At 40.7% G+C, this 144,179-nt stretch overlaps 2 protein-coding genes across 6 annotated transcripts; one reads left to right on the forward strand and one right to left on the reverse strand.

Moving 5' to 3' along the window:
* Nucleotides 1-7,964: 7,964 nt before the first annotated feature.
* On the reverse strand, nt 7,965-65,169 carry Galc (galactosylceramidase). Of its 5 annotated transcripts, none has more exons than XM_076551172.1 (17): nt 65,046-65,169; nt 51,783-51,851; nt 51,480-51,543; nt 48,771-48,884; nt 46,658-46,797; nt 42,828-42,866; nt 36,580-36,710; nt 30,559-30,714; nt 27,720-27,844; nt 25,761-25,888; nt 22,412-22,501; nt 20,085-20,171; nt 18,030-18,180; nt 16,789-16,969; nt 14,683-14,846; nt 13,322-13,398; nt 7,965-9,861 (listed from the first exon to the last, which is right to left on the reverse strand). In XM_076551172.1, exons 4-17 carry the CDS (start codon nt 48,862-48,864, stop codon nt 9,715-9,717), a joined length of 1,710 nt encoding a protein of 569 aa, XP_076407287.1. In that variant the 5' UTR covers nt 48,865-48,884; nt 51,480-51,543; nt 51,783-51,851; nt 65,046-65,169; the 3' UTR covers nt 7,965-9,714. The 5 variants fall into 5 exon arrangements, with proteins under 5 accessions (XP_076407287.1, XP_042116950.2, XP_042116948.2 ...); XM_042261016.2 differs by lacking the exon at nt 65,046-65,169 and adding an exon at nt 59,218-59,383; XM_042261014.2 differs by lacking the exon at nt 65,046-65,169 and adding an exon at nt 58,226-58,611.
* A 2,743-nt stretch (nt 65,170-67,912) lies between these two features.
* Nucleotides 67,913-76,708, forward strand: Gpr65 (G protein-coupled receptor 65). The gene is made up of 2 exons (XM_006989852.4): nt 67,913-68,023; nt 72,746-76,708. Exon 2 carries the CDS (start codon nt 73,208-73,210, stop codon nt 74,219-74,221), a length of 1,014 nt encoding a protein of 337 aa, XP_006989914.2. The 5' UTR covers nt 67,913-68,023; nt 72,746-73,207; the 3' UTR covers nt 74,222-76,708.
* Nucleotides 76,709-144,179: the final 67,471 nt, after the last annotated feature.

The following is a 144,179-nucleotide window of genomic DNA, read 5'->3' on the forward strand; positions in this document are numbered from 1 at the left end:
TTTGAATTAATTCAACAGAAATCACAAAGACTGGCATGCTGAGGAGATGCCAGAGACAGATCCCAGTTACAAATTCCAGCCACATCTACCACGAAAAGATTTATTTGATCCGTAGTCTGACTTACAAAGTCTACTCCAGACACAGAGTTAAATCAGTCTCAGTACTTAACACGGCTTCTAGCATTAAAGGAGCTCAGGAAACAAGTCATGAGCAATCAAGCGCACAGCAGTGCCAAATGTCTCTCCTGATGGAGATGGCTGGGTAGTACCAGGGACACAGAGAGTCAGTTCTGTTCTCCACCCCTGCAAAAACTCATGGGTTCTGTCAGAAACTTTAGAACCATAGAAATCAATCCAATCCTGAAAGGATCAATGTCTCCTACTCAGGACCTATAATAACATGGTAAGACAACAGTTTTAAGATGAATGACTGGCTCAGAAGAGCAACATCTGAAAAAATATAAGATGGAAGCTTTTTTGGTTAATTGTTGATCATTCAGAATCACCCCTCATTCAACCCCGAAATACCCCCCAAGTATCTCTAGCTAAATTAACATGTCAGCCTTTTGATTTTTGCTCTCATTGTTTATAAGATTAATTAATTTTTGTGCTTAATAACATGCCGACTAGTCATTTAAAACCACCTCTATTGGGGCTAGAAAATTCACTATCAGTAAAGTACTTGCCATGTAAACATGAGGTCCTGAATTCAGATTCCCAGCAGCAGGTAAAAATCCACGTGCTGCAGTACATACCTGTAATCTCAGCACTGGGGCGGCCAAGACATGAAGATGATCCCTAGGGCTGCTGACAAGACAGCCCGGACAAATCAATGAGCTCCAGGTTCAGAGAGACCCTGTCTCTCAAAATAAGGTGAGGAGTGATGAAGACACCTGATACTGACTTGATCTCCATATGCATGTGTAAACACATCACACACACACACACACACACACACACACACACACACACACACACACAAACTCACATAAATTATTCCTACTTAGAGGTTGTTTTATACATTTCATATGGTAATAAATGGCAATTCCCAGCTTCCCTGGCAATCTAGGAAGGAGTCAGGCTGACTAATCCAGGTGTCAGTGTTCTCTCACATGCTCTGAGTTTTAGTTGCAAACATTGCAAGTCTAAAATAATGTAACTCATGAGAGTTACTTAACACAAGATATCTGCTACCTCACAAATAACCTACTGTAGTGGTTTGAGAATGGCCTCCATAGGCTTATGTATTTGGATGCTTTATATATTTGAATGCTTGGTGGCTTTGGCGGGGGGGTGGGGGGGGGGGTGGGGGGGGGGGGTATGGCCTTGTAGAAGAAAATTTGACTTTGTTGGACAAGGTGTCATTGGAGGTGGGCTTTGAGGTTTCAAAAGCCTACACCAGGCCTAGTCTTTCTCTCTCTCTCTCTCTCTCTGACTCTTGCCTGTGGATCAGACAGAAGTTCTCAGGTATTGCTCCGGCATCATGCCTGCCTTCCAGCTGTCATGCTGGACTTACCCTCTGAAACTGCTAAGTGAAGCCTCAGTTAAATGCTTTCCTTTATAAGTTGCCTAGTTCACGTTGTCTCTGCACAGCAGTAGAATAGCAGCTAAGATACCGACCAACGGCTACTTCTTTGCCACCTCTGCATTAATTATCAGCGGTTATGCTAGATACTACAGATATGGCTCTGCATGGAATCAAACCTAATCCCTGTTTCCACGGAGCTTACAGGCTAATTCTCAATAAATGCCTTCTGATATCATTCCAAGACACTAATAATGGGAACAATCCATTCACTGCTAAAAATAGTGTGAGTGGTACAGCAAGAATTTACAATCTTTTACTTGAACATGCTAGTTCCCAAATGGCAGGCATTTGTAGAGTTTCATGTAAAGAAATAATGCAGTCCCAAAGGGCTAGCCAACTTTCTGCCATTGATAAAACATGAAGCAATGGACTGTGGTTGAGTAGATACAAACAAAGAGACCATCTTCCCGCCCCAGAGATCTTCCCAAAGTCCTGAGAGTCACTCACTTCACCTCTCCTGGGTCTGTGTGGGGGTACATGCACAGGAATTCAGGAGCCTGAAGAGGTCAGAGGTCTTGGGTCCCCTGGAACTGGAATTATAGGTGGTTGTAAGCCACCTGATGTGGGTACTGGAACCAGCTCAGGGCATGTGCAAGAGCAGTAAGCATTCTTAACCTCTGAGCCCTCTTTCCAGCTCCTATAATAGATTTTAAATGCTGCCATTTGGAAAGATTAGAGAGGACCTTAGGAAAATGATAGCACACACCCAAGAGTGGGCATGGACTTCCCAAAAAGAGATTTTCTTGAGAAGTTATCAGATTATTTATAAGATAGTAGAACTTAAGTTCCCATAATAATAGCATCTCTGTTAAAGATTCTCCAAGGCTGATTGGCTAACTAGAATTTCAGTAACTACAGAGAGCTGTAATGTTCAGGTCTGGAACCCAATTATCTTGGGCTATCTTTACCCCTTAATGCCTCTTTTTTTTTTTTTTTACTTTTGATTCTTTGTGGATTTCACATCATGTATACCAATCCCACATATTTCCCTGTCCCCTCTCATCCACCCTCTGCCCTTGCCAATTCTCCCCTCAAAACAAAACCAAGTTTAGAAGAAAAACTAAAAACAGATAAGAGAAAGAGAGAGAGACACACAGAGAGAGAGAGAGAGAGAGAGAGAGAGAGAGAGAGAGAGAGAGAGAGAGAGAGAGAGAGAGAGAAGAATCTTGTTATGAAAGCTCTAGTGTGGCCCGTTGAGTCACACAGTTTACCCTTAGTCCATTCATCTTCACTTGCAAGTGCTCATTGCCACGAGTCATTGGCCTGGCTTGAGGCCTCTGGCTTCTGCTATATCACTGATAATGGGCTCTCACTGGGGCTCCTCTTTGATGTCCTGTTGCTGTCCTAGGTGATGAAGGTCCTGCTGTTTTGGATCTGTAGGTTCACCCCCTTTACCTGTCCCAACAGTTCATAGATGAGGTGGATGTTGGAGTGGGGGTCAACTCATAGCCCTGGTTCTGGGCCTGGGTGGTAGCTGGGTTATTCAGCCTGCCAGCTTTCCCTCGTCGTCACTACCTGGGTGAGCTCTCCAGCACTGTTTCCTTGGCTAGCTCACCCAGTGCAGCAGGGCTGGTTCTCCTGCTCTCAGGTCCTCAGATCTAGATCACCAACACTCACAACAAAAGGGACAGCTGTCAGGACCAGCCAACCTGTCAAAGAGCACCTGAATAGGGGAGTGAAGATTAAGAAAAAACAGAGATGAAAGATTGTAGCTAATGTTTTCCTGTGTCCCGGCCTGCCAGCAGTCAGGACAATTCTCTCCCATTAGCATCCCCCAAGTAAACACACAGAGGCTAATGGCTCAGGCTTCTTGCTAGCTAGATCCTACATCTTAAATTAACCCATTTCTATAAATCTATACCTTGCCACGTGGCTCATGGCTTACTGGTATCTTGCATGTTGCTACTCATGGTGGCGGCTGGCAGCATCTCTCTGACTCAGCCTTCCACTTCCCAGAATTCTCCTCTCTCCTTATTTCACCTAAACTTCCTGCCTGGCTACTGGCCAATCAGCACTTTATTTATCAATCAATCATCCACAGCAGAAGATAGAATCGGGAGGGCTCTCAGTGAATACTGCAGCAGCCCCAAATTTATTTCTCAAAGCCTTTTTATACCCCAAGCAAGGGGGCAAAAAGACTTCCTTACCATGGACCAAGGAACAGACAAGTATAAACACCTCCTGTTATTCAGCCTTGAGGAGCAAAACATCTGGTAACCATGGCCTTTGGCAAAACATCCCGTTATTCAGCCTTGAGGAGCAAAAATAAGCTTGAGCTCTCTGACCTTAAGACAGAATCAAGCCACAAGATGGAGTCACTGTGGGCCCCTACAGACAGCCCTATTGTTCCACCCAGGAGAGGTACAGGGACCTCTCACCTGTTTGCTATAGGAACCATACGAGGTGGGAGGAAGGGGTGAGCTCTCCTGCTCTCATATCTCTTAATAGACATTCAATGCCAACTCTGTTTGACCTTAACGTCCTTGTGACCAAAAAATTAAACCGTTTTAAGGTTGTATGAACAGACCCTGGATTCCACCAATCCAGACTAAAAATGTCATCAGATAGCAGCTGGGCCCCCTATCTGAGAACTTCCCCACTTTGCTGTAATCCATCCACAGATGTTGCCACCAATTTATCTTTAAAAGTGCCTTGATTGATAACTTTCATTGCTCTGTTACTATAAGAAGTTAATGAAAATGCTACCCCACAGGAACATGGGATTTAGGTTATCCTAAATTCCATGTTCCTGGGCTATGGTCATTCATATTTTGCTCAAAAATAAACTACTACTCCCTTTGAAATGAGCTCTGCACTTATGTATCAACAGCATTACAATGACGTAACACTTTGCAGAGATTTTTAAGTGTTTAGCATTTTGTCATTTTCTTGTGTCTACTCCAGAAAGCAGTTTTCCTACTTGCTAGCTCCAGCATTCATTTAAACTTCCAGACCTTCAGGGCTGCAGTTAAACCATCTTCAGTGTGAGCCAAACATCAGTCTGTGGGAAAGACCTCTACCAAAACTGTTTTCCCTTGGTCCTTGGTAGGCCACTGCATCCAAGGAAGTAGCTGGTCTCTGTCGATGCTTTTTTTGCCTTCTTTATTTTTTAACATAAGTGGGTGGAGATGAGGTACTGTTCTACTATACAGCACAGGCTGTCTTTTAAATCAAGCTCCTCCTACCTCAGTGTCCTGGGTTTTGGGATTGTAGGCATGGACTATCAGGCTTGGCTGATTCTTGAAGTCCATCAGAGTTCTTTCATTTTTAGTAGTTTATTTCACATGGCTAGTTATCATCCTTTGTGTTAAGTGTTTTCTGGTGTGGTTTCTGTCTTCTGTCTTTTGACTGGAGCTTGACTGAGAGAATTTACAAATTCTCCAACTTAAGAATCTCACAAAGTGTTGGAGAAAATCAAGGAAGAGAGCTAATTTTAGAAGGGATCACTCTGGATCCCAAACTGGACAAAGATATAATAATGAAATAAAACTAGAGTAATATTGTACATGGGCATAGATGCAAACAACCTTACTCAATAAAACAACTTCTGTACAGGAGAGCAATGGTAATAACAACTGCATGGTATTGGCATAAAAACAGACAGGTGGATCAGTGGAACCCAACTGAAGACCAGAACTTAATCCACACACCTATGAACACGTGATTGTTGACAAAGAAGCCAAAATTACACAATGGAAAAAAGAAAGCATCTTCAACAAATGGTGCTAGTCTAATTGCATGTAGGCATGTAAAAGAATGCAAATAGATCCATACCTATCACCCTGCACAAAACTCAAGTCCAAGTGGATCAAAGACTTCAACATAAAACCAGATACACTGAACCTGATAGCAGAGAAAGTGGGGAATAGCCTTGAAGGTGTTGGCAGAGGAGACAACCTCCTGAGCATAACAATAATCGCACAGGCACTGAGTTTGACAATTAAACAATGGGACCTCATGAAACTGAAAAGCTTTTGTAAGGCAAAGGACACTGTCAAAAGGACAAAACAGCAGTCCACAGAATGGGAAAAGGTCTTTACCAACCCCATATCTGACATAGGGCTAATATCCAATATATATAAAGAACTAAAAAAAAAAAGAAAACTAGACATCAACAAACCAAATAATCCAATTAAAAACGGGATACATATCTAAACAGAATTCTCAACAGAGGAATCTCAAGTGGCCGAGAATCACGTAAAGCAATGTTCAGCATCCTTAGCCATCAGGGAAATGCAAATCAAAACACTGAGATTCCATCTTACACCTGTCAGAATGGCTAAGATCAAAAACACTGAAGACAGCTCATGCTGGAGAGACTATGGAGCAAGGGGAACACTCCTTCACAGCTGGTGGGAGTACAAACTTGTACAGCCATTTTGGAAATAAATATGGTGGTTTCTCAGAAAAATTAGGAATCAATCTACCTCAAGACCCAGTTATACCACTCCTGGACATATACCCAAAGGATGCTCCACTATATCACATGGACATTTGCTCTGCTATGTTCATAGCAGCTTTATTTGTAATAGCCACAAACTGGAAACAATCTAGATGTTCTTCAACTGAAGAATGGACAAAGAAAATGTGGTTCATTTACACAATGGATTTATTACTCCGCTGTTAAAACAATGACATCAGGAAATTTGCTGGCAAATGGATGGAACTAGAAAAGATCATCCTGAATGAGGTAACTCAGCTCAAGAGGCAAATATGGTATGTGCTCACTCACAATAAGGAGAACCATGGTACAATCCACAGACCCAATGAAGCTAAGTAACAAGGAGGGCTCAAGTAGGGAGGGTGCATGAATCATATTATGAAGGAAACAGAATGGATCTGGCCAGTAGACAGAGGGAGGAGACTGGTAGGGGGGATGGGGATGGAACAGGAGGGATCAGGCAGGGGAGGGGAGGACAGAGGGAGACAGTACAGGGAGAGACAATTGGAATCTGGGGACATCTCTGGGACAAGCCAGAAACCTAGAGCAATGGAAACTCCCAGAAATCTATGAGAGTGAGCTTAGCTAAGACTCCTAGCAAAGAGGATACTGAGCCTGAACCAGCCATCTCCTGTAACCAGGCAAGACTTCCAGTGGAGAGACTGGGACACAGACTCTTCAACCCACAATTTGTCCTGCCTACAGGATGTGCTGGGTTAAAGGTGGTGCAGAAACTGTGGAAGTGACCAACTAATGACTGGTCCCGTTGGAGACCCATACCCAGAGAGGGAACTTACCCCTGAGGGCCAGGACCCAGAGGCAGTATACACCAGAGACCAGGATAGAACCAAACAGGACTTGGGGGGAGGGGAGTCAATGGAATGATTCCTAGTGATATTCTGATACACTCATAGATTGGTGCCTAGCTCTACTGTCATCAGAGAAGCTTCACCTAGCAACTGATGGAAACAGAGACAGAGACCCACAGCCAAACATTAAGTGGAGCTTGAGGAATCCTGCAGAAGAGGGGGGAGGAGGATTGTGGGAGCCAGAGGGGTCAAGGACACCATAAGGAAACCCACAGAACCAACTCACCTGGGCTCATAGGGACTCACAGAGATCAAAACCACAACCAGGGAGCCTGCATGGGACTGACATTGGCCCTCTGCACTTTGTTACAACTGTGTAACTTGGTCTTGTTGTGAGACTCCTAACAGTGAGAGCAAGGGCTGTCTCTGACTGTTGCCTGCTTTGGGGGCCTGTTCCTCCTACCAGATTGCCTCATCCAGACTTAACAGAAGAGGAGGTGCCTCGCCTCGCTGCAACTTGATATACCATGGCTGGCTGATATTCATGGGAAACTACCCCCCCACACACACACTTCACCTGAAGAGAAAACACAAGGCGGGGGTGGATGTGGGGGAGAGGACATTGTGAGGAAGAAAGGTCAGAAAACAGAAGCAGAGGAAACTTTCCCTGGATAAAGGGATCTAAAAACAAAAGAAAAAAAAAGAAAAAGAAGGGAGGAGGGAGAAAGAAACCACCTGAAATATCATGCTAATGGTGAATGCCATTCTTCCTAAGATTGGGAACAAGGTGAGGATGTTTGATCTTAACACTCCCCATTGTTAAACCTGAAAGTCCCAGCCAGCACAAACAAGCATCTTCTGAAATAAAGCAGACCCACTGGGAAAGAAGCGACACCCCCTGCGGCCACAGATGACAGAATTGTACGTGCAGAAACCTTCATGTATCCAGACACAATACACAGCATGGGTACGGACACTTTCATCGGGACTTTAGCACTGGGGAAGGGGATGTGACATCACAGGATCCTCTGGGGAACAGTTGGGGGTTTTGTATAAAGTTAAACATAAGAGCTAGTAATCTTTCTCCCCAGTTCATCCAGAAGAAATAAATGCACGGTCTCAAAGATTTGTGCGTAAATGCTATCCTGAGTTTTATTTTTAACCTCACTAAAATAGGAGACGGAGAAACGAAACTGTGGTACAGTCGTCCAGTGGAGTTCTCTTGAGAAATACAAAGGAGCGCATCACTTCGGCAAGCGATAACCTGGACAAACCTCACAGCGTTCGGCCGATGGAAAACAACCATTCAGAAGAATGAATAGCACATCATGTCACTGGCACCACGCTTTCAAAACAAATTTTTAGCAACAGAAATATCAATGGTTGCCTGAAACTATTCTCATAGCTAATTGTACAGGTGTAACAGGGAACCCCTGGAGTGATGGAAATAGTCAATAGCTTCATTGGAGTGCTAGTTACAAGGGAATCTTTACATTTATCAAAACACCAAACTACACTCTTAAAATGGGAATATTCTTTTATATATAAATTTCCTGTTAGTTTTCAAAAATATTTAAAAATCTATACTATAAATCACTTAGGCTTAGTTTTAATATAATTTTTCTTTAATCTGATTTATACCAGTAATTAGCTTCAAGTTTTCAAAAGCAAGACAAAATCTCATTGTAGTTCTAACAGTGTTAAACTGCTACAAATTCCCATGTAGTAGAAATAATTCAGTCATTTTTTCTTATAAAGAATTCCAGAATTCACTTTACCCACATGAAAAACTGATTTGTTTCTAAAAGTTACATTAATGTTTAATGTACTAATTAGAAATATGCTTACCAACATTTAAATATAAACACTGGGAATATAATAAGTGCATCTAGCCATAGAAACATTAGGAGGTGACCCAATTCAGTTGAGCTGGTAAAAGGCTAAGTGACCCCTCCTTCCACATATATAGACATGAAGGCATTCATTTTCCAGATCCAGCTGTGAGGACATACGGCAAAAGCCTAAGAAATGCACAGGAAAGCTGCTCGACCCACCTACAGCATTGGCTTATGTGGGGGAAATGTTCTCAAGATAGTTATAAGGGTGATAAGAGTTAAAAGTCAGAAGTAAGATAAAGAATACAAACAACCCAAGTTAACCTGATTATTTTTAATAGTGCAAAATAGCTTTGGAGTTAGTTTATTAATGAGGTATTTTTCAAAGCATCCCACCATCATTTCATACAATTCCAAAAGCATCATTACGGGGGGAGGGAGGCAGAGAGAGAAGGAGGAAGGGAGAGGGAGTGTGTGTGTGTGTGTGTGTGTGTGTGTGAGAGAGAGAGAGAGAGAGAGAGAGAGAGAGAGAGAGAGAGAGAGAGAGAGAGAGAGAGAGAGAGAGAGAGAGGACAGCTGTTGGAGTATCTGTTGAAGTGTTCATCCGCTTCCTCTTAAGCATCAGCATCTTCTAAGGAAGCCTCAACTCACTTAGACACACGTCAGTGCTCACAAATGCACCTCTGTGGTTCTCAGGTCCCAGCCATCTGCATGATCATTTACAAACAATATGGAGAGAGCTACCTTGGCATTAGTGCCAAGGCTGCCAGGCAGGAACCACCCAAACCACTCCTGAAGGATGGGACTAACAAACGATGGGTCTTAAGGGCTAGCACAGGCAATGCCAAAGACACCTGCATTCCTTCCGGAATTAGTTCTAATTCAATCTTTCACAGGATCTGGCAAAAAATGTACTATTTTCCCTATCTACTCTTCATAATTGTTAGCCTCAAAGGCTCATATTATAGGTCCATCAAAACTGGCCCTGAGTCAAAGTCAAAAATAGAAAATCCAAAATAGTGTCTTGATGTCCTGTGAGTACTAGCGAGCCGCTTCCACGTGAAAGTTGTCGAACTGCGCAAACTCGAAGGTGTGCGTTCCTATCGCAGCCCAGCCATTCCTTGAGTATTTCACGGGAACGTTTTCCCACAGGACCTTGCCGTTCAACATGCCAGAGGCGAAATAATCCTGCAGGAGAGAGAAATGTGTCCCTTGAAAACGTGGAAACAGTTCTCTGTGGTCTGTTTAAGAATGCAGCCAGCTACTTAACGGAGTACACATCTTTCACCCAAAACCCAGAACTGTAAAACACAGTTTCTCGCGTTTGAGCAAAAGTCTGAAATACATCAAAATTTTTTTGAAAGAATTAAGAAGTACCTGTCTAAACAGTTCCCAATATATGTTAAACCTCAATATTTCCTGATGTTTCATGCCAAATCAAAACCAAAAAATAAGCCCGTAATATTTTATAGCATTATTGTGAAGCTTCAGACAGAAGTCCATTAAACAATACAGTCATTGCACATACCAGTCCTTTGGCTAAGTGAGAGATTCCTCCAGAGTCTGCTGGAGCCCAACTGCCTGCTTAAGGTCTCATTACTGTGTGCCCAGCCAGAGGAGGAATTAGCCTCCACCTTACTTTCTGTCCCCAGGCCACTACAAAGCCATATGGAATGACTACTCTTACATTGGAAGAGCAGCAGCCACGGGTTAAATAGAGCTGTGAGGTCAAGTGGAAGGTGGAGGGGGGATCGTGCACATAAGGTGTGAGTTACTAGGAATGATGGGAAGAAATCAAGCATGTCTTTCTCGGAGAGTGGCCATTACATTTCCCTTACACATGGTAAATTGTCAGTTTCAACTTTCATTACCACTATTGTAGTACACTATGAACACACACTCAAAAGCACACCAAGTATTAGCTAGCCATGTAAAACAGGCTACTTTCAAAATATAAAGAGTGGAGAGTTGGACCATTAGGCCCAAACCTTTCTGTCTCAAAATCTTTCTGTCTCAAAATCTTTCTGTCTCAAAATTATAATGCAATGCCCTTTAATTTTATGGGTGGAGACACTGAGACTTGGGCTGACTAAAATTCTATGTAGAAGATTTTTGCAGAGGAGCCAGGAATTGAATCCAAGTCACCTAATGCCCAGTGTGATGCCGCATACCTCTGACCACACAACTGCACAATTGTCTTCATCTCCAGAGCACTTTCTAGACATCCCCTGCCACTTCTAGAGAAGTAACCATTAGCACTGTGTCCAGGGACACACATACACAAATCATATTAAACATACAGCCTGTCCCAAGGGGCCACAGTGCCTCCTGGCCCCACTCCCCAGGCTCCAATCATCCTGGCTTCCCAGGTGCCTTCTGCACTGGCTATGAGGACTACTCAGCTTGCTCTCTGCCTCGTTTACATGTAAACTCAAGCAACACCCACTTGGCACAGTCTTCCCTAATGTTCATGGTTGGGAAGTCAGAGCAAGAGGGTTATTTTATGACATTACCCCAAGTTTCTTCATAACTATATGTGTGCTCACTTCTAAGTTACTGACTTAGAATGAAGTTCAGCAAACCATGGCCACGGGCCAGCCACCTATCTCCACAGTGAGCTTTCACTGGAATGCAGGCACACTGATCATTTACCTCTTGTTTGTCATGGCTTTCTGGTGACAACAGCTGAGTTAAATAAGTGCAACACAGAGCACATGGACCACATACCCAACTGTCACCTGTCTGGCTCTTCAAGGAAACTGTTTGCCCAGCCCTGAGTATGAATTCCCTCATATAGCATGACTAGTCTAGAAGGCACCTGATTTCCAAATCAGGGAGTGGCACAAGTTAATTGATTTGACCAAAATCTCAAAAACCCTTTGATGGCAGAAATGAACATAGGAATATACCTTATAGAGTTTCTCTCTTACCTGCCTGACCATTATCATGACCAAGAAATTTTGGCTAGACAAGTCATAGGATCCAGGAGAGATCCTAACAACTATTACTCCACTTAAGGAGCATAATATTAAGCCAACTCTTAGTGACTTAAGCCTATACCTATGGATTAACACATCTTTCAACCCTCATCAGAGAAACTTCTTTTTGCAGTAGATGGTGGTTAACACCTAGACCCACAACTGGTCTAGGTGCATAGAATGAGAGACTTGTAAATGTTCCACCCCAGATAGGACACCTATATTACACCCCATCCTCCCGAGACCTGGGGACCATGTGGAAGAGGAGGGAGAGGGATTATAAGAGCCAGAGACAATGGGTTTTCTGGACACAGCAGGAAAGCTGTATTATGAAGTCACAGCAATTGTAACAGCATGCATGAGACCTGTGCAAGCTCAAGCCAGACAAGATCCCAACATGGAGAGAAGATGTGGGTTTGAATCCTACACCTCGCTGAGCAGCTATTGGCAACTGATAGATACAAAGACAGGAAAGTTAAGTTTGCTTAAAGCATGTGGTCCCTGGTAGATAGAACATGCTCGAATGGATAGTCACATACCCAAGAGGATATGGGCAATATAAAGTGAACTTGATAGATAAAAAAAAAAGAGGACACAAAGTTACGTGGATAGGGAAGAGGGTAGACCTGGTAGGAGATTGAGGTGACTATATCAAAATACATTATATGAAATTCTCAAAAGGTAATTAAGAAGAATTAAATGCAATTGAAAAGAAATAAATGCACTTCTTCTTCTAAATACCCGTCTTTACCAATCATACCACATAAGCATTCAGGAACTATGTTTGGGGTCATTCTATCAAAGGACAGTTAGAACACATTATACCCATTAAGAATGGAATGATCAAATAAACCACCACACCCCACAACCAGATCCTTAACTCTATTAATAAACAGCTTAAAAATCAGAATTCTCATTTTCAGTGGTTGAATGGATACTGAGGAAAAAAATTAAGTTCTTAGAGTCTCAGTTTTAATTTCTATTTACAACCTAAATACAAGTAGGTAAGAACTACTTGGGAAGTGTCACACATTACAAGACACCTTCTCTACACAGCATCTTTTGGGAGCACTGTCAGTTAGTACCTCATGGTCAACCAAGGGTGCTGATGGTGATTTTTAGATTTCCTTTATCCTATGATTACTCCAGTATCATCTTGAATATAAACTACCAGAAATAAGCCTCTGTAACTTTGCATACTCCTGTTAGTTCTACTTATACTTTTGCTTCAAAGAACACTGAGAACAGTTCAGTTGTTCACTTAACCAATTACTCCTCAATTTAAAAAACAAAAACAAAGTTAAAAGAAAATAGTGGGCCGGGCGGTGGTGGCGCATGCACTCAGGAGGCAGAGACAATCAGATCTCTGTGATTTCGAGGCCAGCCTGGTCCATGGAGAGAGATCCAGGACAGGCACCAAAACTATACAGAGAAACCCTGTCTTCAACAAAAAAAAGGAAAGAAAAGAAAATAGTGGTCTAAAAAGTCAACACCTGGTTCTCATGAGAGTAACTGACATACAATTTCATCCTATGGATGGATGTTTTAATGATTCCAGAGCAGACTCCCCTCTTTTCATCATTTCTATCCCTCCATTTGTTTTCTAACAGAAAATTCTAGAAAGTTACACAAATATTTTACCTCCATCCTTTCTCATCAGCAATACTCACCTTAATGCTTAAGGTGAGTGTGTACCATTTTTTTGCTGTAATGTCAGCATCTCCTGAAGCATATGTGATCCACCCACCTGTAACACAAAAAAGAATCTCTCAACCGGCCTACTTTTAAAACCTAAATCCCAGGATCATACAACTCAGGGAGGTTCATGTTCCTACATGCATCTACCTTAAGGAAGCATTGTCCCTTCGTTTCCAGATCTGTAATTGATTTCAAAGGGGAATCCCTCATTCAGCTGCACACTACACAAGCATGCATGTATTGAATTCTATGCTACACCACAGAACATAAGTGCTCACACAGCAGAATGAATGAGAGACACCTAAAAACTAGCTATGGCTGATGTGTTAGCATGTAAACCCACAGATACACTTCTATCTGGTTGGAGCAGTCCAAGACTACAAAAGCCCGTCAGCTAGCAGATCTGCTTACATGACAACAGCATCGATTACAATAGCGAGAGATGAGAAAAGGCTACTTTTGCGCTTATGGCATTTGAATGTCGGGAAGAAACCTAGGATTGGACATCAAGTGATTGCAAACTACAGCAGTGGGGACTGAAGATGCAGACTGAAATTCCTGGCTCTGGCTCTGCCACTAACTAGTTCTGGGGACTTTGGGAAAAGCAACCCATGTCTCTGGCTCTGCTTTGGATCAAAACATCAATGAGGTACCTCCTCACTATGACACTATGACAATATCCTTATCAGCTGTTACCGCTCTATTATTTCATTTGCAGAGCTGGGACAAAGAGCAGAAAACTATAAAATTTTTAAAAATGTCACTAATGTGACAAGTCACTAATGTGACAAGTTACTAATATGGAAAGTCAAGAGACTGAGAATTAAGAAGTTACCCCCATAAGCCCCCGCTGTCACCACAGCAGTGTGAGCTAAGTGCAATTCGATGTCAGCGTGCATCTAGGCCCCCATTCTGCGGTAGGAGCTGTTCTGCAGAGGCCAGTGCTGCTGAGACAGAGGCCAGTGAGAAAAGGCAAACTGCTTCCAAGAAGTCCGTGTAGTAGGGAACAGGAGTCTCCATTTTAAGAGGCTCAAGCGGTCCCTTGGTTTCGACAAGCACCAACAAGGTTAGTCTGTCGAATGTCTCCTCAGTGTGTTCTTCCTCCCATCACTGCTTCACGCGGGGCTTCACAAACCTACCCTCACCCTCACAGCACGGCATCCCCCAAATGTCCTACAAGCCTTTCTGCTGTTACTTTCTCGTTCCTGATCTGCCCTCCTCCAGAAAACACTAAATTCTGAATCGCACAGTGCTTGCCGACACACATTGAAATTCTTCCCACCAGACACACAGGCTCAAAGTAAGTTCTGACCCATTAAAACATGTCACTTACCCAGGTCAGCTGTAACTCTGTAAGATCCATTTGCGAAAACCCAGAAGAAAATCCCTGTAGCAGTTCTAATCAGAATGCCACCTTTAGTCACTCTTCCGGCAATGAATACCCCTCCTCTCTCAGGGGTCTCTATGTAAACATCACACTGCACCGTCATGTTGGACCTGCAGAATCAGAGAGTCCATTACCCCATTCAGTTACGGTACTAACCTAGCACTAACACGCCCCTTAGCAAATGCCTCCTAGCTTCAGGTGAGAGAGTGACTGGCTACTACGTCTGAGCTTGGACCAAGGATGGGCTTCAAGAATCTGACGGCTGTTTCAAGTTTCACGTGGTTAAATTCATCAACTCTGTTGATTCTTTTAGTTCGTTAATGGACAGTACTTACTAATTTTAAGTACCATAACAGTATGTTTCTTGTCTTTCTATTCTAAAACAATTTGTCATCGTGTTAGTGTGTTACTAAATGAGACACTTCCACAGTGCATAAAGGCAGAGTTTCTGGTGACTCTAAACAGAAAGGTTTACTTACATTTCTATCACCAGGGACCCAGCACTCACACAGCAGCTCACAACTGTCTGCACCTCCAGTTTCAGGAGAGTGGATGCCTTCTAGACTTTGCCAGCAAAGCATACGTATGGCACACAGACATACATGCAGGCAAAACACCCATATACATAAAAACAAATCTCAAAAAAAAAATTGAAGATAATAGTGTATGCTGATTCCGCAGCAGGACCTATGAACTATAACGAGGAACTTGCTAACTCAGCACAATGGTATCATCTCCCCAGTGCCTAACTCAGTAAAAGTCTGCCATGGGCCCTTGAATGTCCTTGTCTCAACTTCCTGTGTAACATGATGGTGCTGGTCCACAAATATCATTGTGAGAAGCATTTTACCCTGCACAGGATGTCTGCCTGACACCTACATGGACGCAGTAAAGCACTGGTTACAGGCTCACTGGTCCATGGGAGTGTATCAAGGGTAGGCAAAGATTTGGCCAATCGGGAACTATCAGAGCTTTCACAATAAGCTCTCCTCTGGGTTGGTTTCCTTTGAAACATGTCACCAGGTACAGCATTTTCCCTCTAAGACAATAGTACCTCTCTAAAACATCCTCCCTGAAAATAACCTCTTCATACTCAACACCTAACAGCAATCAGGAAAAAAAAAAACGTGTGTATTGCCAAGTAATAAGTCATGCAATTTATCCAAAGTAAGCTAAGGATACAAGGATACCAGGACATCTGCTCTGGAAATGAAGTAGGGGGGATACTGGATCTAGAACTATGTGTCCTTCACATTTCTCTAAGTTTCTTCTTAAGTGAATTGTGCACAGATGAACTTTACCTCAAATAAGGGAGGAGGAAGGGGAGAGGAGAAAGGAGAGGAGAGAGAAAGAGACAGACAGACAGACAGAGACAGAGACAGAGACAGAGACAGAGACAGAGAGAGAATTTGTAGGTTTGTACGTCCAAGGTGTTAGCCATGAGAAAAATAGAAAATACTACCTAAAGCGGGCAGAACAGTAAGTCAGAACTCTAAAATTCCATAACTAAATTAAAGGTTAAGGTAAAAGTTTTATTTTTCAATTGCATGTTAACTGGACAAAAAATATAACTTATATGTTTATTATATATCTAAAGAAAGGGTTGAATTGCTTAGCCTTAAAAATTAAAGCTGGTTTGCTTTTTAAGTAGCTTCCTACACCTAGCTATGGTGGTGTGATTCTACGTTTGTCCAGCAGGTGGCAACACCAGCTCAACAAATCAAGTCTGGTAAAACAAAGCATTCAAATTAAAAGGTGTGCAAATAAATATTAAACATATATTATATTATATCATATCATATTTATTATATTATATTGTAGGGTCCAAGTGTCCTCAACTCTTTCATTCAAGTTAAATTTCTCTCGCCAAAGTTATTATCAAACTGGAATAATCTGAAGGAAGGACATGGGAAAAACTCATTTACTCATTTGAGTTCGCACAATTATGACCTGCCTATTCGGTTCTTGACACAAGAAGGACTACTGCAACCTCTTCACTCAGAAAGTACCCAGATCACAAGGTTAGCCACTGAGGGCCGCTCTCCCACACACCAGTGGTAATCGCCTATAATGCTGATCGTGCTGGAAGCATCCGCAGCCCAGGTAATAGGTCGCTGATTGAGAACTTGGCGCAGTGTGTGGCGATGGGGTCCAGGGTCTTCGAGATTCGTGTAGTACTCAAATACTCCAGTCTGGTCAGCAAAATTTGGAGCTTCACTAAAAAATGGGTAATCTGTTCAGAACACAACAAATACTCCGCTTAGTATCTCCGAGGCCAAGTGTCAACCCCTTCCCAGTCCTCTCCTTTCTGTATCTGTGGTGCATTGGGAAACCTTGGAATAATTTTTAAAACATAAATAATACTTACACCCAACCAAAGTTTAGATCAAAAGACGTGTGTGTGTGTGTGTGTGTGTGTGTGTGTGTGTGTGTCTGTGATATATTTGGAGACATAGATCTAAATAGTTGGCCAGATGCCAGTACCAGAACCCCAGGGCCTTTCTCAGTCAAGCAGCTGAAAGTTCATGTCCTGCCATGGGAATGTGAGACCAGCAGTGTGTGGCAGAGGCAGGAGTCCCCATGTTGGAACAAGCAGTGCTGCCCCCTGCAGGAGGGTGAGGGTGCATCACTCTGGCGATGTTCATCTTTTCTACAGCTGTCAGTTTGGGAGGCACATTATAGAGCTACTTGACTCATCTTTGAAGCGGGCAGTCCTACCAAACACCTCTGCTTGGTAAGCAAATGTCGCTGCTTGCTGGGTCCTCTAGAGATGCAAGCACAGTGAGCATGTGTCTGTTTTCAAATGGTTTCCCCAACTGTCCATCCTCCAAGGCTTCTCTAATCACATTAGAACAGATCCTCCTGAGGACTGGGGGCTAAACTCCAGCGAACAATGAGTTGGCGCCCCTAACAATAGCACGACTGCCCTCTAGCACTCAATTGCCTGGCACTGAGATGGAGACGAAACGTGCTTTAGGCAGTACATGAAAAACAAGGCTAGTGAGGTCCGAGGAGGCGACACCCAGCTATCACCTTAAGTTCCACCCAAAATAATTTAGAGCGACAACTTTCATTCCCCTGATGACTTCTGCGTTTTGTTTTTTCTGGAACTTTCAGATACAAATTCACCTCAAAGAACTGGAAACCTTAGCTATCTTTTAAGCAAATAAAACTCTAAGGGCCCAAAAGGCACTTTGGACATCATGCTATCGTTCACACAGTCTGACAAGCACAAAGTGCTCTACTTCGATGGAAGACGGGTGACAGGTGACGCCTGGTTAGCAACCGCTTACCAACATTGAAATCATCCTTGTAGCTTCTCGGGAAGGGCTGGGACTTGGGAGGAGGAGGGTAGCCACCTTTGCGACCTGTGGTCAGAGTGGTGAGTGTGATCAGCTCGTTCTCCTGCAGATCCATGGCAAAGCTGCCACTGCTGTCGAGGAGCTGGAAAAGAAGACAGCCACGTTCACGGCCAGATGCCAGGGACCTCACAGGAGGGGGCAGCCTAAAAGAAATACACTTAGACAGTCTCTCCGTTAGGGCTTCTTAAACACGCGGGGAAGACACAGCAACACTGAGGCCCTTGACGCTTTGTGAGGGTGTTTTACAAGCGTGTATAAATGACAGTTTACAGAAAGAATTCCACCAAGTGGAGGGCAAAGACCAAGAGGACCGACAGTCTCTGCCAGTCTCCTCTTCCACTGCACTCCAAGCTCTTGAAAGCTTGTTCAATTGGTGCAACTCAGAGGCCTGCTGTCTCTTCCAGAGCTTTCCTAACAGAAAAGACTGCACAAAACCTCACAGACAACTCAACTGTTAAGCATAAGAAACCTTTCACAATTGAGAAATAAAAAATTAAAATCTGCTTACTACATGCTCCGTTTTAATTTCAATTAGTAGGTGAGGTTAATGTCACATTTATGATCCTAGCAACTCTGTCTTTCTAAGTGTTTCGTCTCATCCTCGAGGCTAAGAATACCTATCTCAGAGGGGTGTTGAGAGGATTAGACCAGATGTTTATGAAGGGCTTGTTTGGCTCACCTCAATGTGTGGCCAGGGGGAACACTCTCTAGAGCACAGTTCCTGTGATAAGCATAGCCCTCTGCAGACATTAGAATCCCTGCATAACTAATGTGGGCACTGAGCTTGACCCCATCTTTGAAACTTCAATAAGTTTTCTCTACACTGAATTAAAGGCCTTAGTACCATATCTTGGCTTCAAGGGTAAAGAGGTGCAGAACCGTGAACATCCAGTGCTATATTCTGGCTCAGGATTAACTCCAGATAATATTCCTATGAGGGAAGCCAATTTCATTATGCTATTTCCAGCAAATTATTACACAAGCAGAGAGTGTTCTAATGGGTATTTAATCATTGATCTTGCCTAGTTAATTGTCAGAACATTATTATTAATAAATGCAGCAGATTAAGTCAATTAGATGACATAATATGCTTGCTTGGGCCAGTTCTTTCTTTGAAACCTTCCCTGAGGAGTCACCAAGTACCAAGCTCCAAATGCCGCTGGACTAAAAGCAAATCAAGGCAGAGCCCCAAGCTCAAGGTAGCCAAGGTGGTGGGGGAGCATTTACCGAGACCCACACATGGTCCTGCACTGAGCCAGGTGAGTCAGGCTTCAAAGAAACCGACATGAGCTGACCTATCTTCGCAGATATGAAGGAAGCCATTCTAGAATTTACTTGGTGAGCAAAGGCCAGCTCCTGAGATCTGCCTCTGGAAAGTTGGCTTCTACCGCCTGGGGGTGGAGGAGGACACGAGGGAGGGGGAGGTGGTTATGTGATAGGACAGTGATGGTCACGTGGGGAATGTGAACTGACGGGAAACTGATCATACACAACAAAGCACTTCAGGCACACCACTCTAGCGGCAGTGTGATGGCTGGCCCCGAGACTCAGACTGGAGTCCGTTGAAACCTTAGGCAGTTTCTGAATGATGAGTCACAACGAAGAACGGGAAGAGGCAGCAGGAAGAAGAAGGAACAATAGTGAAGACGAGAAAGACGCTGAGGCCAGAACTGCCTACAGTCAACTGAAGGAGACACAGCCCAGGACGGAGCAGGACTATCTCAAATGGGATGAACATCTCTCCCCTGGGCGGCCGGACAATGGAGGCACATCCACAACACAAACACGTGCTTAAGGACAGAGCATGGCTAGGGATGCAGAGGCTTGTCACACCTTCATCGGGATTACTCCTTAAGAAAAATACGGGGACATTTTTATCTCTACTGTCCTGCAGCCATAAAACCAACTTCATTTTAATTCATTAATCAAATGTGTTCCTTTTTCCTGTCGTGACGCCCCAAACATAGGGATCAATTTTAAGACTACCCATAGAGAATCCAGTTGTTTAAAGTGAATTCTGTCCGATGGTCCTCCAAGCTTGGTGTACCACACCTGGAGCTCTTGTATTTCTCTCTGGGGAGAAAACACAAGACAGCATGCTTGAGAGAGTCTTCATATCCTGAAATGAATACCTCAAAAAGAGCAATGTTCACTGTCTCAAGTTTCTGAGTCATCTCAATGTTGAAACAGTAACACTTTTGAAAACAGGAAGTCAAGCTCAAACAAATCTTTCACTTCCTGTGAACACTAGGCACTAAGCAAAGCAGGCACCACCAGCAACAAATGCCTGCATGGAAGTCCCTCCACGTTGTCCTTCTCTGTTTTTGTTTCTGTTAAGACACTCCAGAGAAACCTGAAGGAAATCTGCACAGCCCTAGAGACAGTGACTTGCATTGGTAGGGGATCGAATCAGCCTGGACCCTTATAATCCTGAATTGGGCATGCTCGAAGTAGTTCTGTCATCATCTCCTTTTGAATGTGTGTTCTATGACCTTGCTCAGGTAGGCAAGAATCTGACTACTGCGTTTCCTTATTAAACTACTACCTTAAAGTGAGTATGCTTGGAAACATGCCTGTTTTTAATGTGTTTTCCTCTGTGACTATGTTCAGGGTCCCAGGAGAAAACTGCCTGCTCCCTTTACAGGGGAGAGCGCTGCAGACAATAAATCTCTCTACTCTTTTAACCCATTGCATTAACACCTGAGGACACTGGCAATGTCACACACAGATCTTAGTGCCTGAACGAATCCCTGATAAACATTTAATTATTTTAAAATTCTTCACTTATTAGTACAGAATCTTAGCTTGCTTTCTTCTGCCTTCTTGTATGTTACTGTCATCCACACAAAATGGAACTTCTTCAAAGGTAATCATTACATTCTAATCATTTTTTCTTCAAAAAATATATTATGATAAGTACAAAAATACTAAGTGAATATTGATTTGACATGTGGACAAAAAGTGAAGATCCAGTATGGATATTTAATAATGCCCTAAAAGTATCTTAAGTTATTTTTTATATTTTAATAATTATCATTAATTATAATCATTATGTAGTACAATAATTTCACTAAAGTCAGTAAATATGTGCCACATTGACAATGATAATAATTATAGACATATAATTCAAAAGAATATGAAAGAAGATGTATCATCATCTTCACAGTGAATCACATGAAAAGCAACAGATCCACATGATTTTTAACAACTTGGATTTCAAGTGGCATCTTAGGGCTTCTGAGTAATCATAGCCACAAGGAGTTGGGTGGTCTTAACATCTCAAGTGTCTCTGACTGTCTTTGTCAAATGTTTTTAGATAAATGGATGACATGAGCTCACACTATAAAAGGACATACAGCTTTTGGCTTGATTTCAGAGACAACTGTTCAATAGCAAAAAGCCTATGGCAGCGCCTCTTTCTGAAGCCTTCCAGCTTCCTAGAGCCTGGTGTTTAATCAAATACAGAATACAGCTATCCCACCCTGTGCTTTGTGATCAAGCTCCCCTTTGCTGGGTGTTACAGACTACACTGTTTTCTGATGGCAATTATTAGATGTTTTGTCTTACTCCTTTTATTAATAAACTTTGTTCTCTTAATTTTATGCATGTACATAATGAATTCTTGGTGGTCTCTCCCTTAGCCTCTCTTATCCTCCCTCTTCCCCCAGCCCTGCTAGCCACCTAATAATTCCATGATATCATAGGTGAGAAAGTACACTGGTTTAAAGAAATTGATGACTTTGGGGTATTTTTGTTTAATTGGGCTTTATTTTGTTTGTTTTTCAGTATAGCATACTCTATCTAAGCTTTAGTGCTTAAAAACCCATCGCCAGGGGCCGGTGGCACAAATCCCAGCACTCAGAAGGGAAAGGTGGGATGCTCAGGAGGTTGTGGTCATCCCCCACTGTGCAGTGAGGCTAGCCTAGACCATGTATTATATAAGACCATATATTTTAAAAAAATGCAGGAGATACAAGGCACCAGGATAGGTTCTATTTATACACAGATTCTTAGTAATTCTATAATACATGATTTCACTTAAGAATCAATGGCCTGTAATAGAACACAAACTGTTCATAAATTTTTAAAGATTTGTTTATCCGTTTCTGTATGCTCACATGTGTGACCTTTGGAGGCCAGAAGAGGGTGTCAGATCCTCTGTAGCTATACGTAGTCATGAGCTACTTGACAAGGATGCAGAAAACCCACCCCCAACCTTTAGGAAAAGCAGCAAGCACTCTCAACCACTGAGCCATCTGGTCAACCCTAACATAAGTTGTGAATGAAAATAAAAGTTAAACATAAGTACTTACCAAAGACCCCTTTAGAGTGAAGGTAGCCACCTGGTGTGAGACATTATAATACGGTAGATATGGCCGTATACACATAGAATGTTTATGACTCTGAGGGAAGAAAGTCATGTAAGTTATCCAAATAACATACAAGCTATTCTGTGAAGGAAACATTATATAATCGATGCCAGAAGAGTAGCAAGAAAAGGCAAACATTTGTAACAATATGAATCCATTTCAAATTATAAAAAAATACATTACTAACATAACTTTAATAAGTGTATAGTGTGTGTGCCTGGCCAAAGCGTAGAATAAGGAAATGAGCTTAATGGTTACTTAAATACATAGAAACAGGCAGCAAAGCACCACTGTGCTCCAGTGCGGGTTTTCAGCAGGGCCCACATGAGAGACAATGGCTGCAAGTCCTTTCAAGAACATCAGGAAGAGTGCTCTCCAATCAGAAAGGCATGAAATGAAGCAAAAAACAATGAAAGCTGCAAAATCCACAGAAACACCAATATAAAAATATCTTGGTATGGAGCAATTAAGTCAAGGAAGAAATCACAAAGAAAATTAAAAAAAATACAGTCTGTGATCGAAAATGTTAAAACAAAACAAAATGGATAAACTAAAGTCCCATATATGGAGGAAGTGAAGGCTGTCCACGCCTATATAGTTGTAGGTGTTCCTTCTACTTTGAGAAGCTAAACAGTTTTCAGAAGGGCAAACCAAATCCATAGGACAAAAAATAAATACTGGTGTGAAATACTGAAATGCAGAAAACGAAGAAAAACAACATTATCCCCTTGGGAAGATAAATAAACCTTCAGAAGACTAATCAAGGAGAAAGAGACATGACTTGGATAACTAGGATGGGAATGAAAGCGGACCATTCCTACCAGCTTAGTACGACTGAAAAAGGAATTAAATGAGGGATTCTGTGCTCAACAACACAGATCAGAACGACAAAAATGATAGAAAAATAGAAAAGCTTCTGAAAAAAATTATAACATCCAAAGGGACCTACAGTAAGTAAAAAGATCCTTAAACTAAAACTCCCATGAAGGAAAATCCTGGGGGAAAAGGCATCATATATGAATTCTGTCAAACATCTGAAGAACACCAGAACTTCAGAAACATTCTCAAATCACTCCATGGGGTTAGTAGCTTCTCTCCTCCCAGAACCAACAGGACATCATGAGGAAAGGAAACTCTAAGGAATCTACCAAATCAAATCCAACATCAAATACGAAAGATCATGCATGGCATCAAAGGATGATTCATCACAGGAATGCATTGTGTGGTCCCACATCCAGAAGTCAGTCAGTATAAAGTAGCAGACTATTAGAGTGAATGATGGGCAAAAGCAGCATGATCATGCATCCTGTGAAACCCAGAACTCTGGATAAAAGGATTCAGCATGCTCCATACAAAAGGCAAGCTCCTCAACCTGAAGTTGTACACAATGGCAAAACCCCAGCAGCTAACAGCTCACTCTACAGTGGCTTTTCTAGATGGGCAGCAGGACAGGACAGCCAGGCAAACAAAGAACACACAAGGCTTCTAGGCCAATGAAGGGAGGTCTAGAGGGAGGACTGAAAGGATCTTACTTACTCGGTGTGCTCATTTAAACAAAATCCTCCAGTAATCCACAGAAAGAACCGATTGTGAGGACAAGATCAATACATAAAAATCAATTGCATTTCTACACATGGGAAATGAAAATGAAATGGAGACAAGCCATTTACAGTGGCATCTAAAAGAATAAAATACTCAGCAATATTAATAATAAATAAATAAGTAAAATCTAACGATAATTTAATAAATAAATTTATTAAATAAGCAAAAGGAAATATGGCTTCCACAATGAAAAAGACAGTGTATCATGGAGAAATTAAGTAAGACATGACACACAGAAAGACAGCCCACATTTGTTGACTCAGGGTAGAATGGCATTGCTTCCCCACATTCCTATACAGAGTTAAGAAAATATCAAACTTAGGTTGTAAGCTTGAAATAATTAGTTAGCTAGTCCTAAAACTCATGTTGAAATCCAAAGTACCCGAAATAGCTAATCTTGAAAATGGTCAAGCTAGAAAACTCTCCCACCAAACCCTTACTCAGAAGTACAGTAACTAAGATGCAGTGGTAACTGCTAAGGTACAATCATTACAGATTGCTTTTCAGCATGTATGTGAAGATAATCCAAGTGGAAAAACTACTTTTCAAGACATGGTGAAAGGCAAGCTAGACACACACACACACACACACACACACACACACACACACACAAGAGGAGGAGGCTGAACAAATGCTAAGCATCTCAGAAATAACAGGATCAGAAACCTAAATGTAAGACTTAAAACAATGGCAGTCTTGGAAAAAAAAAAAAAAACATGTAAATTTCAAATCCTCATGACCTTGGCTTAGTCAATCATTTCCTATGTATGATACTATAAATGTACACAAAGCAAAAGGAAAAAAAAACTGAACTTCACACAAATTTGAACTTTTTTACTTCAAAGAATTCCACTACAAAGAGACAAGTTGGGCATAGTGATTCCAGCCATTTGTGATGTTGACACAGCAGGATTATGACTCTGAGATCAGCCTGGCCTACCCTGCATATGCTGTAAGGATGGGAGCAAATATATGAATGTCACATGTGTCTTCTGAGAGGTTTTAGACAGATTATATATGAAGAACTCTTACAATTCAAGAAGAAAAATGAAAATACGCATAACTTAAATGGACAGTGTAGCTCTAAATAGACATTTCTCCAGTGAGAACATACAGATAGCCAAAAGATATATGAAAATACAGCCAGCATCATTCGTCACTAGGAAAAGGAAAATCAAACTACAATAACACCCCCTCATACCCTTGAGAATGGCTGTAAGCAAAGAGACGGACAGTAATTGCTGGAGAGGACAAGGTGGTACTGGAAGCCTTATGAACTGCTGGTAGCAAAGAGAAATGGTACAGGGAACTGGCAACTCTTCACCCTGTTCAAGTTAGTTTAACCTGGCAGCCCGCTCCTAGCCACAAACCCAAAGGAACTGACACATTCGTTCCCAGGAAGCCCTCCATAGGAGAGTTAACTGCAGCATTCATAGAGAGCCGTGATGAGGTTCAAGGCCAGCTATCCCAATAGATCTCTAAGGATAAAGAAGGATTAGAAACAATGGAAGGAACAAGGTCACCATCAGACCCTGTCTCCCACGGTTCTCCCAGGGAGCCAGTCACAAGACTCTTAGAGAAGCACCCTCCTATGCCCAGGAGAACACAATGCCCTTCTTTTCTCTGAACACAAAGTTTCTGGTGAAGTACAAGATGCACACTAGTTTAATATCAACAACAAAAAAATTACCATGGTTTCAACGATGATGGTGAGGTTCCCTAAGCCATCAGTCAGAGCTACATAGCTTCCTCCTTTCTCTAGATGGCCAACTGTCTTCAGGTAATACCAACCTGGTTGAGTAAACTGAGTTGTATGAGCTACAGAAAAAGGAGAAGAAAAAGTAAAGCAGACAACTTTAAAAGAAAACAGTCTACCGATTTGAACCTGAATAATTCTAAGCAGCTACATTCTATTTTAAGAAAGTATCTCCCAACTTTATACTTCCACTTTTAAATACTTCAGCTGAAAGGTGTAACAGCAGGAAGGCTTTCTGAACAACTGATAAAATTAAATGACCTGAAAACTCAAGCGTATTGATTGTGCATTCCTTTTACCAATGTGCAAAATGAAGTTACTCTTGCCCAGGCTTGCTCATCACTACTAATCCTATCCTAACAGAACATGGAAGACTCAAAAGATTTAAAGAAAAAAAGGAAAGTTTTAAAAGTTAGCAAATGTGTCTCAGGACCATTTTGTGGTCTCAAACAAATCTATTTCTAAAGATATATATATATATCACCACCTCTGAATCTGGTCCTGAAAATACATTAGGCAATATTCCATGTTCCTGACAATTCCCCAAAGTTCACAAAGTAAGTGTAACAATGCCAGCAACTGAGAGGTCATCTAACCAGCACACAGAAGTCTTGCTTAATTTTTCCACCATTTTGAAGAGCTACTTAAGGAACTTAGAATGTCATGATTACAATCTGAGAATAACACAAAAAAGAAAATTATCAAAATACGGGTTTAAAATGAAAGCAAGCTGACTTAGAATTACCTTGCTTTGGAAGAAATTGGTTTTTTTTAAAAACCTATGGTATAATTCTGAAGCAAAGTAATTATAAATGTTAACTATCTTACTAAAATATTAAAGAAAAAATTTACTATTGTTATTTATTTTAAAGGTTATTAGCTATTAACATGATTATACTCCTTTGGATGCCATTCATTATCTGCATAATCAACTTCTATTGTGACTGATACTACTGAAAAAGATCTGGGTTTGTATATGGATTCGATGACCCTGTCTTCAAGCCATGTAAATTATGTCATGTCTAGTGGACATTTTAATTGATTTCCTCCCAGCTGTGAGAAACTCAACTCCATTTATAATTAGTCTCAAATTGCTTTTTACTATTTACTTTTACTCTAAGATGGTTCTAGCATCTACCTAGTTTCTTCATTTCATATGAGAAACACAAAATCTTCAGCACATGACCATTTTTTAATCTATATGAGAGTCATAATTTTATCTTTTTCTAAAATTCATATCTTCACTTAGTAGATGCAAGGACCAATATAAAGCCTTCCTATTTCACCTAACATGTATATTTATTTTGATTAATTTAATGATTATAATTTCTATTAGTCATCTAATATTATTCACTTTCTTTAGTGCAATCAATGAAATGAAATTGATATAAAAGAATAATCCCACTGGGTGGTGGTGGTGCTGCACGCATTTAATCCCAGAATTCAGGAGGCAGAGGCAGGCGGATCTCTGTGAGTTCAAGGCCAGCCTGGTCTACAAAGCGAGATCCAGGAAAGGCACAAAACTACACATAGAAACCCTGTCTCAGGGGGGAAAAAAGAATAATCCCAAAACTCCTAGACATGCTGAGCTTTGTTGAACATTTCTAAGTATATTCATTCCATCAGCTATGACCATGATTAGGAATCATATACTTAAACGATTACGTCCGTCTCTATCACTGGACATCCCTTTACCCTATGCTGCCCTATGTTCCCTCTTTCTTCCCACTTTTTAAAGGCCTGGTCTCAGAATATCGAGTATGAAATTCAGAAAGCAGTCAGGTTATCCAAAATAATGTTATAATGGCACATCTCCCCTAACATAGTCACACACTTAAAGCTTTCTGGTTTGTCTCTTTTGGGGAGAAAGAGATAGAATCTAGATATCCATACCTGATATCCAGATAGGAGAGTCTACTACATAATGCCCACTCCATGGCTCCTGGGCTGTCATCAGTCCACTTCGCCCATAAGGCAATTCTTGATAGTAACTAGCCACCAAATTCCAAGCAATTGTGCTAAAACATTAGGGTGAAAAAAAGAAACACCAAAATACTATGTAATAAAAACATAAATATCTAAGAGACTGGAGTAAAAACTTCTTTCATAATTATATGTAAATGAACATAAACTTTTAAGTGCCCTAAACAAAACATATGCTGCCTCAGTTCACTAGCATCTTTAAAAATCCAGTTCACTGTTCTTCTAAGCATTTTAGTGGTGAATCAGAGAATTAAAAGTAACACACACATACACATACACAAACACCAACACACACATGCACACACACATATATTCTTGTACAATACACATATATATTCTTGTACGATGCACACACACATGCACACATACACACACACACACACACACACACACACACACACACACACACGCAAGAATTCTGCTTAACAGTAGTCAAGCCAAAAGATGAATCATGTCATGTCAAAAGATGAATCTTGACATGTTGACAATTTGAAACAAGTACAAGTAAAAGCTTGTCTATAACTGTTCTCCCATTGACAGCCTTTCAAATACCCCAATTTCACAATATAATTTCCTGGAACTTGACTTGGAACTGCTGCAGTTTTAGAGCAAGAACTCTTAGTCAGACTGGCTGGGTTCAGATCAGGACTCCACAACCTAACCTCTGTTGACCGCTGTTCCCTCCTGTGAACTGAGGGTGACAATTGCACCTGGATCACCAGGGAACAGGGAGGATTAGATGTATTGACCAACTCTAGCCTCTATTATTCCTGCTTCCGCTGAAGTACTAACTCACACAGCTTGCTGGTCTGTTTGCGGTCCTTTCTTTCAGATGACAGACAGTAATAATTTACAGCACACACTGAGCTCCAGCAGCAGAGCTGTGACCCTACAGCTCTCTGAAAATTCAAGCACAAAACCTAAGTTTTTATACCTGACTGGGTTCCTTACAGCTGAAAAACAAACAGCACCCACCCCAAGGCTTTCATTTCCCTGACCAAGTGTTCTCCCAAGACACAAAGGTACTCTGGCACACTTAGAAAATCTAAGCCTTCTCATTACCTCAATATAAAGTAAAAATAATAATGCTGATTAAATATACACACACTATCAAATGGACATCATAAGAGTTCCCATGATCTGGGTCACACATGGCTGGCACCCTCTATTTGTACACTAGTGTTTTCCAAACGTGGGCATCATCACAATTGCCCTGAGTACTGACCAGATATACAAGTTCCAGGGTCCTGGAAGTCTGAGCAACTGTCTAGAAACCCGTTTAACAAGCATTGCAGGATGAGTTAAGACAGGGCATAGGTAGGAAATATTTCTTTATGTAACAGAATATATGGAAGTAATGATAAGTATCTGGATATGGTGATGTATGCCTGTAATTTCAGCACTCAGGAGGTTGAGTGGAGTGAGAATATAGAGAATTCAAGGCCAGCCTGAGCAACATAGGAAGACTGTGTCTCAAAAACAAAACAAATAAAAAAAAGGGGAAGAAAAGAGATGAAGTAAAAATATACTCAACATGAGGGAAAAAGTCATAATGCCTTGTTAAGTGAGAAGCAGCTTACTCAACAGACCATATACCAAGGTGTCAATTTATTATTTAAATGTATATAAAAACAGGAGACCATTTTAAGGGCCATTGTTTCAAGATGGCAACATTATAGGCAGCCTTTGTCTCACTTGATACTCATCTTCATTTTCTCAATTGTCTGCAATGAATATGCATTATCCTAATACCAAGCAAGCCACCACAAAAGTATGTATATTGGCTGGCTTTTATTAGGCTTCTAATTATTTTATAAGGCTAATTTGGATCTAATTACTCCTAAGCTATCATCAAGTCATTTAGGAAGTGTCCCCTTTAAGAATAAAAGGGATTGTGTTGTTCTTTACAAACTTGGTTTTGTGAAGAGTTAGATAAAGTTAAGAGATCCCATAAGGAGTCGGCCACTCAGGGTAGAAGTGAGTACCAACTAAAGGCTACTGCCCTGTTTTTTTTTTTTAAAGGTAGATATGAAAAGAAGGGGGGGGGGTCTGGTAACAAATCTACATTAAAAGAGACAGTTTTTAAAAAACAGCTAAATGGAATGCACGGACCTGTGCTCTATCTTTCTTTAAAATAAATAAATAAAAGTTACAAATGACATTTTAAAAATATGAATAAAGACTACGAATTAGAAATATTTTTATATGCTCATAATTATGAAAATGATATAATCATGTGATAAAATATCCTTATGTTTTGGAGATACAGACTGTAATTTAAAATACATGTAAATTATCAAAAATCATCACACTGCCTGAGTAAACTGTTCCCCAAGAAACCCAACTTACTTTATACAGACTCTTCCCAAATATAGAAAAGAAGATATAGATTAGACAAATATTAGGCATATGTAGACTAAGTCAATAAAGCATATGTTTACAATCATTGAATCTAGGATATAAAATTACAGTGGTCCATTATATTTTCCTACTTATTATATTTTCTAAAATTCATTATAATAAAAGCCCCCCCCAGGAGGGGCTTGGACCTGCCTCCACTAAATGTACCAGGCTCTGCTGACTCCCCATGGGAGGCTTTACCTTCCTGTAGGAGGGAATGGGGTGGGGAGGAGGCTGGAGGGACAGGAGGAGGGAAGAGAGGGATCTGTGATTGGTATGTAAAAGAAATAAAGAAAAATTTAAAAAAAATAAAAGCCCCTCCCCCAAAAAAAGATTGTAACTAACTTACGAGGTCATATTGCCATTGACATAATTCTGATTCAATATGCGACCCCAGCAGCCTGCACCATCATCATCGTTGACGGTGCTAAAATCTTCAGACGACCAAAGCTTCTTTCCTGTCATCTTTGCATTCCACACTGTATGCGTTCCAGGATAATGTGCTCTAGGAAGAGAAGGGTGCCAGTGAGGAGCAGTCAGAAGGTTCCACTTCTATACATGAGATGAGTGAATTGAAATATAGCTCTTCGCCAAGGTTTGCTATTTTAAAACGGTCAAGCAGTTTCCAGAAGACAGATGAAAGATGGGAAGGAGACATCCGCTTCCCACTTCCATTGCAGGCACTCTACAAACAGCAAGTAAACAGAAAGGCAGAAACCTTCATCCACACACACAATAAAATGACAATATTCTGGAAACCATAAATGGGTAGACGTTAATGAGGCCGCTACCTGGCCCACTGCAAGTGGAGAACAAGGTACAGAAAGACTCAGCCTTTCCAGGGTGAGCTGGGGAGCTCTGGACAGGAGGAAAATAGTCAGGAGGAGGCCAAGCAAGGTGAGTCTATTCTGTCTATGAAGAAGCAATAGATTCTCCCTCTCCCTTTGGAGACAAATCTTGACATTTACTCCAAGTCAAAACACTAAAACAAATCCACAAAAGCCCCACGGCTAATAGCATACCAGTAATTCTTGTGTGAAAAGGATGAAGTACACTGACAAAATTAAGTTACTGTCTCAGAGCAGAAGTTATCCTCAGCCATGGGGATTTTAGCCCTGAAGGGGCTAGACAGCCATATCTGGACACTTTGTCAATTGTCCCTGCTGAAGCAGGAGAGGTTTATCAGCTGAACCTAGTAAGCAGAATCCAAGAATGCTGCTACATGTCCTGCAAGACAGAGGACAGATTCCAATGACAAAGAAATACTAGGAAAGACATCAAAAGTGCAGCAACTGAGCCTCTGTCCCAGTACGCCAAGCCCTTGCATTCCAGCATATGAACAGACTCCATCTGGTAATGTCTAAATATACACTGATGGTTGCAAGAATAAAATACTGCTGGAATGACAACTGTAGACACCACTGATGAAATGAATCAACACGACTAAAATATTAAATGTAAATTAGAAACTAGGTAGTAATAAGTAATACCATAATAAGAGTACATTCACTAACTTCAAGAATAAGATAATAAACTTTCCAGGTTAATTATTCACCCAGTTTTAGCAATACAAGCAGAATAATGAGGTTTATTATATCACAATTCTAATCTTTGTACTTTCTTGGTGTAGTATAACACCAAAAGATGACTGTAAAGACCTTTTAATCATTCGAGGCCAGGCCATGGTAGCAGCAAGCCCTGTTTGGGAATTGCTTGTATCAGTAAAGGCGGGTTGAGAAATAACATGAATGCGGGAAGAACTGAATCACGTGTCGCACGTAACAGAGAGCGCTACAGAATCTCTGTACCGGAGAAAAGTGAGGCTCCAGCAGGACCATGTCGAGTGGCTCAACACAGCTGAGCCAGGCTGGAGGCCACATTGCAGGCACCCAGGAGCCTCTCGGCTCCTGCTAGGTCTAAAAACTTCATGTACTTACCTTATTACGCCAAACTTGAAAAACCAAACTGCTGATCTTCAAACTACTGATGACTGCAAGCCTATAATCCCAACACTCTCACATTTTATCTTTAGACCCTTACCTCTACACTCTGATCATAGTGGCACTACAGTCAGACATTAATTGTCAAGATATTAAAAGCTGGGGTGCTCCTAGTTGGCATTCAGGAAAATGTATTTCTGATATACCTGTTGTTGTTGTTGTTTTCTGTGGCCAAGTCTCATTCTGTTACCCAAGTTAGCCTAGAACTCACTCTGTAACCCCAGGCTGCCCTCACACTCAGAGACCCTCTCGCCTCCGCCTTAGTATGCTGGCATGAACCACCATACCTGGCTTGTCTGATGTAGCCAATGAAAAAATACTCATATTTATATTTTTAAAGAATGAAAATCCTAAAAAAATTTGCTATGCTATCATTAATCTTTAGAAGGTCATAAAAGAAGTAAAATTTAACTCTGTCTTTATAAGGGTCCACATCTTCCAAACTATTTCTACATTTTTACAGTTTTATAATCTGAACTATATTTCTCTTATCTTAAATATATCTCATGTATTTCTCTGAGCTTTGTTTATATTTTTTGGTTTATTTAATTTAATCTAGCATATCAAATTTTCACTCAACATGCAATCAAAAAAACTGTTTTTTGATTTTGAAAATTAAGTTGCAAAACCCAGTCTGCCTCCCACTTCTGACACACCTAAGTTAGACTAGCCACATTTCCAGTGATCCATAGACACGTGACTGAAGGCTACTGTGTCAGACGATGCAGGCCCGAGGCCTTAACAAGGTCGGCGACAGGCAACAAACAAGACCTTCAGGAACGGCAGAGGCTCGTTATGAGACTGAGATGCCAGAGCAGAAGCCAACTAAGTCAGGCAATGGTGTTGACCGTGAGGGAAAGTGCACAAGGCATTGGGGAGAGGGGGGCCCAGCGGAAACATCCCAGGAGGCACAGCGACTCCAAAAGTAAAATCTGCTCATACAGCACAAGCCACATGTAACATGAACGGTGCCAGGAGGTACACATTTCCTCTGGCAGGAGGAGCCAAGGAACAAACATCTCATAAGACTGAAACCTAGAAGCCGGGCGGTGGTGGCGCACGCCTTTAATCCCAGCACTCGGGAGGCAGAGGCAGGCGGATCTCCGTGAGTTCGAGGCCAGCCTGGTCTACCAAGTGAGTTCCAGGAAAGGCGCAAAGCTACACAGAGAAACCCTGTCTCGAAAAAACAAAAAAAAAAAAAACAAAAACAAAAAAAAAAAAAAAGACTGAAACCTAGAAACAATACAAATAACCACTGAGGAAGGATTTCAAAGGTCACACATACAAAACCGAAACAGTCACAAAATTGCTCAGCCGGGTAAGCATTCTAGGTCATTCTGACCGAGGGAGGGCTTCCTGTAGTAGAGATTGCCATCATGAAGATCATAAGCAGGTAGGTGTAGTGACTCAGACCTGCAATCACATCTCCTAGGCAGAAGTCATAAGGACTGTCTGAGATCAGCCTGGGCCAGAGAAAACAACCAAAAAGAAAATCCCCACTAAAGGCCTTTCCTACTTCTCTGGAATTTGTAAGGAACAACCGATGAGCGTCCTACATGGTCAACAAGGCAGTTATCCAAGTAGCTTGTTGAAATCTTGAGGTCCCCCTGCTTCTGTCCTCTGAACAATGGGATTAAAGACATGCATCATTTCATAAGTTATAACACATAAAAGTATAGAAGTGAGCCAAAATGTTAGCAGTTCAAAGTTCATACAAAGTTCTGAGAAGACATTCAAGAGAAATGTTTCCTTTGTTTACTGATGGAATGCATGTCTGACTGACTTACAAACATTAAAGACAGAACATCCTTTTCCATGATTTTTTTTTGTTGTTGTTGTTGGTAAAGTTTCTATGTTAAAAAGATGAGAACTGCTGCATTGATTTCCCTTCTTCATAAATTTCTAAGTGTTCAGTACAGGGGAATGCTACTCTCTTCTATGAAATGCCATCTTAATGAAATTTTAAACAGGCAAAATTATTCCTTGGTATTAAAGGTCAGGTTAGTAGTTACAATTTGAGGTAAATGCATAGAAAGGTTTCCAACCGGTCTGGGTACTTTACAATTTTCTAGGTGATAGGTCCATATGTATGTTTATTCTGTGGTAATTTATTAGCTCACCTGGCATGAGAAATACCAGTCATAGATGTAGTTAGATCCTCATCACCACTGTTTAAAACAAGCAACAACAAAACCAAGAAAAAACAGGGCACAGCATTGGAGCATAGAGCAGTTCTCAATTTCAGCACAACCAAAATTGTTGGCTGGTTAATTTTAGACGTGGGAGAGGTGACCTGGGTACCCGGGAATTGCAAACACTTCTGGCATCCACCCACAAGATGCTAACGACAGGCCTTTATCTAACTAAGATAGTTACAAATAGTCCCAGAAATTGCCCAATGTTTCCTAGGAGACAAAATTGTCCCCAGCTGGAACAACTGATGTCTAGCTCTGAATCAGAATGACCGTGACCGGCAGACACAGACACAAGTCTGCCAAGTAAGAAGATACCTCCTTCAGCAAGAACCAAGAGGCCGAACCCACAGCAGCAGATTCTGCATTACCAGAATCATAGTATAAATCATTTAATAACAGAAAACATTTATAACAAGGAAAACCTAAATATCAGTTACATCAAAAATTATAAATGTGGGCTGGAGAGATGGTTGAGTGGTTAATAAAGCTTGATGTTCTCTTCAGGAAGCTGCAAATTCAGTTCCCAAACACCCACGTCAGACAACTCACAAACTCATTATCTCTGCTCCAGAGCATTTAAGACCTTCTTCTGGCCTCCAAGAGCACCTGCTTACGTGTGGCCTATAAATGCACACACACACACACACACACACACACACACACACACACACACACACACATTTATAAAGAAAAGAAATATAATTTTTTCAGAGCAGTATTAGAAAGCAAAATTTAATTAAATGCAAGAGATGTATCTAAAATAAAATGACCTTGAAAGTAAAAAAATTAAAGGTAATGAAAACTAAAAGCAGGATTCCTCTTAATCTCAAACAAGGAAGAATTCAGTTCAAGAAATACTGAATGAGTCACAGAATGACATTTCTTTTGATAATAGAAAGTACAAAGATAAAACATTAATTATCTGTATGCCAAGGAACACGGCACCAACTCTCCTGCAAACAAAACTGTAAGACTGAAAGAGTCAGTACTACTATAAGAGGAATGTGCAAGGCAGCTCCACACAGACCATGTGGACAGTGTAATTAGTATACAGAGCATTTGAACTATATCAGTGAATTTATATACTGAACCCAATCTGTATCCTATTAGAAAAAAATATCCTAAGTCAGAAAGTAATTCTTGAGAAAAAGAATTTTAAATAATACATTTACCATTATATGACCACAATCAATAAAACATTGATTAATGAGAACAAAAGAAATAAAGCTATGGCTCAGAAGAAAAGTGATTTTACTAAAATACCCATATTAGTAATGAGTAACGAAACACCAAACTTCTTCATGAAGTACAATAGAAACTACCCTTCCATTCTAACAGCCTTCCTAGCCAAACACATTCAAGAAGAACACAGTCTTGCTTCCCTCAGATCTGAGCTTTTCATGTAAGTTCTAATGCAAAATCTGCCATTTTTACTGTGTAAAATGTTTAATGTACACTCTCTTGGGGAAAAGAAGCCCAAATGTAATTTACTCTCATCAATTTCCCAGGAGAACAGGCTAGACATGTGCTAAAGCACAAGGGTGAGCTGCTGAGATCTAGACTAAGAGAACTTCACAGAACAAGCTACCCAGTCACTTCCATGAGTTACAAGGAGAAAACAGGCAGGGAGTTAGAGGGGCTGAGTTACAAATCAATCGGAAGAGACGTCATTACCAACCAAAAGATGACTCTTAAATGGATCCAGAGCCAATCAACTACAACTAGAAAACCAGAGTAATATATAGTTGATAATATCAAGAAACAATTACCTGCTTAGGTATAATAACGGTATTATTTATGGCAAAGGGGAAAGAATCTGCAATTTTATATAGACCTGATGAAATCTGTAGGGAAGAAATGCAACACAATGTCTGAAGTTTTTGTTTTTTTTTTTTTTTCCCAAACACGGAGAAGATGGGAAAAGAAATGGATAGACGCAGGAATGACAAATGGCCATGGGTTCTTACTTTCTGAGGCTGAGTGATCAGAACATACATTTTTATATTTCTGCTTACTTTGGTCAACACTGAAAACTCTTGCGTGGGGGCATAGCTCAATGATAGAGCACTACCATAAAATGTAATCACGGGAGCGGAGAAGGTGAGAAGAAAGGCACAGTCAACACCTGATAAAGAAACAACACACTGCTGGTTTTCGAGGTAAATGGCACCTTACCCTATGACATCAACCGCCTTCCAGAGGTCATGGTCCAGCAGCATGGAAGAAGAAATCGGCTCCCAGAGATTATCACTTGCTATGATTTTCACTTGCTGGAGACCTTGATAATCCAGCATTTTTCTTAATTCCTTTGGATACATAAACAGAACACAGCTTTTAGTGGCTGGAATGTGACCAAAATAGCCAGACTATCTTTCAAAACTCCTGCCTTCTGATGACAGTTTCAGCACTGCTTCTCAGCAGGAGTGAGTTTCTGGGATAATGCTGTGGAGGCATTTGCCTCCTGAGTTTAAAATCCAGTTAGACAACAGGAATTCGGAAGACAGAGGAGACAGGTGTCCATAAAACTCATTAAACAGTATTACATAGAAATAATGCTATTCTTTTCCTTTTTATATGTGTTCTTCCTCAAATTTTCTATGTAGACACAATGATAAAATTGAGATATTATCTGTACTACATAGTAAAATACTCCAACATCTTATTTTAAGTATTTCTCATTATCTTTAAAATTCTATAACTACTGAAAAGTATCCCAGTTCTTAAATTTTTATATACCATATTTACTATAAATAGAACTGTCCCATTTTGCTTTCCTGTCTCTCATGCTTATAAACAGGGTAGGAAATAAGATCTGCTTGCAGGGCCATTTGCCTACAAACTCCTAAGGAAGTCATAACACTCCGTCAGGAAAACCAACACTCAGAACACCAAAATGTATAGATTGTCTATGTGGAAAACAGGGGCAGAGAAAAGGACACCATTTATCCAGGATTGGAAGGAACCAATTCTATACCAAAGGACTTTCTTGGTTAACTGATACAATCAGCCCAGCTGTAAATCCTCCCAATCCTGGATAGTCTCTGACATAAGCAGCAGGTGTTCAATGACAGCTACCAATTAACATAAGGAAAAATGAAGGTTTTTCCACCAGCTCTGATTTTTGATGTTACAATGCTGTGGATATCGCTCTGTATAAATAAAATGCTGATTGGCCAGTAGCCAGGCAGGAAGTATAGGTGGGACAAGCAGAGAAGAGAATTCTGGGAACAGGAAGATTGAGTCAGGAGACACTGCCAGCTGCCGCCATGAGTACCAACATGTAAGATACTGGTAAGCCACAAGCCACGTGGCAAGGTATAGATTTATAGAAATGGGTTAATTTAAGATAGAAGAACTAGATAACAACAAGCCTGCCACAGTCATACGGTTTGTAAGCAATATAAGTCTCTGTGTGTTTACTCGGTTGGGTCTGAGCGACTATGGGACTGGTGGGTGAGAGAGATTTGTCCTGACCATGGGCCAGGCAGGACTGGAGAAAACTCCAGCTACATTACAATTTATGAAATTTCCAATGAATGTACTCTTTTAAAGAAGCAAATAATAAATTTTCTAATTAAATCCATGCTTCACTTTACAACAGTTGGTGTTTTAAAATTTATGTTCTTATATATTTATTGTCCTAGGTGCTGCAAGCGGCAGGAATATGTAGTATGAATTCAGCTAAATATGATAAAGCTATACCTGGAAAAACAAGGCATTCTTCCAGAGGAACACAAATCTCAAGGTGTATTTGGTGTTATTCGGCTTTTAATACATCAACTATTTCCTGCTATGAATTTCTTGTGTGCTCTCATACCTTCCCCAAGAACTTCTAATAGTGCATTTTATCTGATATACTTCTCTAGCATTCAAAGCCTAAAGGCAGACAAGACAAAGCATTTCAGACCAACTGCTGAGTCTCCTGAATACAGGTAAACACCCTCATGGAGACACAGCCTGTCTCCTAGGAGACAGGTGAACTTAGGTGCATAGCTTTGTTTCTTGTGCAGATGAAATTCAGATCCTCCTTTCTCTTACAGCCCAAGTGGCATTCCAGAGCAACTGACTCAGAACAAAAGGGCTTTTTTGGATATCTGGTGCAGTGAAGCCATGTTTCATAGTTCCAAGCAGTTACCCTGCCCTGCCAGTATACAGTGACATAGAAATAGAGAGGTGGTTATATTTTAGTGAGTTATAGACTCTCTTACCTAACCACCTGTAAGAGTCAAGTTGGAGCACATTTATGATAAACTCGTAACATTTCACCTAACCACTTATAAGAATATATTTTTAGCACATAAATTCCCTTTCTGACTTATTCCAGGCCTTATTTTGACCCCACCTCCTTTATTCTCTCCCCTTTTGGGTTGCAAATGAAGCTAACTCACTGCTCTTGTGGGGACCTTGGAAGCCTTGCATTGTATTGTGAGAGTTACTGCTTGCAAGGTGGTAGACCGGTTCCAGGAGAGGAAGGGGAAGGAACCAAGATGGAGAGAAATGAAGATGAAGATGAGGATGAGGCAAAAAGAGCTTAGTCAGAACTAGGATAGGACAGGAGGAAAAGGGACAGAGAGGAGCTAAGTATGAGTACAGAATTGAAGCTGGATAGATAGAATTTAATCTCACAGAGGAATAAAGTAAACGGATGAATAGAATTTAATCTCAGAGGAATAAAGTGGATGGATGAAAGAGCTCAGTGTACTTAGATTCATTCCCTCAGATTACCCCTGCCCAGCATCTTCCCCAGGACTCTGGGAGAAATTTCCTCGGGGACGGCCCCTGAGGAAATGTCAACACCTAGGTTAGAAAATGTAATGGAAGTTAGAGTGGCAAGTTGAATCCATCTTTCAAGGACTCTCATTTGAGCCAAAAGGTCAGTGGGATGGAGAATCCCTTAACTTACTTTAGGAAATCAATTTTGTGTTTCATTACTCAAGTATTTTTCTTATTCTTACAGAAAGGAAAAAAAAAACACAAGTCAATTATGCATTTATTTATCACTGTCAAAACCTAGTCTAGTCTTTATGGACTTACTCCTAAATAATCATCAGGAATTTTGTGTACATTTCTATATGCAATATAATTGAAAACATTGTTAAATGTACATAATCTGTAAGCTGTGACTTATAAATCAGTTTCCGTCTTATAATCAGTATGATTACAGCACTCTGGAGTCTTATCATATTTCAAGTGTTGTCTTTATTGGGCAGTCCTTCCCTTCCAAAAACTACAACTATTTATCTATTTACAAATAAAGAAGGAAAGATGGTCTGGAAGGCCCAGAGACTTCACATCCACATCTGTCTAGCACTCTCAGAAACTAGAGACTTCATACCCATATCTGTCTAGCACTCAGATACTAGAGACTTCACATCCACATCTGTCTAGCACTCTCAGATACTAGAAGGTGCTTTTCAGACATCATGATCCCAAACTAGCCAAAATCAATCATAAATATAACTGCACAGCAAAAATAATCTTAAAATAAGTGACACACTTTGCAAAGTACATAAATAACTATATATATTTTACTCTTAAAATCAAATCCCCCTGCTCTCCAGAAGCCATCTCACCATACATTAAGGACCGTGTATTCCTTAAGGTCATATGAACTGAGCACCTCCCTATATTCATTTGTCATGATTTAACTCTACAGCAGGAATTTCAACAGATCACAGAATCTAATAAATCCTCCTGCTATAAAAATAGAAAGTATAAATTAAATGTATCTATATCCCAAGACATTTAGTGTAAGAAAACCTAAGGTCAGAAGAAAAATAAAGTCTGACTTCAAAACACTAATAGTGAATCTAGGTGCAATAATTATATTACTAACTTAAAAGGAAGTGGAAAACAAATGTTAATAATTATAATGTTCCTAAAAATGAAATAAACACTGCCATTGCTATGCTAGGCATGCACTAACTTCAGCATCCATTCTTGCCTCTTTCTGACTCATGACCTTCCACTAACAATCATGTACTCCAGTTTTCTAATAAACCCACTGTGCTGACTTCCATACCCAACCCACTCCCGCATCTCTATGAACAAGATCTCCTAGAAAGAGCAGTAGATTGACCAGAACCTCAGTAATGGGAAGGTGTTGGAATATGCCAGGTCCAGAGCCTAGTTATAAATTCATGGGCTATCTTTAGCCCCCTAAATCACTATTCCTTGTCCACCTCTGTGTTGGACCTAACATCCCATGACATAGAGCATTTGGGGATGTATTATTTAACAGAACCCTAGTTTCTACCAGCCAAGGGGCTCAAAGTATCATCAGACCACATCTGAGGCCTACAGCTAATCATCCTGCTTTGTTGTAACTACCCATTTAATGTGTCCACCAATGCATATGACAAGCGTCTTGTTTGTGATTTTCTTTGTTCTGTTACTATAAGATTTCATAAAACTGCTTCCACATTGGAACATGAAATTGGGAGTAACCTAAACCCTAGACCATGGTCACTTGTATTTGTCTCCAGAACAAACGACCTCTTAGCCTTGGTGACTGCATTGACACCACCTTTTACCACCCTACTTCAGGCTTGCAGCCTGGCACTGACAGTCACCTCACTGGGGCGGCAATGGATCCTCTCCAAACAATACCCTACCTCCTTGCTAACTACAAATCTGAAGATGTGCCATCCCCCCAGTGACCACAAGAGCTGCTGTCTGGGCTCAGTGCCACTCTTGCTCCTCTCTTGCCTGACCCATCTTTTTACACCTTTCAGCTCTGACATCAACACCATGTGTCTGCCTTCGTAACCGGGGAGTGCCTGCCCACATACTCTCGAGTTCCTGCCACAATTATACAGAATCTCTTTCACCAGACTTCCCCAACCAAGCTAGGGAGAAGGTTCATGTCTTCTAAGTTTTTTCTGAAAAGCCAGTATTTTCATCATTCTTTTAGAAAAAGTATGACTAATATTTTCTATCTATCCCGTTGCCAAAACTTCTTTTGAGCATGAACAGTATTCCACACCATTGCATTCCAAACATAACAACAATGACTGACATAGAATTATTGAACAAATATCACTGATTTGTTGACTAAACAAGCAAAAGCAATGCATTGGAAAGTATCTGCTTAGAAGCATATACACTTGATTTAAAGAAAAGCAGAAAAAATTTAAATGAAATGTAGTTACAAAATATCTCTTGGAGAAAAGTGACCTAAGACGAGACAAACTGAGATGAAAAGGAAATAGTGAACAGCTAAATCTAAGAAGGGAAACTACTGGGTTTTTCCAATGACAGGAATCACTACTTTCAGTTTTCTGTTTCCTGAAAAGTGTGATAATAACCACCTCATGGGAGAGACTTGAAGGTATTAAAGTGATCCAAGAAAAGTAGTGAAGAAAAGTTTAAAAATACTGAGTACTACCTCTCCAATGATGGCAAACAGAACTGTGTTATATAACGTTCTCTGTCTGAGTTAGCTTAACTGTCTACTTGAAGAGTCTCATTTGAGGGACTGCCCAGATCAGATTGGCCTATGGTCATGTCCATGGGAGTTGCCTTGACTTTTAACTAATATGGGAAGGTCCGATCCACAAAGGGCAGCACAATCCCTAGACAGATGGCCCTAGGCTAGCTAAGCATGAACCTGAGAGTGGGCCAGCAACAGTATTCCTCCATGGTTTCTGTTCCAAGCTCCTTAAGCTCATGCCCTGATTTGGCTCAGTAATGGACTGACTTGGAAATGTAAGCCAAGTCAGTCCTGTCCTCCCCAAAGCTGCCTTTGGTCAGAGGATCTTATCACAGCCAGATCTGTAACTAGAGCACACAAGGACAATACCATGGGTATTTCAAAGAAATTCAAAAATATGATAAAGAAAAAATGCTAAATTTATTGTGTCTTTAAAATCTAAAATAATAATTGTTTTTATAACATTTATCAGAATTCAGAATTATAAACCTAATATATATAATATGTATATAATATATATGCACACATATTTATATATGTACATATTTTGCTTGTTTGTTGAGATATATAATCCTGACTGTCCTGAAACTCACTATTTAGACCAGAGCGGACTCAAAGCCACAGACCTGTCTTTGCCTCCCAAGTACTAGGGTTAAAGGTGTGCACCACTACACCTAGCTAACGTTTTGTTTCATTTTGTTTAGTTTTTCTTTCGGTGCTAAAGGGCTTCAAATACGCATGAAGTCCACTGTAAGCCACAACCCTGCCCCATAAAAGAACATTCAACATAACTCTTCAGACAGAAGTCATTCAGGGCCTACGGGGATCTGCATACATATTCTTCAATATCAGGAGCACAGACATTAAGAATTTCATTTTATGTTACATCTAGCAAATTAATTATGCTGTCAAAAAAATAGTGTAATCCAACTGTCCTCCAAATTTCTGCATATAAAAGTATAAGAAAAGAAGAGATTAAAGTTTTACAGACCTTTATATAGCTGGCATCAAATGGTCTTTCATTCCAAATCTGCAAGGCAAAAATCCAAAATATCTGAGCTGAAAGTTTTTAAATGTCCAAAAATTAACATTACCATTAAAGTGCACTTCTCATACCATCTTTCATTCTGATAAGCTATTTTCCTAGCTTCTGAAAATGGCTGTCATGGAATTTATAAATAAGTTTATAAAGCAACATACCTTTTAAAAAAATAAAAGTTTTTTTTTAAAAAAAAATAAAAAAAAAATACTTAGAGAATATTTTCAAAGTAATTTATGGGGCTGGAGTGGTAGTACAATGTTAAAGAGCACTTGGTACTCTCTCAGAGGACCACAGTCATTTCCAGCCCCTGTGGTGGCTCAAAACAGTCTCTAATCACAGTTCCTGGAGGTCCAGTACCCTCTTCTGGCTTATAGGGACAGCAGGCATACATGGGGTGCACATACACACATACAGGTAAACACTCATATACATAAAATCATTTTTTTCAAAGTAAGTAATTTATTCTAGAAATTCCAACAACAGAATATGCATTCATGCAAAAAATATTATAACTGTAATGTGTACAAAGACTACATTGGGCATTGGAGAACTAACAGGCATGAGAATCACTGAAATAATTCTGTTATATAAACATAGTAAAAAAGTAAATTATTCACCAGGGCACTGTATAGAAGGAATTTGTTTACACAGAGAAATGTAATGCTCATTAAGAACACAGAGCAGGCTCTTAACCAGGAAGGGGAAAGGAAACGCACTCCACTCTCAAGTTCAGCATCATGAGGGTGCAGTTTCAGTATCGAGAGGGAACAGTTTCAGTATCGAGAGGGAACTTCTGAGACTTTAGTCTTGTAGTCAAGAAAACCCTTATAGAGGTGAGCCTAGAGTCTAGGTGTGACAGAGAACTTATTCAGAAGTGCCTCACACAAGAAAGAGGAGGGTTTATATGAGCGAGAATTGTTGAGACCAAGGTTGGATAAAGCACAGGGACAAATAGCCAAACGAATGGAAACACATGAACTATGAACCAATGGCTGAGGGGCCCCCAACTGGATCAGGCCTTCTGAATAGGTGAGACAGTTGATTGGCTTGATCTGTTTGGGAGGCATCCAGGCAGTGGGACCAGGTCCTGTGCTCAGTGCATGAGTTGGCTGTTTGAAACCTGGGGCTTATGCAGGGACACTTGGCTCAGCCTGGGAGGAGGGGACTGGACCTGCCTGGACTGAGTCTACCAGGTTGATCTCAATCCTCAGGGGAGTCTTTGCCCTGGAGAAGATGGGAATGGAGGATGGACTGGGGGGGAGGGGAGGGGGCGGGAGGGGGGAGAACAAGGGAATCTGTGGCTGATATTTAGAATTAAATTATATTGTAAAATAAAATAAAGAAGTGCCTCATAGCATGTGATTACTAGAGGCTAAAAGAGATCCATCTGTATCTAATCACACTAATGGGTTAAATATACCAACACTAAAATAAATATATAATAAATGAAAATCCCAGATACCAACTGTCAGTTATAATTTGGAAAAGTAGAATAAAAGCAAGTATACTCTTGACTCCCCCTTCCTATGGCCATGGTTCCTCATGCCTAAATCATCCTACAGGAGGACTGTGAATCAGCAGCAGCATCTGTCTCTCACTGACAAGAGATCCTTAATCTTGATGCTGCTGGACCATGACAGCCACAGTTCTGCCACACAGTAGGCACTGGCTAATCATTTAACTTGTGAGTGCATGGGAACGTCATATCAATTCTAGACAGTGCTGTATTAAGATGCAAATGCTTACAGAGACCCAATATGGCCATGTGAGGTGTTGTAGGGAACAACAGTTTTAGGAATGTGGCCATCCTCCAACACACAAACTCAGTATGTTTTATACTTTTTAACACATTAAAAGATGTTAAAAACAGTTTTGGACAAAAGGAAGCAGATTTCCTTCAGCCTGCAAACTCTTGCCCATCACCTATATTTTCAAGGTCTGAGAGAGAAAAACAGTTTTCAGTTTGAAATGGTTATACTGTAAATGGTTATGTGTCTTAATATTGCCTATGACCTACTAATGCCAACTTAATATTTATGCACTAGCTATTTATTAAAACATTCAGGTAATGCTTGGGGCACACTAACCAGAATGAGAATAACTTTTAAAGCATAAAGGAACCATATTATTGTTTAAGAACTAGATAAAAGCTTTGAAGGAGAATTTGAATTGGGCTAGCACAAAAAAACTTACTAACCATAGCCAATCAGAGTTGTGGAGTCCAGCCCCAATGGATAGATTTACAAAACACTCCCACACCCACCTAAGGCTCAGAAAGCATTCCAGTAGAGGGGGCAGTAAGTTTGTTAGAACCAGAGATCAGGGAGTTTGCTGTGAGGTTGTGCCTCCTAGTAATTCATGTCAGAAACAACTCCCATAAAGTCTCACCAACACGACTGCTCCAATATGAGCTGAACAAGAACCATACCAAGAGACACGGCAAAGTGTATGGGAAAAGCCTTTGGGGCCTCAACACCACATAAAGAATTACAGGCTAGGAGGGTTAAGTTCCCCAGAGGAAATGCACACCAGTTGGTTGTCCAATGCCAAATGGTCAGCCCTGAAGAGATACATATGAGTAACATTTTGTGGTCTGAACAGGTTATATTTAGGAATATATATGTATGTATACACATATATGTAAGCAATAACAATTAGAGAAAAAAAAAGAGGCCATGGATTTGAAGGAGAGTGGGGAGGGGTAGGTGGGAGGAAAGGAAACAGAGAAATGTAATAATATTATAATCTCAAACATAAAATTAAAAAAATTTTCCAATTAAAAAGTTTTACTGTGGAAAAAAAAACTTAAAAGAGAGGAAAATATTCAGTACTGTTCAAAGGTAAGAATAATTTGGATTGGCAAAGAGTAATAATAAGGGGTCACCTGCGGGTCTCTTGCAGTGCTATTAGACACCATAAGAACAAGTCAGTCTCATGACTCAAAGGGGTTAATCAACAAAGCACAACAGAATCAAGTATGTGAGGAGGAAAGACCGAGTGCAGGCAAAAGGCCACATTAGGTACAGACTAGGAGACAGAGCCAAAGCCAAGTTTTGTTGTTTTGTTTTGTTTTTTGATTTCTGTTTTAGTTTCAACTCCAACATAGTTTTATTTGGTTTGATTTTCTTATGGTGGTTATGTGAGTTCAACTTTCTGTTTATTGAAATAACAAGAACCATTTATACATTCCCTAAAAAAAAAAATGCAACATTTTTGAGGCACTGATATAAAAATCGGGTTTCCTTTGAACCCCACTGACTAGAAATTAAACAAAACTAGTCCCTGACACATTAATCCCATTATCCCATTGATCCATTTAGGAAAAGGTTTTTTTATGTGTTCTGAGTTTTGTAACCTGAAATATTTCCCTTTTTTCTTCTTAAAATTATATCAAGGGGCTAGAGAGATGGTTCAATAGTTAAGAGCACTGGCTGCTCTTCCAGAGGACCTTGGTTCAATTCCCAACAACCACAACAAGGCTCACAACCACCTGTAATTCCCAATTCCAGGGGACCTGATGTCCTCTTCTGGCCTATGAGGACACTGCACGTACATGGTACACAGACATACATGCAAGCAAAACACCCATGAACATAAATAATAATTTAAAACTAAAAACTATATCAAAGCATAGTGCAATGCAATATATAAACTGTATTTCTATACATAAAGTATTGTTGTACATCTTTTTAATGGGACAAAATATGAATCAAATTACTTTCTAAAATTTCTAAAATACATATCCAAAAAACAAGTCATATTTCCAATGTGTTACTAACCCCAATATAATCAATGTCCAGGTCATGATAACGCTTGGCACCCAAAATCCATCTTACAATATAGTAGGCAGTCAGCTGAAGATTTACGTAAGGCCAACTGAAACCTTTGCCCAGCCATCCGGGGAACGACCACGGCAACCCTGCAGGGGGTAGGCAAAAGCGGAATACGTGAGACAGTGCCGGCACTACTGAGAACAAGTGAGAAATCCAGTGCACTCGGCAGAGGTCGGTGTACAGCCGGCTGAGAGGGAGATTTTGCCACACACGAACATACACCGTCTTTCTACTCGATAAAAACTAAGATTTTTTACTGATCCCTACGGCCACGTCCTATACTTCCAAATGTCCTTTCAAGTAAATGAAATAAAAACAAATACCTCTCACAGCATTTTCTAACAGAAAGAAACGCACAACGTTTTAACATCTCTACTCCCTGTGGGTATGATCAATATTACATTCCTGTTCTCTGAGGTCAGACTGAAAAGTCCTGAAAGGCTTATTCCAAACTACCGTAAGTGCAATGTAAAGTTCTCACTCACAAGGACATCTTCTTAATAATTAGGGTTAAATCATCAATCGTGAGACAATCTAGATGAGCAAACCTAAATTGGCCATTTAATAAAGATGGAAATGTCAATGAATGACTCAAGGGGTAACGGCTGCTGTGTGAAGGGAACGTCACCGAGTGGGTGGAGACTCTTCCAGTAACTCTGACTGTGAAGTTAGGAAAGAGAACAGAAAGGCACTACCTCTAACCCCTACTTCAACTACAGTACTTTCCAATAAACTCAGTAGCTCATTTCCAATTCAATATATTACCAATCTAGTTCACTGCTAAAAAAAGAAATCAGAATCAACACGATACAATTTTTTTCGAAGCTAATTTCACTACATAAAAAGTACAACATTGAAACAATAGAACATTTAAAAACAACAAAATCCAAACTACAGTGAAGGTCCCCCATGGGAGTCTTCACTGGGATGTCTGTACCTAAATGAGGGCTGACCTTAAACACAGAACAGCAGGGCGCATGTACTCAATTCAAAGACGGTTCTGCTGTTCCAAACAGTTCTGGAATCCATCATAAAAGCCCATTTGGAAGAACACACTCTTCATTTGGTTCTTTTAATTTAGAAAATAACATTCTTTCCTTTAATGATCAAGGAAACTAATCTTTAGTAAACTGAAGTAAGGTTAAATTTAAAATAGGTCACGATTCTATTTAACTCAGTCTGAATGTAAGTCTGCTTCAAAACAGCAAATTCACTTCAAATGATAAAAGCCCTAGTCTCTGGCTGTTTAAAGTAGCTCAGGCTGCTATAAAACTGTGAAATGAATGTAGTCCATCCTGAGCAACTATCCAGTCCGCCACTAACACCTAAAATCAATACGGGCATTTTTTTCATTACTGATTGATGGGGCAGGGCCCAGCCTATTGTGGGTGGGGCCATCCCTGGGCTGGTGGTCCTGGGTTCTAGATGGAATCAGGCTGAGCAAGCCCTGTTGAGCGAGCCAGTAAGCAGCACCCCTCCATGGCTCTTTCCACACATGGCCTCTGTGTCAGCTCCTTCCTCCAGGTTCCTGCCCTGTTTGAGTTCCTGTCCTGACTTCCTTAGATGATAAACAGTGATTTGGAAGTGTAAGCGGGGGAAAAAAAAAATTTTCTTCCCCAACTTGTTTTTAGGTCATGGGGCTTCATGGCAGCAATAGATGAAACCCTAAGTAAAACACCAAGATTTAAAAATAACAAGCCAGGCATAATGAAGGTAGCCTGTAATCCTAGCACTTCAGAGACAAGAGAATGAGCTAGAGGCCATTTGGGGTACATAGCAAATTCCAGGCTACCCTAGGTCACAAAGTGAGACTCTGTCTCAAAAAAATCAATCAATCAAATATATACATAAAAAAGAATAAAATTACAAATTATAAAGCATAAAGATACAACATAATAAACAGTGGCAATGAAGATCAATCCTGGTATATGCTTCGTAGCTGGTAGTACAGAGGGTGATACCAAAACATGAGCATTTCCAGATTTAAAAGAGACTTCACAAGCATGATTTCAAATGTAAAAGTTAAAGGAAAAGAGACCCCTAAGCACTGCGACCTTACCCATGAGTATAATGTTCGGGTTCCTCTTCTTGGCTTCCTTCATTAACCACCACTCATAGCCTCGAAAATAATTCTCATCTAGTTCATAGTGCATGTGGGAAGGTTCGGTGCCATCTGAATAGGGAGAGAGCCACAGGAAATGACCGTGAGTGGTGCTTCCAGAGCCATTTAAGTTCTCTCTCTCTTCTCTCTCTCTCTCTCTCTCTCTCTCTCTCTCTCTCTCTCTCTCTCTCTCTCTCTCTCTTTCTCTCTCTCTCTCATGTACACACTCATACAGTCTCACATACTCACACACACACAGTTTCACACACTCATACACGAAACACATACTCTATATCATCTCACACATACTCAAATTCACACTCATATACACAACACACACACACACAATTTTTAAAGGGGTACTATTCTTCTATTCTAGCTCTGATTCAAAAGCTGTGCAGATAAGAATTACTTAAGAAGGTGGCTCTGCAAAGTATATCACTTCCTATTTTTCATTATCTTAAACACTTAAGGTTCTTAATAAACTCACAATGTTAAGTGAAAAACAGTACTGAGAAAAATGCTAACATGTTTTATTACTAATAATTCCCAGGACTAAGTTCTGCTGAGCTTTGATCTCTCTGAGGTTTTCAAGCTCCCATGTCCAACCTTAAGTCCACATCATCTCAACTTTGCGTATGAATCCCTATACTCCTGAGCCCCAATTCTTATATTCCACCATTTACTATGTCATGATACCTTAAGCTTAGGAAAAGTGAATATACGTGCATACCACAGCAATATCAAAGTCCTATGCTAGCACTCACAGTCAGCAGGGGAAACATCCAGGCCAGAGGTAGGTCTCTGACATCCAACTCCTCACATGCTCGCATGCATCACAAACACCAGTCATTGCTAAATGGAGTCTTATAAGAATGACGCTTTTGGCCATTTCTTCTTGCATGTCAACTTGAGAATGCACATATGTGTCCTTATCTCTAATTTAGCTTCAGCAAATGCACCAGATCAGCACTAGCACCCTGTCTTCTGAGAAAGGCTTTTCTTCCAGAGCGTCACTCCAGCTCTGGTTTTCACCCTTTTATCTTTGCACATGAATTCCACACAGACACTAAAGGACGGCCCAGCAACTGACCTACCTCACTCTCACTTTCTCCCTCCCTGACGTCATCTTACCTCATTCACTTTTCCCTTCTGAGTTCTCCTAAGTCACGCTGTCTTGCAGTTATCTTGGATTCTAAGAACAGCAGTTCTGATTCACCAACATCTTCATCACAACAGACTAAAACTACCTCCCCAAACAACAGTGAGCCTCCCACAGCGGGTGAGAAGGGAAATCAAGCTGCCCTCCCAAGGGAGGGTGACTTCGCGGGACCTCTGCAGAACCAGCCTTCAGATAATGAACCATCAGACCACAGGCTGCCCAAGGTCAGACGCCCCACCAAGCATGCAAAACTCTAGCTAGCCAAACCACAGACTTAAGCCTTCGTTCCCCTTTTCAATAAGGCCTCAAAGTCCTTATCAGCCCCTCAAAAACGAGCCGCCATGGGTCACTAGACAGTTTTCTGATCATGTGGCCTGGATGGTGAGAGTGCTCTCTTCCTGTCCGTCACCACTGCCCTGTCCCTGATAAGTGGTCAAACTTAGTTTGTCACACCGGAAGCCAATGCTTTTGTCCTAAAACTCCACTAAGAGTACCTATTCAAGCATGCCTGTTAAAAAATTACTCCCAGCGAGCTAGAGAGATGCCTCAGCAGTAAAGGCTGCTCTCCCACCAGAGAACGTGGGTTTGGCTCCCAGCACCCATATGAAGGCTTACAACCATCTGAAACTCCAGTCTCAGAGAATCCAACACCCTCTTCTGGCCTCTGTAGGCACCGGGCATGCACATGGCTATACATATATCCATACAGACAAAACACTCATACACATAAAAGTAAAATACATCTTTTTTACTTTGAAATAGATAGCAAGAAGACAAATACACAGAAGATACCCTCAAGTTAATATTAATGGGCCTGGCCTATAATTATTAAGTTAAATATTGAACAGAAGTACTTTAAAATTTGGCTATGATGGCTGAACATTTAATTACTTAATGTATATTTGTTTAAAAAAGAAAGCTATGTGTTTCTAAAACACAGGTTGTATTTTACAATACATTTTAAAAGTTATTAACATCTTAATATTCTATTCATAATTAAATTTTTCTTACAACTTTTCCATAAAATTCCAAATGTGCATGATTGATTTTTAGAAAACTAGGTTTGTTTCTCTAATAATCTTCAACTAAATGAGCAATTTAGAGTCACAATGCTATTTTGAAAATTTTACCTTTGACATTAATTTTTAAAAATAAAAATAAGCAAAGCAAGATGGCTCAGCAGGTAAAGGTGCATGTCACCCAGCCTGACGACCTCAGTTAGACTCCCAGGCCCCCATGGTGGGAGGAAAGAACTGACTTCCTCAAGCCAACCTCTAGCCTCCACATGCTCACAACCATGAACATACATCGACACACACACACAGGCAAACATGCACACACACACACACACACACACACACACACACACACACACCAGATAATATAAAAGGAAAAAGTAAAGCACAGTCTGCTGAATCAGCCTCAAGTGGGTTGACCCTCCTTACGTCCCTATGTTTACGTATGGGTTAAAATGTTGGGGGAATCCATTTCCCAAATCCTCCTACCTGTTGTTTGCCCATCACCACCTATTTCCACTTTTAAACTATGCAAAGAGGCACCAAAGTTTGGCTGTGGAAAAAAATAACAGTATTATCACTGTGCTCCAGCATGTAAAACCTCAAAACAATCACCCATAGAGGCCCTTTGGCTATACAGGTGAGAAGAACAAAGCCTCAAAAAGCAGTTTATCCCAAACATCATCTGCCACTGTTTACAAAAGCTAGCAGAGAGCTGATAAATTCTACGATCGAAATTCACCACCTACTTTCAAAACATCACAGGCCCAGTAGATAATTATTTTTCCTTACCTTAAAGAGATAATCCAGTATTTCGGAACGAAAGGGCTCTGGGTAATTTACTAGAAGCCGAGAGGTTGCCTGGAGTAAAAAAAAGTTTTCAAAAAATATGAATAAAGCAAATATAATCATCAATACTTGTCTATAGTGTTTGTGAGGGCCCACAGAGGTTCCATAGTGAAGCCTTATTCCATCTTGACTCAAGATCAGAGAGTCCGAGCTTGTTGCCCCCCCCCACTCCCCAAGGCTGCATAATAGGATGTTTTGGCCAAAGGCATGGTTACCAGGTGTCTTGAGTACTAAAGGAGGTGTTTATACTTGTCTGTACTTTGCACCTTGAACCATGATGTCCCTGAAAGGGGGAGGTCTTTTTGCTTTGGGTATAAAAAGGTTGTGAGTAATAAACTTGAGGCGTCTATGGTATTGACCCAGAGCCCTCCCGAAGCTATCCTGTGTCCTTTCCCTGGGCTGTTTGGTCTGTGCCCAATCACTGGTACACAAGCCTATTGTTCTTCTATGAGCTAACAGGTTTTCTTATGCTGGTATAAGAGCTGACTGATTCATCCAGTAACTGATAGAAGCAGATGCAGAGATCCACAGCCAAGTACCAGGCAAAGCTCCAGAAGTCCAGTCAAAGAGAGGGAAGAGGAATTCTACCAGCAAGGGGCATTGAGATCATGATGGGGAAACCTACAGAGACAACCAAACCAAACTAGTGGGTACTCATAAAATTTAGACCAACACCTGTGGAGCCTCTGTGGGACTGGACTAGGGCCTCTGCATAAGCTAGACAGTTGTGTAGCCTGGTCTGCTTAAGGGGCCCCTGGCAGTAGGATCAGGATCTATCCCTGGTGCATGAGCTGGCTTTTTGGTGCCCATTGCCTATGGTGGGACATCTCGCACAGCCTTGATGCAGGAAGAGGGGCTTGGACCTGCCTCTACTGAATGTACCAGGTTTTGCTGACTCCCCATGGGAGGCCTCACCTTTTTGGAGGAGGGAATGGGGAGTGGGTTGTGGGGGAAGCAGAAGGAGGGAAGAGAGGGGAATCTGTGGTTGGGATGTAAAATGAATAAAAAAATTTCTTAATAAAGAAAAAAAGTTAACTGAGAAATAAGTTTATAAAGGTTACTAAAACATTGTGATGGCTAACACTGTCAACTTGACAGGATCCAGAATCACCAACTTCTGGGCATGTCTGTGAGGGAGTTTCTAGACGGAGTTCACTGAGGTGGGAAGGCCCACCCTCAAGTGAGTAGAACCATCTCAGGGGTTGGGGCCTCAAACTGTCCAAAGAGAAGCAAGCTAGCTGAGCATGGGCTATCATCTCTCGCTGTCCAGCTGCAGATGCAATGTGAGCTACCTCATCCTCCTTCCTGACCATGATGGACCAAACCTTCAAACTGGGAGACAAAATAAATCCTTGCTCCCTTGAATTCATTTGGGGTATTTTGTCATAGCAACAAGAAAAATAGCTAATATAAACATGATTTCAAATTTATCTTGAAACTGAAATATTCTATCTTAAATCACTTATCAACATCTGGGGGTTAGGGCTTTGGGGACCCTATTCCTCACACTGGATTGCCCTGTCCAGCCTTAACACGAGGTGAAGTGCTCTGCTGCGACTTGATATGCCATGTTTTGTTGAAATCCACGGGAGGCCTGAGCTTTACTGAACAGAAATGGAGGACTGGATGGGGGCAGGGCAGAGGGGAGGTAGAGGGAGGAAAAACTGCTGTTGAGATCTTAAATAAAAATATCTGGAGGCAAGGATAAATGAGATGAATCTCAGACAATCTTACTCATTAATATCTTAGTAATGCTGAGAAGAAACAGTACTCCCCTCATCTTTATAAATTCCATCCACTACCATTACCACCGATTACACAACAGTCCACAAGGCAAGGCCATGTGAACAAAAGTGCGTACAAGATCGGTAACAGAAAGAATGGAAAAACATATGTAGAAAGTAGAGGTACTAACTAAATTTAGTCATACCTAGACCCTGGCAGATGACAGCCTGAAAAAAAGAAAACCAATAATGAACCAAAAACCTGTACTTTGGGAGGTTATATCAATGAGTAGGCAAGGCGTTAGATATGAGGGAACCAGGGAAAACTAGAGCTGTGTCTTCATGGCTGTGTCTCCAGTTAGGCAGCAGTAAAGACATGATAGAAGCAAGGACCTGAAGCCTGTGTCTTGGTAACTGCGTCTCCTGATAGTCAAAATGCTCCCTTTGTGATTACAAGCATCGGTGAAGCTGAAGTTAGAGTCTTTCTATCTTATTAAAAACTAGGGTACCAGCCGGGCAGTGGTGGCGCATGCCTTTAATCCCAGCACTCAGGAGACAGAGGCAGGTGCATTTGTGAGTTTGAGGCCAGTCTTGTCTAGAGTGAGTTCTAGGACAGCCAGGGCTACATGGAGAAACCCTGGAGGGGGAGGGGGGGGGGAGGGAGGGAGGGAGGGAGGGAGGGAGGGAGGGAGGGAGGGAGGGAGAGAGAGAGAGAGAGAGAGAGAGAGAGAGAGAGAGAGAGAGAGAGAGAGAGAGAGAGAGAGAGAGAGCGAGCAAAACAAACCAAGAAAACTAGGGGACCAGGACACTTTCCCAACTGCCTGCCACATGCACACACTAATGAAAGGGTTGCATCTCCAAAAGACCGTGACTTCATTATAGCATTTTCATTATGGTTTTGACCCCTCCTCATTCCTACACACACACACACACACACTCAAATATTTTTCATGATGATTATGGGACTATCTAGTCCTCCACGGTTCAGGAAAAGAAAATGGACCTTACCTATGAATATAGCATCAATCTCATAGTCATAAAAAACTCTTTAAAATCCCTAACACAAAACCCACTGGACTGCCTGCCCCCTTGCCTTTGGAACAATCTACTGCAGCATCTCCTTGTAGTGTTTGCTTTGCTTTGCTGAATGATCTTTTGCTTAAATTGTGTGTCTGCTTGATTTCTCTGCTTCAAGAATACAAGAACTAAGGAAAGGCCTTTGCCTGGTGATATAAGCAAAGGAAACAGGGGTAGTTTTTTCAACATAAAACTGGGACTCAACTGCCAATTTGCCAAGAATATGACAAGGGTGAGATACTTGGGTTTTTACAGGGCTCAACCCACCCTAAGTGCTCTCATATATGACATCCTGGTCGGTCAACTTACTCAGACTCAGAGTCTTCCTACCCTGTCCCTCTGAGCCACAAACCATGTCATGGAGCATAACAGAACCAAACCAAACAGCACTCTTACCAACTCTGTTCCTTCTACATTCTCTACCTTCCTAAAGAGCAACATCTGTCTAAGCCATAAGCCTGAGGTCACCCTTTCAACAAACTCATCCTCAGTCACCAAGAGGTCCTCAGGGCTCTCAAATCCATCACCTACTCCAACCCCACTGGCTTAACCTAGCCCTCCTACTAGAGTAAGGAAAACGGCTTAGGGGCTTACCACTCCCCTCCCTGTGTTCTACTCCCCACACTACTTACCAGTTCAATCTTCTCCCAACAAGTGTAATCCTGTCATTAGTCTGCTAAAGTTTCCGGTTCTCTACTAGCTTTCAAAATAAAATTCCAATTGCTTAACTTTATACTAAAATCCTTTAATAACTTGGATCCAGTTCTGCCAGTTTGCCTATCACTCTCACATTTTTAATCCAGACACATCAAACTGTCTTTCATTTCCTGCCTGGACTGTATACCACATCTTCATTTTCTAATCAACTCCAATTCAGTATTTAGCCATCATCTCAAAGCCCACTTCTTCAGGGAAAGCTGCCTTCGGCCACTCCCCATTGATCCAAGTGCTTCTGTGGGCAACATTGGTACCAGATCCATGTCTCTATTATAACGCTTGTAATCCTACATCCCAATCACTGGTACTGTTCTCACCTTTAAGTTCCCTGATAAGCTGTCTTCCTTAAGTTCTTGTCCTTATTCCTTGTTATTCAAAAGGCAGTTATTTAGTATCTTCTATGGTTTTGTTGCACAGGTACAAGGAACATACGTAGGAGGCTCAGAACTAAGCGCAGCATGCGTCCTGATTTTCTCACAAGTCATGAGACCATGAGCAAGTACTAAAGTAGGGTGCTCATTAGAGTGTCGTAACATGAAGGTGCCCATTAAAAGCACAGCAAGAGCCCAAGTATACAGTGAGCCCCAGACAAATGGCGGGCTACACACACACACACACACACACACACACACACACACACACACACACTTTAAAAAAAATACATTGTTCTAAAACAAACCTTACAGCCTAGCAGAGGCTCATATGTCAAAAAACACATTCATTAAATGAAGAGTCTGCACGACAACATAGACTGTCATTACACATGACTGTCAGAAGTAATTCTTCCTATTTTGCATTACACAATTAGAAACGCACAGTTTGTTGCCTGGGGGCCCTTTTGCTGCCTGTGCACATCCCCTCAACGCAGAAAGGACCGGGTTTAGAAAAACAATGCTACACTCACACTCAGTGTAAGTATTAGGCAAAGGCAACAGCCCTAAGTGTTGAAACACGTCATTAAACGGTGAATTTTCAAATCACTGACCAAGGTGCTAAGCCAGGTGTGAAGCTATCTGTAATACCAGGAAGTAGCCTCGGGTACACCTGCTCATCACAAGACCTTAAAACAACTTCCTCCTCCCTAATCCCTAAACTACTACAAAAATCCCAATTGGCTAATCACACTTGTCCTCACAATGCTACTGCCAGGCAGTTATCTTTGTTCCCTCAGAAAAGAAACTGAAGCAAAGGTAAATGAAATAACCATGAGGTGAACGTCCATTCCAGTATGACTCCAACAACCTGTCAAGCCCACATTTCAACTACTGCACCAAAATGCTTTCCCTAAAAATGTGAGGGTGAAATGAGAGCAAGTTAAATGCTGCTACAAACTGTGCTAGGTAGCAAGAGTTGTACACACACACACACACACACACACACACACACACACACACACAAAACAAAAAACAGTTTAAACTGGCATGCAAATAAAATGTTCAGCCATCTTCATTCATTACTGATTGGTCTCCTAATTGAGTAACACAGTATAGAGACATTAATAATTGAATATTCTATAGATAAGAATTACCTGCTCTGGGGGCTGGAGAGATGGCAACTCAGAGTGACCTACTACTTCTGGCCTTCTGCATTCACATGCTCTCACGAGACACACACACACAATTGAAATAAATTTTTAAAAATGAATTTCCTGTTCTAGGTTATTAAGTGATTGTAAGGACAGAGTTTCATTATGTAGCACTTGGCTGGCCTGGGAACTGGCTATGTACACCAGTTTGGCCTCAAACTCACAGAGATCCCTCTGCCTCTGCCTCCTGAGTGCTGGGATCAAAGGCTTACTCCATTACACCAGATTATGAAATCCTTAGTTTTAAATTGAGCTAAATAAGTAAAACTAGAGATTTTGATTTTTTTTCCTAAAGCCTGTGCAATTATATCTAGTATCACAAAGATATCAAAGGGAGAGACTGGAGCTTTATATGAAATATTTGTTATTTTACATTTAAATCAAAAAACAAGAACAAAAAGAAACAGTACTGAGAATAAAGAGCTTGGTCCATTAGTGTACACACACACACACACACACACACACACACACAATGTTGGGATATATAGAACATTATACTGTATTCGTAACTCTTCTGTAGATCTAAAGTGACTCTAAAGTTTCAGTTTTAAAACAAAACCACTTCCCACTCCCGAGATCTTGGAATCAAAAGGAAATCTTGCTCAAGACCTCTTCTTTTGAGAAATAACTGGTGTTTATTACAAAGTCAGACTGGGAGCGGAAGGCAGAACCTAAGTTCTAACCAGCACACCTGATGATTCTTAGGCATGCGTCCCACAGAGCCAGCGTTCCCCATCCCTGCACACACTGCACAGCCTCTGGGCAGTTTCTGAGAGGGGGATGGAGCTGGCCCTCCTTAAAAACAATATCCCAGACAGCGTCAGACCTTACACCACCCCAAAGCGCCCAGGAGGCAGCAGTCACAGGGGGGAGTCGCTGCTCCAGAAGGGTCCCCATGCGCTGCGGCCCCCACTAACTAGCGCCTCGGGAAGGAAGAGAACCCCCCCACCCCACCCCCAGAGCATCCCGCCTGGGGCTTCGCGTTCCCTCTCTGGCTTTTTCGGAGGCGACCCTGGTCGAGCGCAGCAAGGACAGCCCGGGCAGGCGGGCGATGAAGGGCGAGCCCCTGGCCCCTTCCCCGCAGACCCCTAAGCGCTTCCCCGGCTTCCTCCCAAAGGGGCGTGGAGGAAGCGGCGTCCGTTCGCTAGGCAACGGCGCGGGGGCTTGTGGGAAGGGGCGCCTCCCCCCGCTCCCCGTCCCCTCCCCCTCATACCCCGTTTTCCCCCCCACTCCGCGCGCGCGCGCTCCCGAGCATCTTTGCCTCTCCGGCGGCCCGCGCTCACCCCGCCGCCGCTGACTGCGCCGATGCCGTCGAACTCCCGGCCCAGCCCGTCGGAGTCGTCGAGCACGTAGGCGCCGCCGGGCGCTAGCAGGGCGCACAACAGCAAGGGCACGGCGACACGGCCGGCCGAGCCCGCGGCGGCGGCGGCGGTCATGACTTTAGCCTGGCGTTGCCGGGAAGCCTTAAGTGACCTGTCAGCCTTTGTGCGGGCCACGTGACTGCGGCGCCCCGGGAGGCGGGCCCGAGGGCCTCCATGATGAAGAACACGGGGTGGCTGAGGCGGCTTTGGCCATCTTAAGTAAGGGCGGCAGGCTGTCGGCGCAGCCGCAGTCGTGTGGAGCGAGGTGGGCGGGGGAAGAGGTTGAGCGAGCTTTGCCTGGTCACTCCTGTGTCAATGAGGTGGTGCCGGGTCTGTGCGTGTAATGACTTAGTGACCACCCTTTCTACCTCACCTGATGGATCATGGTAGTGAGTGGGAAGAGGGCTGTGAGTGGCCCTGCCCCGGGAGCTCAATCTCAGCAGCAAACAGCAAAGAAGAGGACCTGGCTTGAAGCCCCAACCAAACTCAGCCCCCCCAGTTAAGCGGTCATCTTGGTTTAGTCGCTTGGCTTTGGGACCCTGAAACTTTTCAAAACCAATACGAACGGCAAGTCAGGGAACTCGGTATTACATGAGTTAAAAGTAAAATAATAGGAACCCGGGAATACTTAGCAAATGCTAGCTGACAATGTTTTCCGTTCAATGAAGCACTCTCTGCTATATCCAGGGCTTTTAGCCTTAAAAGAGTTTAGAATATGATTACTCCTCCCCAAAAACGTTGCTATAACATATTGACTATTTTGAATTAAAAGACCTAAAAAAAAAAAATACAAAAAGGTACTCTGACCTTTTTTCTGTTTCTTAAAGGAATATGAAAGCCATTTATGAAAGATGCCCTGACTAAAATATCAGGAAGTAGCACTGTTTGCCAACTCTTGTTCCAGTAACCCTTACCTTCCTACTCAGCTCTCCAGCCAGTTAAATACCCTACCAGGTACATCCCAACCTGTGCCTGCAGACCACATGGAGCAGATGTTAGCCATGAAAGCAGCCCGCCACAAAATTATGCATAAACTTAACTCAAAACATGATGAGACTTCTTATGATTTAAAAATTGTGCAGGTATCAAGTGTGAAGTCTGTAGATGACAACATAGTGTCACAATATGAAAAGGGTGGACATGACTGCTGACCCCTCTGCATTACCATATGTTATAACTTAACTACTCTTTTGGTCTGATTCAGCATATAAGTCATTAACCTGTTTATGGGGGAGGGAGGTCTTCACCTTCCTAGGGTATGCCCCTGTGGCCTGTAACTTGAACTTGTATACCTCTGTCCACCTGGTCCTTCACCTCAGTTTAATGCTTAGATCCAAGCAGGACCCAAAGCTGGCAAAGGTACATTTATGCTTCCTTGAACCTATGATAGGCTATCTTTCACTGTCAGTAAACTGATTCCGGGCAGATAACCCCAGAAAATTCTTAGGAAAGTGGTGAGCCGTCCTGGGAATCCCGATTCTCCTGATATTGTAGAAAATTAGAATGTGAAAAGCTAAAGAGAAAAATTCCCTTTAGTGGGAAGCATAGGATCATTTGAGTTCCCATCTCAGCCCCTCCTCCCCTCCCCCCCCCCCACACACACCAGAATGGCAAGGAGAAGACGGGAACATGAACATGAGCCTCAGCACGGTTATCTTTGTCATAAGTTCTGTTGTCCCTTAACCACATGCCTGAAGCTTTTTTCGGGACTGCTCTCTTGGGCACTTTTCTCGTTGCTGTAACAAAATACCTGGTAGGAGACATGAGGAAGGCTTTGTCTTGGCAGGGAAGTCACACCAGCAGGACCCGGGGTCACCTGGTCATGTTGCATTTGCAGTCAGGAAGCTGAGAGAGGCGAATGCTGGCACTTCGCTTGCTTCCTTGTTCTCTCCGGGACCCACTGCCCTCTGTAGTGCCAAGCCACATTCAGGATGAGTCTTCCCCCTTTCTGGAAACATCTCCATAAACACACCCAGAGGTGGGCTTTGTGGTGGGTCTAGATTCAGTCCAGTTGATAATGAAGTTTAACCACCACACAACACAATTATGGAAAATTATATGAAGGGGTAACAATCAAATCACTTGAAAATCCCATCACCAGCCTTATGAGCTCCTATGATATCTCTAGGTTCTTTCTGGACAATCGCTTTGTTCATTCTTCCTCTTAGGTGTATATGTGTGTGCAGATGCATGTTTGTGCAGGTGTGTGTGTGTGTGTGTGTGTGTGTGTGTGTGTGTGTGTATGTGTGTGCGTATGTGTATTTGTGTGTGTTATATAAACACATTTGGGGATATGCACCTGTGTCCTCAAAGAGGCCAGAGTAGGTCTTCAGGTGTCTTGCTCAGTGACTTTCCACCTTACTCCCTTGAGGTAGGACTCCATACTGAATCAGCAAGCCCCGGTGATCCACCTGACTCCCTCACCCTTCACAGCACTGGATTACAGGTGCCTGTTGCCATGCTCAGCTTTTTGTGTGGGTGCTGAGGGATGAACTGAGGTCCTCATGCTCATGCAGTAAGTGCTCTTACCTACCGAGCCATATCCCCAACTCTTCCACCTTATTTTTTTGAGGCAGGGTCTCTCACTGAACCTGGAACTCACATCACAAACATGAAAACAGGAAGTTAGGGCCAGCATCCAACATATGCCATCCTGAAGCATACCCCATTCCAACTCTTGCTTGGAAGACAGGCCACAGATTGTGTGAACTATGCAGAATAGGAAACAGAAACCATTAGCAGAAAAGGGAGCCTCCCCTAACCCCTGCTCCTCCCCATCCGGGAAGCACCACAGTTCATACATCAAAGAAAACAGCTGCTGTTTCAGATCTCTAATCTATACTCAGGAAACCAACAAGAAAGCATTCTATTTAAAAAAAAAAAAGGCATGTATACAAACTGGCAAAGAAAATCCACTATTATGTGAGATAAAGAGAAATCAAAGTTATCGCAATCATGGTCTTAGTTTCTATTGCATGTATCAATTCAGGATCAATGAGATAAGACTAGGAGATTAAAGCCAAAGGCCACACATGTCAAAAACACATGTTAAACTGTTTTAAATTAGAAGTATTTTTGTGTATACTGTTGATGTCCCTGTAACCCTCTCCATTTTATATGTTAAAATAAGAGAAAAAAATCATAATCTTCTGAGAAAGATGAGCAATCTTGTCTCTTAAGGAAAATGTGCTGGTTTAGTTTTATAACAGTCTATTGTATCTGTTGTATCACAGTACACACACACACACACACACACACACACTTTCTAAGCAATATCCAACACATATACATATTCAGTATATATTTCTTGACTTGAAATTTTTTTAAAAGTCACTAGTCCCATGAGGAGATAAGATGAGTTATTCACTAAAGGAGTTGGAAACATTCCTTAGAGGTATCCCCAGTGTATGAAAGGATTTGAAGACCTGTCTCTTCATGTCTTCAAGACCAGACATCTTGGAATATCTGCTTGTAGGTCTGATTTTTCAACTCTGAATATAGTTGCTTGATTGCAACTCTGACAGCAGCTTATAAATGAACTTCTCTCAAAAATTGCGTCATTGTGGGCTTGTGAGATGGCTCAGGGCTAAGAGCACTACATACAGAGCCAGAAAGACTAGAGTTTGGATCCTAGTACTTTACAAGTCTGGCATCAGCAGACACCTGTAACTCCTGTGCCTAGTCCTCCAACACCCTTGTCTGTCTGCTCTCTGTACCAACATGCAGAATCACACACATGTGCTTGCACTCATGTAAAGAGTCTTTTTCTGTCCCGCCAGCCAGCTCCCATATAATGACACAGAGACTTATTATTAATTATGAAAATTTGGCCTTAGCTTAGGCTTGTCCCACTAGCTCTTATAACTTAAATTAACCCATTTATTTTAATCTATATTCTCCCAAGTGGCTTGTACCTCCTCTCTCCATACTGCTCATGCTGCTTCCTCTGCATCTGGCTGGCGACCCACCCCCTTTCTTCTTTCCAGAGTTCTCTCTCTGCCCTGAAGTCCTACCTATACCTCCTGCCTAGCTATTGGCCATTTGGCTTTTTATTACACCAATCACAGCAATAGATTTTCACACAGTGTACAAATGCTGCCACAACACACTCACACAGACTAATTCATCACATTACATAAATATATATAATACATGATATAATGTATATGACATGCATGTGTGTACATGCACTCACACAAACACATGAATACACATAAATTTTATGCATATATGACACACATAATGGGAACCAGAGAGATGGCTCAGGATTAAGAGCATTGGCTGCTCTCCCAGAGGACCCAGTTTCAATTCCCAGTACCCATGTAGTGGATCACAACTATCTGTAACTCCAGTCCCAAAGCATTTGACAACCTCTTCTGGCCTCTGTGGGCACTGGGCTTGCAAGTGGTGCATAGACATACATGCAGGCAAAACATGCATACACATATTTTTTAATACATGATGGAGTTCTATTAACCCAGAGCATTAGATAAAAATGAAAATGTTTCAGAGGAAAGAATCCACCATGTGGAATACATTGTCTGTTGCTTCCTGGGCATTTTCTTAAGAATACATGCATATAAAAACATAACTAAGTGGGGCAACAATATTGGCCCTTAATCTCCAGACAGCTTGGCCTCAAGTCTCTCTCCTCTCACACACTAGGTGGACATGATGGATAAGGCACTTAACCTCTTTGGACTTCCATTTCCCCCTCTATAAGATAATGATGAGAGTATAGTGATAGGAAATTCAGTCAAGTTAATACTCATGCAGCACTTAGACTAGTGATCAGCACATGGCACACGAGATGCTACAGAGATGATGTACAAAGTCAACAACAGTGCAACTTTTGAGTGTTCCTCCTTTCTCGTGTTTCAGCAAATCCAGGGAAAATAGATTTCTGTTATTGCATTGGTCTGGATTTATCACAGAATGGGAACTGAGCGCTACTCTTTTCTCTCTATTTCTTTTATTAGATGTTTATTTATTTGTGGGGTTGACCACCCATGACCCTGTGCACACGTGGAGGTCAGAGGTTCTCTCTGACCACATGGGTCCCAGGGATTGAACTCAGTTCATCCAGGGTGGTGGTGGTGGGTGCCTTTTACCCACTGAGGCATTTCACCAACCCTTATTTTTGCTCTGAGTTTTGGTTCTCTAATCATCCAGACCTCTACTGAATCCCCATGGTAAGAGTGTTGGGAGGCAGAAGTATGCCTCCTTCAAGAATGAAGAAACCATAGTCTCCATCTTCCTGCTTCCAGCACAGTAACCAGATTCCTTCTGTCAGTTCCTTCAAACTGTCCTTTGACCTTGGAGAGATGGCCAGACAGGTGCAGAGAGGAGAAATCACACGGAACCCCAAGAGCCCAGAGGAGTTAGTGCCACAGAGATTCGAGCTAAGGGGGCCTCAAAGGCCCAGTGCAATGGGGTCAACAGTATCGTCCTAACCTGAAAGCCCAGGTCGGGTGACGGAGTTCTCTGCTCTTTGTCTCTAACCAATTTCCTAAGCCTCATCCTCAGGGCTCTGCACCATTCATGGACCATATCCTGGACTGCTTTCCAGGTCACTTTTTTGTGCCCCGTGACCACAGTTTCTGTTGTTTGCAGCAAAGAACCCTGGCTGAATATAAAGCTTGGCTAATGTGCTCCTTAAAACAAACTTTCCCACTTTGCAAATTGCCTCCTCTCCCTGTAGTTCATTCGTCAGTGGTGTTTACCGCATGTGTCTGCTCAAGTGATGGGAGGCCAGGAAGTTTCATGCCCAGGCTGTGTCTGTGGTATGTTTAGTCTCTTTTCAATTGTCAATATCTATTTTTCCCCCTGCTCCTGCCAGGAGAGGAATTAAAGAATCTGCCTAGCTCCTAGACGTGAATAAAATGACAGTTTATATGCTACTGACCTCTTTTAATTATTTATTTTTCTGTCTCTGTCAAGAAGCAACTTGAGGAGGAAGGGTTTGTTTGTCTTGGACTTTAAGAGGATATAATTCATCATAATAGGGACAATATGGCATCAGGGTGTGATGTGGGTGACTAGTCGCATTGTGTCCACAACCAGGGGACAGACAGAGGACAGAAAGTGGGGCCAGGCTATATAAATTCAAGACCCATTTCACTGGCTCACTTCCTCCAGCAAGGCTCCACCTTTTAGGGGTTCCACAACCTTCCCCCAAACAGCACCCCCAGGAGGAACAAGCACACATAAGGCTCTGCAAAGCATTTCATGTTCAAAACACAACGCAGTTCAAGAGGGAGATTATTTCAACATCCAGCACGGCGCTGCCCAACAGAGAGAGAACACCAAACACAGGCATCGTTTAAACTTTTCTATTAGCCATGTTAATGTTAAAATGGAACATTAACCTCAATGGTGCATTTTATTTAACCCTAGATATCCAGAATATTACCATCACAGTATGCAATTAATATAAACATTTAACCTATATTCTTTTCTTCATACTTAATTTTCTAAGAGCCTATACTTTATGCCTATGTCACATCTGAATTTGGTTAAAACTTCACTGTATCTCAACAGGCTTCCCCCCGCCCCCAAGCAACCCAGAACCCCATTCTTTTCTTCAGCTGCCTCTTGAAACTCAATCCATAGCCTTCCCCCCATTACTTTCTGCCGAGAATCCTTTCTCTTTAGGCAACAAACACAAAATGACTAATTGTGTAAAAAGAAATCAAAATGAGAATACAGAGTGGGACGTCAGAACTTGATCCTGCTTACTTACTTGCTGCTTGTAATCTCAGACACTGTAGCAGACAAGGGATGCAGCTTCAAACCAACAAAAAGAGCCTTCATCAGCAGAATCATCACCCACACTGTCTGGCCCATGGAGAAGCTGTCACCCAGCAGGTCCACATATTTTTTTGCCTCGTTTCCTATTTTAAGCCCGAGTGCGCTGCCTCTGGCCAATGTTGGGTGCCCACGTTGTGATTTCAGGAGACAAGAAAACTGATTGGCCAAGAACTCTGACTCCATAAATCCAGTGTTCTGAATAACTGTTCATTGATTTGGCCTTTATATTGTTAAAATGCCTCGGTGTCTCAGGGCTCTGAAGTTTCTAACTATTCACGAAGTATCCCTATAATTAAAATATATTTTTAGCTAAACAAGATGCAGAAACCATGAAAGTTGGTGAATGTCTTCTTGTGTGAAGTAAGCAGGGTTTTGACATAGTCCACTGACATTTTTTTCTTATTTAAGCAGAAGTGAAAGTTGTATTTCTCGTGTTCTCTAACTACATCCTCTTTTTTTTTTTTTAAGAGTAAAGTACATAGGTTTGACATGGATGTGAAAATACTCTTTCTCTAAAAACAGAAGTGTGGTCTATCTAGGTAAAATTAGATATTGTGTGAATCATGAAATAGAAAACAATAGTTAAGCAAATGTGCAAAACCAAGCAGAAAAAGAGATTTAGGGATTGCAGTCATGAGCAAACAGAAATCATTATTTTCAGTCTGGTTAAATTTTAATATTTTTCTGTATGTCTGCATATGTGCTCATATGTGTGCAGATTCATATGTGTGTACACGTGTGCACACGCATGTGTCAGCCTGAGGGTTACCCCAGGAATTGCTTCTCAGGCACCATCAACCTTTTCTTTTTTCTTCTTTTTTAAAATTTTAAAATTTCAGGCAGTCTTTTCCTAACCTGGAACTGCCTGTCTCTGCCTTCCCAATACTGAGATTATAATCAGGCACCACCACACTTGGCTTTTTTGACTTTGGTTCTGAGGATCCAACTCAGATCACCACGGATGCAAGGGGAGCATCACATCAAATGAGCACTACCACCCCTGGCCCAGAAGACTTTGGTCATTCATCTTTTTATATTTTCCTAAATTTTTCATCATCTCAATGACAATATATCCTGAAGTATTCGTGTTATTTACAAATTCTTGAGTACTTTACAAATGAATTGTTTTAATGGTTTGTTTGTTTGGTTGGTTGTTGAAACAGGGTTTCTCTATGCATCCCTGGAGGTCCTGGAATTTGCTCTGTAGATAAGACTGGCCTCAAACTCAGAGATCCGCCTACCTCTAACTCCTGAGTGCTGGGATTAAAGGAGTATGCCACTAAAGCCAGACATATTTTTATGATTCTTAAAGACATACGAAGAAACTTTCAAAAGCCTTCCTGATATACCCTAGGTAACTCAAGATGAAAAGTCTCAGGTGTATCACAAGATCACATTTTTCCATCTACCAACACAGACTTGGCATATCCTGACAAGAGCCTAAAAATAAGTTAGAATTTTCCATTCTACATTAATTTCATACTTAAAAAATAATATTCTTGCCACCGTTTCTAATCAAAGTTTATTGGGATACAGCTTAACAATTATGTCTAACTTTTCTTTTCTCCAATGTAGGATGTTCTAGAAACTAATTTCATTTCCTATTAAACCACTTACAGATTCACCTTGTTAAAGTACTGCATTAGCCTTTAAAAAAATAATCATCTATATCACTCACAAACAAATTTTCAAATTTCATGAGTATCTATTTGCCTGGCCAATCACATCAGTTGCTTTTAGCAATCACTGTTTTCTATTCTCAGAGGGCTGCTAGAAGAGAAAATGTTTCCATAATCAAATACCACACATCTAACCCTATTTGTCCCCCGGAAGGAAAAGGATTTCACAAAGGTAGCTATCTTGACCTACTCATATCCCTACCCATTTTTGCCATTAAGCCACAGTATTCACCACAACCACTCTGCTACCTCTGGGTTTTTTTTTTCCCCATGAACCAAATCACCCCAAATTGGTCCACAGTATCCTCTCCATTCTCACATATCCAAATGACTCACACTACCTTATGCAAGCCTATCTAGAAGTGCTTATCTATGCTTCTGTTGCATCCATGTTGTAATGTGTGGTCCTCTCTTTCATGGTAGGATGCTCCTTTCTAGGTAATAGTCAGGGCCTGTGTAGATGCCCCCACAGTCACTGTACAGTAGGAATATAATGGATAGATGTGCTGGCCGGACAAATAAATGAATGGACTAAATAGTTGTCCCCTATCATACTGAGTACAGCGTAACTATCAGAGTCTGTAAAGATGAATCGGTAGGTGAGAGTGCTTGCTGCACAGCATGAGGACCTGAGTTGGGATCTCGGTGCTGTGTCGAATAGCTATGTGCATGCCTGTAATACCAACAGAGTGGGGGGAGCTGAGGCAGGAGGATTGCTGGAGCTTGCTAGCCACTGATCTACTTGCAGGGTCAGCAAGAGACCCTGTCTCAAAGGAACAGGGCAGAGAGAAAAACAAAGCAGGACACTTGACACCCATCTCTGGCTTCCAAAAGTATGGACACAGGTGACACACCTGCACCGCGCACATGTGTGCGCACACCACACACACACACACACACACACACACACACACACACACACACACACACATATACAGGAAAAGAAAAAGGCACACATGTAACTATACATGTATAATTAAGATACAAAGAAAAAAATGAGTTAAGAAAATTACACCACAATAAATGATCCAAACATCATTTAGAGTACTGAAGGGATCCTTTTGTTTGAACTCAGATAATGTAAGCCTTCTCATTAAGCAGCTGCTTCCTCATTGGTTTATGACAAAATACAAGGGCAATTTCCTGTCCCCGCAACACTACTGGTTTCTCTTCTTGATACAAGCAGATTTGCCAGCCTCCTCCGTCGAGGGCAGCATCACTCCCGAAACGGGTGAGTATGAGAGTCAAGATTAGAACAAGAGTTCAAAGCAGAGAGAGGACTTTGGCACAATGATCAGCAGTGTTTGTAACATTTCATCTGGTTTGGGTTTTGTGAATGTAAGATCAGGTTTTGTAAGCGAGGTGGAGATGAGGAAGACACACGGTTTCCTCTACTTTGAGTGGTGGTAAGAGGATATCAGAACTCAAACTTAGAACTAGTCAGGTGAAGAGATGGGTATAGCAAAGGAGAGTATGTGTGCTCAGCTTTCTCTTCGGGACACAGCGTATTGCGAAACCGATGGTTTAGGAAGAGTCTCTGCCAGCCTGGATGGTATCGCTGCCTGCTACTAGTTCCTCACCAGTACAATGCTCTAGGACTCGCTTTAGATTCATCAGAAATCATGTGAGGTTAGAAATTTATTGTTTCCAGTGTCAATAAACGTCAGTGGTAACTACTTGTTAATTATGTCTCATAGTGCCAGAGACATGTGGAGACCCATTAGTAGCAAGCCCGCTTACAGGCGAAGGCAAGTGTCTCTGTGGTGCCGTATGAGAACAGTGTGCTTTTAGCTATTGTCATAGGTTATTTATATTGCTTTTAGAGCTGTGCTGTAGATTGCCTTGCAGACACTTCACAAAGTTTAAAATTAGATCATCCATCTTTTCAGTGAGGGTGGCAAAAATGGTTTCCTCAAAATTTCATTAAAGCAGCCTAAATAATATTTGGAAAGATAGAGAAAGAATGTGTTTTGTTTACCCTGTTGATTTGTAGACGCATTTCCATTGAATGAGTAAGTGCTGTCTGCAATGCTTGGCATGGTTCGCACCAGGTCCCTAGGCTACCCGGTGATGTTCTTGCAGCAGGAGGGAGAGCAGTACATTGCTGACATTAACAGATGGTGAAAGCTTTCCATGTGCTAGGTTCTTGGCCTCATAGGCAACCCAACGACATGAGCACTAACTTACGTGGGAGGAAACCAACTTGGAAGACCCACAGTTCTTTGAGCTTTCAGAACCTTTAAAAAGGCAACCACAAGCTTCTGCTGCCTCTGTTATTCAACAGACAAGATATTATCTGCTTCATCAAGCCATCCCGGCTAGTGGTTGCTCTCAGCAAGGCAGGAAGTACTTTTATAGCTAAAGAAATTCATTCTGTTGAGAACTCTAAAACCTCCCTAAAATAAGTTTCTGTCTTATGCTTTTGTAGAGAAAAACATATATTTAGTAACACAAAAAAGAGCGTGTCCCCCCCCCCCCCCCGCCGCCCCGCTCCACCTTCTATCCTTGGTTGTGGTCTCAAGAGAGGAAACTTTTATAGTTTAGGTGTTTTCCCTCAGATATGTAAGCCTACCCAAGGGTGTAATGCTGACATTCATAAGAGCCCGTCCTTAGCAAGCTCTGCGGTCCTTCATGTGGTTCAGATCATAGAGCACCATTTTCTGTCTTCACCAAGAGCTTTTCAAGAGTTCTTCAAGAAGTGAGGAGTAAATTTTCCAAGTGGTAGTTACCTGCAAATGTCTAGGTTTTGCTTCAGCTCTTGCAATTTAATTCTGTTGGGGATATAATTATAGGATGGCATCCATTTTCTTGGAATATAGAAACATGAATATGGCATCTGGTTTCAGGGATTGCTGCTGATAAGTCGTCTGTCAGTCTGAAATGTAACCTTTGTACATAAGCCATCTCTCTTCTCTTGCTCTTTTCTCCCCTCAGACTTGGTCTCTTCGGTTTGATCACAGTGTGCCTAAGTATCGATGTTCCACTTTGGTCCATCTGACACTTACTAAGCTTCACAGGTCAGGGAGATTCGTACCCCTCGTCAGTTCTAGAAATCAATCAGCGGTTGTGAACATCGCTTTTCACTGATCTCCCTTTTCTCCCTTTCTGGATCTCGAGTTACATCTGTACTGATCTTTTCCGTTTACTCTCGTGGATCTTTGCTGTTTTCCCATTTCTTTTACACTGATCATTTTTGTCTGATTTCTTTAGTTTTATGCACTATTGTTCTCTTCTAAGTAATTTTCACTGTTACATTTTTATTTCAATAAAATCTATCCTAATTTTAAAAGAAAATCTGGCTATTCGATTTTTAACATTCTCTCTCTCCTCCATTCTTCTTTCCCCCTTTTTGAGTCAGGGTTTCATTCTACAGCCCAAGCTGCTTGTAAGTTCACAGTCATCCCCCAAGTCATAGCTTCCCAAATACTGAAACTATGGAGTGAGCTATCATCCTCAGCTGCTATTTTTCTTTCTCTTCATTCATCGTGTGTTCTGATTCCATCTTTTGTTTCTTGAAACTGATTAAATACACATTTTGTGTTACATGTGTATTTGTTAATTTCTTCTAGGCATCTAGAACTTACTTTTTGTTTAGTAAACCCTTACCTTCTGTGAATCTTTCCATGACTGTTTAAATTATTTTTTATTGATTTTTATCAATTTTCATTTAAGAAAAAAGAAGTCAATTAATTTCTCAGGAAGGCTTATATGGATCATTTCCATGTGAAAAACGTTGTCAAGATGCTTTTTATCCCCAGTCACCACAGCAGTTTGATTCCACCGTTACACCTTTTATTGAGAATATTATATTCATGCAGACAGATGCATATATCCTAAGCATACAGCTTAATCAATTTTTACAAACCAAACATGTTCAAATCAAGTGTACAGCTTGACAATTTTACTAACTAGTAATGCTCAGTCAATCAGTACACATATCAAGAAACAGAATACTATCAAATTCTCAGAAGTCTCTTCCCATCCTCTTTCAGCTTTACCTGACCCTGCCACAGGCAATCACTGTCCTGACTCTTACCAGCATAGGTTAACTTCGGCTGGCTTTTATCAGATAATCAGACATGTCCTCCATTGTGTTGTTCTTGTCCACCAGCATCGTGTTATTAAGCCTCACCTTATTATTTCATGTAGGACAAAATGGAAACATCATTATTGTATAGATGTTGTTGTTGATGATGATGAGGATGATGATATATTACTTGCGGTATCTAGTCTACTGCTAATGGGCATTCTAGTTAGTGTATATTGCAAACAGTGCTCCTGCAAACATTATGATCTTAGTGCCTGCTGCTTAGCGAACCTGTGTGTATTCATTTAGCAACAACATTGCCAAATCATGTTACATATTAAAGTTTTCCAGCCCAAGGGATGTATGAATTCAGGTACTCTACATCACCACTGGCACTTGGTATTTTCTGCCTTGCATGTTATTCTGGTGAAGTGTGTTAGTGGTGTCTCATTGAGTGGTGTCTCATGTCAACCCATATTTCCCTAGTGGCTAATGAAATTGAGCCATGTAAGGAGGTCACATGAACCAAGCTAACGGTGCAGATTCAGATCCTTTCCAAGTGAGGATCTGCTATATACTATGAACACCCAGAAGAAGATTGTTTTCTTTAGCTCCTCACATTAACCAAACCAGAGGAAACTGCCAGCTTTTCTCTGTTGTCTGCAAATGTCTCTGGGACCTGTTAGTCTCTTTTCTTTTCTGGTTTGTCCTCTCCCAGAAGCCAGAGCCTCTTAGGTCTCAGTGTGTGTGATGGCAATGGAGCCCTTTCTGCCTTCATGGTATGAATTTTTGCCTCCTTTCTCTGATCCAGAGGCTCCAGTTGCCTCTTCCACCCACATCCACCTCCAGCATAGCCACAGTTTCTTGTTCACCCCCTTCCCCTCAGCTCTGCTTTCGGTTTTTCATCACAAATATTTTGCTATTGCTTTAACAGGCTGCTCTGCATGTTTTATTCATATCTTTAGGTGTGATAAAAACCAGAAGGTCTTGGGAATTTTACTTTTCCATTTTAAGAGTGAGACACATCCTGGATGTGCTTTATTCCAGTACCAGAATTGTGCTTTGTGGTAGCAGATCCTTTTGTGCCTAGAACTCATCTACACTTGGCAAGAGAATGTCACTGGTGGCTGGAATATTCTTACTGCAAACTGTCATATAAACCATCCAATCTACCAAGTGCTCCCACCAGCGAAGGAACTGGGAGCACTTCTCTATGACATCATCACTATACAAAGGAACAAATCTCAGAGCTGGATAGCTCTGAGGGTAGAAGTTGATAATCACAATGTTTTCCCAGAACGGAGGTGGTTCTGTCTCCTCAGTTATGGAGTATAAGTGAGACACAGTGAGCTACATCCCATAAAAAACAAAAAACAAACAAGAGGGAGGGAAGGCTGTCTAACTATATATTAAAGCTCAATAAGCTATATTTTAAATTCCACTTTATCATTTGTTATGGAAATATTGTCTTAATAATGTGATTTTGAAGGGCCTTATACTGATATTGTATATTAAGTTGAAACTTACAAATCATGTGACCATGTAGTTTACGTACACTTCAAAGCAATAAAATAAAGTAGCACATTTCTTATCACAACCAAATAGCTGACTTTTCAATTTTTAGCCACCAAAATGGCTTTAATGGTTTAACAAACTTTGGTTATGGTTGTTAGGCGTTATCTTGTGAGAAATATATATATAGCTCTATAAGCTAGCATCCTTTGAACAATTCTTATTTGAAATAGGCAAGATGTCTCAGTTTGATTTTATTTACTAAAGTTCATTGTTTTAATTAAATATTATTTTTGTCATTTAAAATATTTGATATCTTCAATTAATGAAAGATGGGTGCTTCAAAATCATGTTAGTGATGATGTTATATATCTTATAAACATCTAACCTATTTTAGTTCATCTTTCATTACAGAAACAGGACACTTTTAAGAGAATGCCAAAGTATATGAAAATAAAACCTGTGTACTCATATTTGCACCAAACTCCAATCTCCTGTGAGATTCAAAAGGACAAACTGAGAGGCTGTGACCTTTCAAGAAAGCTAAACAGCCCATGATATTGAGCACGAAGACTCCTGATGGTCAAATTCAGTTCAATGCTTTCAGTCACCTCCAGGGGCCTGGATTCTGACTTCTAGTGGTGAGAGTCCATGTAAAAACTTCATCTATAACCACTCTCTAAATGCATTAATGAGTTGATTAGAACTTCAAAAAACAAGGACAATCTAAAAGAAGCAAACAACAACAACAACAAAAAAAACCTCCTAGCCAAATAAATAAGTAAATAAAAGACTTTAACATTGAAAACTTAAACAAGGCAAGGCTTCTTTTCATGTTTACAGCCCAAGAAGTAATGTAATTACCACTATAAAAAAATGACGATGAACAGCACGTGTGTCGAAGAACAGCATGATCTAGATCACTATTTGTTCCCAGTGGTCTACATATTTGTGTTTATAGTCAGCGTCCCCGCCAATCTTGGGTCGTTATGTGTATCCTTTCTGCAAGCAAAGAAAGAAAATGAGCTAGGAATTTACCTCTTCAGTTTGTCACTGTCAGATCTGCTGTATGCACTGACTCTGCCCCTGTGGATCAATTACACTTGGAATAAAGACAACTGGACCTTTTCTCCCGCCTTGTGCAAAGGCAGCGTTTTCTTCACGTACATGAACTTTTACAGCAGCACGGCGTTCCTCACCTGCATTGCCCTGGACCGCTATTTAGCCGTCGTCTACCCACTGAAGTTTTCTTTTCTAAGGACGAGAAGATTTGCGTTCATGACCAGCCTGTCTATCTGGATATTAGAGTCCTTCTTTAACTCTATGCTTCTCTGGGAAGATGAAACAAGTGTTGAATACTGTGATTCGGAGAAGTCTAACTTCACTCTGTGTTATGACAAATACCCTCTGGAGAACTGGCAGATCAACCTCAACCTGTTTAGGACGTGCCTGGGCTACGCAGTGCCTTTGATTACCATCATGATCTGCAACCATAAAGTATACAAAGCTGTGCGGCACAACCAAGCCACGGAAAACAGAGAGAAGAGAAGGATCATAAAGTTGCTGGCTAGCATCACGTTGACTTTCGTCCTATGCTTTACCCCCTTCCACGTGATGGTGCTCATCCGCTGCATCTTGGAGCGCAATATGAACTTCAGTGACAAGTCTGGAAAGCAGACTTTTACGGTGTACAGAATCACAGTGGCACTGACGAGTCTAAACTGTGTCGCTGATCCAATTCTGTACTGTTTTGTGACTGAGACAGGGAGAGCTGATATGTGGAACATATTAAAATTGTGTACTAGGAAACACAATAGATCACAAGGACAAAAAAGGGACATACTTTCTGTGTCCACAAGAGATACCATAGAATTACAGATTATAGAGTAGAAGATAGAGGCAGGTTAAGTTACATGGTATTATATAATAAAAATTATGTTTTTCAAAGGAAATCTGGCATAGGAGAACCAAGCATTCTAAGTGAATACTTTATCCTACCCTAGTGGAAATATTTTAAAGGTACATTGTACAACTCCTACACTGATTTTCATTAAATAAGGTATGAAGATGTATTATTTTATAATGACTTGGGGTCATCCTTGTTGGTAGAAATTCTTTGTCTATAACCCCTAGTGTAAGAGTGTTAGTCTTTAAATCAGTGGCCATTATGTCTGATGGTTATGGTTTGGTTGTTGTCTTTGGATTTTCAGACTGTCGACCACCAGTTCTCTCATCGCTAGAAACTTGTCTCTAACAAATGCAACTACTAAATACAATTTCTAATCCATTCATTAACAATATTGAAGCCATTCCATGTACTGGGATTTCCCCCTAAGTACTGGGGTTGTGAAAGAAATGTTCTCATGAAACTTCATGAAGTTTACATCGATTGGGGAACCTAGTCACCAAGTCATATGAAGTAAAAGAAAATGGACTTTGTATTTTGGTAACTTGGTGTCTTTACATTTATAACTGAATACCTGATAGTTAGAACTGATGTAAGTTTCCATCCAGACAAATAGATATTTATAGGCAATCTTTCACCCACCCCTAGGCTTTCCTTTTGACTTAGAATATGTAAAGAATCTTGATATGGTATATCCTTTCAAATCGTCATTGTGGAATTTACCCTGCCTAGTGTTAGTTGGGCACTGTGTAGGCATTTGTTTTAACCAAAGAATTTTTGAAGGTTTTTTTTTCCTACCCTACTTTTCCCTTTGCTCTTCTCTTTCCTATATATTCTTCCTCCTCCTGCAGAAATGACCAGCTAGAAAGTGTCCTGACACCACTTTGGAGCTATGCATCATGAAACAAAAGCTTGATAATCACGAGGACCACTGTGCTCACTGCAGAATGTGTGCATATATGGTAGTAGTTTTCCACTGGTCTTCCATGATGATGTGTGTGCACAGTAGAAAGCTACATTGCCTTTGTGCCATATACCCAGGCACTGTTCATTGCATTTTTCTGCTCAAAATGCTTTCATAGAGTTAATACATTCTGTCTGCACTCCAAGACACATATATGCTTAAAGACTAAAGATACAGTATTCAAAAGAAGAGTAGCTAAAATCATTTGAGCTGCTTGGTTAATTTTGGGTAAGTTATTGGTGGCCTGTAAAAATGCATTTAAAGGTAAAAAGTCCAGAAGTAACATTTTGGCCACATATGAAAAACTCATATGTAGATTGAGTGACTTCAAGATCACAAAGATCCAGACCTTGAACCTGGAATCCTGACTTGATTTCCAGACTTGACTTGGCCCTTTATGATATTTTAAAAATACTTTTAAAAAATGATTTCTTTCTTTATGCATGAAAAATTAATAGAGTTGTTGAGGTTAGGTCAAAAGGGGGAATGAGAGGTTTATCACTAATTTATACCTCTGGAAGTATAATTCTGATAGTAATCATAGTGATCGGTTTTATATATATACACTTGCTTGGGATTTTTCTTTAGTCAGTTATAGGAAGAGACACAACAAATACAAACTTACACAACCACTGTCAAGAACATAAGATAATTAACACTAAAATGTTGATTTATCAGGTTGTAGAGTTAATTTACCTAGAGCCAGGCTGTCAAAACCTGCTAGCAACCTGTGAGCAGGGGCGGTAAAGTCAGGAGGTTTCTCATATGATTTAGAACAGACAGCACTCTAGACATGACTGAAGGCAATCAGCATCGGAAAGTTAACCCTCGGATCTTTAAAAAGACTTCCAGAGTTCCTCATTAAGATTTCCCCCATTAATCTGAAAGTCTTTCTGGGAGGGCAAAGAACTTCTAGCTGTAGCGACCTGGTACTTTTTGATAAAGCACCTAGGTTGGAAAGCCAATTCTTCCACTGACCAGTTGTTGGAAAATTTGCATGATTTTCCCAAAGCTTGTTTTCTACAAAATGCAGAAACAGCAGCTCCTGCTCTTAAGGCTTCTTTATTTTAATCTTAGGTGTGTGGGTGTTTTGCCAGCAGGTATGTCGGTATTCCATGATGGCATCTGTTTTTACCAGGCAGGCAGGAGAAAGGGGCACTGATGTGAGCTGGTAGTTACACCTGTTCTCCTCAGAACTGTGGACAGCTACCTAAGAAGTAGAAGTGTCTTCATAGAACCCTACGAGTAGATTATAGCCATGAGAACCAGTTGGAGCTGGCTCAGGACATGGCTATTATATTCTCTAGATGGTCAAACACTGGCATTCAGGCAATTCAAGGTCCTTCATGTTTTCTGGTTCTTTGGAAAATTCTCAATAGTGACAGTTCCTGGGCATTCCCCACCCCGAGGAGACGTACTGAAGGCGTCAACACACAGGTAGATATCCATTTTAATTTATTTGCATATGCAACTTCTGTTTTTTTCTTATTCAAAATGAGATTTTTTTTTTTTTTTTTTTTTTTTTTTTTTTTTTTTTTAGAAAACCAGAGAACAGACTACCTGCAGGTGGGGTTTCTTTGTTTTGTTTTGGGTTTTTATTGTTATTGTTGGTTTGTTTTTTAACCACACTTTCCCTGTCTTATTTGGGAAATCTTTATGGAAGAAAGGAATTGTAAAATACATAGCAATTAACTCCTTGTTTTGTACAACTTATAAACGTTATCTTCTTGAGAACATCTATAGCATTTTTTTTAATCCAAAGTGATGCATTCATATTCCTTTTCTCTCTGGATAAGTTAACAAAAGTCTTCCAAGGACGTTGGGTGTCCATCCTTTAGAGTAATGATAAGTAAGTCGCTACTCGCCAGATACCTCTGTTGACTTCGTTAAGCTGATTTATTTATTTTTCAGTTAGGTGAGTTTGATTTCAAAATACAACCCGTGATACAAAGCACATGGGCACCTTTTTATCTTTCTCTATCATCTCTCTCATTCTGGGTGCTTCTTTTCAACCAATCTCACACTCATCATTCTCTTATCCATGCTCAGGGCCCTGTTCTCTCCTAGCTCAACCCATCCCAGTTGCTGTGGTAACAGTTGCTACTGTAGCGCTGCTGACCCAAGAAAGCTTTGTGCTAGGAGACCATAGACTTGTCTATGAGGAACCCTTTATGAAATCAAAAGAGTCCCTGAAACAGAGACAGGAAGACAAACGTGCAGACATAACCAACAAGCTTGGTCCATCTCATGAAGACAGACAGAAAAAAAAAATCCCATGAAAACAGACAGAAAAAAAAAATCCCATGAAAACAGACAAAAAAAAATCCCATGAAAACAGACAGAAAAAAAGTCCCATGGAAACAGATAGAAAAAAAAAAATCCCTGTAAGCCTTTTAGCATGAGCTTATGCGTTTTTGTATAATGTCTAATACCAACTAACATAACACATGTTATTTTTTTTAACATCTAAAGTAATATGCCATTTGAATTCATTTGATTTTCTTGTTTAGCAATCAGCAGCTGAGGGAAACATTTGTAATATTCTCCTTCCCTCTTACTTCTTCTTTTTTTTTTTTTTTTTTTTTCCTCACTGAAAGTGTCTGTCAGGGATTTTTTGTTTGCTGGTTTCTCCCCATACTTTATCTTCTATGCAACACATTAAACAAAATTAAAATATGCAATGTATACATTAGGATGTTTTCAGCCACAGAGGTTTTTTTCCCCTCAAGACACAAGATTTTATTTTGTAACATGTCCATTTACCACATTCTCTTTTTATTTATTCTTCTCAAATACAATAACCCTGACCACCCCTCCCCTCCCTCCACTCCCCCCAGCTCTCCCCACCTCCGCTGTCCCCTAGATGAGGGGGTTATTTTAAAAATTTTTCATCTGTATATTTCCTGGAAAATGTAGTCCTATGTAAATTGTTTATTTACACCTCCTAGGTAGACACCTCTGGAAGGAAGCATCAGTGTTTTATGCATAGGAAAGCCAGCTGTATTTTCAAAGCATTCTTTCTTCCTAGAATAAAACCCAATTCATTTTAAGTTTTAAAAAAAGACATCTAAGCACTGTAATCTCATTGTTTTGGGTACTCCTTTTAAATTAAAGATGGAGCACATATATAAGCTTTGTAGTATTAATTACATTAGATGATTGCACCTTATCTTAAGAAATACCTAGAAATCAAAAAAGCAGGTCAGATATTGGGTGAGGTAGATACGATATGGCCGTTAAGATTTTTCTTCTCTCTGAAAAGTCTGATTCTTAGTACATTTGTTGATGAGTGGTGGTAATCCTGTTGGTGACCAGTAGGGGTCAATCATGTACTACCACGGAATTCTGCAGGTCTGTGTTCGCTATCACTCACAAACAAGCCTGACCTATGATGTATTTTCTTATCCAAGAAAACAGCAAACATCTTTTGTGACCAGAAAATAAAAGGCAGGACACGCCCATATTCCTTCCTCTGCTTTCTAAGAAGTTGTGTTATGAATTGTGGGTACTTTGACTTGCTTTACACTACAAATGTCATTTCAGAAGTGTTTTTACTGAGCTGGTTAAAACTAGGGAGTTCTACATGTAAAGAACATAGTCAGAATTGTTTAATCTCTCTAAGATTGTAGGTATAGGAGCTGGAGAGCTAGCTTAATGGTTAAGAGTACTTGTTACTCTTGAGAAGGACCTGGGTTCTGTTCCCAGATACCTACATAGTAGCTCATAGCTATCTGTACTCAAGTTCCAGAGTATCCTATGCTCACATATGACCTCCAAGGGCACCAGGCACACATATGGTACATATGCATACATGCAGAAAAAATACCACTCATACAAATAAAGTAAATAAATTTAAGATCTAGGAACAGATACGCCCCCCCCTCTCTCTCTCTCTCTCTGTGTGTGTGTGTGTGTGTGTGTGTGTGTGTGTGTGTGTGTGTGTGACTTCAACTGCAGGCAGTTTGCATGTGAACCTGTTATTATGAAATTACTGTGTAGAACTCAAAACGCAATTCCATGTATGTGCAGTTTTTAATTTTTAACTCATTATTGTTAGATCACAGCGCACACAAATTGACATCTGTTAGTTTTGAATTGTCTAAACCCATTCTCCCCCTCAAAGAACAGTAATGTCATCATGTTCTAATTTAACAGCATTTGCATACCATTAAACATATAATAGCCTGTAATCTGTTTTTCTCCTGCTTATAATTTCCTGATGCCTTCCATAAAGCACCACTGGATATTTACATGCTCAGAATAGGTTACAGCTCTTCAAATGATATTGCAATTAGGTGTTCACTGAGCAAACCAGGGGCTGGAGGGATGGCTCAGAGATGAACAGCCTTTGATGTACAACCCTGATGACCTGAGTTTGCATCCCAGCTCCCGTTCAACAAGCTAGATATGGTCTCACGTGTGCCTGGAACCCCAGGGCTGCAGGCAGTGTGGAAACAAGAGGGCCACTGGGGCTTGTGGAAAGCCAGTCTAGCGGATACACACAAGCTCCAGATTTGGGGAGACCATGCCTTAAAGGAATAAAGCAGAAAGTGATAGAAGAGGACCCCTCCCCAAATGTCTTCTGGTTTCTATGCATACATGCACAGACACACACACACTTACATACACCACACAGGTATCTTTTTCACACATACACACAAGCAAAACATATATGCACTACAAGTAAATAAATAAACTAGAGCCTCCGGATTGTTCAGTTCCATCTTTCAAATAAAAATATCCACTTTATTAATTGGGAAATGTGCACTATTTCAAACTCAACATAACCAAGAAAATTTTCTAACTTCCTTGTGTCATGAAAAAATATTTCCATATCTCAATATTTTAAAGTTCTTGGATGTTTGGCTGAGCTTGGAAATATCCTTCGAAGAGAATTCATTTCAGAATTATCCTAAAATTTCTGGTCCTGTCTCCAAGACTTGTTGACACTAAGAAATGATACAACTGGAAGCCATTGGAAATTTAGGACTAGCTCCTAACTTCACCCTGGAAAGGAATGTGCGTCAGGGCACTCTCCTGAGTGATTACAATTCTTTTTGAGTGAGTATGTTAATTGATGGGACAGAGAAAGGATGGTATAATTCAACAGCTGTGGGAGTTGATTCCAGAAACCACTACAGATATTTGTGTCTGAGCTGGAATTTTTTTTTAAGATCGTAAGGACAATAAGCTTTAAATGATTTTCCATTTAGAAGAGACCCTCTCTTAGAAGACTTGCTGTATGCTGAAGTAGAACAGTAGGAACACAATGTCAATGATGATTCACTTATCTTACATTGATAGTAGTGGGTGTGCTGAGGTGGATTTCCAGCCATAGCTAATGCTTACTCATGAAAGCTATTTTCAGTGTGGTTCCCTCAACAAGTCAAATTTTTAAAAGTTATTTTTTCTTATGTAGGGGGGTGTTTTGCCTGCATGCATGTCTGTGCCCTACATGTGGGCCTGGTGCCTGAGTAAAGTCAGATCTCCTGGAATTAGAATTACAGATAGTTTGTGAGCCATTATGTTGGTGCTGACAATTGAACTCAGGTCCTATGGAAGAGCAGTCAGTGCTCTTAACTTCTGAGCCATTTCTCCAGCCCCCCTCCCAATTTTTAATAATTCACAGATACACCAAATGCATTGTAATCTCTACATGGTGGCTTCCATCTCTGTTGATGGCATCACAAAAAAATGCTATTGCATTTTCTCTGTCAACTGCAGCTTGCAGACCGCATGCTGGGCTATGGGAAATTCCACCTCAGTCATTACTGAACGGTCCTTCCTCTTTGAGGTTTACACCAGAGAAGAGGGATTTATAAGTTGCTAAGAAATGAAGAAGCGGGCCTTTGATTTGTATCTTCCTATACTTATCACCATGACAGTGAATTTTAGTTTTCAGTGATCCTGTCAATATCACTGGTTACTTCCCACCTCCCTGAAAATCTCGGCATGGGGCTCATTGGCAAAACTGGGAAGGATCCAGGGTACAGACACTTTCCCGTGAATCATGTATTTCCAAATAAGATGTGTCTCTTTGGGGGGTGACCAACTGCCACAGGCCTGTGGTTTTCAGCTTGAGGGATGGAGCATGTAGTTAGTAGCTAAATTAGTCAGCTGAGTCTCGTGGCCACAATGAGTGATTCAGTGGTAGGTATGTGACTCGAGTTGCTTACATGCTCGAAAGGTTCTCTCTTTAGATCTCCGTGATGCAATATGCCACTAAGATGCCTGAAATATTTCTGGTCATTTTGTTATCACGAAATAACATGTGGGGGAAAAGAAAACTCAAAGAACCCAAAGGCTGAAGCTGAATCCTAATGATGTGGTGAGTCTGTGCATACGACAGTGACTTGAACCAAGTAGAATTTGTCATTTAATCCAATCTGAGTCAGATTTTTTCTATTGTATCCCCAAAGTCCCTAGTGGAATTTGGAACGTGGAAGTGAGGGTGATGTTGTAGCCTCTCATTGTTGAATAAGCAGGGCAAGAATGGTCCAAGCGAAACAAGGACATGTCCAGCCCATAGAGTTAGCAGCCCTCATTAAGCTATATCAAGAGCCGTTGTAAACCATTGTCTGTGATATCCTGGGTATTAGGGTTTGAATGTGAGACATCTCCCACAGGCTCATGTGTTTGAGCATGGTGGTGGTGTTACTTTGGTAGTTTCTGGAATTATTTGGATAGAAAGTCCCCAGTCGGTGGTGCTATTTTGGTTGTTTGTGGGACCTTTGGAATATATAAGGCCTACCTGTTGAAGTATATCCCTAGGATAAATCCTTGAAGGTTGTATCAGCCCTAGGTTTAGGCATGAATGCTCTCTCACTCTGATCCATCACAATGAAGGAATTTCCAACATGCACCCCTGACTTCCATGAAATCTGCCACGCCCTCACCATTCATAGATTCATCGTAGAATTCCCTGAAAGGTAAGCCAGAACAAACCACTCCCTCCCTGTCACTTACGTCAGGCATTTTAGCAAAGCAATGATGAAAGCAACAGCGCATCTGGCATAAGACAATGTCTTTCAAGAGTTTTCTGTTATGGAATTGTTAGGTTAAAAACATCAAAAAGAGAGAACCTCTCAACTTTACTCATTGCTGTGAGCAAATTCCTATGAAGGAAGGCATTAAAGGAAAAGGGGCTTCTGACATACATTTTGAAAGGAGGATACAGTCTGTCATGGCAGGAAAGTGTGGTTGCAGAAGTCTGAGGCAGCTTATCCCATTATGTCTGCAGTCAGGAAGCAGAGAAAGGACCAGGCACTGGCCTGCTCTCAGTGAATCACTTCTTCCAGGAAGGCTACACCTTCTAATGATTCTACAGCCCTCTGAAACAATGCTACTAGCTAAGGGCCAAGTGTTCAAGTGCAGACAGCTTTGAGCGATATTGCACATTCAGACTCCATTTTGTTCTTGGCCCCTTATAGGATCATGGCTATACCATAATGTAAACTGCATTCATCTATCTTTAAAAGTCACCATAGACTTTTAATAGTCACACCACCACTCAAAAGGCCAACGTCCAAAATAGCAACCTCTTAACATGAGCCTATGTAAAATCAAAACACCAGTTACATACTTCCAAGAAGGTAACTAGGATTAGACTGGCTTCTGTTGGGCAGGGCAGGAATCCAAACCTCCGCAGCAACTCCCAGAGGTTGATGGGAAAGGGAGAGAAATGAGGGCAAATGGGCCATCACGGACCACGGTGGGAGGGAAACCATGGTGTGACATAGGCCCAGGGCCAGGAGGAAAAGGCAGCAGAACTGAGAAAATGTGCCGTTCTAGTGAGGACAAAGATGAGGAGGCATAACAAAAGGAGGACACGAGTCATCCGGGACACTAGACCACAACTACACAGACTGTGGGCGTCAACAGCCAGTGACTGTGTAAAGAATGCTTAATGAATAGATAGGGTGCCTTCTGAAAGCACAGTAGCAGAATCAGCAAGTAAACCTCAGCCCTTTCCTACTGTGCAAGGAAGGCAAGCTTTCTGGTTCACCTAAGAACCATTGTATCAAGCCTTCCCCTAGAAAGGCTCCACAGAGCCATAGTCATCTGAGATGAGAAATAGTACCAAGAAAGTATTGTGATGGTTAACATCATCAACTTGACAAGACCCAGGATCACTGGGGGCACCTGTGAGGGGTTATCTAGTTTGTCTTAACCGCAGGGCCTGTCTATGGGAGATTTTCTTGACTACATTCATTGAGGTGTGAAGACTTACCCTGAATGTGAATGGCATTTTCTTTTGATGTCCAAGATATAAGGGGGTCTGAGAGAAAGTCGTTTTGCTTTTTGCATGCTTACCTCTGTGGCTTGTGCAGGAAGGAGTTCATCTGCCCTGTTGCTACCACTGTCCATAGTCACTACTGCTGTGGACACTTTTCCCAGATATCGGACCCAGCTTCTATGGCCTCCCAAGACGGAAGACCTGGGACTTTCCAAGAAGTCTTGAGGCCTTTAGTGCCCAATTGGGACTGCTGAGACATTAAGCCTCATGGACTGAGCAGCTCCTGAGTTCACAGCCTCTCCAGGGTGAAGACAGACATTGTTAGACTACCCCAGCTCACATGTAGGCTAATTCAACAATCTTTCTTTGTATGTATTCATTCTATCGGTATGTTCCTCTAGAGAACCCTGACTGATACTGACATGAACTTTCAATCAGACTCACTATTTATCCAAAAGATACTAAGCCAAGCCTTTAAGAGACTGTTTTATCTGAGAGAATAAAATACCTTCTATGAAAAAGGTTTTTTTTTTCTACATCATCAGTAGAGATGGTTTCAGGAATGGTGGCAGCAGCATTTTTCTCCCATCAGAATGTGGAATGTATAAATATGTGACCTCAATTCAACCCATCTTCAGCCAATTATTCAAGGCTATCCCACTGTGTTTACATAAGCCTAGTTTATTTAATCTAAAATTTCATCTCCTAGAAAACAATAGCAAAAATTAAGACTACTATGAGTAGCCCAGAAACAATGCCCTGGCCAGTGGGTGGTGGGGAGATGAACCCATGAATAATAAGGAGCATTAACCACGCTTCAAAATGTACCTCCACCTTTATTTCTAAACTCTTTTGCTTCTCTGGCATCCATGTGATGAAAATGAATGCAGTTTCCTCCAAAGAGGAGACAATAAAGAGCAATGGTGAGAATAACAGTGCTAAGCATCTGGTTTCTGATAGCCACAGAATATTTATTTATTCATTTGAAGTGCTGGTTAGAGTCTAAGGGAGACACCGTGGAGTTGCATAGTGTACCCGGTTGAATGAACTGGAGGGAGAAGATGAGGTTGGATCTCTCAGGCACCTCAACGGGGCTAACAAGGGCTGGGTTTGGTCAGTGTTTGCAGTGGCCTTCGTTATGTGGATAGCAGTGGCTGCCTCTCTGCTGGAGTGGATGTACTGGGAATGGAGGACAAGCTCACTCTGAGCTAAGCTTTCTTTAGTTCCAATGGGGGTGGGAGATTGTACATTGTCCTTTTCATGTGATAAGCTCTAGAAAAGCTTTTGAAGAACATCTGGGGGCTAGTTAGGTGGCTCAGTGGGTAAAGCACTTGATGAGCAAACATGAGGCCCTGAGTTCTGATCCCTAGCAGCCCCCTAAAAATCCAGGAATAACAGCACATGCCTGTCACCTTAGTCTTGGAGAAGCAGAGTCAGGAGGATCACAGGGACTCATTTACTAGCCAGACTAGCCAACTGGTGAACTCCTGCTTCAATAGAAACTCTGTCTCAAAAACTAAGATGGAGAAGAGAGAGACTGAAGAAGAGATTTCAATATCTACAAGCACACTGACACACCTACACACACACACACACACACACACACACACACACACACACACATAGATTAAAATATATCAAGTCCCTCCAACTAGGAGGGATAGCTTTTGTTCCTACTGGACACTCTTCTGAATGAAGGTGAAATATCATATTATCTATAAAAAATACAACCAATCTGGGAAGATGGCTCTGAGGCACTTGCTACTTAAGTATGAGGACTAGAGTTCAGGTCCCCAGAAACCAAGGAGAAGCCAGGCATGCATAGTGGCCTCCTGAAATCCCACCTAAGACAGGGGGTTCCCCAGGATAAGCTAGTTAACTACACTAGCTGGAATTGGCAAGCCCTAGGTTCAGGAAGAGGGCCTGCTCTAAAAAATAAATAAATAAATAAAGGGGAGAATGATTGAGGAAAACATCTGACGTCAGTTTTAGGCGTCTACACATGTGGAAACAAACAAGCACACAGATGTGAACCCATATGCAGGTGTGCGCGCGAGAGCACACACACACACACACACACACACACACACACACACACACACACACGCACGCACGCACGCACATCACATTATGGTGAAATCATAGGCACTGGCTTGCCAACAGTTGACCACATCATTCACATGGTGCATGGGGCTTCTTTGTGATCTGAGAGGATGGGACCCACTGTTCATTCATTTACAAATGATCTGACCATTCCCTAGGTCTATATGAGTTTAAAAAAAAAAGTGACATGAGCTCAAGCATGAAATGCTGATTACTCTCTTGTCCTGACTGAAGAACATAAGATAACCAGCTACTTCACAATAGAATTGTACCAATGGGGGTATCTTGCCAGGCCAGTCATTATTGTAGCCCTTAGGGATAACTGCTGGGTAAGATTTATTCTTCTCCAGTAGCATTCTGGAAGCTAGCCAGTAGAAATGAAGCTTCCAGGTTGGTACCAACTTGATTTCTCTATGTTCCATGATTAAGAATATGGCATCTTCGGCAACAGAACCTTAGCATCAAGTCCTGGAAGGCAGCAATGGCCTGTAATGTTTTGTGGTCTACGGGACCACACTGGCACTGGCCATTTAAAAAACATTTACTGGCCATTTGTATTTTTTCTTTTGAGAACTCTCTGGTTAGTTCCATGCCCAAATTTTTAGTTATTTGCTTTCTTGATGTTAAGTGGCTTTTTTTTGTCTTGCTTTAGTTTTTGTATATTCTGGACACCAATACTCTGTCAGATGTATATCTAGTGAAGATCTTTTCCTATTCTGTAGGCTATCTCTCCACTCAAGCAGTGGTATTTGGTGGTAAAAAAGAAAGCTTTTTAGTTTCATGAGGTTTCAACAAACATCCTTCTCTGGATTTTTGGTTTGTTTTTGTTTTAAATTTTCATACCAGGAAAAAATCTACAGACTGCTTGACTCATTCTGCACAAGCCAGTATTTTTCAATATGTGACATTAACTTCAAATTAACCTCCAGTTTATTCCAGTATTGCATTAAGGAAATGATGTACTATCATTCTGTTTAGTGTTAGAAGAAAACTAAAGCAATCAAGTTTTCTGCCTGAAGAGGCAAGAGCACTGAGCATCCCCGTGCATCCAGTGAATTATGAAAGTCTTGCGAGAGCAGGCCATCAGCCGTGGATCTTCCTGCTGTCTCACCCCTGCAGTTACTGAGAAGGGTTTTTCGTGATAGAACTGGGTCTATCACAATTTATTTCTGCTTTGCTGGCTCCTAGCCTAGAGTTCTAAACCCCAGTTCAGAAGCAGGAGCTTAATAAAAATGACACTGAGAAATGGCCACACCTATCCACTCCCTTCTCACTTTGAACTGGTTCCTTGATCTCCACTATTCCCTGAATATTCAGCCTCCTAAGGTCCTTTTCATCAGATGTCCTTGTCCGAGGCTTTTAGGAATCACTCAAGGAGATGTGCCAAACCCAGCACTCCACATCTTACACTGCAGTTCATTGCTCCACCAGCCTTAGGAAGCTGATGGGGTTTCTCCTCCATTGTATGTGAAGAGTCTGGAGCTTAGGGGCATTTAAAACAGGATGAGTATTAGAGCCTACATTTCTGAGTTGAAAGGCTGGGGTTCTAACCAGGTACTGTATACCCATCTGTTGCCACTTGGTTTCGACAGGATTTCTCTTTCTTTACAGAAAGTTGACTGTTAAAAAAAAAACAATAGATTGAAATGAAGGTGCAGAGGTTTTTTCCCTGTAAGTCAAAGAGGTCCCATGTGCACACATACTACTGCAAATAAATGGTGACTTATTGGAATGGGGGCTGCAAATATCCCAGGAATGCTCCATTTTAACATCCAAGTTGTTAAACAGCATTGACTGTTTATCTGCCATTATGAAGTCTAAATTATAATTATTATGTCACATAGCAGTCAGGGCCATAAGCAATGAGGAGAAAGCATGTTTTTCCTTGTGATATGTCACATGAAGACAACATGAGATGTTCAAAATATAAAAATGTAGAAAGATAAAGAATGATTATGAATCTATATGTAGAACTCAGCTTATTTTTACGAAGTTTCTGACTGCCAAGGTTTGGAAAAGATCTGTTTCTCCAAAGGTTTAAATGAGTTGAAGATTTTTGTCTTCGATTCAAAACCATGAAGTTATATACTATTTAAGAAGTGAGACTCCATAGAAGATAATTAGATCATTGGGGCTCCAGCCTTTGGAATGAATTAATGTCGTCTCTTCAGAGTGGTTCAGATCTCAAAAGAAATTCATTTGTAACTCCACAGAAATGGATTATTATAAAAAGAATGAGCATAACCTTCCAGTCCCCTTGTTTCATTGGCCCAAGTATCTGTCCCTTTTTCATGAGGCTGGTTCCTTTCTCAAGCTACCAGAATCCCGAAGCACTTTATCAATTACCCAGACTCCAGGTATTTTGTGATAGCAACACAAAACTGTCTAAAACCCTGCTTGTTGGAAGTTAAACTCTCCTTGGTAAAGTTCCCAATCAATTCCATGCTGTTTACATGCCATTTCATCTTACTTAAGTACATTGGAGAAATATGGGCTAAAAATATGATATCTCTTGAATGATATTATAAAATACATCACTAGAAAGTAGAGAAAAATGTAATCCATTCATTCTGTCAACAAATGTTTTTGTCAAGTGCTTGATTTTTCCTGGCTACCAGGAGGACTGGGGAGAACAGAGTCCAATGTGGGGATCCAAAGATAAGCAATGCAGCACAGGGTGGGCACAGTAGGAGTTAAATGAGAAGGGGAGAAAAGGATGACCAATCCTAGCTTGCTCTTCAGGGGTCCGGGAAGATGTTCCAGGAAACTTGCTGCTGCTTCTGAAGTCTCAAGGCTGAGTGGGATTTAATAAAGTTGGGGAGAATGCTTGGACAGAGGCAGATCACACAAAAGCCTGGCTCCATTCTAAGGAAATGAAAGTAGTTCACTGTTATTGGAACTTACCGTAAGAGAGGAAATAGAAACTCATTAAAAGCTGGGTCAAAGTAGAAGTTACGTGTTAGAGACTCTCATAGCTAAGATTCATAATTCGGACTTTTCTATTAAAGTCAATACATACACATGGAAACGTTTTCGGCAGTGAATGACATAATTAAATTTGTCCTTGACTGAGATAACTCTTGGCGAGGTGTCTAAGATAGATGGAGGAGAGCAGTCTAGAGGCAGCATTAGCCGATATTGAGAAGAGAGACTTGATGAAATGACCAGGAGAAATTTCATGCAGGTCAGGTCTAAGCAAGGTGGCATCTGGGCGGCAAGAAGCAGACAGATACAAAGGGTATTTAGGACAGTGGGCCTTTTAGCTGGATAGCATACATTTAGAGGAAGCAGGAAATCACCCTGAAACCAACAGATTGTTTTCTGCAAGTTCTGATGCTGGTGGGTTGGGCATTCAAAACTGGCATTAACGGGATCAGAGGAGCTTATGTAAGGCTCTGCCCCTTTGCTCTTGTCACCTCGCTCCTTTACTCTTTGTCCAATAAAAGGTAACAATAAGAGAGACTGGCTGACACACGTGATCAGGGAGCCTTTCCCTCTCTTGAGAGACCCTTCAACCTTGTATATTCCCTCATAGGAGTAATTTGGCTCATGAGCTATAAGTTTAACTTGCCCTAACCTACGAGAATGTGTTCTCCAAATTAATAACTGCATTCAAAGGGCAGAAAGTGTGTCAATCTGTTCCATTAAAGGTACCGTATTTTGCATGCAAGTCTCAATGGCAACTTTCACCACTCACATTTATAGTAGTCTATTCATTATTTCTGATGATCCAGCTGCTTTTATCCAGACCCACACACAGGTCAACTCAATGGATATGAAAGGAGACCACCTCCTCTGCATACCCTAAATCGCTGATGGTGGTAGAACTCTCTGCAGTTCCTCCTGGGATGCAGGTTGCTTTTCATTTATTGTATTTGGCAGGAATGTAGATGTGGGTATATATGTGTACATCAATAGGAGGAATTGTAGAAAGTTCAGGGTGTGTCCATTCTCAATACACTAGGGCAACCATTGTGAAGACTTTGTCAGCTGCCCCAGATAACTGTATATATGGAGACTAGGGAAGTGGATAAACTAAAATTCAGTGTATCACCTAGCCTTCATTTATCATATATCCAACTACTGCTCTGCCTGGAGTTCCTGATGAAGTTCTGAGCACACCAGCAACAGAAGGGTCAGATACCAGTTTTAACAGTGCTCACAAACTCTTTGAATTTTCCCTTCCTCCTTATTCTGTGCAATCAGATTCCCATGGAGAAGGATTGGTAGATTTATGTACCCATTTTAGATATTATTATAAGGTTATTTTCCAATGGCCCTTAGCTTCTCTTTTGATAGACTTTAATATAAAAACCGAAACTGGAGGGAAGACTACAAATTTCCAATGTGGTAACTGATACCACACTTCTGCAGAAATAGAATAATACAAATAATCCACCCAAGTCAGCAGTCTAGCTGTCTCATGTCTAGAAACACAGTGGCCTCTTAGATGATAGAATAGATCCCTGTTAAGACATTTAGAGTGACACTCGGACCTGGTCATGATAGACTTTATGTCAACAACAGCTGTGATTGTTAAACTACTAGAGTCCCATGTTCTGAGACTCTGGAATCCTGTTACTAGAATCTCAGTAACAATGTAGTGTCTGGTTTCATGGCTGTCCTTGTCACAAAGACAGCTGCTTCCATCAAACTAAACAACTGTCAATTCCTCTTTGACCATCATACACCTTACCGCCCTGATTAAGGAAGTGTCCTCTGAGTTCTTTCAGTGAATCAAACCTAACCTCTACCTCCTTTAACCTCACCTTCATCAGCGCTATACCAAGACAACCCTAGCATCTCCACCTCATTTACCGAAAAGCCATCATTCTCTTGAGTCTTTTAAGGACACATCCCAGATTCTTATGCTGGCATTAGACTCACCCCAAGAGTCTTAAGATAATCTTGAGATGTTTTCTGACATTGAAACCCAAGTTAAAAATGAATTATTCTTGTCTGTAAATAGTCCCAATCTAACCACCTATCTGCCTTCCCCCTTCCAGGCCAACATGCTTCAGATCTACTCTTCAGAGTCCTGCAAATCTATTAAGTATAAGTTTATCTTTCCTGGAATAGAGGTTGTAATTCTTCCCTGACTGTGTGCTGAGATCTGGGGAAGGCTTGAAGGTAGAGAAGAGTAGATCTTAATAGGAAGCAGTACTGTGGTGAGTGAATAGCACCTTAGCTGATGGCATTGAACTATCTCTGGGAAAGGAGAGACTTCTCCCAGAGGGGAAGGGTTGCTCTGGCCACCCTGGAACATTCAGAGGACTTCGAGGTTTCCAATTCCCTGGATAAACTCCTCAACTACTTCTAATGTAAGTCACAGGATCCCACTATCATCTCATCATGGCAGTAATGATGGCTGAAGATTCCTCCTAAAGCTGTGGAGATCTGCTATATCTCAAGCTATATCCTGGACTTAATTTTCAGTACATCTTGCAGGAAATGAGTCTCTTTTCAAGTACTACAGCATAAACCAGATTTTCACTTAGCATTTGGATATCACAGGCTTCTAATTTTTTATGCTGCCTTTCAATGCAGTTAAGAGAGACGTTGTAGTCAAAATTTCTTGCGGTTAACATTGGTCTCAAAATGATCAAGTACAGGTCAAAATACCTCACCTTCTCCTTGAGCCTCACTTCAATTAATCTCAAGTGGAGATCTTGGTAATATTATGCCAATATAGGTTATTGCAGGCCAAGGCTGACCACCATTCCACCTGCCATCAGAAACAGGATGCTGAGGTACTGCCATTATATTACTAAATAAAGCAGCTTGAAAGTCTCACCCAGGTGGTTTGATTCATAGAGCCTCTCCTGATACCAATTGTGTTCAGCCTGGACCCCTAAGGAAGCACATCTCAAAACAAGGGGATTGAGTATCATCCCTGAGATCAGGAACAAATGACAAGGGGGAAGAAGAGATAGAAAAAAATGTGAGGACTTTTTTTCACAACAGGGTATTTCAAGGTACGACTGATTGCTCAAGTCTATGCACACAATCAAAAGAAAAACACCTTGCATCTCGGCATCATCCATTGGTCAAGAAATGGAAGCAGACCTTAGCTATATGCTTTGACAGAACATCTGAGGGAGGGCAGATGGAGGTTTGAGTTGGAAAGGCTACAAAAGCCAAATGGGTAGGCATACAGTGGTGCTCAATCCTTTAGAATACATTAGCCCATAGATATGTTTGTTTGGCAGGTAATAAATTTAAATATATGTCTGCAGAATATAAATTTTTTCACTTGTAACTGTCTCTGCTAACCACCAGTATATTACACCCAACATACTCCACATTTTCCTTTTCTTTCTTACACCTAAATGCATTTTGGCTTAGAACCTCTGAATCTTGGACTACGTTCTGGTAACAAGGCAGGGTGCTGTCAGCAACCGCCAGCTTTCCAGCTGACTGGTTCTCAGAAGTGAACAGATGAGAGTGACTCATGCCTCCTGGAAAAGGTGGGCAGAGGCCTGATTCCCTGCATTCCTGTGAGTCTTCCAGCATAGGGGAGCAGAGAAGCAACGGGATTCATGGATTCACAGAACACTGGGCACATGGTGGAAAGAGAGGCACTCTCTTTCAAGGAACTCCTTACTGCTTTTAGAAGACTGAGAGAATGCATTAGATAAGTTTAAGCAGCCTATTTAGTAAAGATGTTTCACCATTGATCCTATTAAATGTAATGATGTTGTGCCTGGCTCTATTCCCTACCACTTCTCTTGCTCCATAGTGGTTTCCAACACAGCAATCATTTTCCCTCTATTATGTTCCAAAGACAACATAAGAACTACAGCTACTGTATCATCAAAGCTGAGCTTTGAGGTTATTATCTGCATACTGACAATAACTTCATGCTGTTAAGCAAACTGTCTGTATTTGTAAAAGATATTGAATTTCTTAAGCTCATTCCAAGGCAGACAATAGATACATTAGTAGGAGCTTATTATGAAGTTTATATCATAGACGTATCTGAAGCTCACTCCATGTCAAGGCGTTGCATCAAGCTCTTGATGAAAAGAGCTAAGATATGAGGACTGGCATGGGGAGCTGGGGCCCTAGTAAGAAGGCACTTGATATCCCAGCAAGTTTCGGCAAGAGCATCATGGAGGAAAGACAGGCATCAGTGAAGAAATAGCATTTCTTCTGAATCCTGACAATAACGTGTTCCTGATGCTGAGGTGATGAGATGAGACTGCAATCTAGAGCAGGAAGTCAAGGACAAGATGTGGCGGTGTCTCCCCGTGTCTGACTTCTCTGCTTTCGTGGTACTTGTTAACCACCTCTCTCAGGATGCTACTGCAGCCACCTTCACGAACAGCTCACAAACTCCGCCTTTCCTCACGTCAGAGACAAGCACATTGTACTCCCTTCCTGCAGGAAGCAAGCTTGATAAGACCTTGTACTAGGTGCACGGGAATTGGTTGAATATTGTCTCAGTTAGGGTTCTTACTACTACAATGAAACACCATGACCAAAAGCAAGTTGGAGAGGAAAGAGTTTATTTGACTTACACTTCCACATTGTAGTTCATTACTGATGGAGTCAGGAGAAGAACTCAAGCAGGGCAGGAACCTGGAGGCAGTAACCGATGTAGAAGCCATGGAGGGGTGCTGCTTACTGGTTTGCTCACCATGGCACCATCCACAATGGGCTGGACCCTCCCCACCAGTCACTAATTAAGAAGTGTCCTACAGTCAGATCTTATGGAGGCATATCTTTCAATGGAGTTCCCTCCTTTCAGATAACTGTACCTTGTGTCAAGCTAACATAAAACTAGCCAGCACAAATATCTATCTCTGGATATAAATTCCTAAGCCTGGCATTCCTACTGATGATGTCTATCAGCAAAGTGACTGCATTCCTAGATCTATTTTCACATTTACTTAGGTGAAGATTTCAATGGGCAGGAGCAAAACTTACTAAGTTGTCACATTTCTCTGAATGTGTGGAAGGAAAGTTTATTTTAGGAGCAGTAGGTGACCAGACGAATAGGTGCTGCGGGTGACAAGGTGTAATCATGCCTGGTGGAGTATTTAAATGTTCAGACTTTGTGGCAATTTCGTAACTGATGACATTTTCCATTTCCCTTCACTCTGTGTTTTCAATAAGTGATTCTGTAGTCTGATGTGCATAATTGAGTTAACTAGATACTTAGAAATTGATACTTGGATTCTGCAACTTAAACCAGACTTTCTAAAGTGGTTCTATGTTTCAAGGTTATAAGGTGCAGCCAGAGCTGATGCACACTTCCAAACAACAGAGAAAGTGGAAAGAGAACTTATATTCAAGTGTCTTGTGGGCATCTTCCACAGTGTGTGTGTGTGTGTGTGTGTGTGTGTGTGTGTGTGTGTGTGTGTGTGTGTCTGTTTGTCTGTCTGTCTGTCTGTCTCTCTCTCTCTCTCTCTCTCTCTCTGTGTGTGTGTGTGTGTGTGTGTGTGTGTGTGTGTGTGTGTGTGTGTGTGTTTAATAACAATAATATGGGAACTTGCAGTGGAAATTTTCTTAGAGTTACATTTCACTAACTTGTATGAAACACTTCAATAAGCTGCTTAAGGTAAGAGGTGGGTCTTCCTGAGAGAATGCATAAGAAACAAAGCAGTATTATAAGCATAAGATATGAAAGGAAACAGCTTTGAATGAGTGGGGAAATGCAAAGATAATATGAAATACAGAGCAAAGCAACTTTGCTGCAAACCTCCTAACCCCTTAAGACTTGAGTTCCTAGAGCTTGAGGAGTGCATTCCTGTTTCTCGGAATTTTAGAGGAGATTTCTCCTGGGTGATGTGGGGAGCTCTGGAATCAGGGCTGGGAACAATAGGAATGCCTCTGTGGATGTCTGATCCATCCATGGCACCAGCTACCATGCATGGAGAGAACGTGAGACGCTCTGAAGGGAGAAGTATGGAAAACACTGTCGCATTTGTGGATGCCAAGAGCGGTCGCTTTAGTCACAGATCCACAGGATGACCCACATTTTTGAGGTTCCACAGATAGCCATGGTGACCAAAAATGTCCCTCCAAGTACTGAGTTCCTGGAGAGTGATTAAAAAGTAGGACTCCCACAGGATGCTCTGTTGAATGTGAGTCCTAAAAGATGTTAAGTGGAAACTATTAACACAGGTCTCATGGGCAGAGAAGCTTGGGAAGTGTCATAAACAATAGCACTTCTAGAGCATTTAACACATGTAGTGAAATCTTCTGCATGGCCACCCCAAATATACCAAAGAATCAGAACTCCGGAGACTCACTTTGGGAGACATTGCTTCAGCTCTATGTATAGCAAAGAGACAACACTTGGAATTTTTGCAAGAAATGACCAAAAGACTTAAATATATATGAACCTTTTAATTTTGTCCATTTTAAAATAAAAAAACCAAAGTGAATTTTCATTTTGAATATTCTTTCCTAGAAAGAACTCTTTTGAAAAATAAATGTGAGGCTGTGGTGATGACTCAGTGGTTAACATGTGCCGGGCATCTATGAGGAACAAAGTTCAAATCCCCAGAATCCACATAAATATTAATTAGGTGGACAGTGTGGCTCACCTGTAATTTCAGCCTCAGAAGGTAGAGATAGAGAATTCCCCAGAGTGACCTGGCTAGTGAGACTAGTCGAACCAATGACCTGTAGATGTGATTGCTTCATTGAATTAGGTTCTCAGAAAATGAATGGGGATAATTACTGACCTCAGTCTCTGGTGTACACACACACACACACACACACACACACACACACACACACACACACACTCAAAATGGAAAAGGGTAAAAAAAAATTAAAAATAAAGCAAGTTTTTATGGCCGCCCAGAGGCATCATACCATCTGTGGGTATTTTTTTCAAGATCATTGTTAACAAGATGCCATCACTCTTCCGGAGTGTCCTTAATCTCTGGAGACTGACGTCCCTGTGGAAAGTTGGGATGATATTCATGAGAGCAGTAGGGAGCCTGGAGGTTAAGGGGTCACCTGCTGCACTTCTATGGTACGATCATGACGTGATGTGACTCTGTAGACGGGAGGCAAACTGGGACTCATTTGTTCACAGCAGGAAGTCAGAAGCAAGTGTGACTGTAGTTAAACTTTGAGATTTCCTTATTGAAATGGAAGTGTGTGGTGGGTATAGTCATAGAGTGGAAGTCGGGGACATGAATTCCAATCCTTAAAAAAAAATTCTTAAAGAACTCAGAACCTGCAAACCTTCTTAGAACTTCAGGGTTTCTATTGCTACAATTCTCAGTGAGCTAGTTGTAAGAAAAGTATACAGTTTCTTTAAGAAAGTTTTCCCATGGTGGGAAAATCTACAGAGAAAACTGAACCAAGCCACTCACTAACTTTAGACCAACAACTATGGAGCCTCCATGGGACTGGACTAGGCCTTCTGCATAAGTGAGACAGTTGTTTCGCTTGATCTGTTTAAGGGAACCTTGGTGGTGGGATCAGGATCCATCCCTGGTGCATGAGCTGACTACTTTTTGGAGCTCATTGCCTATGGTGGAGGAGCACCTTACACAGTTTTCATGCAGGCAGGAGGAGCTTGGACCTGCCTCAACTGAATGTGTCAGGCTTTGCTGACTCCCCATGGGAGGCCTTACCTTTTCAGAGGAGGGGATGGGTGGGTTGGGAGGCCGCTGGGGGGGGGAGTGGGAGGAGGGATGAGAGGTGATTGGTATATAAAATAAATAAAACATTTCTTAATAAAAAAATGAAAGTTTTCCCATCCGTTAATCTTTAATGCACCTCCCTTTTCTCCAGTGATCACACAAAACCCTGGATCTGTAGACTGCTGGGAAAGAGTGAAGATCCAGGATCTGAGGATTTTGCAGAGCTTGGGTCTTTGATTTCAGTGCTCAGTTCTGACACCCATGCACTCAGCTATGGTGACCCAGGCCTGCTTAGTTTCCCTAGCACCCTGTCAGATGCCCCTGACTAAATGTTTTACCAGCGGCTTTCTCTCTGCCATCTCCATCTTGGATGCCATGGATCACTGAAAAGGGCACAATAAGGAAAACATTTTTTTCCCTGGAGTTTCTGAAGAGTTCACTTTTTACAAATGTCACATTTTCCCTCACAACCCCAAGTAACGATCAGCACAGACTTTCTCAAAAATAGGAAGCCAAGAGCCAGGAGACTTGGTCCATGCCTTTAATTCCAACACTCGGGAAGCAGAGACAAGCAGAGATCTCTTTGAGTTTTGAGGCCAGCCTGGTCTACAAAGTGAGTTCCAGGACAACTAGGGTTACACAGAGAAACTTTGCCTTAGAAAAAATAATAATCCATTGGATGGTTGTATTATCAAGAGTTCACCATTTTGTTCAATATCTGAATTAGTTAGGTAGCAGGTCCCAAGTGTATATAATTTGAACAAAACTCTCCTAAATATTCTGGTATTTTCTCCACTCTCTCCAATCCAGTACAGGGCCTGTTTTTCCTTTATTCCACACCTTACTTTTCCTTTCTACATGAAGGAAAATGCTTGTTCTTCAGCCTGGAACCCTCTTTCTCCTATTTTGTTTTTCCTCAGTTATAAGTCATCATGCAGATGATTAACCATGCCACCTCATTTAGATGGGGATAACTGCCCAGGGCTCAATCTAAGATTTATTTTGATGAGTAATGTAATAATCAAATTTCTGTTTTTATATTTTTTGTTCTTGTGGAAAGAAAATTTGGGGTACTATTCGTCAAACAGCTATTCTCTTTTTTTCTGTGAAGCAATATTATTTCCACATTTCTCAGTTCTGCCCTCCAGGACCTTGAACATTCCAGGAGAGGGCTTTCCCACTGAGTCACACCCCAGCTAGTGTTTACTCTTGTACCATTAACACGCTGTGTTTATTACTAGACCACATTATGATAAGTCCATGTGGTAGAAGGAAGGATTCCCCCTGGGTCTTAATAGTTTTCCTTCATGAAATTTGCTGTTATTCTTGGCTCTCTGCACTCATTAGAATTTTAATATCAATATAAAATAAAAAATTACAATGTGTAATCATGTGCTCTATTAATGTAATTATGACTAAAGATGGTATATTAGTTGCTTTCCTGCAACTGAAAGTTTTTTCTATGACCCACCCAGTCCACAGCTGCTCAGACCCAAGTAAACACACAGAGGCTTATGTTAATTAAAACTGCTCAGCCATTAGCTCAGGCTTCCTACTGACTATCTCTTACACTTAAATTCAGCCCATTTCTGTTAATCTATATGTTGCCACGTGTTCTGTGGCTTTACCTGTGTGCCATTCATTACGTGTTGCTCCCTGGACAGCAGGCTGGTGTCTCCTGACTCAGCCTTCCTCTTCCCAGAATTCTCTTCTCTGCTTGTCCTGCCTATATTTCCTGCCTGGCTACTGGCCAATCAGCATTTTATTTATTAACCAATCAGAGCAATACATTCACAGCATACAGAGTGGTATCCACAGCACTTTCCTATTGTAGTTATAGAAGACTATGGCCAGGGCAATGTATGGAAGAAAGACTTTATGTGGGTTTATGGTCCTAGATTAGTTAGAGTCAACGATGATGGAGCAGAGACAGGCAGCAGGTGTCAGACATGGCTTCTGGAGCAGGAGCTGGAGGTTCACATCTTGAAACACAAGTACAAAGCAGAGAGAGTGAACTAGGAGTGGTGGAGTCTTTAAACTCTCAAGCCTGCCCTGTCCCCCAGTGACATACTTCTACCAGCAAGGCCATACTTTCTAAACCCATGCAAACAGCATCACCAACTGGGGACCAAATATCCAAACATCTGAGACATTGAGAGAAATTCCTACCCAAACCACCAAAGATGGGATGAAAGCAAGTGGGGCATATACAAAGAACTGAACACTATTCTCAGCAGTCCAATAGGGGCAATCAATATTGGTAGCAGTATTATGAGGCAACCACCATTGCAGAGGATATTGCAGTAAGTAGCCATGACTTATTCTATGATCTGCCACCATCTTGAGAACCATAATTGTTAATATGGAAGAAGAAGAAAGAAGCAATTAAGCTGGAGAAGGTTTAAGTGAAACAACTGCCTTAAAGTTAAAATCAATGTGTTTAATTTTATATCGATGTATAAGTATGCATGCGTTTGTGGGTATTCAAGTAGCCCTCAATTCAAGATCACATTCTACATAGTAGAGACATCTCTAGGCTGGTTCCCCATATGTTCACTGCAAGTTTTGGAGCCACAAACATAAAACCGATGACAAACATCACCAGCACCCAGGGTATCATGTGAAATGAAGTCTTCTCAGAGATATAACTGATTTTTGTACAAGGACAAGAAACACATGAGATAATTCCAGGATGTTTTTGTCGTAACTAAAATGTCATGCCAAAATGAATCAATCTGAGGATGCTTCCTATGGCCAAAATGAGGCAATTAAATATATTTGTATCTGTGAATCTGTAATAATTCTAGCTGTTCATGTGTCATAGTTAGATTCTGCTGTCAACAGGACGAAAACCTAGAGTCACCTGGAAAGAAGGAATCTCAACTGAGAAGTTATCACCATTTGATTGGCCTGTTTGGCATGTATGTGGGGCATTTTCTTGATTTTTTTTAATTGATGTAGGATGTCCAGCCCATTGTGGGTAGCACAACCACAGGCAGATGGGTCTGGGTTATATAAGAAACCTGGCTAAGCACAAGCCACAGAGAGTAAGCAGCGTTCCTTCATGGTCTCTGCCCCAGTTCCTGCTTCCTGCTTGCCTTGAGATGTGTGATCTCTCAACCTCCTGCTTTAGCTGCCATATGCCACTTGCTGCTGTGCTGGGATGATGATGGACTCTATTCCTCTGGAGCTATGAACCAAAATAAACTCTTCTGTAAGTTGCTTTGGTCCTGGTGTATTGTGTGATATTTTGTTTGTGTTCTGACAAATACAGCTTGCCTGGAGATCAGAGGATGGAGCTAGCCACTAGTTAACCATAGAGACCAGTCAGTAGTGGCACACACCTTTAATTCCAGTACTTGGGAGTAGGAAGCAGGAAGATCAGGAGTTCAAGGCCACCCTGGGTTCCCTAGATTGATCCAGTCTAAAAAAGAAACAGAGCCAGGCAGTGGTGGTGCATGCCTTTGTTCCTAGCACATGGGAGTCTCATGCCTTTAATCCCAGCACTAGGGAGATGGAGACAGGAATATAAGGCAAGTGGAGACAGGATCTTGCTTCATTCAGTTGGAGGATTTGTAGAGGTCAAAACTCTCTAGTGGCTGGCTGCTCTGCTTCTCTGATCTTTCAGCTTTCACCCTCAATATCTGACTCCAGGATTTTTATTGTTAAGACTAATTAGGATAGCAATTCAATGGTGCTCTATCACAGCAACAGGAAAGTAACAAAGTTCCCACTGCACTTTAGGAGGAAAAAACTAGCTCATATCATACACATTCAAATAGTCCTTCTTAATATTGCATCTCCCCATCTTTTTATATCTAAGAGGAAATGATCTGACCCTTTCCTGGAAATGAAGACTATTATTTGTTCTTGTCCTAGAATGATTCGCATCAGGACTATCCATTCCCTGCACTGAATTCACTTCCATTTAAAAGGCATAATCTAGCCCCAAGGCCCCAGAAAAAAAGTCACGTCAGCTCTTCTCTTCCTTCCTCTAATCTTACTCTTTCTCGAGTCCACCCTGATAGGGTTTTCTCCTCGAAGGTTCTCTGAAACAGCTTGTGTCCAAGATCTCCAATGATCTTCATGTCACTAAATCTAGATTGCTGATGATTTATCCCAATTTGACTTATTACTTGTGGACAGTAGCATGTGGGAGATACCATCATTTGAGCCCAATAATGTATTTATTAAAATCACTTACTTGTTTGAATGAATATTCAGGTTAAGGGCATCTTTACATCAGGAAGCATTGTCTTTTTGTTCTGAAGTATGTATTAAGATGTATTGTACACTAGGTCTACTTTTAAATTGTTTCTCTGTTATAACTGATTTCCCCTCAAGTTCTATGCAAATAAAAGCTCCAGAATAAGGGAAACCTCAACATTTAGAAATTAAAAACTCCAATAACCCTCAAAAGATGGTACTTCCCATCGACTCTCACTATGACAAATCAGATCAAATCCTAAAGTTCTCTATTTATGACATACTTGTTATAACCAACACATCACTGATCTTTAGCCCTTTTCTTAAACCATTAATCTTATAATCTCATCTAGTTTTTCTAATATATCACTGACACTTCAGAGATGATTTCAATACCAATGTCCTTTGTTTGCCGTTATTCTTTGTTGTTGTTGTTGTTGTTGTTCTTGTCTGTGATAGAAACCACACAAGCTGGCCCAAACCAGTCTTTTCTCACCCTGGACCTGTTGGGAGTACATTTCCCTGCTGCCCCTTGCAGGTGATAAAGTTCCCTCCAAGGAACATGAACAGAAACATTACAACTCACTTTCAGGACTTTTCACTCAGCCTCCTCCAGTGTCTTCCTCTTTGGGGCTGACTTGGACAATGACCCTGTGGAAACAAATGCCAATTCGCCATCAGACCTGAATTTGTGAAAAACTGTGATGCTATAGCAGATGGCCTGGAAACAGTCTCTGCCAGAAGAATGTATTTCTATTTAAGTCACTGATTTTTGGAGTCTCTTTGCTTAGCATTGTCCCTAATCAACATAGGGATGGGCACATAAAAGTGAGTGCCATAACCAACACCTGAATATATGGTATTAGCTTGATGCTTACACTGAAGTGGGGAGGAACTGAACATCAAAAACTAGAAAACTAGAGTCCCTGTGTTAACCATAGAGGAAATACACACACACACACACACACACACACACACACACACACACACACACACCTCTCTTCCATGCTAACTTGGAAAACATACCAAGAACTCCTGGATTCCATAGCTCTAGGGTAATCAACTACATGCAATAAACATGTTAAAGTATGTTGGCTCCTATTTGTTGCTTGTAGATAAATATTACAAGAAAGGTGGGCTCTGTTAGGAACTGGCTAGATTTTCATTTGAATTGGAAAAAAAATCACAAGAGGGAAAATAAAACACAAATAAATAGAAAACTTCAAGGCTTCTCAGGGCTGGAGAAATTAATAATTTCTGTACATCAAATAACTGAAGAGATTTAGGCCAAAAATAAAAGGAAATCCAGCCCCATGATATAGATAACATCAAGGGCAATGCTTTTGTCAAATTCTGTCTGAGCACTTCAGTGGGGAGTCTATGATGGTGAGCCGGATGAAGAAGGCGCTGCCCACCAAAGGTCTAGAACATAATCTGTGGTCAATTTAGCAGTGTGTGAAATTGGGAAGAAGTAGGTCAGAAGCTGATGAAGTTTTTGAGAAAACTAGAATGTCTAAGAAACCACAAGATTGACTCTGTAAAACTGCCCTCATACAACAGAAAGCAGGTACTGAAAAATGCCAACTCCTTATAACATACTCCCTTATAACCATCTCACATGGCCACCAAGCAGTGGTTCTCAACCTGTGGGTCGTAAAAAACCTCCTTTTTAGGGGGTGGAACAGCCTTTTCAGAGGGGTTGCCTGAGACCATTGGAAAGCACAGATATTTACACTATAATTCATAGCTGCAGTGGAATTACATTTTAAAGTAGCAACAAAAATAATTTTATGGTTGGGGTTACCACAAAATGAAGAACCGTGTTAAAGGGTCACAGCATTAAGAAGGTTGGGAACCGCTGTTCTAGGACTTGGCATTCTTCACCATAACCCCTGTTCTGTTTGACTTCTGTTGTTGTTGGGCTAAAACTCTGACCAAAAACAACGTGGAGGAGGAAATGATTTATTTGGCTTACACCTTACAATCATCATCAAGGAAAACCAAAGCAGGAAGAACTCAAGACAGAACCTGAAGCAGAGACCATGGAGGAATGATGCTTATTGGCTTGCTCCCCCTGGATTTACTCAACTCTTTCTTATCCAGGCCATTCCCACCACCTAGGAATGTCACCACCCACAGTGGGCTAGGACCTCTTGTACCAATTAGTAATTAAGAAAATGCCTCAGAGATGTTGCCACAGACCAGTCTGATGGAAGCAATTTTTCAGTTGAGATTCTCTTTCCCAGATATTTCTAGTCTGTGTCAAGTTCATAAAAATTAACCAGCACATCTCACCAACAGAATTCCACCATGGCTGTGGACTAGGGACTGTTTTCAGAGTCTGCTGTGGTATCTTGTCTATTTCTTTATTGGGTAGAACCTGATAACTCATTTTAGTCAAATGATGTTAGACCTTATAGAATAATATTGAGTATCTTAGGGTTTCCATTTATGTGAAAAGACACCGTGACCACAGCCACTCTTATAAATGTAAACACTTATTTGGGGCTGCTCACAGTTAAAAGGTCTAGTCCATTATCGTCACGGCAGGTAAGCATGGCAGCATGCAGCCAGACATGATGCTGAAGAGATAGCTGACAGTTCTACATGCAGATCCACAGCAGGAAGAGAGAGTGACACTGGACCTGACTTGGGCTTCTGAAACCCCAAAGCCCACCCTCAGTGACACACATCCTCCAACAAGGCTATACCTACTCCAACAAGGTCCTACCTCCCAATAGTGCCACTCCCTGTGAGTATATGGGGGCCATTTTCATTCAAACTAACACATTCCATTCCCTATTCCCCATAGGCTTGTAGCCATTCATAATGCAAAAAGCACTCAGTCTCACTTCAGAAGTTCCTATAGTCGTTCAGTCTCAACCCTGTTTGAAAGTTGAGAGAACATCTAACTACCATATAGACACCCAATATTTTGAGATCAATGCAATAATAAAGAAGGAGGAACAGATTTTTTTCTTCCTCCTTTGAGTTCATTTGAGTTTGTTTGAGGTAGGGAATGGTGGTCATAAGAACCATCTGTGAAATGCTAGCTTTCAACCAAAAATCTGTTCTCTTTTCCTTCAGAGATACAGGCTTTATTTCTTACCTTCCCATGTAGGGAAATGACTACGTTTTCTTTAACGGGATATGACCACATGCCATTTTACCCTTGGCCCATGAAAGCCTCTCACACTTGTCCCAGTATCTTTTCTTCTTATTGGCTGACTGAAGTTGTTAAGCTTTGAATCCTCTAGACACCAGACGTTGGTGATAGCATCATTACTTGACCCCTTAAATGACCAATGGAGGAGAGAAGAATTTGCATCAGTCCAGATCTTCTCATAATGACTTCTCAGAAATTTGGTATTTTTAACTCCAGTTTTGCATATTATAATATATTATATTAAAAAGCAGGAAAGTTTGTTTTTTTGTAGAAGTTGCTAACCTTTTCAATAAAGATCAGAGTTGATGCACAGAATCCAAGATCTCTACAGTGTCTTTGATAGTGTACCTGTTAGCCAGCTTAGATTGCACAGTTCCTTCTACTGATTATCTTTAAAAAACACAATCGTAGTCTTTCTTCTCCCCCTCCTTCCTCCTTTCTTCTCCCTCTTCTCCTGTGCCCTCTGTTGTACTCCCCTGTCAAAACTCCAGCTCTGGTTTCATCCCATTCTGCTTCCTCCCACACTTGCAGACTCCTGTGGCTGGCTTCCACTTTCCATTCGAGACTGCCGGTATAAAATAAGATCATAGTACAACCCCAGCAACAGCACTGCAGTTTCATAGTGCCTCCATTCATCTCATCTCTCACACAGCTATTTCATCCTTTCTCTTCTCTCCAGGCACCTCCAGCTCCCCGCTCCTCCACCTCCTCGCTCGCTGCTGCTGAGTTTCAATTCCACTTCAATAAGAAAATAGACACAATCAGGGAGAATTTCCATTAGCTTTCCCTACCGCCTGTACTGCCCACCTGCACCTGTTCCTGTGCAATTTGCCTTCCCTCCTGGGTGAGTTGTCTGTGCATCTTTCTAAAGCCAAAACCTCCATATGTGCACTGGGCACCATTTCCTTGCATCTACTTAAGGCTCATACTCCAATTGCTCTGCCCTCTCTCAACTACATCATCACAATTTCTCTCTGTGCTCGAGCTTTCTCATCATTGTACAAACACCTTGCAATGTATCCTGGTTAAAAACTAAGGACTATAACATCTTCAATGATAGTATGTTTCAGATCCCCATCATTTATTATTTTTTTAAACTTTGAAAATAATAAATCACCTTAGAGACTATTCTAAACTAAATGAGTCATATACTGCTTATATATCTATAACTGCATTTACCTGTTTCCTGATTATAGAGCATCGGTTATTTTTCTTTTAATGTTTGATTCTGTGTTCTTTGATTAAATTATTCAATAAATGTTTAATAATTACCCCCCCCCAAAAAAACTAAGGAGTAAAAAAATTTGAGTACACATTATCCCCCAACTTCCATCCTATTTGCTAGATTTTTAAGGTATATACCAGTAACTGTTTACATTCTTCTCTCTTCCTTCCTATAACCTTATTCTTTCTTGAGCCCAACCCAGGCAGGCTTTCCTCCTCCAGATTTCTCTGAAGCAGCTTGTATCAAGATCACCAATGATTTTCACATTATCAATTCCAGATGGCCAATTATTTATTTCCTTCTCATTCATCACATCAGCATCATTTGATATAGCCTACCATTCATTTTTATCCTGTGATATTTTATTCTCTGGTCTTCCACAAATCCCTATTTCTTGGTTTTGTGCCCTTTTTTTTTTAACTAATCATTCCTTTTTATTGCAACATGACCTTTAAAATGTTGGAGTGCTCCAGCCCTTGTCCTTTGTATTTGTACTTTGCAAACGAAATTCATTCTCTAGATTTTGTCAAAGTTCATAGTTTTTTACAAATGTCTGTACAGATGGACCCAAATTTCTACTTCTAAGCCAGACATCTCTGTTAACTTCAGGCTTGCCTTGCCAACTACCTTCTTGACATCCCCACTTAGATGTCTACTAGTTATTTCAAAATTGGCATTCTAAAATATCAAACCACTGATTATCTTTTCCTTCAAGACAGCTCAATACGAGTGGCTCATCATAATCACTTAAGCACCAAGTGATTATAAGCACTTAATCCACTGGACTTCACTGTCCCTGTTTTCTAAAGCCTTACACCAGTGCATCAGAACATTCTGGGTCAATTGTCTCATGCCATGTGCAGACTCTGATTACCTCTCACCACCTTCACCATCATTGTGGTCTCTCACCACAATTATCACAATACTATCCTGTGGCCCAGACTACTCATCCCTCTCAATCTCCTAATTTCTTTCTTTCACATGAGAGTAAGCTTTCTTTGGAATATCACCTCCAAGATGTAGATGATGCTTCCTCACATTTCTTGCAACTCAGCATAGTGACTTGGGATTTCTAGGGCCTTCCTTAAATGATAGAGTAGAGGGGCCTTTTGTTGCTATTCAACTATCTTTCCCCGGATCCTACTCTCTAACACCAAGGCAACTTCTTAGGCCATGGGGACACTCTTGTGTCAACTCTTCTCTGTCTGCATTTCTGTGACCATTGAGTTGGGAAGATTTTGAGCTCCCAGAGTCCTCAGTAAAGCACAGCTTCCATCCATCTCTGGTCTACAGACACTGTCAGCTGGACTGTACTTCCACTGCTGAACTTTGTCGAAGCCGAAAGGCTTTCTAACCTGTCTTCTTACTTTCGTTTTTGCTCCTTGTATCCCCAGAGCATCAGCCAGACGAGTCCCTTGATTATTTTATTTCTAAACTAGAGCAATTTGTATTCATAAATTGAATTTTATATGTAAATGTTTAATTCACATTAATAAGTCTTTGATGTACAATTTTTAATCGGAGCACTTAAATCCCTGCCTGGGTCATTGTCCTCAGAGCCCTCCTTTGCTCTTCTTGCTGTTCCTATTGTGTTCTTATCCAAACCTTCTAGATGTTTCCATCCATCCATCCTCTGTCTTTTTCTTCTTCCTTGATTCTCATCTCTGTCCAGTCTTCATCACATTCTTTCCATTCTGGATGGCATGACCCATGCCTCATCAGTCAAACTCTACCTGCCTAAAAGACTCTTAGCCTTGTTGTCCTAGAACTCATTCTCTCACTTATTTAAGATGGTACCCAGATGTCACCTTATCAACCAGGCCCTTTCTGACTACTTGGTCCACATCATTATTGCCACCACAAGAACAAGCCTCATAGAAACTGGGATTATCGCTTTCCTTTTGAGAAAGCAATTTCTTGAATTATATGGAGCCCAAATTATCACTAAACCATGGTAAATTTAAGTCAGAGATTTAAGAACCAAGATATGGCTTGGGGTGGGTGCTTTAATTATTCTTTCTTTAAGATTTCCACCAAGACTCTGACCCAGTTTCCAGACATCCACAGTGGATGTTATATTTGGTTGATATAGAATTAGTTTCAAATATCACCACTCTCACCCCATCCTCCCAATTCTTTTCCCCTTCCCACTTCCACCCACCATCCAGCTGGATGGTCATCTTTCTAAACAAAATCATAAAGCTTCTATGAGCAAGAAATCAGATAGCACAGGTCACAGACCCCCCAACTCTGTCATCACATACTCTCTGGCTTTACTAATTCATATCATTGACCCAATTCTGAAAGATATGATTGGTAGGTGGCTTAGAGCATTTTGGTCCTCCCAGATTTACAAAGAAATATTCAAAAGAGGAAGGGGGGCATTTTTAGGCCCAAAGAAATGAGTTTTCAATGTGGCATCATAGGCATCAAGCGGCATTCACATAGTAACTTTCCATATCTACTGTTCTGAAGGCTGATCATCTATCTCTACCAGATGACTTTGCAAAGCCATATGACTCCTTCCAGGAGAGTTGTTTGCTTTGGATCAGAATCCAAGTCTATTTTCTTTTGAAATGTCAATACAGAACAACCAGGCCTGGAAGATATGCAGAGATAACTATGAACAAATTAATCTTCCCAAGGAAAGAATCTAGCCTGGTACCAAGGAACTATTCAATATAACAGGAAGGTTAATTGTATTATTTCGTTGGGGAATGCATTATTTGCAAGTCACTAATGGCATCAATCCGAACCATTATCAGTTCACGTTAAGTTCATATTCTTCAATATGAACAGTTCATAAAATATTTATGTGGAGCCTGGTAGTGTCTATTGCATATTTATGTTCAGTCTTTATTTAAAGAAAAAGTACTGCTGTTTCCATTTTGACTTTATGCTATTTTATAATTGCATTCAAAACCAAGTTTTTTTGGGAAAGACACTTTGCATGGAACTCCAGGACTTTCTGTCTATCAGTTTGTCTGAGATTAACAATTTTTGTGAAACTGTTCCATTTATTTGTTTGTTTATACTGTGTGTACATGCTCATGCGCATGTGTGCATGCTGGTGTGGGTTGTATGTGCAGGTGTGTATGCACACATGTAGAGGCCAGCCATTCACACAGAGTGCCTCTTCCTCACTAATTCACTACATTTTTAAAACAGTGTCTCTTACTGAACCTGGAGCTTGCCTATTTGGCTAGATTGGGTGGACGGTGAGCTGCGGGTTATCTGGCTATCTCTGCCTCCCCAGCCATGGGAATATAAGCACACCCTACCATGTCTGGATTTTTACATGAGTGCTGGGAGTTCAGGGCTCGTATGCTTAGATGGCAATCTCTTTACCAATGGAGTACTCTCACCAGCCCTCATTTTGTTTTTCATTCAACAATATCATGAAACACATATTTACCTAGCAATAATAGTCATTTTACTAGGCACTAAATTTATAACAGTAAAAAAAGAGGGACACAGGCTTCCTTTTTTGTAGTGATTATGGTCTGTTTCAGGGAGGGAGAGGATAAATACAGTGTGAATAAAAGTGGAGGTAGGGAAGGTGTTCCAGTCACGTCTGTATCAGCAGCATGTGGAGCTTGATAAGATGAAGGGTTGATGGATCTGGAAACCCACAGATTAATCAGAAGAAACACTTGCTCTGTAGCTGTAGGATGAGGTGGTGTGTGGGCATGTATATATTAGCTCAATATCCCACAAATGGTTGCTTTACACTGTGGGTGATTAAAGACAGTTGAACAAGGGAAATGTTTTGAGACACAAGTCCTTGCTTTGATTTCTGCTCTCTAAAATGTTGGAACTGTTGTAAAGCTAGGTGCACACACACACACACACACCCTGCAGAATGTTATAGTTTCCATTATCTAAAGCAAATCAGACATCTATGCAGAGCAAGATGGTCTTGTTGGGAAATGAGTCTGCAAGATGAAATGTTTTCTGAAAGGTTTTTGACAGGATATGGGCTCCTCTCGGTGTCTTTAGAAAACCAATGACCCAAGAAAATACAAGTCCCCTTGTATTTTCCCAGGGTTAGTTGTCCATTTAGTCATTTAGGATAGTATTTGTAATCTGTTCCACCCTGGCAGGTCTTCTCTGTCTTTACTCACGGAGCTTGGTTACACTGAGCAAAGGCAGAAATAAACACACCCAAAGGCTGTCCCTACTATCTGTGTGATAATCATGAAACAGCACATCATTAGCTTTGTCTGGAGACTCTGACAAGAACTCTCCAGACCACAGTCTCCTCCTTCATCATTGGAGGACATGGTTACCACCTAGGTCAACACAGCATGGAAGAGACTGAAAAAGAACCAGAGTGACCTAGTTCATGATAAAGGACTCTCATAGGCAGAGACCAAGTTGTAACATGAGCAAAAGCTGCTGCTCATAGATGTGTGACACTGACCTGCCATGTGTGCACTTCTGTATTTATCTGTATTTATCCTTTCCTCCTTAATTTAAGGCCCTGTTTTTTTTATTTCACCCTTAAGATCACCTGTACTCCATTATTCCTCTCTCTATTGATCTGTCCTTCCATCCACAATGAACATGTGATACTTGTCTTTCTGAGCCTGGGTTACCTCACTCAACATGATCTTTTCTAGTTCCACCCATTCACCTACAAATTTCAAGATTTCATTTTTTTTTATAACTGAACAGTATTTCACTGTCTATATGTACCACCTTTTCATTATCCATTCGCCAGTTTGAGGACATTTAGTTTGTTTCCATTTTTAGCTATTGCAAATAGAGCAGCAATGGACACAGCTGAGCAAGTCTTGGTAGAGTAGGATGAAAAGAGTAATGTATTTTGGTCACATAGTAGATTCATTTTTAGCTTTTTGAGGATTCTCCACACTTATTTCCAGAGTGGCTGGACCAGTTGGCAATCTCTCCAACAGTGAATGCAAGTTCTCTTTTCTTTACATGCTTTCCAGCACTTATTGGATCTAACCTAAAAGTTGTCTACATGATGGCTAATTTTCATGGTACCAGAAGATGCCATGCTAGCTTCCAAGGAGAGAAGCAGCCAACAGTCCTACCCAGCTATGACACCTATGAACCACATTAATAACCAGCAATGCAATATAGCCTTAAGGGAGTCTAAGGGTGTAGTAGTGGCACACACACTTTGACAGTAACTGATAGCCTTTCAATGGAACTTAAGGTCCACTCAACAAGAGGAAAATTGTGCCTGGTACTAGAACAGAATCAACCACCAAGGGCTAGTGAAGTCATGGATCTTGGAAGAGAACCCGCAAACAACACTTGACTAAATCAGCACAATCCCTAACTAAACTCTAAGCATTTACACTTCTACCTAGAGATAGGTGTAGTTCTAACCCCTTATGAAGAAAACGTCTCTGTGCAATAGGATGAGATCATCACAAAAGAAAAACCCACAACCAATCACAATGCAGAGTTGTAGAGCCCAGTCTTAACTGATACATCTACAACACAACTGCATACCAGCAGCTCAGAGATCATTGAGGAAGAGGGGTCAGAAAGATTGTAAAAGCCAGATACTACATCTCCTAGACATGTCAGAGAAGCTAACCCATGAGGTCTAACCAACATGACTGCCTAAACATAACCTGAACAAGGAAGACACCAATAGACATGCTAATGCAGAAGTGGGGAAGCTCATGAGTCCTCAGCCCTAGACAGAGAACTACAGGCAACTAAGTAATGATGCTGAGAGCAGGAGAAATAGTCTTACCCAAGGAAGAGCACACCAACTGGTCAATCCTGAAAACATATACCTACAAGTAACATTGTATGGACTGAGCAGGTCATAGTTATTTATATGTTTAGGAATATATGAGGCCATGAATTTGAAAGAAAGCAGAGACGGTGTAAGTGGCAGAGGTTGGAGGGAGGGAAGGAAAAAAATGATGTAATATATTATGTTCTCAAAAATACAGTTAAAATAAAACTATATTCTATGGGTACTTGCTATAAAAATAATCCTGATTGGATTCATTATAATAGATTCCTTATGCTTACAGTCATTTTTTATTCTTTTAAAAAAATCCTTCATTCTTTCACATTTTCATATATATGATGTACTTTATCTTGTTTCCTCGCCTACTCTGATTATTATCTCTTATATTCTTATTTTTTTTATAAAGTTAAAACATTGTGTGTAGGGATACACAAGGGTTACACCCTTGTGCCTACTGGAAAAGGTTTCCCTAAAATGTGTGCCTTAAAACATGTGCCCCTTTGGGGACCTCATTCTTTACACACAAATGTCTTACTTTCTTTATCTGTTCTGCCCTCTGACATGATAAAACATCTGGCTAGCAACAATTAGGAAGGGTGTGACTAGCCATTTGACTTCCCATCTCTTCTTCATCATTACTGGCTTCTGTTTCTGGTTCACTGAAACTGTCCCCATGAGGTGGCCGATGACCTCCAAAACTCATGGTCAATGGCCAAGCCTTTAGATATTGCTATCACCATTCTTCACTTGGCTAGGATTTATCAAGAGCCCATGGTGTTTCAGACTATGTGTCAGACTTCAGAGTTATAATTTCCAAGTAGACAGACAGATGCACTTCAGTCCTCCTAAGGCTTTTGCCTAGTAGGAGAGACAGATAAATAGCAGATATGGCACGTTTGGGGATATTTTAGGAGCATACAGATCCCTTGCTTGAAGTTGAGAAGTCAAGAAATACTTCCTGAAGCAGGCAGCATTTAACCTAAAGCTTGAAAAGTGGATAGAAGTTAGCTTGGTGAGGGAAGAATGTTCCAGAACAAAGTCATTAGATTGTAAGGGCAAAACCTTCATGAATGGGATTAGTGCCTTTACTAAGAACTGAGGACATGAAATGGAAGGTATCACCATCAAAGCAGAAAATGAGGCATCATCAAGCATAAAATGTCCTGACATACTAACCTTGGACTTCCAAACCTCCAGTACTGTGAGCAGCAAATTCCTATTGTGTATAAGTAACTTTCAGTCTATGGTGCAAGCAACACAAGTGGACTAAGACTGTGGGGTAGATATTTGAAGCTGGGTTTTGTTGACTCCATAGTTGAGCTCTTTCCTATGCTGATCATGTGTATTCACCTCTGTCCTGGTCTCCCTGGGAAAGGCCACCCGCTTTCCCAGATTGCAGACAAAGAGGGATGTCCTATGAGTGAGTCTCTCTAGCACCTGGAGAACTTTGTGCTGGCCTCGCCTTGCCTATACTTTATTCTCTTATTTAATTAGATGTGTGTTTCTCCTACTTGTCCATGACACCTTTGAACTGGTTCCTATATATTTATTCTCAAACCATTAATAGTTAAATGAGCATGCAAAGCTCTTTTAGTGCAGTGCCCACCACATAGGAAATGTTATTGTTGGTGGGTTTTTTTGTGTTCCATTTATCATGTAGCATTTAGTACACGGTCATTATTTAATAACTATTGAATGAATGAATGAATGAGTCACAAGGGACACTAACTCATGATATTAAAAATAAAAACTTTACTCTTGCAGACTTTGTGACCTTTTCAAATGAGAGATCTAGTCTTCACCAAAAGACTAAAGTTACAATGGTCTAAAGTTAAGCTCTCAGACCAGATCTCTATTTTCTGAAGCTCTTCCCTGATATTTTTTTTCAGTCACATGCTTTCAGAGCCATATAAACACCAAAGTCCCTCTTCTTTCAGTCCTCTGCTAATTTTAGAATTGTCCTGTTCTGAGGAAAGCCAGTTAACCACACGGGGCTTTTCAACACACGCTTGAGATTTTTTATACTCACTGAGCTGCCCTGATCCACAACACTCACCTTCATCAATACATGGACATTCCACAGCTGAGGTCCATCTCACTCACCAAGCCTGAATTGCACACCTTTTAAACTATCAGGTTTTTACATATGCATAAAGCAAAGGGATGCACGTGAGGCATCTGTGCACAGCACCCAGCTTCCACAGGGTCTGTATTTTTACCACGTTTATTATTTCAGCATTCTTTAGTATTCATTGACCTAGACTCCTGGCCTAGACTTTCTTTAATCTCTGCTCCAGGTTCTCTCAAGTTCACTGTTTGGCTCATCAAATCTCTCAAGATAATGATTCCATGCCCTCACAAACTCTTCCCGCCCACCTCACTTCCAATCACATGGAGTAGACTCAGTAACACACAGGTAGTAGACTAGAACACAGGTTTATGCATTGCAGGGGTGGACTTGTTTACCGTACACTGATTCTTTAACATTCAGTGGTTGATATCTGCTGGGAAATGTGTGCTGCTCAGTCTCAGTTCTCAGACGAGTGCTTACTCCTCACACTTCCTGTCTCCCTTCCCCTGGATTGTCTCCTAGTCTCCTACTTATCATAAACTCCCTCAATCTGATCTTTTGTCTTGAGGTATTTGGGGGAAAACTACACAAACTAAACATGGGTGGTTCTAGCACACATCGCACGAGATTGCTAGGATACAGGGGTAAGATAATTGACCAGGTTCACTTCTAACTTAGACTAAACATCCAGTAAATGTCAGCTATCAACTTTGTCATCAGCACAATCATCATTGTTGAGACAGGGCTGGTTCAAATTCCTAAGAGAGGCACTATTAACACACTCCCTCGCCCCTTCTATTGCTTCCCTCTACAAAGCAAATTTTTTCAATATTAGCATCCATAACTTTCTGCTGGCTTTGCAGCTGAGTGCTGGGATACTCTGTGTGTGTGTGTGCATTATTTTAGTGCCCTGCAGTCTCTCTGACCTTGACAAATTACAATAATTAGAAGCATAATTATAATCCTAATAATTATAGACACCATACGTTTGTAAGGAACAGAGGGCTAAACAGATCAATTTGTATTTAGACAAGGCAGCGCTGATACAGAGATGCAGCATGGACCAGGATAGCTGACGCTGGACATCAATCAAAGGCTAGGAGTCAGCACGAAATGACTGACACTCGATGTCCCCGGAATCCAAAAGCATTGATGTAATCGTTACCTAATTATTTCTGGTAGAATGCCACTTTTATATGGGTTTTGCATAAACATGGCCTTGAGGTCAGAGACCTTAGCCTAAGTCTTGGACAGTCTCCATCCGTGTACTTATCTGTAGGCCTGTGTGCCAATGTCCATGTGGTCTATGTGCAGATCTATATGTATGCCTATGTCTACCTGTGTACAACTTGTATGTGGCTGGATACTTGCCAGCATTAGCCTGCCTCATGGCCTTCACTTGGAGGGACTAAAGTGTGTCTTATTTGCCAGTGGCTCCTTGCAGCCTCATCAGCCTCCCAACCTGTGACTCCTGCTCCACCTTTCCCAGCATCAGAGCTTGAACCTCACAAAGCTGAGAATTTCCTATAGACTAGGAGCATCTATCAACTTTTTTACATGTGTGTAGTAATAAAGGCTGTTTTCATCTTACAGCTGAGCAAGTGGGCTTCAGGGATAGTGACTTGCCCTTGGCTACCCAGAGAACTCCATCCTCTCAACAGACCAGTCTTCTCACTATAGCTTTTATTACTCTAGATGGAACCATGATTTTAATTCTTCAGGATGATAAAACACTGCCCTTCATGAGAGCAGAAAGCTACCATCCGTTCAGATAAACTAAGTTCGCAGGAAATCTAACCCCGAGACAACAATTTTAAGGAACAAGCAGACATGAGTCATGATCTAAAATAGAAGTAGTAAAACATTGAATTCTGCTTATGCCAAAACATTCTGTGTGATTTACACAGAGCAGGGACTTGGTTTCAACCAGAGTGGTTATTGGGAAGGGAAGTTCTGGTAAGAGCTGGGCTGTGTGCAGAAAAAAAAAAAGACAACCCAAATAGTTCAAAGTGAATGTGTTGAGTAAGCTTCTGAAACACAAACGTGTCTGTTCAAAAAATTTGCAGAGATCCACACCCAAACACCAGGCTAAGCTTCAGGAGTCCAGTCGAAGAGAGAGAAGAGGGATTCTATGAGCAAGAAAGAGGCATAGAGATCATGATGGGGAAACCTGCAGAGACAACCAAACCAAACTAGTGGGAACTCATGAAATTTAGACCAACAGCTGTGGAGCCTCCATGGAACTGGACTAGGCCCTCTGCATAAGCTAGACAGTTGTGTAGCTTGATCTGCTTAAGGGTCCCCTGGCAGTAGGATCAGAAACCATCCTTGGTCCATGAGCTGCCTTTTTGGAGCCCACTACCCAAGGTGGGGCACCTTGCACAGCCTTGATGCAGGTGGAGGAGCTTGCCTCTATTGAATGTACCAGGCTCTGCTGACTCCCCATGGGAGGCCCTACCTTCTTGTAGGAGGGAATGAGGGGTTAAGTGAGACAATCTGGAGGGATGGGAAGAGGAGTATCTGTGAATGGTATGTAAAATGAATGGACCAGGCCCTCTGGATAAGTGAGACAGTTGATTAGCTTGAACTGTTTGGGAGGCACCCAGGCAGTGGGACAGGGACCTGTCCTTAGTATATGAACTGGCTGTTTGGAACCTGGGGCCTGTGCACGGACGCTTTGCTCAGCCTGGGAGGAGGGGACTGGACCTGCCTGGACTGAATCTACCAGGTTGAGCTGAATCCCCAGGGGAGTCCTTGCCCTGGAGGAAATGGGAATGGAGGGTGAGCTGGGGGGAAGTGGGGGTCAGGAGGAGGGAGGACAGGGGAATCTGTGGCTGATATGTAAAATTAAATTAAATTATAAAATAAATGAATGAATAATAAATTATCTTCATAATCATACTTAGATTTTTTTTTTTTGGTTTTCCGAGACAGGGTTTCTCTGTGTAGCTTTGCGCCTTTCCTGGAGCTCACTTGGTAGCCCAGGCTGGCCTCGAACTCACAGAGATCCACCTGGCTCTGCCTCCCGAGTGCTGGGATTAAAGGCGTGCACCACCACCGCCCGGCTCATACTTAGATATTTTATATGTAATAATTTATAAACAATGTGGAATAACTCAGAAAATTAACTTTTGATCTTGTAAAACAATCCACTGATGTGTCAAAGTTGACATTACACACCAATCTAAACCATTCTTACTGTCTTCAATTACAGTAAGAAAACAGAGTCATTTTGTTAACTGCATAAGCTCTAGGAAACCTAATTTGACAGATTTTATGTTCCTATGTACTATTTGTAGTCATCATAATAACTGATTTTTATACAACTTGTTTTATTTTTTCCCTGAACTGAGCCAATGAATTTTCCCATATTAACCCTAAGAGGAAAGTACTATCATTAGCCTCATTGTATGGAAGGGAACTACGCACAAAAGAGGTCGAAATCTTGCGCAGTATCACTTAACTACCAATGTGGAGAATCAGTACACACATCGTGAACAAGGTCATAGAGGCAAAGTGTAAGGTTCCAGGTAAGAGGTTCAAGGGGAACTGTCTTTTTAGGTAAGAGATTTATCTTATATGATTTTATGAGTTATATTATTAACACCTAGGATGGACAGAAAGACGATACTGTAGAGGGGCTTTGAGGAGTGAGCAGGGCCTCATGGCAGAGTGGGAGGTCCTTTCTTACAGGCTTCAGAGGAAGAGGCGAGGGAAGAAATTGAAAATTTTCATTTTAAGAAGTCGGTAGTTACTGGGCTCTTGCAAGGAATATCCAGGAGTATTCCATCAAACGATGCCAAGTGATTAATAAGCTTCTTTCCGGATGATCCTTGCTATGAGCTCCAAGGGCAGAGAAGAAGCTAAAGAAATAAGTTTCTTTGCTTCCAGGAACCAAATTACTGTGGATTCTGATCAAATTTACTGTTCAACCAAAAGGGAGGAGCTTCACAAGATGGCTTAGACATGACCACGCCTCCTGACTTGTGTTTGTATTAGATAGGAGAAAGGGGGACATAGTTGTCTTCATGGTTCTTTCCTGCTGGACAGGGGCAGGGTGGATGAGAAGGGTCTTGGCAAAGTCTCTGGTATCAGAAATTTGGAGAAAGACGCTGTCAGTGTGTCTTCAGGGGAGCATTCTAGATAAAAGAGCTCTCTGTGATACAAACTGGTTAAGCAGCTGAGAGGATAAGTTGTAAAACTCAAGAGGAGGAAGAGGGTGAAAAGGTCTCAGGAAAGGAGATAGTCAGGCCAGTGTCCCCAAGAGGCAGCATATCAGCGGAGTTTACATGCTGGGTCCCTGAGTTTCACTGTTGCCTCTTGGACTCATCCAGACTGGTTTACAGAGCAGCAGGCCTCTTCCTAGAGGTGAGGATGGGCACCTCTTTTCTCAGCAGTAATGCAGTCCAGAACTCACCTGCAAGCAAGACTATTTGGGTTTAGAAGGTTGTGACTGAGGTGGCTATTTCAACTACAGCATCTGAAACAGCCTGAGAAAGCTATGGGAAGTTGAGAATTGAGAAGGTGATGCCAGCTTCGCTTATGCCAAAGGTGGAGAGATAGATACTCAGGCCCACGAGGAAGGGGAGTAGGTGGGGGAAAGGTGAGACGGAGGACAGGAATAAACAAAAACGGGGGAACGACTGCTGTTTGGTTATTTGGAAGGAGTTCAGTATCGGTATTGAAAGACAAGGGTACAGGTATCAGAACACGGGACCAATAGGCCACAAGATGGATTGTAAGCAGAAGTTTCAGAGAGGAAGAAAACTTAGGAGTAGAGACCAAAGGAAGGCAGGAGGTTGGGAAGCTGTGAGAAAATGCTTGGGGTGACACCCCAGTTTTCATGTTAGCTAAAGGAAAGGTAGACAAGGAAAGGAGCAACTTCAACAACAGAACAGGTTCAATCCAAGAAAAAAAAATGTAGAAGGGAAGTCTCTAGATCAAGAGACCAGAGAGCTCACTGTCCTTGTGCAAACCAGAGACAGGTATAGAAGGGCAGAGGTTTGGAGAGGAGCAAGGTGCCAAAGATCTGTTTTTGTGGCCAGCCATTACCAGAGGTCAGTGGGGTGGGTGTGGCAGGAATCTAGGGAAAGAATGAACTTTAGTAATGGCAATGCCAATTTTTGTGGTCTCAGGACATTGTCACCATTTAACCAAAATGGAGGTGACTTCAGTGGCATAACCACATCTAACAGAATTATTCAATTAGTATTTTTTTTCTATGTAGACCAAACTACTAAGTTCCAAAGTGGCTGAAATCAGGGTAGATAAATTGACCCAAAGTCTTCCTGACTTCTGAACATGAAGATTAAATATCTTCCTGCAAGTGACCTCTGAACAAGTGACTGCTCTGAGAAAATGGGCTTTCCCAAAGGGCTTCATTCATTAGTCTTTGACAGTTACCTCCTACCCGAATGTGAAAACAGGCTCAAACATCAGGCTTCACTCTCAGTCATAAAGTTACCAATATCCTGTGCCATCCAGCAATTGTGAGCCACTGTAGTGATCAAAGGTGACTCTCGATGGACAGGAAGTCAGACAGTACCAATGAGTACACCATCCTTGGTCCACTTGAGATCTGTAGAGACTAATAATGGCTATTTTCTAGTCAACTGATGAAAACTTTGAAGTAATGGCACAGGCTATATAGCAGATAAATGCTGATAATAAAGATATTCAGTCCAGCTTGTTCTCAAGACCTCGACTGCATTCCTTACCTAACAAATTTGCCTTTGCCAGAAATCTCTCATCTGTAGTCACTGTATGACTGATTCTGGAATCTTCCACTAGAGGGCTTCTACTTACATGTTTTGGAGTCACCAAGTAGACATGCCCCAAAGCTACCAGGAGTCTTATGCTTTCTAAAGTGGTCAAATCCCATTTTTTAAAAAAAATCAGGGGTTGGGGATTTAGCTCAGTGGTAGAACACTTGCCTAGCAAGCACAAGGCTCTGGGTTCAGTTCTCAGCTCCATAAAATGAAATAAAAATAAATAAATAAATAAAAATAAATCACCAATCCTTTTAAAACAGTAACAAAGTCTATTACAATATTTCCATGGGTTTTTGAAGGTAGTTTGCTAGGAAGGCTACAGACTGTTGCCTACAGCAAGTGTAAGATGGGTTAGTTGCCCGCTTGAGAAGCAAATTTATCTGCCTCTTGAGGTCCTGTTAACTATCACATGATATAGTTTTGATATAACTGCTGTCTACAGAGTCAAGCATTGAACACTTGGGCCCCAGCTGGTGGCACTATTTTAGGAAGTGGTGGAAACTTTAGGATGTGATGTCTAGCTGGAGGAAGTAGGTCAATGGAAGAAAAGATGCTTTTGAAGATTGTATCTGGCTGTGCTTCCCTTTTTCTCTTTATCTGAGTCCTGTCTGCCATCGGATTCTCAGTACACTCCTGTAACTACAATGTTCTGCCAAAGTTCATGGAGCCAAAATAGCTCTTTCCTCCTTTACATAGTTTTCTTGAGTACTTTTGGTGACAACTATGCAAAAGTAACTAATAAATCACAATATATATGTGGCAGTGATTCCAGATCTAGCCAGCACTTGAACTCTGGTAGTTTTTCATCCCAAATAATCACTATAATATACCAATGGAGTAATCAAACTTGTCTCTCATTCATTAACAAGAGAAAATAAGAAACACACACATTCCTCATCAGAGGTCATTTTATAATTATATATATCCATAAGTGGGAATTCAGCAAAGGATATCTAATGTTGAATCCACTTGGTCCGTGCCAGATCCAATGTGAGTACCCTAAGTTATTTATGATTCAGGCATGACCCAAAAGAAATCCCCTTAGGTCGTCTTCCTGGCTTGTTCTTGCCAGGACTGCCTGATGGTCACAGATCTTACGTAGTTCTAATTTTGTGGTCAAAATGAATTTCCAGTTTCTCTTCTAATGATAAACCAGAATGAGTCCATTACACAGTCCTGCTTAAGCCACCATGGTCCTACAATCAAGAAGAAATCATTCAAGGGGCATCCTAATTACCATGTTCTTTCTCTATACCAAGAATATTTATCAATCCCTCCTACAAAAATATAAATTTTTAAAAATGTGTAGCCCAGGCTGGCCTCAAACTAGTGATCCTCCTGCCTCTGCCTCCTTCAGCAAATCCTATGGACTTGTGCCATAAGGACACCACAAGAACACAGGCCACAGAATCAACTAAGCAGGACTCATAGGGGCTCACAGAAACTGATGCAAAAAAACATGGACCCTGTATGGGTCTGTGCTTGGTGCTCTGCATATACCTTATGGTTGTGTAGCTTGGTGTTCTTGTGGGATTCCCAACAATGGGAGTGAGGAGTGTCTGACACTTTTGTCTATGCTTGGGACCCTTTTCTTCCTAATGGATTGCTACATCCAGCTGTGATATGAGGGTTTGTGCCCAGTCTAATTGCATCTTGTTAGGCCGTGTTTGGTGGCTATTCCTGGGAAACCTGCTCTTTTGTTGTTGTTGTTTGTTTGTTTTGAAGGGAAACAAAGGAGGAGAGGAGAGGGGGTTGGAGGAGGGACTAGGATGAATGGAGGGAGGGGAAACTGTGGTTGGGATGTAATGTGGGAGAGAAGGATAGAAGTTAAACATAATCTAGGTTTATGGTACTTAACATTCAAGATAAAGCAGCATCAACACTACAAGATTTTTAGTGTCTTTAGATATTCAATAAAGATCCTGTACCATAATCCCAGTTTTGAAAGTCAAAAGACTGTTTTTTACATTTTTTTATTTGAAACTGGAAAATATTTTCTCTGTAGAAAATAGTAAAAATGATAACATTTCCCAATAAGCCCTTTTAAGCCAAATAATAGCTGAATTATACATATAAATATTGATTAGATTCTGGGATACAGAAGAAACCTATCTTTATCTGTTCAGAGAGCTATGTTTTACTTAAGTTGTGTTAGTGAGATTCCTAGATGCAACCTCAAACATATAAGAAGGTATGATGATAAACACATAGAGAAGACTAAAACTAGGTCCCTATCTCTCACCTTGCACAAAAATCAAATCAAAACAGATCAAAGATACAGTCTTAACCCGAAACTGTAAAACTACTGGAGAAAAACAAGGAAAGTATTCTATAATATAGGCAAAAGCCAGGACTTACTGAATATGACTCCAATAATTCAAGAAATAACCATGAGTATGGACAAATGGGATTGCATCAAATTAAAAAGTTTCCGCACATCAAAGGAAACAATTTTAACAGAATGAAGAGGCAGTCTACAGAATCAGGAGAAATTTTTTGTCATCTTATCTGGCAGATTAATATCTGATTACATGAGGAATTTAAAAAAACACTAAAGAATACAATCAATTAGTGGGCAAATGAACTTGAAAGAGAGTTCTCAAAGGAAGAAGTATAAATGACTAATAAGTAGGTGAAAAAGTCAACACCTTCAGCCATCTGGAAAAATGTGAATCAATTGTTGTTCCACATCACCCCAGTCAGAATGGCTATCATAAAAAAAAAATGTTAGTAAGGATGTACATGTTGGGGTATGCTCAATTCACAATACGTAGCAATTGGAATCAGCCTAGATGACCATCAACTGATGAATACATAATGAAAATGTGGTACAAATATACACAATGGAATTTTATTCAGCTGTAAGGATATATAAAATTCTTAAGCAATGAGATATAACTGGAAACAATATACTGAATTTGGTAACCTAGGTCCAAAAAGACAAACACTGTATGTTTTCTTTAATGTGTGGATCCAAACTTTAGTCTTTAAATTTTTGTGTTTAACTTGGAATATCTGAAAAGCCAGGAAACTACAAAAGAGTCACAAAGTAGTGTATTTATTGAAGGAGGGGTAAATATACATGAGTATTATGGAATTAGGAGAGAGAAAAATGGAGCTTGAGAGGCTTAAGCAAGTGTATGGAGGACTAGGTAGTTGAAGGGGCAGAGAAGAGGGTTAACCAAAATGAACAATGTATGAAAAAGTCATATGGAAGCCTAATACTTTGTAAGCCAATTAAATATAAGTTTTTAAACAAGGACATGGAAGGGAGATATGTGTCATGGCTCCTAGAAGCTGAAGCTATTGGATTTTGTTTGTGTTGTTCTGGTTTTGGTTTTTAGAGATAGGATTTCACTGTGTAACAGCCTTGGCTGTCCTGAAACTAGCTCTATAGACCAGGCTGGCCTTGAGCCCACAGAGATCTTCCTACATTTGCCTCCCAAGTGCTGGGATTAAAGGCATGTGCCACCATCACCTAGAAGCTATTCTTTATTAAACAAAATCCTAGTGTTGGATGTGGGGTACTACCTTATGAGTTATTGGTCAGAGAGGCCCAGAGGTCCCCAAAACAATATAATCTCATGCCATGTATATTGGTTGCCCAGCATAAATAGATAATGAGATCTATTGCTGAAATAACACACACCTTGATTACAAGATAAAGAGAAGAGAAATAAGGTAGAACTAAGGAGCCTCCTCATTGCTGGCTGGTTTTTATAGGGCTGAAAGGTACTATGTAGGCTGCTGGAAGAGAAGGACACAAATGTCCCTACCCAGTTGTGAACCCTACAAACTACCATGCCAACCTGCCAGGCAAGATGTGTGCACTGGTGCAAAATAATGGCATGGCTGTTATTGGAGGTAACCAACCACTTTCAGATTGGATTTGAGGCCTGCTTCACAAAAGAGAATACATGTCTGATTCTGTGAATCCAGTAAACAAACAAACACAAGAAATGGCCAGGAAGGTCATAGGCCCTAAGGAAGAAATTATTATAGTTATTTCACAAACAGGCATGGCACCAGACTTCTTTCTAAACATTGACTTTTATACCCATAGACAAATGCTGCTGTCAGTCTTCATTAGAGGAGTCTCCCCTTGCAATGAATAGTGGTGAATGCAATCTCCTGGCTGCTCAAGGTGCTGTGAATTAGTGATGGTTGAATTTTCAGCAATTGTTGTGGAAGAGAGGGCAAAAGAAATATAAGAACTGGAAGATAGGAAGAAGAGATAGGAATGTTATCTTCAGAGCACAACACAGCCATTGCAAACAACAGCTGTAGTTGCCTGCGCTGGGATTGTACAAGACTGGGCTTGTCAAGACCCAGTCATAGATCAGAGGAGTGCACGAGGATGCATTCATTGTCTTCTGTTGTGTAGCTACCTAATGGCAAGGCCACCAGACTCCCATGGACAGTTCCAAATCCATGGTCCTACACATGGCCCTAGTTAAAATCAGCAGGTCACAAAATAAAACACAAAGACAGGAACGTGGAGTGGAAGAGGACACTTGCAAAGAAAGGGGTAAGTAAATAAGAGAGCATACAAGGACAGAGTAATAAGAATTCATTCTATACAAGTATAAAATCATTCAAGAACAAATTTAATCAATAAAAAGGGGACTATTCAAAATGACAAAGGAGGGGGAAGATCAGGGGAAAATCAGAGGAGGCATGAGAAGGTAATATTTAATGATTATGATCAAAGTATGTTACATTCGCATAGGGGAGGACCACAATGAAATTCACTGTTGTGCATAATTAAAACACAGGACTTTAAAGAAAAGTTAGGTATTGAAATCCAGAATGTTCTGCTCCTGTACCCCTTTACCTTTTTAAGTTGTTGACTAATAACTTAATCTCATTCCCAGATTTCTTATATTCCTCACAAAATTTACAAGGTCCAATGATGTAGGACTTAAACTAAAAGATAAGCTAAGTATGAGGTTCATCTGGTTTCTCCATGAGCTCATTCCTTGCTCCAGTGCTTCCTATAACTGTAGATATGCTGAGTCATCATTAACATCTGGCTGCATCAGCTTCTCCCTCCTTTGAGCTTTGATTCATTATCCTTGGCATTGGAAGAATTCTGACGTAACTTCTTGTAAGAAGTTAAATTTAGGTTAAATTTAGGGTTTTGGTACATGCTAAACAGTCTACCACTCACCTACGAACTTGTCTTACTGATAGAAGGTCTACCTGTATGTATCTCATGCTGATCTCAAATTTGCAGTCATCCTGCCTCTGCCGCCAGAGAGTCAGAATTATAGGTTGCACCACCACACCAGGCTCCGTTTTATGATTTTAGAAAAATGAGAAACAAAAATGGTGAGCATTTTCTAACATAAAACAAATATCTGCCCTCTCCTGAGTGATCTATTTTTTTTTAGCAGAAAATTTAATTGAAAATACCATTTTGGCATGGAAAATGATTTATCTTTTTAAAAATTGCAATAGTTATTCAAACAATGTGTTTTGATCATACTTAATGCCCTCCCCAACTCGTCTTGGATCCACTCCCATTCCCTATCTACCCAACTTGGTGTCCTTTTTTTTTATTATATCCATTAAATCTATTTTATATCTCTCATCTGTTCCTGAATGTAGCCACTGGAGCATGGCCTTCTTACCAGGGGCCACATTTGTAAAGAAAATTGACACTCCATCTACCCTAAAGACAAATATGTATATAAGAAAGGAAAGTAGAAATGAACTGATTTAGGAAATGAAGGGGAATAACAGGAGGAGGGATAGGAAAGGGGGTGTGGAATGTGGGGGAGGATAAGCTCAGCATGCTATACACTGAAAACACCCTTAAGACAACACACTACTGTATACCATGTACAATGATATACACAATGAAAAAATACTAATTTTTGCAATGAAGATTCCAGGCTGAGGCTCCAGCTCAGTTTGTAGAGTACACCAAGCTCTAGTTTGATCCTCAGCACATTTAGCACATTCCAGCCCTTGGGAGGTAGAGGCAGGAGGATTTGAAGTTCAAGTTCTTCATCTTCAGCTACATAGGAAGTTGGAGACCAGTCAGTCTATGATTCAAAAGACCCTTAAGATCAAAATGAATACATAAGATTTACATACACCAAAAATGTCAAGGTTTTAATTGAAAATTACTTATAGCAATAACTAGGACATTATCAAGTTCTCATGCCACAGGTGTTAGAATAACCTGATAAAGATTATAATTCAGTCATCACAAAAACTGTTCAGGTAATTATGAAAATGCTTATAATGAAAGAATGTCTCCAAAAATGTTAAGGGGAGAAATTGGAGATTTTGAAACAAAAAAAAAATAGAAAATATAAGAAACTCAATATATGGTTTAAAAAGTAGACAATTGGGGGGATAAATGGACTTTAAGAATTAGAGAGAAAATAAATTAAAGAAAACTAAAGAGAGCCTCAAATGTATGAGAGTTTATATTAAACCTCAAAAACGAGAAAAAGTGAGGTCTAAAAAATATTCAAAAAATGACAGTTGAAATTTTTCTAAAATGTGGCTAACTAGATCTAAAACTACAGAAGCCACATGAATCCCAAACAGCATAAATCTAGGGAGATCCATGCAGAGACACACTGTAGTCCAATTTTTGAAAGCTAAATACAAAGCCATGGAGAAAAACAATGCATCATCAACGATGGAGAAGGCAATCAGACCGACAGCTGATGCCTCATGGGAACACAGACAGTAAGAAAGGGGCAAGTCTTCAGTTGCAGAAAGTATTGCCAACCCAGAATCCTACAGCTAGTAAGATATTATTCAAGAATAAAGGAGAAATCAAGATAATCTCCATGAGAGGAAATTACGAGAGCTTGTCCCCAAAAGAATGGCTGGAGGAAGTTCTCGAAACAGAAAGCAAATTACAAGGAGGAAGAATAAAACCTCAGGAAGAATGGACACAATAGGCTGGATGCAAAACAATGTCCTTCTCTTCTGGAGTTTACCAAAATGTGTTCAATGGTTGAGCGAAACCTTTTAACACTATCTGACATGTTCTGGGTGTAGGCAGAAAATACTTACGCTACCAGAAGAGGGCAAAGGGAATATAATGGGAGGCAATGGTTCTGCCTTTTGCTAATTAAATGTCAGCACCAGTAGACTTCAATAAGTTGGGAATGCAATGCCTAGAGCAGAACTGGAACTGTAATACAATGACATACATTCGAAAACACTACAAAGAAAAGGAAAATAATAAAAATGGTCATGGGACACATATGAAGGCAGAAAAATCCTGAATTCATTGCTCACTACAATAATAGAATTAAGTGGCTAAACACAGTCTCTGTAGAGCAGAACATTGATGTTTTATTTGTGAGGTAACAACATGGAATTCCGGGGTTGGGCGTAAGAGGTTTGTGTCATTTGCAGAAGCATATTTAACTCAGGTGAGACTCTTGTAGACTGGTTTATGGTTTCTGTGTTTTTACTGGAGTAAATCCACTGTTAACTGAATGACTTTTAGAAGTAGCAAGGAACTGACACTGATTGGCTGGAAGGTGAATACACATTTCCTAGAGTGAGTTGCTTTGATCTCTGGAGCAGGTTTTAAAGTGGATGGTTGTTGTTATAGTGGCTATTGAAAATATGTTATTTCCTAAGTTTGCAACTGCAATTTTATCCTCACTGCCTTTTCTGTTGGAAAAGTGCATATTTTAAGATTTAATGGACACAACCAATAAACCACAGCCATCTCTTTGTCTCAGTACCCTCAACATAATATCATATGCAAATTCATCTGCCATGTAAGGTAACAAGTTCAAAGACTCTGGAAAACATGTGCATGCTTGGCATCTGCCATACTCAGTAAAAACAGTAAATAGCCCATATACCTATCTGAGGTCCAAATGTGGTCTCTCAGATTCCCCACCAAGTTACCAAAACCAGATTCTTCATCTTAGTAGTTGACTTGTTTCCTCCTTTATGTAGTACACATAAACACACTCTATACATACATATGTATACACACCAAACATACACATATATACATACATATATGTACATACATACATGGGTTTACCTAGATCAAAGTAATAATTCTAATTCTAATTATTATCTAAGCATTAGGACGCATCATTAAGATGAAATACCACAGGTACTAGAGAAGAGACATTCTAACTGTGGTGGACGAGAGATCAGTGTGCTAAGGCCATCAGCGTCTTCCCAGACCTCAAACAGTTCGGTTCTGTCATAGTTACAGGATGGTGAAGCCAGTGCAAGAGAAGGAGTCCAGCTGTGAGCTGTTTTCTGAGACACCTCTGTACTCTCTGCAGATGTTAAGACCACTTCTTAGACTGGACTCATATTCATGCTTGTTGGACATTTTGAGGACTGGGTTCATTTGTTCCCCTAGGCACTCTCAGCCAAAGAAAGGGATAGGAACACCAGTGACCAACTGGGTAGACCTCAAAAAATCAGTCAGTGTCTGGGACCAGCTGTTGGTTGCATCACAGTGGTATCTGAGGCAGGCTGGGAGACAACGGGTATAGCTGAAATTAGATGTATTTTCTCAAGACATTATTTCTGCTCAAAACTCAAAGTCCTAAAAAGCTTTAGGTCAGGGTTATCAAGTAACAGGTTCTAATCGCCTTGAGCACTTAATCCCTGGTCTAGTGTCCTCATCTAGGAAACAAGACAGCCCTTTTTATAGCTCTAAATATCAGGTTGGAGAAGCATGGATTGTGGGAAAGACTAGCGACAACACAGAGTCTGAGCATGACACAGTTTCCTTCTGCTTCCATTTGCGTCCCTCCCTACAGCCTGTTTGGGAGAATGTCAGGGGTTGTGGGGTGAATTGGGTAAAAGTCTTCAATAATTCAAGGCCTGTCAACTTCGGAAAACATCACCTCCTGCAATCAACCATTGGTGAGAAATGTTATTTTAGGATTAGCTGGGTACATCAGTGACCTTCTGGCTTCAACAGAGAATGGTTCTGGTTTAAATCCTTTCTCTTGAATTTGTCTGTGAGTGTTCTTGACAGTTATTCACAAGGCAGTGCAATTACAGATGATTGGACAGTCTTTGATGATGGATTTCAATGACTAGTGATAACAGATAGTGGTGTTCATGTTTTATGATGTTGGCTGTAGAAGTAATTATGATGAGAAATTAATGATGCTTATAAAATGTATTTCAAAGCCAGTGAAGAAAAATGAAGTTCATGGATGGCAGCTTATTGTATTGTAGAAGTGTTTTTTTTAAATGTTTTTCACACCAAAATGCGCCATTTAAAGTCTTTTTGCATTCACTTCTTTCAGATACGTATTAACCGAACTCCAAACTTGGTTTTCTCATTCTTGAATAAGAGACAGTATTTTTTAAAGAAAGACGTAATGTCACAATTGCTCAAAGGAAAAAGAACAAATGACAGGATTAGAAAGGATGCAGAACAATGGCAGTATCAGGAAGAAGAAAGAAAGGCACAAAGGAAATGTTTAAAGCAGTGATGACTGAAGATCTCCCAACCTAATATCAGATACCAAAACAGATAAACAGTCAGAGAAAACCAAGAAAGATAAATGCAAAACAAAACAAAGTCCACATAGAAACCACTCAAATGCTCCCCCCCCCCCAATTAAACCAAAACAAATTAACACTGAAGCATTGTAACATCGTCACAACTGATAAAAACAAGGGTCAAGAAAATACCTTGAAAATTTTCAGGAGAAAATCACCTCCCCTCTGAAGGGGTGGAAACACTGATTATATCTAACTACTCCTAAGAAGCCATGTCAGCAAGAGTGGTAGAGTGAAATATTTTAAATGTCGAGAGGAAATCTTAGGTTAATAAAAGCACCAATTTAGAATGCTGTACCTCGTTACATTATCCCTTAGAAATAAAAGATTAATACAGACTTCCTCAAATGAAAGCTTAGGTAAGTTGTCCCCAGTAGAACTGCTTGTCATGACATTGGGTACTTGAGAGAGAGAAAATTTACACATGTCAAAAATCTCAGATCTGCACTAAGAAAAAGAGCACCACAGAAGGAGTAAGTTAAATTAAAATGAACACTTTCCTGCTTCTTATTCTTATTGGATACAACAGATAACAATTTACTTAAAATAAAATAGTAATATTATTTGACTATATATAACTGTATATGTATGTATATAAATTAGTGTGTGTGTGTCTGTGAGTGCATGCATATGTGTGTATAAGTGAAATTAGTGATAGCAATGATACAATGGACAATGTTTTATTGCTATTATTAAACCATTGTATTATCTATAAAAAGATATAGCATTATTTGAAGAAATGCTCTGTCTAGATTGGAGTATATCTATCAAAGAAATGCAATTAATAATTCACCTACACAACCAGAAGGCACAAGAGATAGAGTTCACCAATATATTTCACATATTTAAGGAAGAAGTTACACTGATTCTCTATAATCCCTTCCAAAAATATGGAATAGAAATATCTCATCCAATGGAGTCAATGTTAACCTAATACCAAAACCAAAGATATTACAAGGAACAGAGTGATTTCTCTTATAAACAGAGATATAAAATCTTAACTGCACTTTTAAAATCTGATTGAAAAGAACTGCACACAACTACCAAATAGAACTTATCCCAAGACTACCAGACAGGTTCAACCTTTGAAAATAAGATAATACTACCAATCACACTAGATGGCTACAGAAGAAAGAAGAAGAAAAAAAAGAAGATATCGATAGATACAGAAAAATCACTTGAGAAAACCTGCCTCAACTGAATGTACCAGACTTTGCTGACTCCCCATGGGAGGCCTTACCTTTTGGGAGGAGGGAATGGGGGGTGGTTTGGGGAGAAGTGGGAGGAGGGATGAAAGAGGAATTTGTGGTTGGTATGTAAAATGAATAAAAATATTCTTAATAAAGAACAAAAGAGGAAAAAAAGAAAAAAACCAACACAGATTCATCCTGAAGACTCTTACCACAGTGGCATCAGAGGGCAACTTCTTCACCTTGGTAAAACACACAAAATAACATACAGCAAGCATGGTGATAAATTCAAAGCTTTCCCGGGAAAAGTAGGATCAGGGCACACAGTGACTTTAAAAATCAACCTGGAATACTGAGATGAGAGAGGAAATGTTAGCTGGAGTGGGAAGGAATAAAACCCCTGTTGGGATCCTTGCAAGTAGAAACAATCCTTGAAGAGATGAGAATGAAAACTTGGTTCAGCCTGACCTTGTTCACACTGGATCAAATTTCCAAAGAGTCTGATGCCAGGAAGCTTCTTTCCAGCATATTTAAACACAGTACAATTTGGGAGAAAAAAAAAGTTTCCAGGGAACAATCATTCCAATTCCAGGTGCACGATAAAGCTTGAGGCGTGACTGTAAAGAAACTCCTTTGCAGCGTACATGTGTGACTGTGAAGATGGGTTTTACAGCTTAGAGGCCTAGGACCTGGTGTCTTCTCTGGCCAAGATAGCACAGAGGTCAGCAGGCCACAAAGTACATGTGACATCTCCCCTAAAGATGGGTTCTGTTAACTGGGAAATAAAGATAAAGGCTTAAGGAGGGAGAGTCTGGATAAACATTCTGGGGGATTTAGGTGAGGTCTGCCTCTACAGACAGCAAAAGATCACCAGCTTGTTAATACCAACCACTCCCAGATTTCTGAATGGAATTTGGCTATTTCCTCCCTTGAGGAGATGTCCCTTTGTGTTTAACATTCCTGGTTTCCCTAGTACTTATCTATGAATACAAGGATCTTTGTGCCCCCAACAATCCTGCTTTGAAGGTTTATTCTGTTTTGTGTATGTGTGTGTATGTGCATATGTGTGCATGTGAGCATGTGTGTCGGTGCCCATGAAAGTCAGAAGAAGGGACTAGATTTCCTGGAGCTGGAGTCATAGGAAGTTATGAACTGCTTGACATGGGTGGTAGGAACCAAACTCTGGTCTTCGGCAAGAGCAGTGAGTGTCCTCTACCTTTGAGCTATCTCTCCAGGCCAAAACTATAACGCTTTTTCCAAAGGTGGCATGATTATGCAGAAAATATTAACTGAAATAAAGTACCTCAAGGGACTAATGGGGAAATGTAGCAAGATTTCAAGATAAAAGAATTTTTAGATGAAAGTTGGTAACTTCAGTTATGCCAACAATGGATAAGCAAAATTTGATATTAAGAACACACCAACATTTATAATAGTATATAAAAATGGGAATATATTGCAGAAGTAACCATCTTATTCAATAAGAAAGACAGATCCAATGCAAAGATGAAAGCCCGAGAGGTCAGAGCTAAGAGCCTTACCCTTCACTCTGCAGCTGTCCTCTTCAGCCAAGAAGAGTGAAGGGTAAGGCTCTTAGCTCTGACCTCTTGGGCTTTCATCTTTGCAATGGCTCTGTGTTTCTTATTGAATAAGAGGGTTATTTCTACAATATATAGATGTAAATCATCTAACAAAACACATACAAGGACTGGAGAGATTTCTCATTGGTTAAGAGCCTGAGTTTGGTTTCCAGTATTAAATGGCAGCTCACATCTGCTTTTAACTCCAGCTCCAGGAGATCTGATGCCCTCTTCTGGCCTCTACAGGCAATGCACAAATGTACACACCCACACAGACAAATTACACAAAATTGAAAATCAAAATAAGCCTTTAAAACTCATACAGTGATCTTTGTGAGGAAAACAGTTAAATTCTGTTGAAAGACATCAACTAATTAAACAAATGAAGATGAATTCTATGTTCAATGAAAAGAACACTTAAAATTGTCAATGTCTCATTTTTCCCCTAATTTGATGTGTAAATTCACTAGTAATAATTAAAATCTTGACTATTTACTTTATGGCTATCAAGAAAGTTGCTCTAAGTATATGGAGAAGACAAATAGCCAATGTTACACTGAAAAAGAGAAAAGCCAGAAGACTAGCTGTATATAATTTCTAGATTTACTGTAAACCAAAACTCCATAATATTAAAGAAAGGTAAAGAACAACTGAACAAAAAAAAGGTAAAAGAAACATAGGGTCACATAGAGTCAAACCATCTTTAGAAAAGAGCAAATGCAATCAAAGGGACACAAAGCAGCTTTTCAACAAATAGTGTTGGAAAATTTGAACCTCCTTGTACAAAGACATACATCTAGACACAGTGCTGATTTTAATATGACTGATCCCTCTGAAGAAACAAGTTGAATTTTGTCCCCATTGTGAATATTACAAAGGTGGGACTCGAAACTGGCTCTGGTCTTTAGAAAGCGAGTTTGAGGAAGGTGGTTGAGATGAGACTGGGTCATCAGGATGGAGGACCCATGACAGAATCTTGGAAGCTCTATAAAAAGAGCAGTCAGGGTACTCACATACTCCCTCCCTTCACCATTGGCTGCCCTGTGCTAACCTGGTATTGTAGTTTGAATGAGAAATGCCCTCCCAGGTACATATGTTTGAGCAGTTTGCCCCTCTATGGTGATACTGTTTTGGAAGGTGATGGAAACTTTAGGAAGCAGAGTCTTGCTGGAAGAATGAGTCAGGTGGGGAAAATAAGTCCTGAAGTTGGACCGCCTGTCCCCACTTCCTGTCTGCTGACTGCTTCCTGACTATTAAGGCCATGTGACCAGAAGCAATAATTAAGAGAAAGTCTAGGTAGTCTGAGGTGTAAAAACAATTTTTTATATACAACACCAAAGTGATGACTCTGGAAAGAAATAACTGACACTCTAGATGTCGTTTTAAACCTCTACTCTGTAAAACATCATACTAAGAACTCTTAACAATGAGCAACAAATGCTTGGTTTAAACGTGTGCAGAAGAGAGGATGCAGAGGTGGTGGCTCAGAAGTTAAGATTGCTTGCTGTACAATCATGAGTTCCAAAATTCAGATCCCAGCATCCACAAAGACGCTTGGCTCAATCTGGGAGGAGGGGACTAGACCTGCCTGGACTGAGTCTATCAGGTCGATCTCAGTCCTCAGGGGAGGCCTTGCTCTGGAAGAAGTGGGAATGCGGGATGCGCTGGGGGGAAGGGGAGGGGCAGGAAGGGGGATAACAAGGGAATCTGTGGCTGTTATGTAGAACTGAATAGTATTGTAAAATTAATAATAATAATAATAATAATAATAATAATAAAAGATGGAAACTATACAGAGAGTCTGGATTATGTGGTCTTTGGGATTTTTAACTGGAGAGACATTTGATTGTAAAGACTGCTGAGTTAAACCAATAGGTATATTTAAAAGATATCTTGACTTCAAAATTCATGTCTAAGGATATGTTGCTTTGGAAAAGAGGTTCTGCTTTTATTTCCACAGAAGATGAGAACCTATGAATTGCTTCCAGGCTAACATGGTTTGATCAACCAAGACCCCCTGAAAGGTTGATACAGCTTCGCAGACTATAACAACTAGGATTTAACTATAATCTTAATTTTCTCAGGATCCTCATAAGATTGCCAGTTCCTGAAATCAGCAGGAAGTAGTATGAGAAGCTATGCCCAAATTCCCAAAATGTTGTTTATAAATGTTTATTTTTACTTAAAGGGGGTTGGTTATAAATAAATCTCTTTCTAAAGAAGAAAAGAGGATATAGATTTGATAGGATAAAAAGGGAAGATTGTATTGAATCTACTTTTAGAGAGCAATAACTTGTTTGAAATGCATTACATTGCTATGGATTTGGGTTGATTGATTCAAATTTAAAGTTAATTTTGTTACTTATGTATATTTTTACTCTTGTTTAAGGTATTATACTCATGCAACTCATTTAAAAATGTAATGTATAGTTAAGAAACACAAATAGTCAAATTTATAGTCATGTTAAGTTTTTTAGGTATACAAAGATATATTTCAATTAAGTAGGTAATCTTCAAATACTTCAAAGACCTACAGAATATGGCATTTAAAATGTTTTAAGAACTTAGACTTTTCTGGACAATGAGACATGTCTGCTCCTGGCAGCACCAATTATTTCAAAGAGGATTATGGGCATTGAAGAAACTCCATATGTAGTTTGCTTTCTTTATGGCAAAAATTGCCATTTGAGCAAGAAACTGCTCTTGCCTGGACTGCTTGATAGTGTGTTGTACAAACTGGACATGCAGGACCCATAGGAAAATGGCCACTGAATTTTGCCAAAACAAGGCAAAATGGTCCTTCAGGTTCCTGCTTCACAGAGGAGGCTGCCAGATATTCTACAAGACATAAGAAAAAGTGATTGAGAGACTCTTGGCCTACAGGCTGAAGATGGATGCCCCAATGTTACAGAGAAGCTTTGGAAGACTGCCCAGGCAGCCAGATGTCTCTGTCATTTCTAGAATTATGGAATTGCTTGCAATGCACTTTCTGTTTACTCAGGTAATATTATATCCTTCTGGGGTCTTTGAGTTGAAGACTAGATAGTTATAATTATTCTTAGTTATGATAAAAGATAAATTAGATATGAAACTTTAGACTCACAAATACAGGATAGATGATAGAATATTTTCTTTAATTTTGCCAAATACAGATAGACTAGATAGGGGAAGTGCTGTGGGATGTCTTTCTGTATGCTGTGAATATGTGTTGCTCTGACTGGTTAATAAATAAAGCTGTTTGGCCAATGGTCAGGCAGAATAAGGTGAGGTGGTACATTCAAATTGGAGAGAGAGAAGAAAAGGAGAACGGGGCAGATGCTGTGAGCTGCTGCCAGGAGAAGCAAGATGTGAAAGTACTGGTAAGCCATGAAACCACATGGCAATGTATAGATTAATAGAAATGGGCTGAGTTAAGTTGTAAGAGCTAGCTAGAGAGAAGCCTGACCCATAGGCCATACAGTGTGTAAATAATATAAGCCTCTGTGTGTTTACTTGGGACCAAGCAGCTGAAGGACACTGGTGGGAGAGATTCATCCCGACCACAGGGCCAGGCCTGACCAGAGAAACTTCTGGCTACAGCTATGCATCCAGTGTACACCTGTAACCCCAGCTCGGATTGGGACAGAAACAGGAGGATTAGTGAGGCTGGCTGGCTTCTGGTCTGGCATAGAAAATGTGAGCTCTGGGTAGGAAAGACCTTGCCTCAAAAGAATAGTCAGAGAGTGACACAGCCGAATACCTGACCCCCTTCCTGACCTCACAACCCATGCATAGGCACCCCCACATACACATAATGTGAACATATATATACTCACACTGACATGTACGCAAATAAATAATAAATAAACCTTCAAAAATATGTAAAAGAAGTTACACAAGAATTAAACATACAAAAAAGACTTTCAACATCATATTTTACTAGAGAATTACAAATAATAAGATACAACTAAACACCTATTAGAATGGTCAAAGTCTGAATGATTGACATCAAGTGCTGGCAGGGATATCTAACAGCAAGAACCTCCAGTTGTAAGTGATGGAAATACAAAATTACACAGCTACTTTGGAAGACAGCTTGGTAATTTCCTTAAAAAGTAAACATATTTTACCATATGATGCAACTACTGTACTTCTCCAAATGTTTGAAAACTTACATCCACATCAAACCTTGAACATGGATGTTTACAGCAATAGTGTTCGTATTGTTCCAAACCTTGAGGGCAGCCAAAACTGCTCTCTTTCTACTGTTTAATCCATTCTCCTGGTGAATGGATAGTGAATCTTCAAACAGCCCTTTGTTTGCTATCATATTAGTTATTGCATTAGTAATGGACCAGAGAAGCAGATTAAAAGCTGTGGTGGTATTGTGTTCCCCAAAATATTGTGTACTCTAATAAACTTATCTGGGGTCAGAGAACAGAAAAGCCACTAGATACTTAGGATAGGCAGTGGTAGCACACGCCTTTAATCCTAGCATTCCAGAGGCAGAAATCCATCTGTTCAAGGATACAACCAAGCATGGTGACTCACGCCTTTAATCACAGAAAGCAAGCCTTTAATCCCAGGGAGTGATGGCAGAAAGCAGAAAGATATATAAGGCATGAGGACCAGAAACTAGAAGCATTTGGCTGGTTAAGTTTTTAGGTTTTGAGCAGCACAGTTCAGCTGAGAGCCATTCAGATATGAGGACACAGAGTCTTCCAGTCTGAGGAAACAAGATCAGCTGAGAAGTTGGCCAGGTGAGGTTAGCTGTGGCTTGTTCTGTCTCTCTGACCTTCCAGTGTTCACCCCAATACCTGGCTCAGGTTTGATTTTATTAACAAGAACTGTTAAAATTCCTGCTACAAAAAGCAAAGATACCAAGTAGGTGCCCAGACTAAAGGAGTATAAACATGGGTAGAGAGACAAGAATTGATTGGAAAGATGATTTGGAGCTATAAGGATGGTTGCTGGTAAATTGAAGGTCCCTGCCTTAGAAGACTGCACACTTGAACAGGCTGCTGCTGAAATAGTGACCACCTGAAGACTATCAGATCTTAGAATTATTAAATATTGTCACTCCTGCCTCCATCTTACCATGAAAGGCTCTTATAAAGGATGCCTTTAATTGCATCCCGTCAAACCCCTTCTACTATCATTTTCATCTGCCAATATTTTGTTCTGACTTTTCTAGGTGAACTCATTTATTGAAAGCAAATGAGAATTTGAAATCATTTTAGAAAATCGTCTGTATAATAAGGCAGGAGCCCTGCAACTTTCAATCAGATGGATACAATGTCCCCCAATAGGAAATTCACCCGAACCTTGCAAAGAAGATATAAAAAGCACATACCAAAAGTCACTGTGCGGTTTTCATGTCTACCACCCAATGCACCCCGTTGATTTTTTCTGTTTGAATCCAGGATTCCCTTACCATTCTGCTTTTGCTTTCTTTTCTGAGCACACGTCCTGCTTACTTTTAACCTAAATGAAAGTGTATCAAATCAGAGGAATGTCCACCTATTGACCCACCTGCAGATTTTATTTCTTGGACAAAAGAAGCCTAGAGTAAGTGTGCAGGGCTGCTTGCTGCCCTTCTGTGCATATCTCAAGGCTATCCCCTTCATTGCTAAAGAGGGTTACTGAAGTACAGTCTAAGAAGGGGTACACAAGTTTCCATCCAGAGGGAAGAGGATGAATAAGCACCATGATGGAAGCTAGACCTCCACTGTGCAGCCTTAGGAAAGATTCCAAAAGGAGAAACACTTCTAATGAGGTGCTTGCACCTGGGATGCACATGTGAGCAGGGATGCTGGTTACAGGGATCTGCTCACCTACAGTTCACTTATGAACTCTTCATTGGCACCTACAATGTTCATGGATGCAGTTTAATAAGGAATCTGCATTCATTCTGGGCACAAATGGGACTAACTTCATTTCTCCACTTCCACTTTCTTCAAGTACATTATGACGGACCGCCTTCTCCACCCTTTGATGCCACTCGACAGGTCCATTGGCCGTCTAGCCTTGGTGTTCTCTGCGAACAGTTCCATTCAGTTTCAAAACCTCATCTTCAGCTACTTTGTTTCCAATCTCAAACAAAACCTGAACCTCATTTCTGATTCTAGGGTGCTTGTCCTTCCTTTCTCCCCATTGCTGCCTTGACTGCCCCCTCCTTCTCCAGTCAAGCTCCCCCTGGGCCTTGTTGTGGATGCTTATCATGAATTCTTTCTCCACCTTCTCCCTGTTCTATTGGCCCCTTCAGTTCCACTACTTAGATTAGAGAGATCAGAGGAAGTAGTGATAGCATTTTTCTTTTCCTTGAAGTCCACTGGTATATTTCTCTCCTGACCCCACACAGCCACTTCCCTGTGTTCCCTACTCAAATGCTGTCTTCATGTGAGACATACGTATAAGTCCTTCAAAGACATGCTGCGAGTCACTATACTGTTTAATCCCTGTATGTAGTAATATAGTAGCCATCAAGTCATTCACTTTTGGTCACATATTAGCTCCAGTCTTACATAGAAATTCTACAATGTGTCTCTTTATCATGTATGATACCCTCTTGAGAAGGTTTATTATAAGTGGCTTAATCCTGGTCACCTTTCTTGCAGGAAGTTCAAGCCAAATGAAGGCCCTCCTCTTTTTCTCTTTCTAATTATGTCAAATGTCACATCATCACTTTAAGTAGGATGGTGAGGTTATATGTTAGGTTGACACCAGCTAAGCACCAAGGTTACTGGGGCCAGGGGACGTGTATAACAGTTATTCACATAAAAACAACTATAACCAGTTTCTGACATGCTCAGCATCAAGTGGGCAAACATGAAAGAGAAACTGTGTACTGAGGTCATTTTCAATGTCAGCAAAGCTCACCAAGTGTTCTGGGAATTGTGTCCAGTACCAGGGATGTAGAAGTCAACAGAACCTAAAGTGTTTGGGGGTATTCATTTACAAAGCACTGCTGAGGCATCTAAAGGTTAACTGCAAGCAAACACAATCCCCAATCATGCTCCTTCCTAAATGGATTTATAATTTCATTCATTGGGAACAGATTGCAATACCGATAACCGCGGTATAATGAACTGATGTTCTATTGCATTTTCAGGGAGACTTTTCAGCTTTTCCAATAAATGATGAATCATGTTCATTTGGAGACCAATTCACCCCCATCCTGCATCCACAGGAAGAAATGTACTGATCCAAGAGACCCAATTATCCCTCCCACTTCCCTGCACTAGTCTGGAGAAAGATTCAAGCACCATACATCACTGCCTCTGAATTATGGCTAATTTCTCAAAGTGTTTAGAAACTCATGCAAATGGTTATCTTTAAAGATGTATCAAATTAGAGGGGGAAAGTGAATAATATCCAAGAGACAGGATGCCATCAGCTTAATCAGTGAGCATTTCCTCTTCTTTGTTAACTCTTCTGTTGCTGTGCTACCTGCTATCCAGTTTCCTCATAATAAGACATACTATTTGCTTTAAGAACACAGAGCATCACTAACACTCCTTAAAGCCCTCCCAACAGCCCTGGACAGCATCTCCTCCCCTAGGCTCCATATTCCTACCTACAACTTGAGCAGAAGACATCTGCTTTACCCCTTAGCTAAGGCCAGGCCAGTTCTAGGGATCTAAGGTAAAACACCACTCACATACCACTAAAACTCCTTAAAGCCTGCCGAACAGCTACCAACTGCACCCTGACCCCTTGAGCTTCATATCCCAGCCCATAATCTCTGCAGAAAATCTCTGCTGCACTTGAGGCCACGCCATAGTAGGAATCCCAGAAGCCAAGCAGAACCCTAGAATCCCAGAACCCCAAAGGCCACACTAGTACTTGGAACCACAGATTCAACATTGGCCCTCAAAATGTCTTACAGGCTGCTAAAACCCTGAAGGACCTGAAGGTTTGCTAGTCACAAGAATCCTTGGCCACTTAGGCCAGAAGACCAGAGAGGAACAGAAACCAAGGAACAAAAGACAACCAACAAAGACAAACTCAGAAATCAACACGTAGACCTGTAATCATCCCAAAGCCAGACACCTAAACATCGGTGTGAGAACACAGTCAACACCAGAAAGGGAAATATGAAACCACCAGAGCCCAGCTGTCCTATGACAGCAAGACCTGAACATTTCAACACAGCTGAAGCACAATAATATGATCTTAAAATCAACTTTATGAATATGATAGAGGTCCTTAAAAAGGAAATGAAAAACAAAATCTTTCAAAGAAATTGAGAGAAAGGCAAACAAAAAATTGGAGGAAATCATAAATCCCCTAAAGAATGCCAAGAAAGCCAAGGGGGAAAAAAAGCTGAAGGAAACTGTTCAAGACATGAAAAATGTAAATAGAAACAATAAAGAAAAAATTTTGGAAACAGAAATTCTGGGTAAATGAACAAGAAACTACAGATACAAACATTACCAAGAGAATACAGGAGATGGAACAGAGAATCTCGGGCATTGAAGATACGATAGAAGAAATAGATTCAGCTGTCAAAAAAATGTTAAATCTAAAAAATTCCTAACACAAAACATCCAGGAAATCTGGGATACTATGAAAAGATCAAACCTAAGAATAATAGGGATAGAACAAAGAAAAGAATCCCAGCTCAAAGGTATAGAAAATATATTTAAATTAAAGATTTTCTAAGCAAATGGACCTAAGAATCAAGCTGGTATAGTATTCTAATAAATATCGAACAAATCTCTAACAAAATAAACTTCCAACAAAAATTAATCTATGGAAAAGGACATTTTATACTCAGCAAAGAAAAATACATGAAGAGGACATTTCAATTCTTAACATCTATGCCCCAAACTCAAGGGCACCCACATTTGTAAAAGAAATATTACTAAAGCTTAAATGGCACATCAAACCTCACAGGTTAATTGTAGGAGACTTGAATACCCCAGTCTCACCAATGCACATGTCATCCAGATAAAAACTAAACAGAGAAATGATGGAGCTAACTAACATTATGACACAAATAGACCTATCAGGTATCTACAGAATATTTCACCTAAACACAAACCTCTTCTCAGCATCATATGGAACATTCTCCAAAACTGAACATATACTCACTCACAAAGCAAGTCTCAACAGATTCACAAAAATTGAAATAACCCCCGTACCTTATCAGATCACAATACAAACAATGAAAAAAGCCTACAAACTCATGGAAACTGAACAACTCTACTGAATCACCACTGGGTCAAAAAAGAAATTAAGAGAGAAATTAAAGACTTCCTAGAATTCAATGAAAACGAATGCACAACATACCCAAACTTAACACATAGGATGAAAGCAGTGCTAAGAGGAAAATTTATAGCACTAAGTGTCTGCATAAAGCAATTAGAAATATCTCTTACTAGTGACCTAATAGCCAAGAACATAAACATAAAGCTCTAGAACATAAAAGAAGCAAACACACCCAAGAAGAATAGAAGCAGGAAATGATCCAACTGATGGCTGAAATCAATAAAATAGAAACAAAGAGAATAACACAAAGAATCAATTAAACAAAAGAGTTAGTTCTTGGAGAAAATCAACAAGATAGACAAACTCTTATCCAAACTAGCTAAAAGGCAGAGAAAGAATATACAAATTGACAAAATCAGAAATGAAAAGGAGAATATAGCAACAGACACCAAATGTCTTAGTTGGGATTTCTATTGCTGTGAAGAGACACCTTGACTAAGGCAACTCTTTTTTTATATATATATATTTATTTATTTATTATGTATACAGTGTTCTGCCTGCATGTGTCCCTGCAGGCCAGAAGAGGGCACCAAATCTCATTACAGGTGGTTGTGAGCCACCATGTGGTTGCTGGGAATTGAACTCAGGACCTCTGGAAGAGCAGTCTTATTTACGTGCTCTTAACCACTGAGCCATCTCTCCAGCCCAGGTAACTCTTATAATGGAAAAACATTTAATGGTTGTGGCTTACATTTTTGGAAGTTTACTCCATTATCATTATGATGTGGCATGGTGGTGTTCAGGCAGACATGGTGCTGGAGAAGGAGCTGAGAGTCCTACATCTTGACCCATAGGCAACAGAAAGTAGTCTGGGTATTACACTGAGCAAAGCTTGAGCAAAGGAGATCTCAAAGCCCACCCCTACTGTGACATACTTCCTCCAACAAGGCCACACCTACTCCAACAAAGCCAAACCTTCTAATAGTGTCACTCCCTATGAGCTTATTGGGGTCAATTATATTCAAACTACAACAATGAGAAAATCCAAAGAATCATTAAGTTATATTTCAAAAACCTGTACGCCACAAAATTGGGAAAAAATTTTTTTTAAAAAGGACAATTTTCTTGAGAGATAGCTATCAGGACTCATGCAACCTAGTCTCAGATCAGCATATGACTACTTGTTCAATGGGTTTTCTCAGGGAAAGTTACCTGTGGAAATAGACTCTCACTTGGCAAAGACCAGTAGTCCACAGGACAGTGCAGGAATTTGCAAAATTCATGCAGTTTGCAGGCTCTTTTCTATTTTATTATAATGGTAATTCTTTGGGTGGTTTTGCTTTTACTTTGTCAGTCACACATGCAATAGCTGTAATTTTCCCTAGAAATTCTGCTCTTTCTCAAATATTTTCCCTTAAGTTTCAGAAGGGGGCTAATGCTTCTCAAATCTCTGATCAAAAATTACTAACTACAACTTCTAATCCTGGGAACTTTTCTGACTCAATAGAGACAATTGGGTATGTGTGAAAAAAACAACACGTAAAACATTAACCATGTCTCACAGTTCTAGAAAGGATAGTAAGGCATGCATACACAGAATAGGGAAGAAACATCAGGAATACACATAGTGCCAATTGTTGAGAGTAAGTTCCCTGGACACAAAGCATATAGAATCAATGAGAGAATCTAGTACGATCCAATGGTAAACAATGTAAAATATGAGATGGAAAGATACATCTTTTAATACACACAGGAGCTTATATTGGTGGAAGAAGTATAGTACAGTGGGATTGGAAAAGAATACCTTATCAAAGTCTGCCTTTTCAGAGAAAAGAGACATGGGACCCTCTTGTAGAAAAGGGAACTGTACAAAAGCCTATCTTGCAGACATGGAAAGAACTGTTTGGGTTTGAATATTGTTGTCCTTAAAGCATTATACCCATGTCTATTACCTTATAACTTTGTGACCACAAGTAGCTGCCAGCTGACATAAGTGCTGCAGAGCAGGATGTGTCTGGCTTGATATTTAGTTACCCTTGCAAAAATGCTGAACTCTATGTCTAGAACAAGGTTAGATAGGGGGTGGGAAAGTGTATTTGGGGAAGCATAAAGGGGAACAATGTTGTGAAGAACTGTGGCTTCCAATGCAAAATTCAACCACAAATTCTACAAAGTGCACAGAGATATCAACAGTGCAGTAAGCCTGTGACATCTGACGCAAAATTCAACCGCAAATTCTACAAAGTGCACAGAGATATCAACAGTGCAGTAAGCCTGTGACATCTGACGCAAAATTCAACCGCATATTCTACAGAGTGCTGGAAGATACCAAGAGCAAACTGACTGCATTACCACACTGCAGTCAGCATACCGATGGCAGTGTCCCATGAGTAACTCAGAGTGCATGCTTCTCACTATCTGCTAAGAAGTTTCCTTGAGCAGATGGTTTGTCTCAGACAAAACTTAGTTCAGAAAAGCTAATGAGTTATGTCTGGTTGAGATCAATGCACACTCAGTGTGCATATAGCACAGATATTAGGTACTACAGCTTTCAGACAAGGTCATACACTTCAATAGCAGCCATGTAATACCTTGTTCTTTGAGACCTGGGTATGGAGTCCCCCATGACAGTTTTCAAAGTTAGGCTAAGTAAAAGGGTGGAGAGGGAAGGTCTTTTTGGTCAAAGAACTTTAAATGTCATAAAAGATATCTCAGTGGGGGCTTTCATAATGATTACAATGTATTCCTTAAAATATAATGTATTTCTTAAAAGTAAAAAAGAAGAAAAGGAGCCAATAATAAAGCTGTTCATGTAATCCTGGTAAGAAAAACTCTAAGTACAAATAATGATGGCTTGAGCTATTCAGGGCCATATGAATTCAATCCACTTGGTGATCAGAATTTTTCCTTTCATTGATGTCTGTCCTTATCTCAGGACCTGAAACTGAGCCAACACTGGACAGCAGCAGATAGCACTTACCAAAGTTAAATCAAGATTAGATAAACAATTTAAATAGACTTATAACCCTTAAGGAAATAGAAGCAGTCATTAAAAGTCTCCCAATAAAAAAAATGCCCAGGACCAGATGATTTTAGTGACAAATTCTAACAGACTTTCAAAGAAGAGCTAATACCAATATTCCTCAAATTATTCCACAAAATAGAAACAGAAGGAACATTGCCACATTCTTTCTATGAGTCCACAGTCACCCTAATACCAAACTACACAAAGACTCAACAGAGAAAGAGAATTATAGATCAATTTCCCTCATGGACATTGATTCAGAAATAATCGATAAAATACTAGCAAAATCCAGGAACACATCAAAAAGATTATCCACCATAATCAAGTAGGTTTCATACCAGAGATTCAGGGATGGCTCAACATATAAAAAATGGTTAGTGTAGTCCACCATATAAACAAACTGAATTTAAAAAAAAAAAACACATGATTATCTCATTAGATGCTGAAAAAGCCTTTGACAAAATCCACCACCCATTCATGAGAAAAGTCTTAAAGATATTAGGGATACAAGGGGCATACCTAAGCATAATAACAGCAATAGACAGCAAGCCAATTGCCAACATCAAATTAAATGGAGACAAATTCAAAGCAATTCCACTAAAATTAGGAACAAGACAAGGTTATTCATTCTTTCCATACATATCCAATATAGTACTTGAAGTTCTAGCTAGAGCTATAAGGCAACAAGAAATCAAGGGGATACAGATTGGAAAGGAAGAAGTCAACGTATCACTATTTGCAGATGATATGATAGTCTACATAAGCAACCCCAAAAATTCTATCAGGAAATTCCTACAGCTGATAAACACTTTCAACAAAGTAGCTGAATACAAAATAGAATAAAATCAGTATTTCTCCTATATACAAATGATAAATGGGCTGAGAAAGAAATCAAGGAAACAACACCCTTCACAATAGCTACAAATAATATAAATCATCTTAGTGTAATTCCAACTAATCAAGTGAAAGACCTATATGGTAAAAGCTTCAAGTCTTTGAAGAAAGAAATTGAAGAAGGTATTAGAAGATGGAAAGATCTCCCATGCTCCTGGATTGGTGGGATTAACATAGCAAAAATGGCTATCTCATCAAAAGTAATTGATAGATTCAATCAATTCCCATCAAAATTCCAAAACAATTCTTTACAGAACTTAAAAGAACAATATTCAACTTCGTATAGAAAAACAAAGACCCCAGGATAGTTAAAACAATTCTGTATAATAAAACTTCTGGAGGTATCACCATCCCTGGTTTCAAGTTGTACTACAGAGTAATAGTAACAAAAACAGTATGGTACTGGCATAAAAACAGACAGGTTGATCACCA

The sequence above is a fragment of the Peromyscus maniculatus genome, chromosome 14 (genome assembly GCF_049852395.1).
Source record: "Peromyscus maniculatus bairdii isolate BWxNUB_F1_BW_parent chromosome 14, HU_Pman_BW_mat_3.1, whole genome shotgun sequence".
NCBI classification, from domain to species: domain Eukaryota; kingdom Metazoa; phylum Chordata; class Mammalia; order Rodentia; family Cricetidae; genus Peromyscus; species Peromyscus maniculatus.

Coding starts and splice junctions, on each gene's coding strand:
- Gpr65 (XM_006989852.4), top strand. CDS start 73,208: ATGACGATGAACAGCACGTGTGTCGAAGAACAGCATGATCTAGATCAC.
- Galc (XM_042261014.2), bottom strand. CDS start 58,378: ATGACCGCCGCCGCCGCCGCGGGCTCGGCCGGCCGTGTCGCCGTGCCC. Junction 42,867..46,657: donor TGGACATTGATTATATTGGG/GTTAGTAACACA, acceptor TTTGCCTTGCAG/ATTTGGAATGAAAGACCATT. Junction 20,172..22,411: donor TCACTCTAAAGGGGTCTTTG/GTAAGTACTTAT, acceptor TTTTCTCCCCAG/AGAGAAATACAAGAGCTCCA.